General features: G+C 45.8%; 1 long non-coding RNA gene, 2 other non-coding genes and 1 pseudogene across 3 annotated transcripts; 3 read left to right on the top strand and 1 right to left on the bottom strand.

Annotated features, from left to right (window-relative positions):
• Positions 1-17,170: 17,170 nt before the first annotated feature.
• LOC123409459 lies at positions 17,171-65,795 on the top strand (annotated as a pseudogene).
• LOC123410507 lies at positions 52,882-53,666 on the bottom strand. The gene is made up of 2 exons (XR_006613048.1): positions 53,588-53,666; positions 52,882-53,083 (listed from the first exon to the last, which is right to left on the bottom strand). It is a non-coding gene; the product is annotated as an uncharacterized LOC123410507 (long non-coding RNA).
• A 1,927-nt stretch (positions 65,796-67,722) lies between the features above and the next one.
• Positions 67,723-67,795, top strand: TRNAF-GAA. Its single transcript has one exon. It is a non-coding gene; the product is annotated as a tRNA-Phe (tRNA).
• Positions 67,796-69,539: 1,744 nt separating this feature from the next.
• TRNAF-GAA lies at positions 69,540-69,612 on the top strand. Its single transcript has one exon. It is a non-coding gene; the product is annotated as a tRNA-Phe (tRNA).
• Positions 69,613-103,737: the final 34,125 nt, after the last annotated feature.

Raw genomic sequence — 103,737 nt, 5'->3', positions numbered from 1 at the left:
TGCCTTGCCTGGCGTGTACTCAACACTCGGATTAAAATCATGGAGCATTTCCACCCAACGTGTTTGCCGAAGATTCAAGTTAGGCTGAGTGATAATATACTTTAGACTCTTGTGATCAGTGAAAACTTCAACCTTACGTTCCAACAAGAGATGTCTCCAAGTCATCAAGGCGTGCACAACAACTGCTAGCTCGAGATCGTGCACAGGATAGTTCTTCTCCGCAGGCTTCAGCTGCCTGGAGGTATAAGCAACCACCTTCCTATCTTGCATCAAGACTGCACTGAGACCCTGGAGAGAAGCATCACAAAAGACCTGGTACGGCTTGGAATCATCCGGAGGGGCCAAGACCGGAGTGGAGATAAGCTTCTCTTTGAGTGTATCGAAAGCCAGTTGAAACTCTGGAGATCAAACATACTTGACACCCTTCTGAACAAGACTAGAGAGCGGCTTGGCGATTTTGGAGAAGTTCTCAACAAATCTTCTACAATATCCAGCAAGCCCGAGAAAGCTTCGAAGTTGCTTCACATTCTGCGGAGGTTCCCATTCAACAATGGCTTGAACCTTGGATGTGTCAACCTTAATGCCCTCGGCAGAGATAATATGCCCAAGATAAACCACTTCTTCCAGCCAGAACTCGCACTTGGAAAACTTGGCATACATCTTGTACTCTCTCAGTTTATCAAGCACCAACCTGAGATGTCTTTCATGTTCTTCCTCATTCTCAGAAAAGACCAGAATGTCGTCGATATAGAGCAAGACAAATTCATTCTTGTATGGTGAGAAAATATAATTCATCAATCGACAAAAAGTTGGAGGAGCATTAGCCAGACCAAAAGACATGACCGTATACTCATACGAGCCAAAACTAGTCCTGAATGCCGTCTTCGGAATGTCTTCCTCGCGAATGCGAATCTGATGATAGCCCATTCTGAGATCAAGTTTGGAGAATACCTTAGCACCTTTCAACTATTCGAAGAACTCAGTTATGTTCGGAAGTGGATATTTGTTCTTGATTGTCTTCTTGTTCAATGGGTGGTAATCGACACACAGCCGGTCCGAACCATCCTTCTTCTTGACAAATAGAAGACCACATCCCCACGGAGACGAGCTTGGTCTGATCAAACCCAAACGCTCCTGCTCATCGAGTTGCCTCTTAAGTTCCTTCAATTCTTCTGGACCCAGCTTGTACGGCCGTTTGCACACTGGCTCTGTGCCTGGCTCAAGCTCAATGACGAACTCAACTTCACGGTGCGGAGGCATGCCTGGTAGCTCTTCAGGAAACACATCTTGATATTCGCAGACTACTGGAACTTGCTCAATAGGATTGATCTCACCCTTTTCATTCAAGGAGAACAAACGGGTTGTATCATCGCGCGCCGCGAATATAATCACATCCTCCGAAGAGTGGGTAAGCTTGACTTCTTTAGCTTCACAATCAATTGACGCCTTGTTCATGGCCAACCAGTCCATACCAAGAATCAAGTCGATGTTGGAATTGCCCAAGACAATAGGAGTAACCAGAAAAGCATAAGCACCCATCTTGACAGAAACGTCCGGAACCACCATGTGAGAATTCATGATCTTACCCGTAGACACAATTGAAAGAGGCTTAAGCAAATCACGAGTAGGGAACCCATGCTTAAATGAGAATGGCCTTGAGATAAACGAATGCAATGCACCAGAATCAAATAACACTTTAGCAGGAATATCATTGACGAGGAGGTTACCCATGATCACATCAGAGGAGTTGTCTGCTTCAGCTGCATTCACCATGTTTACTCGAGCTGATCTGGGGTTGAATTTGACAAGAGCATTGCTTGGAGGTTTGCCTGGAGGAGGAGGCGGCAGACGGAGCTGAGAAGTACATTTGTTGGCATAGTGACCCTTGTGCCCACATTTGTGACAAGTGACATCTGCTGGCTGCCGGAACTGAGTCTGAGGAGGCCCTTGCTTCTGATGCTGGTATCTCTGCTGGAAGCCAGGGTTGGGTGGGTGGGAAGAACCACGTCCACCTAAGTGCTTCAGCTGTTGTGAGTGCCGAGGAGGAGGAGGAGAAACCCAAAACTTCTGTTGCTTCTGAACCACCTGAGTCGAGGAAGAACTGGAGTCTCTGAAGCGCTTCTTGGAGTTTTCCACCCTGAGCAAGGCTGCCTCTGCTGTGAGAGCTAAGTTGTAGAACTTGTCAAACTCCTCAGGATCGTGCAAAGCAAGCACTAACTGCAAATCCTTCTTTAAGCCACCCCTGAACTGGTAGATCTTGCTCTTCAGATCCGGGACATCCTGCAGCGCGTAACGGGCCAGCTCGTGGAACTCGACATTGTACTTGTACACAGAATTGCTGCCCTGCTTCAAGCGCCTGAACTTCTCACGCATCTCCTCAACAAAACTGGAAGGGATGCAGTGGGTGTTGGAATTATGCCCTAGAGGCAATAATAAATATAGTTATTATTATAATTCCTGTATCAAGAAGATCAAGTTCCTACGGTCTGATCTTGGGGTGAATATCTGAGTTTCGAGTTTGGTGCTCACTTAAGACAATGTGGAATTGTTTCACAGTTCACACCGCCTGGAACACCACAGCGTAATGGTGTGTCCGAACGTCGTAATCGTACTTTATTAGAGATGGTGCGATCTATGATGTCTCTTACCAATTTGCCGTTATCGTTTTGGGGTTATGCATTAGAAATAGCTGCATTCACTTTAAATAGGGCACCATCAAAATCCGTTGAGACGACACCATACGAACTGTGGTATGGCAAAAGGCCAAAGTTGTCGTTTCTTAAAGTTTGGGGATGTGATGCTTATGTCAAAAAGCTTCAGCCTGAAAAGCTGGAACCCAAAGCGGAAAAGTGCATCTTCATAGGTTACCCAAAAGAGACAGTTGGGTACACCTTCTATCTCAAATCCGAGGGCGAAGTGTTTCTTGCTAAAAACGGAGCTTTTCTCGAGAAGGAGTTTCTCTCGAGAGAATTGAGTGGGAGGAAGATAGAACTGGATGAGGTTGACGAACCTCTCATCCCTCTGGATGGTGGCGCAGGGCAAGGGGAAACCTCTGTCGTTGCGACGCCGGTTGAGGAGGAAGTTAATGATGATGATCATGAAACTCCGGTTCAAGTTTCTGTCGAACCATGCAGGTCGACGAGACCACGTGCTGCTCCAGAGTGGTACGGTAATCCCGTCTTGTCAATCATGTTGTTTGACAACAATGAACCTACAAATTATGAAGAAGCAATGGTGGGCCCAGATTCCAACAAATGGCTAGAAGCCATGAAGTCCGAGATAGGATCCATGTATGAGAACAAAGTGTGGACTTTGGAAGTACTACCTGAGGGCCGCAAGGCTATTTAGAACAAATGGATCTTTAAGAGGAAGACGGACGCTGACGTCAATGTGACCGTTTATAAAGCTCGACTTGTGGCAAAGGGTTTTTCACAAGTTCAAGGAGTTGACTACGATGAGACATTCTCACCCGTAGCGATGCTTAAGTCCACCAGAATCATGTTAGCAATAGCTGCATTTTTTGATTATGAAATCTGGCAGATGGATGTCAAAATGGCGTTCCTTAACGGTTTCCTTAAGGAAGAGTTGTATATGATGCAACCCGAAGGTTTTGTCGATCCTAAGAATGCTAACAAGGTGTGCAAGCTCCAGCGATCCATTTATGGACTGGTGCAAGCATCTCGGAGTTGGAACAAACGCTTTGATGAGGTGATCAAAGCATTTGGGTTTATACAAGTGGTTGGAGAATCTTGTATTTACAAGAAAGTGAGTGGGAGTTCTGTGGCGTTTCTAATATTATATGTGGATGACATATTGCTGATTGGAAACAACGTAGAGTTTTTGGAGAGCATAAAGGATTACTTGAATAAAAGTTTCTCTATGAAGGACCTAGGAGAAGCTGCTTACATTCTAGGCATTAAGATCTACAGGGATAGATCAAAACGCGTGATAGGACTTTCACAAAGCACATACCTTGATAAAGTTTTGAAGAGGTTCAAAATGGAACAGTCCAAGAAATGGTTCTTGCCAGTTTTACAAGGTACGAGATTTAGTAAGACTCAGTGCCCAACAACTGATGAGGATAGAGAGCATATGAGCACCGTCCCCTATGCTTCAGCCATAGGTTCTATCATGTATGCAATGTTGTGCACTAGACCGGACGTTAGCCTGGCCATAAGTATGGCAGGTAGGTTCCAGAGTAATCCAGGAGTGGATCACTGGACGGCGGTCAAGAATATCTTGAAATACCTGAAAAGGACTAAGGAGATGTTTCTCGTGTATGGAGGTGACGAAGAGCTCGCCGTAAAAGGTTACGTCGATGCAAGCTTTGACACAGATCCGGACGAATCTAAGTCGCAGACCGGATACGTATTTATTCTTAATAGGGGTGCGGTAAGCTGGTGCAGTTCCAAGCAGAGCGTCGTAGCAGATTCTACATGTGAAGCGGAGTACATGGCTGCCTTGGAGGCGGCTAAGGAGGGTGTCTGGATGAAGCAATTCATGACGGAACTTGGAGTGGTGCCAAGCGCACTGAATCCAATAACCTTGTTCTGTGACAACACGGGTGCCATTGCTCTAGCAAAGGAACCACGGTTTCACAAGAAGTCCAGACACATCAAACGACGCTTCAACCTCATCCGCGACTACGTCGAAGGGGAGGACGTGAATATATGCAAAGTGCACACGAATCTGAATGTAGCAGACCCGCTGACTAAACCTCTTCCATGGGCAAAGCATGATCAACACCAGAACTGTATGGGTGTTAGATTTATTACAATGTAATTCACATGATGATGTGAGGGCTAGATTATTGACTCTAGTGCAAGTGGGAGACTGTTGGAATTATGCCCTAGAGGCAATAATAAATATAGTTATTATTATAATTCCTGTATCAAGATAATTGTTTATTATCCATGCTATAATTGTATTGAATGAAGACTTAAATACATGTGTGGATACATAGACAAAACACTGTCCCTAGCAAGCCTCTAGTTGGCTAGCCAGTTGATCAAAGATAGTCAGTGTCTTCTGATTATGAACAAGGTGTTGTTGCTTGATAACTGGATCACGTCATTAGGAGAATCACATGATGGACTAGACCCAAACTAATAGACGTAGCATGTTGAGCGTGTCATTTTGTTGCTACTGTTTTCTGCGTGTCAAGTATTTGTTCCTATGACCATGAGATCATATAACTCACTGACACCGGAGGAATACTTTGTGTGTATCAAACGTCGCAACGTAACTGGGTGACTATAAAGATGCTCTACAGGTATCTCCGAAGGTGTTCGTTGAGTTAGTATGGATCGAGATTGGGATTTGTCACTCCGTGTGACGGAGAGGTATCTCGGGGCCCACTCGGTAATACAACATCACACACAAGCCTTGCAAGCAATGTGACTTAATGTAAGTTGTGGGATCTTGTATTACGGAACGAGTAAAGAGACTTGCCGGTAAACGAGATTGAAATAGGTATACGGATAGTGACGATCGAATCTCGGGCAAGTAACATACCGAAGGACAAAGGGAATGACATACGGGATTATATGAATCCTTGGCATTGAGGTTCAAACGATAAGATCTTCGTAGAATATGTAGGATCCAATATGGGCATCCAGGTCCCGCTATTGGATATTGACCGAGGAGTCTCTCGGGTCATGTCTACATAGTTCTCGAACCCGCAGGGTCTGCACACTTAAGGTTCGACGTTGTTTTATGCGTATTTGAGTTATATTGTTGGTTACCGAATGTTGTTCGGAGTCCGGATGAGATCAGAGATGTCACGAGGGTTTCCAGAATGGTCCGGAAACGAAGATTGATATATAGGATGACCTCATTTGATTACCGGAAGGTTTTCGGAGTTACCGGGAATGACGAATGGGTTCCAGGAGTTCACCGGGGGGGGGCAACCCACCCCGGGGAAGCGCATAGGCCTTGGGGGTGGCGCACCAGCCCTTAGTGGGCTGGTGGGACAGCCCAAGAAGGCCCTATGCGCCATAGGAAGAAAATCAAAGAGAAAAAAAAAGAGAGGAGGTGGGAAAAGGGGGAAGGACTCCTCCTTCCAAACCTAGTTGGACTTGGTTTGGAAGGGGAGGGTTCCCCCCTTAGGCTCGGCCGACCCTCTTGGGAGTCCTTGGACCCCAAGGCAAGGCTCCCCCTCCTCCCCCTATATATACGGAGTTTTAGGGCTGATTTGAGACAACTTTGCCACGGCAGCCCGACCACATATCTCCACGGTTTTACCTCTAGACCGCGTTTCTGCGGAGCTCGGGCGGAGCCCTGCCGAGACGAGATCATCACCAACCTCCAGAGCGCCGTCACGCTGCCGGAGAACTCTTCTACCTCTCCGTCTCTCTTGCTGGATCAAGAAGGCTGAGATCATCGTCGAGCTGTACGTGTGCTGAACGCGGAGGTGCCGTCCGTTCGGCACTAGATCGTGGGACTGATCGCGGGACGATTCGCGGGGCGGATCGAGGGACGTGAGGACGTTCCACTACATCAACCGCGTTCACTAACACTTTTGCTGTACGGTCTACAAGGGTACGTAGATCACACATCCCCTCTCGTAGATGGACATCACCATGATAGGTCTTCGTGCGCGTAGGAAAATTTTTGTTTCCCATGCGACGTTCCCCAACAGTGGGACCTGAAGTCACGACAAAACTCGTCCCAAGACATCACCCTGTCACCTCTGGAGTCCTTGAGCTGTTGCCACCATATAGAAGCATGTCCCTTCAACTGAAATGTAGCAAACTTGACATAGTCCTCCGGACGCACATTGCTACACTCGAAATGCTTGTTCATATCATGGATCCAATCTTCCGCATCAAACGGGTGGTCTTAAGAAGTGAACGTCTTAGGCTGGTTTGACAGGAACTGACTCAGATTGGCGAAGTGATTGCCACCATGCTGGAAATTGCCCTGCTGATGATTGGCTCTCTCCTGGATCAACTGCAACATCATCTGAGTGTTTGCATTAGTAGCTGCCATCATCGCCTGCCAGGCCTCTGCAGGAGGAGGCGGAGGCGGCGGCGGAGGAGGAGGTGGTGGAGGTGGCATATCCTCACGCGCTGGGGGTCTGACGAGTCGGTGGAGCCATCCTGAAGACGGACAGCATATTAGTCCACAGAATAATTGAAGATATTGCTGAATCAAAAGACATAATATCTGAACAGAATTTAGCATTGCACTCGAACAATATAGCAAGAGTGCATCCTCAAAGTAACAGACGACAAAATTCCGATAAGGACGACTGCAAACAAGTGTGAGCTAGAACTGCTCGGAACAAACATATGACCGAGATTTCCCAAACCTCAATCAAGCGTCTGTAGGAAGCGTCTGCAGTGGGGTGGCGATCCCGTGGTGTGCAGAAGTAGTAGTAGCTGATGTAGCAGCGGTAGATGTAGTTCTTTCAGGCGCAGCAGCAACAACGGTCTTGCTGTCGTGCAGAGCATGCCGACCCCCCCTGTCGCCATGATCTCTGCCGAGCAGAGTACTTGCAGGTGCTCCGCTGCCGTGTGATGATGCGTGTGTGCGTGCTTCTTGCTAGGTGATGTAGTGGATGTGTGTGTGTTGGGTAGAGGGGTTCCTCCCCCTCTTAGTGCCTCGTTGCATGTGGTGGTGGCTCCTTCGGTGGCGCAACAGCAGTAGCAGCACGGCGAGGCGCCGACGCTCCTTCTCTGTCGCCGGCGCGTCTGTCAGTTATCGTGTTCGCGTCTGTCAGCAGCAGTAGTATATCTTGTTCGCGTGCCCTCCTCTGTTCAAGCATCGTAGTGTAGCCCAGTGGTATGTGGTGTGGTGTGCCTGTGGTGAGGGCGCGGGTTCGATCCCCCCTCGGCGCTATTTTTTGTTCATGTTTTTGTTACCTGCACAGTAGCCAGCAGAGAGCATACCCTGCTCCCTTGCCCTTATCTGTCGAGCAAGGGCCTCTCAGCCCAGTGGTGTGCTGCAGAGTTGCACACCAGAGGCACAGGGGTTCGACCCCCAGGGTGCCCTTTTATTTTATTTTCCCTGTTATTTATTTTTCCTTTTTGCTCTTTTGCTTGCCTGATGTTTGTGCATTAAACTTAGATGGCAGAGGGCATTTTATTGTTTTTCTTTGCTGCTATAGAATGGCCATATGATGTGATGTGTGTATGTGTTCTTGAGAGAGGTATGTGTGTGTGTGTGTGGACACACTTGATGCTTGCCAAATGTGCATGTGTGTGTGTGGTGCCTCCATTGTAGTTGTTGCAAGTGTAGGTGGTGTGTGTTCTTTTGCTTGTGTGTCTAGATAGGTGGCAAGATATGTGCATGTGTGTGTGAGTGTTGCACACACATGAGGTGTTGCTAGTGTAGGTATGCATGTGTGTGTAAGTGCCTTATGCATGTGTTAGCATTCTATTGTGTTGTTAGCATGTGTATGTGGTGTGGTTTCTTCTAGGTGATATGCATATGAGTTGATGTTATGCATTGGAGAAAACAACCCCACTTTGCAACACTTGTGCTCCTCCTCATGTGCATATGTGAGAGGGCATGGTGATTTGTATGTGTGGATAGCTTGGTAGAAGTGGTTGTGAAGTTGATGTGCATGACACAAACATGGGGTTCAAACCCCCATGTCACTTTGTCATTGTGCACATGAGCTCAACCATGTAGTAGTTGATATAGTGAACCTACATGAAATGATGCCCATTCCCTAGGCATGATTTGGAGTAGTTCTCTCTCCCTTAATTTTGGTGGTCACTTGTTCCAAGTAGATGCCCACATTTTATATATGATATTAGGGTAGAAACTCCCAAGGAATCAAGTGGTGAAGTTAGTTTTGCCATTGGGATACTTTATGGAGTGGACATATTCAGATTTGTAGCAAGTTTGATCTTGGTTTCCATGGAATAGGTGGAGCCCAAGGGCATGTGTTTTTGTGTGATAGAAGTATGGGTTTTGCTCTACACCATAGTGGTGTCATTTATCACTTGGTGTTATTTTCATGCAAACTATGCCTAGACAAAGTGGGCATGTGGCTGAAAAAGTCCAGCTTAGTGAAATCTGGAATTTCACCAAGTCTGGGAATTCTGGAAACATTTTCTTCTCCTATAGATGAGGATATGCTGGTCATTGTGTTGTGAAATAGCCTTAGTTCAGTGCTAGGATTTTGGAGCTGATATGTTTGTGAAGCCCCCTGTCAAATTTCATCTCATTTGGAGTCCAGTAGATTGTGTTTTGATTGCTGTCAAAAAGCTTCAGAACAAAGACAGAAATTCAGGTGCAGGAATTTTCACTGTCCTTGAGATCTGATGGTTTTGGGAAAGTTTGTGGCCTTGTATCTTCTAGTGTTTAATTCCTTTTGCTGTGATTCTTGCTGTTGCTTGTAGTGTTCTTGGTGGGATACAACCACATATATTATTTGTCATATTTGGAGGTCTGTAGCTATGTTGCATGTAGCTCCCGAAGAGCTAAGATGCAGATTATGGCAGATTGAGTTGTATAGTCATTTTGATCATTGTGTGTGCTTAGTTGATGTTGTGGTGTTCTTCCTTGCTCCAATCCATTCATGTTGGGTTGTTACATGTCTTGGCAACCTGGGAATACCAGATTTGTGCCAATTGTGAGTGTGGTGTTGATTCTTCCACGTAGAGCTCCATATCTTGTTTCGTTGATTCCCGTTGATCCGTAGCTCCGTTTGCAATGTTCTTTATATGGTTTTGCATCGTTCTCACGAGCCGCATCTGTTCATGCCATCCTCATGCATGTCAAAATAGCTTAGTGTGTAGTTCTGTCCAGAAACTTGTAGTAGTTTCTTTTGCTTGTTCTAGTGATAGAAATAGTGGTGCATGCTCATTTTTCATCTCATGCATCATGTGATTGTTGCATCTTGTGGTGCTGCTGTTCATTAGTTATTATTCTTATGTTGGGTAGCACCGGGCTCGGAGAACGAATACGTGGAGTCAGGAGAGTACGTGCAGGACGAACCAGAACCATTCCAAGCTGAGGATATCACAGGCAAGATGATATGACCTTGATTCCATCTCTAGACTTGTTATGCTAGTTTCGTTTCCATGTCATATTGCTCGCTGCCTACCACTGAATTAAATTGCCTCTTGTTATGCCATGAACCCAAACACTGATCCTTTCTAGCAAAACTTGGATGGCTAAGTAGGCTTGCTCAGCTACTAATGTTAGCATTGCTAGTTGCAGGTGCTTTGACTCATGTGATAAAATGAGCTTGATATCATTATCTTAAATTCTGTTATTTAATTAATGCACCTATATACTTGGTAAATGACGGAAGGCCTAGCCTTTTGCCGGGTGTTTTGTTCCGTTATTGCCGCCTTAGATACCCGTTACCGGTGTTTGATTCCATAATGATCGCTCCTAACACGTTCGAGGTTGTTATGGGGACCCCCTCGATAAATCGCATAGTGCTAAGGCTTGTCCGGCAGGACCCAACATTGGTTTTATTTGCTAACCACCTAATAACGTGCATAGGGAATAGCTACCCCGAGGAATTTAATCAACAACCCGGGCCAGTGCTCCTCATGAGTGTTGGTCCAACCACCTAGCAGTCGGCAAGACCACCCCAGGGAAACTTGAGGTTTGGTCCTTGTCCACTTTGCATAGACGGTGTTGTCCTGAGACTGAGATACGCGACTCTTATCGGGTCGTCGACACACCGGGAGGTCCTGCTAGCCTTGCCTTACCTTAGCGGTATATCTTGCGTATAGGAATCCCAGTGAAGCTTTGGTTTCCCCCAGAGTTGAGGTTTTCCTCTAAGGAATCCGACGAGATCACGAGATTCGTGATAGAGGATGCCTTTGCGGCCTGTGTACGTTTGTGATGGACTAGTTGGAGCACCCCTGCAGGGTTTAATCTTTCGGAAAGCCGTGCCCGCGGTTATGTGCAACTTGGAATATTTTGTTAACATCCGGTATTAGATTACTCAAACAAAAGCTAATAAAATTGCCAACTGTGTGCGTAACCGTGACTGTCCCCTCGAAGGTCTCTCTTCGATCGGGAACACGGTGGGGTTATGAATGCCGTAGGTAGGTGTTCAGGATCACTTAGTGATCAAGTATTCCCGACCGTTAGTGTAGACCACCTTCACAATTACTTCGCGTAAGTTAGCCACTTAATCAAGCTTAGGATGCTGCAGCCTTATACACTTCACCCTTACCCTACCTAATAACATGACTAGTTCTGGCACCAAGGTCTTAGATTGCTGAGTCCCCGTGGCTCACGGATTCCTTCGAAACTCCCAACAGGTACAGGTACCCCAGAGACAGATGATCCCGACGGCACCCAGCTGGCGTGGCAGTACGACGAGGAGACAGACCGCCTCTACGTGAACTATCCAGAGGACTGAGGCGTGGTCGTCATCGTGGGCCTGCAGGCAGGGTAACATAGCATTTTCATGTTTTGTAGTCCGTAGCGGAACTACCTTGTTTGTATCTGTGATGTACTCTGAGTTATTAATAAGAAGACAGTTGAATCCCGAATTGTCTACTTTTATTATTATTTGTGCTATGTTACTTGCTTGTGAAACGCTTAGATGCGCTTCTTTCCTATTCGGGGACCTCGACCCCAGATCGGAAAGGACTGCATCTTGGTTGTTACACTAAATCCGACTGATCCGATGAGGCGAAAGCGACAAGACGATCATGTTTCCTAAAGTGACGGTACCCTTTTTAGACCGGCGGGAGCGTTTCCATGTTATCGATCGAGCAAATTCCTTTTTCCTTTTTGAGAAATATCGATCAAGCACCTGTGCTGGATGGCCTTGACTCAGACCCAACTCCAGCTCTCGATCGACTCAGGCTCAATTCCTACGAGTATCTTTTTTCCCTGAGAAATACTACTAGATTTATAGACAACCCCCCCCCCCTCCCCTAAAAAAAATTGTGGACCCTGTGCAGGTGGCACATTTTGCCTGACTGTTGGCGTGACCCTGCTCATCCCTCTCTGCGTGGTATATATATCAGTACTCGAGCCGTCGCCGACGCCATGATTCCGGCGAGCAAACTCTTGGACACAGGCGACTTGCACCGGTGAGACGCCTCCTTCCGAAGCTCGATCGTGAGCTCATGAGGGGTCACCAGTGACACAGCCTTTCTTGGCGACGCAGGTGGTAATACAACCCGAGCACCTTCCCGCCGCATGCGTCACATCTGCATGTCCCGGCGCTAAGCACCTGAAGGCTAGAGTCGGTCACGGATCGATCCGATGAGGCGACGACTTTGAAATTCGTCAGAGGAAGCTATACGAAGGCAACAATGGCAACTGCCTATATCTGACTGATCCGATGAGGCGAAGGCGACGAGATGATCATGTTTCCTAAAGCGACCCTACCCTTTATATATAGACCGACGGTAGCGTTTTCATGTTATCAATCGAGCAATTTTGTTTTTTCTTTTTAAGAAATATCGATCAAGCACCTATGCTCGATGGCCTTGACTCAGGCCCAACTCCAGCTTCCGATCGACTCAGGCCCAATTCCAACGAGTATGTTTTCTTTCCGAGAAATACTACTAGATTATAGACAAAATCCCCCCCCCCCTCCCCTGCGCACACACACAAAAAAAAATGCGTGACCCTGCTCATCCCTCTTTGGGTGGTATATTATCAGTACTCGAGCCGTCGCCGACGCCATGATTCCGGCGAGCAAACTCTTGGACACAGGCGACGTGCACCGGTGAGACGCCTCCTTCCAAAGCTCGGTCGTGAGCTCATGAGGGGTCACCGGTGGCAGAGCCTTTCTTGGCGACGCAGGTGGTAATACAACCCGAGCACCTTCCCGCCGCATGCGCCACATCTGCATGTCCCGGCGCTGTCGCGCGTGTGCTCGTGGCGGAGCTGAAACTCTCCACCCCTTGAACAATGGGTGCATCAGCGGGGCCTTTGCGTGGGCACGGTCGTTGTGGAGATCAAGTTCATAGGGTCGACACGTCACATGTATGTACCGGTCCCCGACACCTACCTTCTTGCATGCAGACGTTGCATTGGAGCTCCTCTCGTGCCGGTGACCATCAGCTTCAGCTCATCTCGTATGCGTGGGCGTGGCCGTCCTGTCCTTCTGCACCGCCGTCCGTGTCATCGTCGTCGTCGTGGTCCCTTCAAAGATATGGAACAACGTCGAAGGCCCGTGATAGCCTTGTTTGATGGTTGTTTGCCGCTCATGAAGGAACCGCTCCACCTCCTGCTGCGTAGTGCGAAGGGCCGCCGCAGCCACTGCCGTTGTAGCCTTCGGAGCCCTGCGACGGCCTTGCCGCGAATGACATTGATGGAGCAGTCGCTAAGCGACCACTCATCATCAATCTTGACGAGCTCGTCATCAAGACGGCTGCGACGTACGGCCGCCTCCGTGGTGATGACAGAGCAGTCGAGCGTTTCACGTCACAAAGAGGTCAGGGTCAAGATCGAGCGTCCATACAAAAACCAGCCCCTGAGAGGGGTACGCGCACTTTCGTTAATGAGGCTATTGATGGATGATGGTTGCTTTGGCACGAGGCTCACCGAGCTATGTGGTTCTGAGAAGAAATTAGTTGTGGGAAGTGCTGAATATGAAAGAATAATTCGAAAGAAACTGGTTAGTATAACTCTGTGAGCTTTCTTGTTGGTTCTGTCTGGTGAACAGTATCGATCGCCATTTGCTTTTTCAGGCAATAAACAAATTGTGCCATTTACGTTAAGGTTCCGGATTGTGAGGTGGTAATTCGGAAGAATCCCATGCAGTCGGTTAAGATTAATGATACATTGGCTATGCTGCTATACCAAGCACCCTCTGGCATCGCAATTTTCTGTTTTGATGGGGGTTACCTCAATGATTCAGTGGAGGTACTTGTTTTTTTGTTACTGATGCTAGTTAGTTTTTTCTTTGTCATAATGTCATTAATGGAGAGTTCAAGATCATCTAATTGATATCTGTCTGTTTTTTCCACAGGACTTCTGGGCATGCTTGCCACAGCTTGTTAGTAACCCTCCCATTTTATATCTTACTACTTTTGTTATATTTTCTTACGCTTCTTGTTGCCAACTAGGAGTAGAACAGATTAATGTTTCGCCAGTCTTTATTGTCAATTCTTGCTGTAACGAGTGGGTGGCTATTAAGATTAACTCATTACTCAGTGGTTGTTATTTGTTACTGAACTGATTCTTTCAATTCAAAATCAACATTATCCTGGTCGACCATAAATTTTCCTGTGTTAGACTCTTTCCTGATTAACATGTTCTGTTTCGGTGTCATGGCGCAGTGTCTTTATTGCCAGACATCTGCTGACAGATCCTTAAAATATCAATTAGTGCTGGTTGGAACCTAAGTGGGTACTGCTAAGCACAAATTTCAACAAAGTGGTTTCATATTCTTAGCTAGGGATGAATTAACCCTGGCATGGTACTCCTACCAAGAATGACACAAACATCAGCTTTACGTATGAACATTCTGGAAGCAGCACCGAGAGAATTGTACAAACAAAGACTTGAGTACCACCGAGAGACTTTTTAGATCCTTTCTGTGTTTATTTTTCCAGAGTCTGATAGTGTTCATAAAGAAGGAGAAGATGCCCATCCCCATTAACTCTTCTACTGAGGTTATCGACGGTAGCCTGGTCAAGAGGTTCAGAAAACCGTGTGGTTCTGGGAGGAAATTAGTTGTGGGAAGTGCTGAATATAAAAGGATAATTGAGACGAAACTGGTAAGTGTTAACTTTGTAAGCTTGCTGTTGCTTCTGTCTGGTCTGGTTGAGCAGTATTGATCACCATTTGCTTTTTAGGGAATAACCTGTCTGCACGTTGATGTTCCGGATTGTGAGGTGATAATTTGCAGTATGAACAAGCCTGCTTTACTGCCTGAACAACATTCAGAGCCGACCAAAGACTTGGAATTATTCTTACATCAACATGGCTTTGACGTCAATCTTAAGATGGTGAGGTTATGGCTTGTGCTTCCTTATCTGCTTTATTTCTCCCTGGTCAATACTAGTACTTTCTTTTCCTTTTCTTTTCATCCACTAACAATAGCTTGAATAAATCGCCTCTTCTTATGCAATGTTAGCCCTTTCAGACTGATTGTATGCTTATAATGCTATTATTGCCAATGATTGAAATGTTTTTCATAGAAACACCGTACTGGAAATTAACATCTGACAACCTCAATTTATTTTATTCATCGATGAAACATCTTGTAGAATTTTTGGTCTTTCATCTTTCTTTCAGTGACGAAGAAATGCTCGTTTCAGGTTGATGAGACGTCTTTTAAGCAGGCAGCTTATCTCGTCATCTCGTGCATGATATCGAATTATGTGAAAAGGAGTACTTGAAGTTCTTCCGGCTTCTTCTAAAGGACTTCATGGTTACCTCTGAGATCGACACCAAGAGTTGGGTTTTAATCCATTTTGCAACAGCTCTGAAGATGATCTTTTATCCTGGAGCGTCCTATGCGCAATGTTTTTATACGTGTTTCAAGTATGGGTATGATGCAAGTGGTCATTTTAGTGATGGACTGAAGTGTTATTCTTTCAGCTTTTCTCATCTGGTGACGTTCGAAAGATAGAGGCTCACGCAGAAGAAGCTTTTCGAGGATTGATGCCCTGTCTGTCTACGAACATGTTGTTAGTCTCGTTTCGAAGAAGTGCGTACTGATGTTCAAACTGGACGTCAGGGTTATGAAGGCTAAAAAAGTGTTGGAGGATGCATATGTGACATTAAGCAAAGACCATTCTTCAGGAAAACACTATAGGACTGATTTTTCGTACTGGCTCCAAAGTTGGAAAAGAAGCAAGTAGTAATGTTGATGAGAAGCTCAACTCCATCACTCAAGACAGTTGTAGTGAAGTCAATAATCTATACCGAAGATTAGTGAATCACATCGATCTGGATTTCTCCTGTGAGAGGAAAGCATTACCGGAAAGCAGTTCTTGCATGGAAAAGCCTAACAGACTCTGTACCGAAGAGATTCTGCAACAAAGAGAACGACCCCCGGAAGCAAGCGGTGTCCAACCAAACGATCTTGGCTGGAGGACCGGGTGAGACTTCTGATTTTTTGCCTGTTGTGTATTCAGTAGAAAGATAATGCCGATTTTCTCTGAATATTTTCAGTTTATTACTGTGAATTAAAACACACCCTTCAGTGAACGTATTTCGTATTACTATTGTTTTTAGCATTTGTACCAATCTAATTGTTTGTATCCATCTAAGTGTCCTTTCTAGTTTGGGTTGATTGATTTGAATATATGAACACTGTCATAGGAATATATATCCAAAGTGTTCTGGCAAGTGACAATGTCATACAATCCAAAGTGTATTCCCGGTCACTCACGGGAGCGACACACGAGGGGGGTGGGCACATATGGCACTCTAGGCGACTATTGAAGTGATTTGAAAGTTACTCCCTCCGTCCCAGTTTACAAGTCCGGCACATGTACTTAGGTCGTCAATTTAATCAACTTTATGAGGGGCATATATAATAAAAAATATATCATTAGAAACTTTAGATGTTCTATTTTCTAATGATATAATTTTTATGTTAAACAATATATTTTATATAAGTTAAATTGACGATCTAGGTACAAGTGCATGCCTTCTAAACTTTGACAGAGAAGGTATATCAGGTGGAAAGAACATCACCTTGAATGACAAGGGATTCACATCATGAAAACAGTCTTGCTAAATCTCAGTTGACTGAGACTTGATTATGTCTAAGTCGATGCTATATTTGTGAGATCTTACAATGAGATCCGTACAAATATTTCTTTCAATTTCTTTCTTTCTTTTTCTTACAAGTTTTTCCACTTGACTGGACTTGGTAAGTCTCAGTTGACGTGGACCTAGCCACACCCCGTGAAAAATGTAGTAAAAGCATTCTCGAAGAAAACATATATCGGGTAGGTTCGCCCCAAATAAGAATGTAGTGAGAAACCAATTTGATTTTTCTGTTTATGAATACTTCTTGGAGGCTCCAAAAGATGTAACTGGTAATTAGTTGTCGGAAGCATTGGCTCTCAGGTGCATATGCACTCGATATGCCAAAAAAAACTAGATATTGCGCAAATGATCCAAAAAATCTTACGATTTTAGGAAAAAACTTGACCTTGTGTTGTACCCGTATAAAAGTTTTGGGCTATAATACCATCATAGTTACTCCTTGGCGAAACTTTTTACATGAGTGTAACACTTGATCACGTTTGTTGAAAAAAATATCATGATTTTTCGATTTCTTTGTAATTCTGTGGAGATCTGCCACCCTGCCCACCGAGAGCAGAAGCTGAAGCTCATGACCACCGGCGCCGCGGAGTTCCAGTGCAACGTGTGCAAGGGGCTTGGCATTGGGGGCCGGTAGACATGCCGACCTTGGAACTTCGACCTCCACAATGAATGTGCCCTTGCAGAGGTCCAGATTGGTGCGCCCATTGTTCAAGGGTAGAGAGTTCCAGCTCTGCCACAAGCACCTGCGGGGCTGCGGCAGGACATGTCGCGGGGTGGTGCTCATGTTGCACTACCACTGCGTCGTCAATAAGGGCTTGGACCTCCATCCGTGCTGCGTGACACTGTCGTCGGTGATCCGTCGGGAGGAGCTCACCCTCATGCTTCGAAAGGAAGCGTCTCATTAGTGCAACGGCTGCCGGCAAAGAGGCATGACCTGATTCTACCGTTCTGTTACACCCTTGGTTCGATCTTACACACCGAGACCCTGAATTACACAAATATGGAAGGTAGCTAGGGTTCTAAGGTAGAAGAGAAATGATGATTAGGGTAGAGCTGTCGCCGCCACAGTCCTCTGCTTTCTGCCTGCCTCCTCCCTCGGGGGTTCCACACACAAGTAGGGACTAGGACGTCCACTCGTGGACTGGGAAGCAACTGCTAGGCCTTCTCTCGCGCCTTGGTTGGCCTTGGGCCATCCTCTCCAGTGGGCCGGTGGTAAGGGTGCACTAGTAGAAAAAGGGTCTTTTGTCCCGGTTTGTAAGGACCTTCTGTCCCGGTTTCGGAACTGGGACTAAAAAGTCGTTACTAATGTCCTTGGCCTTTATTCCCGGTTCTTACACGAACCGAGACAGATGGGCCTCCACGTGGCCGGTGCGACGAGCCCGGGCAGGGGGGCCTTTAGTCCCGGTTGGTGACACCAATCGGGACCAAAAGGCATCCACACGTCATCATTTCAGGTGATGTTTTTTTTTGAAAGGGGGGGGGGGTTGGGGGTTTTGAGGGGTTAATTTAGGTGTTTCATATATTGTGTTAGCTAGCTAATGAATAGAGAGAAGTGTCCTCTCTTATCTCCGTGCTTGGTCGACGCTGCATACTATACGTATAGAGAGGACTAGACACGATAGCTAGTAAGCAAATGAAGGAAACAGAAGATCGTCATGAACATATGCATACAAAGAGAAGTGATATCGACCACCTCTCCTTCTCTGAGAGATTGGTCGAACAACAAGTTCTCGTATATCTATCCGATGCTACTGGCTACATATATACAATATAATTATCTCTTACAATATAATCTCCTAATTAAAATTCAACTTGTTAGGGTTCACATGGTATTCTCCGTCTTTAGCGATCACGTGGTCAAGAAAGAATGCCGCCAATTCCTCTTGAATTCCTCGCATACGATCTGCTGGTAGGAGTTCATTCCGCATCCGATATATCTAATTTGAAGAAGGGGGTCAATACATATATATGAATAAATGAAACTGAACACAAATGATGGTAATAAAATAAAATTGTGAATATTATTATTTACGCACGTCATATTGTTTGTCAGAGTAGCCCCGCTCACAGGTCACGTGGCGGATGGACTCGCAAATGTAGTATCCACAGTAATCATTCCCTGGTTCCTGCCACAACCACTTTATAAGAAATAGAGGTCAATCAAATTGATAGTTAGCAAGCATGCTAAATGGTATTGATGAAACTAACGCTTGAATCACTAGGAGATGCGTGGAACATGCTACTATAGTACTTACTTTCGGGTTTCTAAATTGCAGCTTCTTCGGCAGTCCCGGAGTTTTTGCGGTGAATTTTTTCCAAACCCCGTCAGACAAAGAAAACAATTACTTGATATCAGGAAATGAACAAAGTTGCCGATATGGTGCGATAATGATCGATTTAACTTACTTCTCTAGAATTTCAGTCATGTCCGCATACTCGTTGGGATCTTTTCGTCTCGAGTCTAAGACGGTTACTAGTCCCTGCTCAAGCTTAATCTCTAGGAGAATATAGTGGAAGCTGCGCACGCATGCATAACTCATCAATTACATTACTATAACCTTGACTAATAAGGGAAACTGAATATGCACAAGACAGTAACACTCACTGGAATTCGTAAGGGAAGAGTATTATAGCTTTGTTTTGATTCAATACAAACGATTGTAGCAGGTTGGCCTCGGTATCTTTGGCCTGAGATTTAATCATAAATGCATCTACGAGATTTGTGTTAATGAACCCAATATCACCGATTTGTCTTTTCTTCAATTCGACGATCTTCAATCTGCATATAATATAGTGAGGATAATTAAAAATACATGCAACGAAAGAGCTGACCTATATATAGAGACTTAATGACAGAAGTAGTACTACTTACAGGCAGTAGCAAGTGATCATTAATTTATCGAGGGCCTTTAGATTGAAAAACAGGAATAACTCCTCAAATGGAACCATCAACAGTTCAAGTCCAATGAGGTCATGCTCCTTTCTAACTCCCAACATAAAAATATTACTCCCCCTAGACTCTTTGCAAGTTTTCATGTACCAATCATGGAATCTTCGCATCATCGTTGTTAGAGATCTTTCATCTTTGATGAGAGGCTTCCCGTACACGTATTTGTGTTCGTCCACCTCCAATAAATCAAAATGTGGATCATCGGGCAGGTAATCTGCAGGATTGGTACCGGGCAACAAGATCCCCGGATGATTAGCGACGATATCGCTAGACACCTTGAGCGGGGGGAACGATTGGTTCGCTTGTTCGCCGAGCTGGGCAACTTTTTTCCCAGCTCGTCGTTCTGCTAACCTTTGATCACTGATAGTACTTCCCGACCGCTGCGCTTCGATAAATGACTTTGTAATAATGCACTCATAGTTGCCTTTCGTCGGAGACTTTGGTGGTTTCTTCAGGGCAGCCAGAGTACGCTTTGCTTTTACCGGATCTATCTTCTCCTCCGGAGGTGGATGTTTTTTTTTGCTTTCACCCCTTCAAAGAAGTTCTTCACTTCGGCTTCCATGATCTTCTCGTTTTCCTCCGGGCTCCTCTCGTATGGTAACTTCTCTAGAGGCTTCAGAGAAGGACCGTATTTGTATTGTCTGCCTCTGGCTGTACTGCTACACGTCGGAGCAGACGGAGCGGCTGCGACTGTCTTTCCTTTCTTACGAGGCGGAGAAGGAGGCGGAGAAGGAGGAGGCAGCTGGCTGCTCAGGCGCGCCGATGCAGGCGGAGAAGGAGGCGGAGTGCCGTCACGCGCCGGAGAAGGAGGCTGAGTGCCCTGATCACTCGCCGGAGGAGGCGGAGGAGGAGGCGGGCCCTAACTCGCTGGAGGAGGAGGAGGAGGCGGAGGCGTCCAGTTCGGAAGGTGGATGAGCTCCTTTCGCCATAGGCATGGAGTCTTCAGAGAAGAACCCAGCCGAATCTCCCCTTGACCCGTAGGGTGGTCAAGCTCAAGGTCCTCAAATCCTTCCGTTATTTGATCCACCATCACCCTAGCATATCCTTCTGGAATCGGCTGGCCGTGGTAGGTTGAGCCAGGTTCATTAGGTATAACAGAGCCAACAGCCGCCTTGACTTTCAATGTCATCCATTGCGTCATAAGGTAGCAATGTTGAGACTCTGTGATAGCATCCACGGGGTAGCACGTGAAGACAGGCTCCAGCTGCTGAGTCTGCTCGATGGAAGCCACGCTGCTTCTCCGCTGAGATGGCGGGGTAGCTCCAGGGGAAGCTTCGGCAGGTCGTTTGTTGCGATCTGCTTCTCGTTCCTCTAGCCCTTCTACCCTTTCGTGCAGCGCCTGCAGTTGGCTATGCTCCGCTTTCTTCCTCCTCTCTTGGGTTTTGTAACCCCCTATGTCCGGAAACCCAACCTTCCATGGAAGGGAGCCTGGCGTGCCTCGTGTCCATCCAGGGTGCTCAGGATTCCCGAGGGCCATTGTGAGCTTGTCATTCTCTTTGTCTGGAATGAACGCCCCTTCCTGTGCTGCGGCGATATAGTGTTGAAGCTTCCTGACGGGTATTCGCAGTTGCTCTTCCGTCCAAACGCACTCCCCTGATACAGGGTCCAAGGTTCCGCCGACCCCGAAGAACCAAGTCCGGCAACGGTCTGGCCATCTCAATGTCTCTGGTTCGACCCCTTTAGCAATCAGGTCATTCTCAGCCTTGTCCCACAAAGGTCGGGCTTTGAGGTAACCACCTGACCCCGTGCGATGGTGATGCTTCTTCTTTGCAGCATTTTTCTTGTTTGTCGCTGACATCTTCTTACTCTTTTCCGATGTCTTGTGGGCCACAAATGCGGGCCATTGTTCTCTGATCTTCTCAAACCGGCCGGTGAATTCTGGTGTCTCTTCTTTGTCGACAAACGTTTTCAGCTCATTCTTCCACCTCCTGAATAGTTCTGCCATCTTCTTAAGAGCATGAGACTTGATCAATTCCTCTTTAACTGGCTTCTCTGGATCCTCCTCTGGCGGTAGGGTGAAATTTTCCTTAAGCGTTGTCCAAAGATCTTCTTTCTGTTTATCGGAGACATAAGACGTCGGCACCTCAGGGTCTTCCTTCTTTGGCTTTAACCATTGCTGGATACTGATCGGGATCTTGTCCCTAACAAGAACCCCGCACTAAGCACGAAATGCATCCCTTGTCCGGATGGGTTCAATCGGCTTGCCATCGCACGCGATTGCTGTGATCTCAAACCTTTCATCCCAGCGCAACTTTTTCTTCAAGCCTCGTTTCTTTACCGAAGTTGAAGTCGATCCGGAGGGCTAGAGAAAAAAGAAGAAAGACGAGAGTTAATTAATATGTGTACATATGAAAACAATGAATGCATCAATTAACTAGTCAGCACGGGCTTAACTAATATATATATACCTGGCCGGACTCGGTTCGGTCAACGGAGCCATCATGAACGCCCTCTTCTTCACCCGGTCCTTCTGGATCATCATGAACGCCCTCTTCTTCACCCGGTCCTTCCAGATCATCATGAACATAGCCCTCTTCTTCACCCGGTCCTTCCAGACCATCGGTGTCTCTGAGAAACGACGCAATGACATCACTTCCTTGTGCGATTATCTCCCCCAACATCGCTTCTTCCTCTTCGTCTCGGGAGTGATCCATAGTTTCTGCAAATATTTACAACATGTCAATTATTATTCAAACATGGTACAGATGGATATATATTAGTGGCAAACGTAGAACTAGCTAGCTAATCACAATAAGGAATCATGTTAGTGGCCTCGACGCTGCTTCTCTAGGGTTTGGGGTGGTCTAGACAACGCTTCAACGGTTTGGGGTGGCCTCGACACAACGCTTCAAGGGTTTGGGGTGGCCTGGACACAATGCTTCAAGGGTTTGGGGTGGCCTCGACGACAACGCTCTTTTAACTTGGTAAATTTGGGAGGGGGTATATATCGACAACGACATACCCGATAAAAAATAAGAAGACAAAACAAGAAATAAAAAGAGGAGAAGAAGAAAGGAACAGAAGAGAAGCAATCGAAGAAAAAAAAAGAAAAAAAGAGAAGAAGAAAGGAATAGAGGAGAAAGAAGAAAAAAATAGAAATTCTATTTTTTTCTTCTTTCTCCTCTATTCCTTTCTTCTTCTTCTCTTCTTTTTCTTCTTTTTTCCTCTTCTTATTTATTTCTCCTCTTCTTGCTCTCCTCTTCTTCTCCTTTCTTCCTCTTCTTATTTTCCTTTTTCCTCTCATTCATTTTCTTCTTCTTCCTTATCTTCCTAGCTAGATATATAATACTTTTCTAAAAATGTAACTTTTGCATATATAAAACTTTTTCTTCTTCTTCCTTCTTCCTTCTTCCTAAATATATATAGATAAAACTAACCTAAAATGTACTAAATCAGAGAACATATATAGATAAAACTAACCTAAAATGTACCCAAATGTACTAAAAATCTAACTTTTATATGCACAGAGAACATATACATATATCAGTTTTTATAAAAATACAAAAAACAAATCATCATATATATGAACAAAAAATCTAATAATGAAAAGAACATATACATACATATACTCACACATATACACATAATGTGGAAAAAGACATCATATAATGAAAAAAACAGAGGAGAGGACAGGGGCAGCGCCGCCGGCCTGACCAAGGAGGGAGAGGTTGGTCGGGGCAGGGGCAGAGGCACGACGTCGGCGTTGGTGTAGAGGGCGGCGACGACGGCATGATAGGGGCAGGGCGACGGCGGCGTGTTCAGGGCAGAGGGCGACGACGACGTCGATGGGGCAGAGGGCGGTGACGGCGTCGACGGGGCAGGTCGGGGGCGCGGTAGAAGCACGGCGACGGCGGCAACAGCGCATGGTCGGGGGGGCAGAGGCACAACAACGGCGGCGACGGTGGCGTGGTCAGGGGGCAGAGGCACGGCGACGGCGGCGCGGTCGGGGAGGGGGCAACGGTGGCGTGGTCGGGGGGGGGGGGGGCAGAGGCGTGGTCGGGATCTTGGGCAGCCTGCCGGCGTCGTCGGAGGGATCGAAGAAACTCATGAAAATTTCAGAAGCGCGGGCTTATATATCAAAGTCATTGGTACCGGTTCGTGGCACCAACCGGTACCAATGCCCACCCTTTAGTCCCGGTTGGTGCCACCAACCGGGACCAAAGGCCGCCGCTTCCCGCCCTTTGGGCTGCTGAAAAGTGCCTTTGGTCCCGGTTGGTGGAACCAACCGGGACTAAAGGGGGGCATTGGTACCGGTTGGTGCCACGAACCGGTACCAAAGGCCCCTGTGCTGCCCGCGTCGCGGCCAAAGTTTAGTCCCACCTCGCTAGTTGAGAGGGGCGCGCAGTGGTTTATAAGCCCCACTACCGCACCACTCTCGAGCTCCTCTCCACTGCATGGCTTACGGGCCTACTTGCTAATGCTTTGCCCGATGGGCCTTCTGGGCCTACTGCGGGCCTGAATCCTGGCCCATGGATGGGTTTCTAGTCGTATTCAGGCCGTGGTGGCCAAGTTCGTGGCAATTTTTTCATTTTTTCCATTTTTTTGTTTTATTTATTTTATTTATTTTTTTGCATTGGTACCGGTTGCCTGCCACAGTCGTGGTGCGGTTGAATGTTTAGTCCCACCTCGCCAAGCGAAGGGCTTCCGAGCCTGTTTATAAGCTCCGTCGCGGCTGCAATGTGGAGAGGAACGACTTTATAGAGAAAATTCAACCTAAATTCAAAGTATTAGTTAGCGCTAACTAATACTTTGAATTTAGGTTAAATTTTCTCTATAAATTCGCATCTATTTTTTAATTTTTTTCCATTATTTTTGTTTTGTTTTTTTGCTTTATTTTTGTTTTGTTTATTTTTTTAGTTAGCTTATTTTGTTTTGTATCTCCTTACAACAAAGTACTTATTAATTTTATTTTATGATAATTCTTTTTTCTATTAAAGTTTCTCTCATATATGGTGGACACTCCCTCATCTGATTTTCCGACCTTCAATGATGGCCGCTATTCCTTCTTCCCGTAATGCATAACAAATATCTAGCACAAGGAGAAGAAGGAAGAGCGACCCCCATAACAACAGCCGACATTCTTCTCTCTCATATGCATGAGCTAGAGTGGCAAGAGCATGGCATGCATGATCACACCTCAACGCCCAAAAACACAAGAGAGGGGTGGGAGGGGGGAGGGTTTATATAGGCAATCCTTTAGTCCCGGTTCGTATCTAAAACCGGGACTAATAACATATGCGGCATGCCACGTGTTTGCGCGGCACGCCACGTGGTTGTGCTGGATCTTTAGTCCCGGTTTTTTTCCTGAACCGGGACTAATAACATATGTGGCACGCCACGTGTTTGCGCGTCATGCCACGTGGTTTCGCTGGATCTTTAGTCCCAGAAACACGTCTGTTACAAAGGGATTTCATTTTTTTGAACTTATTTGAACTCCATAGTTTTTCTGTGTTCAAAATGCACCATTCAAAGCCACATCATCAATTTACAACCCTTTCTGACTTCATTTGTTATTTTTCATGCATTTAATGATTATTTTGAGCTATAAGACCATGAAATTGAAAAGCATTTAAAATGAACTCTGAAAAGGTTCCAAGTTGGCACGGTATCATCATTTCACCCACATAGCATGTGCGAGAAAGTTGAGAGGGTTACGACAAAAACTGGGTGCACTTCGTGTACAAAACGGTCAATCTCTTTCGAAGTATCAAGGTTTCATACGGAAACTCGTCTATTACAAAGGGATTTCATTTTTTTGAACTTATTTGAACTTCATAGTTTTTCTAGTGTTCAAAATGCACCATTCAAAGCCACATCATCAATTTACAACCCTTTCTGACTTCATTTGTTATTTTTCATGCATTTACTGATTATTATGAGCTATAAGACCATGAAATTGAGAAGCATTTGAAATGAACTCTGAAAAGGTTCCAAGTTGGCATGGTATCATCATTTCACCCACATAGCATAAGCGAGAAAGTTGAGAGGGTTACGGCAAAAACTGGATGCACTTCATGTAGAAAACGGACAATCTCTTTCGAAGTATCAGGGTTTCATACGGAAACTCGTTTGTTACAAAGGGATTTCATTTTTTTTGAACTTATTTGAACTCCATAGTTTTTCTGTGTTCAAAATGCACCATTCAAAGCCACATCATCAATTTACAACCCTTTTTTGACTTCATTTGTTATTTTTCATGCATTTAGTAATTATTTTGAGCTATAAGACCATGAAATTGAAAAGCATTTCAAATGAACTCTGAAAAGGTTCCAAGTTGGTATGGTATCATCATTTCACCCACATAGCATGTGCGAGAAAGTTGAGAGGGTTATGGCAAAAACTGGATGCACTTCGTGTAGAAAACGGACAATCTCTTTCGAAGTATTAGGGTTTCATACGGAAACTCGTCTGTTACAAAGGGATTTCATTTTTTTGAACTCATTTGAACTCCATAGTTTTTCTGTGTTCAAAATGCACCATTCAAAGCCACATCATCAATTTACAACCCTTTCTGACTTCATTTGTTATTTTTCATGCATTTACTGATTATTTTGAGCTATAAGACCATGAAATTGAAAAGCATTTCAAATGAACTCTGAAAAGGTTCCAAGTTGGTATGGTATCATCATTTCACCCAGATAGCATGTGCGAGAAAGTTGAGAGGCTTACGGCAAAAACTGGATGCACTTCGTGTACAAAACGGACAAATCTCTTTCGAAGTATGAGGGTTTCATACGGAAACTCGTGTGTTACAAAGGGATTTCATTTTTTTGAACTTATTTGAACTCCATAGTTTTTCTATGTTCAAAATGCACCATTCAAAGCCACATCATCAATTTACAACCCTTTGTGACTTCATTTGTTATTTTTCATGCATTTACTGATTATTATGAGCTATAAGACCATGAAATTGAAAAGCATTTCAAATGAACTCTTAAAAGGTTCCAAGTTGGCATGGTATCATCATTTCACCCACATAGCATGTGCGAGAAAGTTGAGAGGGTTACGGCAAAAACTGGATGCACTTCGTGTAGAAAACGGACAATCTCTTTCGAAGTATCAGGGTTTCATACGGAAACTCGTTTGTTACAAAGGAATTTCATTTTTTTGAACTTATTTGAACTCCATAGTTTTTCTGTGTTCAAAATGCACCATTCAAAGCCACATCATCAATTTACAACCCTTTTCGACTCGGGCATTAGTCCCGGTTCGTAATGTACTCCAAAGTGCGTCGGTCACCGTACATCCATTAGCGGTTCATCTCTATTATGAAATTAAGTATATATCAAAAAACCATTGCAGAACAAAATGAATAGAGAAATGACCAAATTAATACAAGTTCATCATCAATTAAAACCAAAGCACAATAGTGATCAAATGTTATTATTGAAAAATAAATACATAAAGTTCTCTCATAAAACAACATACAACTATGTAAAACATTTGAATGCAACAATAAACGTGATCAAAATCGCAAGTAAGGTAACAATTGACCCAACAACATAATGATACCAAGCCTCTTTATCAATGGCATTTTTTCTAATATTCCTAACCTTCAAGCGCATTTCATCCATCTTCAAGCGCATTGCATCCATCTTCAACCGCATCGCATCGATCTTCATCTTGCGATCGTCAATGACCTCGGCAACATGCAACTCCATTTCCATATTCTTATCCTCAATTATTTTCAATTTTTCCTTCAAATATTTGTTTTCTTTTTCAACCAAAGTTAACTTCTCGAGAAGCATTTCTAGGTGGGTTGGAATTTCCAGTTCACATACCTCCTAGATTAAAAATATATGTCACGTTGGTCATCATAATTGTCATAAACAATAAATGAACCAAATAGTTATGAAAAGATAATATATACCACATCTGAATCATAGATAGGACAACGTGGGCGGATACCAAAACCATCACACTATATAATAACAAGGAATAATAAAAGTAAGAAAATTAGACAAGTATCTATTTGAAGTCAGAATTTTTTTCTTTCAGAAAGAAGATAAGAACAAGAGGCTCACCACGGTGGTGCCGGTGACGAGATCGGCGCGGGCGATCGACGGCGGTGAAGACGGGGCGGGGACGGGGCGTGACGGACCGCTAAATCTAGACAAGTCTCGTTGAAAATGGAGCTCGGAGGTTGAGTTTCGAGAGGAGAAAGCTTAACTAGTGTGGCTCGGGCATTTCATCGAACACCTCATGTGCATAGGAGGTGAACTAGAGCACCCAAATGCCCTCCCCTCGCCGGCTCGACAAAAACAGAGCACTGTGGGGTGCTTTGCTGCGGCGGTGGGTATATATGTAGGCAAGTTATTTGTCCCGGTTTGTGGCATGAACCGGGACTAAAGGTTGTGGGCCAACAGCGAGGACCATTGGTCCCGGTTCGTGGCTTGAACCGGGACAAATGGTTCCACACGAACTGGGACCAATGCCCACGAGGCCCCGACCGGCCCCCTGGGCTCACGAACCGGGTCTAATACCCCCCATTGGTCCCGGTTCTTGAAGAACCGGGACTAATGGGCTGGCCAGGACCGAACGGTAGCCCTGTTTTCTACTAGTGGTTGGTGCCAGTCGGGGTCATAACATTCCCCCCTTCTTCAGAATCAACTTGTCCCCAAGATGGCGCGTCCGGGTAGTGTTGGAGTAGTTCCGCACGATCCACCCAGGTAGCGAGCGATGTCGGCTGGTCTGTCCAGGGGACCAGGACTTGAGGGATTGGAGTCTTGTCCCGCACATATTGTCTTGTGGCGAGGATCTCCTCCGGAACCAGACTAGAGGCCGTGTCCGCTAGTAAATCTTGCATGACTTGCTCCATAGGCGGAAGGGCACGCTGGAGCTACGAGACGTGGAGGACGGGGTGGATGGTGCAAGTCGCCGGAAGCTGAAGCTTGTAGGCCACCTATGGATGGTGCACGCGCTGAATCACTTGAAATGTGCCAAAGTACCTGAAGGAGAGCTTCTAGTTAGCTCATGTCGCCAGGGAATGCTAGATGTAAGGGTGCATCTTACGGAACAACCGGTCGCCGGTGTCGAATTGGCGGTTAGAGCGCCGCTTGTCCGTCAACTCCTTCATCTGCTGTCGGGCATGAAGGAGATGTTGTCGTAACAACGCCCCCATTTGGGCATGATCCTCGAGCCAGCCCGCCAAGTCTGGTGCACACATGCCATCGAGTCAACAATACCAAAGTGCCGCGGAGCATGACCATACAGGGCTTCAAAAGGGAGGTACCCGAAGCAGAATGGGATGAAGTGTTGTATCAGGATTCGGCGAGGGCAAGCAACAAAGACCACTTGGATGGGCATGCACGCACGAAACATTGGAGGTAAGTTTTCAGGCACTGGTTGACTCGTTCCGATTGGCCGTCGGTTTGAGGGTGGCGAGCCATGCTCATATTTTGCCCCGTGTGCGTTGGCCTGAAGATTTCCTTCCACATGGTACTGGTGAATATGGGATCCCGATCAGAAAAAATCGCCTCTCGCAGCCCATGCAGCTTGTAGATATTGTTGACGAATGCGAGTGCCACTTGGAAAGCCATGAATGGGTGAGACAAGGGGATGAAGTGTACATACCGTGAGAACTTGTCCACGACAACCAAGATGTTGTTGTATCACACGCGCGGACTGGGGCAGCCCTTCGATGAAGTCCATGGTGATGAGCTCCCATGCTTGCTTTGGCATTGGTATTTTTGTAGTGGTTACAGCAGCCCCGGATAGCGAACCGTTCCAGTTTCGCCTGCTTATAAATATGGCATTCTTCCATGAACAATTTAATATGTTGTTTCGCCCTTGGCCATGTGAACAAGCGACGCACTCGACGGTAAGTGGCATTGAACTCTGAATGCCGTCCCAGAGCGCTAGAGTGCAAGGCTGTTAGCACCTGTTTCTGAAGAGGAACGTTGTTGCCCAGCCATACATGTCCATTCTGCTTGATGACTCTGTTCTGAAGGATGAAGCCGTCGGGACCCTCCAGCTCTGTAGCTAGACGAGCGAGCATTTTTGATGTCGTTGGGTCGCTCGTGTAGCTCTCCTGCATTGTCTCAAGACGAACTCGGCATGCTGGAGGTAGGGGCACCAGTGTTCAACTGCCAGAAGGATGGCCAGTCCTCCTTATCATAGGTTGACAAAGCCCGGTTCTTGGGCCCCAAAGCCTTACTGAGAAAGGCCAGTGGATGCTTGCCTTGATGCAGAACTATTGCAATGCCGTGGTGAGAGGCATCGGTCTCGAGCTTAAATTGGAGGTTGAAGTTGGGGAGCGCCAAAACAGGGACATACACAAGAGCTGTCTTTAGTTCCTGAAAGGATGTGGCTTCTAGATCGGTCCAATAAAACACCATGTTTTTTTGAGCAAATCCTTCAACGGCCTGCTGATGATGCCAAAATTCTTGACGAACTTGCTATAGTAACCTGCTAGTCCAAGGAATCCCCACACCTCCTTGGCGTTGGTTGGGGTGGGCCCTTTGTGCACCACAATAATATTCTTGTTGTCTGTGCGTCCCCTTCACCACTGATCTCATGACCCATGTAGGTGAGACTTGGGCGCGTGAATGAGCACTTGCTGAGCTTGATATGCAGGTGATGCTCGTCCAATAATTGGAAAACTTGGCGCACTCGATCTACGTGCTCCTCGATGGTGGCGTTGTAGACCAAGATGTCATCGATGAAGATCAAGACATTGTGGCAATTGAGAGGAGACATCACCGTATTCATGCCACCCTGAAACGTTGTTGGGCCTCCCGTGAGTCCGTACGCCAGCACCCGGAATTCATAGTGCCCGTTGTGAGTCTTGAAGGCAGTCTTGTTCTCGTCTTTTGGCTTCATATGGATCTGATGATACCCCGCACGCAGGTCCAGACTTGTGAAAAACTTGGCGCTAGCAAGCTCATCGAGCAGCTCATCGATGACCATCAAGGGTAGAGGTTCTTCACTCTCACCGCGTTCAGGTGTCAGTAATCCACACAAAAATTCCAGGTAAGATCCTTCTTCTGGACTAGGAGGACTGGCGAAGCGAAGGGACTAGAGCTTGGCACTATGATGCCCTGCGCGAGCATGTTCTCCACATGACGCTCCACCTCATTCTTTTGTGTCAGGCTATAGTGATACAGTGTGACAGCCCGAGACCGACGCCCAGAAGATTCCCCTTTTCTTTCCGTTTTTGTCGTGTGGGTATTTTCATTTGTCGCATCTTGGGCGTGACAAGTTGGTATCAGAGCAGTACCGACCTAGGAGCCCCCTTGATTGATCGAACTTGGTCGAGTCGAGTCTAGTGAAAAACTGCTTTGAGTCTAGTTATATATCAGAGAGTAGGATTCTTTTTTCTCCTCTTCTATGCTCTGGTGAGAAATCTTGACGTAATAATTTATTCTACTCCTCTCCCCACTCAAAAAAATTTTAGGATCACGCGGATATTCTTGGAATCTATATGATGCCGATGTGATGGAGTTCTGTCTTGGTGCCTCCTATCTGCTTTGAGTTTCAGGGGAGTTGAGCTCTAGGGGATTCTCGAGCACATCGTTATCATTCAGGTTTCTTAGTATCTCAGAATGAAGGATGTTCGTAATTGCTTCAATACTAGTAGTGGCTAGATAACCCCGATGCCCCCAGTACTGGTGCAGATTGTTCGGGAGTACTGCCATACTTTGTATCGTTGTGATCACGAGGGTCTGTTGTAGATGAAGGTCCGAGATTCTGGTTGTGTGTTGACGGATGTGATACAGGTGACGGGTTAGTATAGGAGTTGTGTGATATTACTCCTTGTATCCGTATACCAGATTGCATGACCAGATATTTCGGGAATTCATAGGTGGGAGTTCAACTAGTTACTTATAGGATAATCTTCCAACAAACGCATGATGTTAGGTTGGGGTTCGACATCTAGTGGATTCCTGTCCACGAAAATATCGGACGGAATCTTTCTCATGAGTTTGTTCTGGCTAATTGCAAGCCGCATCCTTGTTTTGTTGGAATATGGCAATTTGTGTTGCTTCGATGTCAAGTGGTGATTTCAGATCTTTCCTAAGAGGTGTTCTCATATTTTTATGTGAGAATGCAAATTCTTTTGTTCATTCAAATTGTCATATCAATTCTTGTCAACTGGAGTCGTCATGTCAATTCTTTTCCAACCGGTGTGCTTCTCTTCAAGGGAATTCAATCCTTTCCAATTTTGCAAGATCATTCTCTGAATTCTTTCCGGAGTTGTCTCCCTCCCACCCTTTTCTTCAGTGATTGGATTTTCATCCAACAGTTTTTCTTTTCATTGTGATTCCACTGTCTGTTCTTTTCTCTCTTACCCGGTGATTCATTGTGAAGATTCTCAGGAGCTTCATGTTCATCCTTATTCAGTCTTGTTATTTTTTCGGTGAATTCAATTTAGTTGTCCGTGTCACCTTATCCATTCATCCTTGTAATTCTTTCCTATGTTGGGAATTCTTATGAGCCTATCTTGTTTATTAATTCCTCTCTCTTTCTATCCGGAGTGTTGAAGATATTTCAGATGTCCTGATTCTTGATCCTTCAACTATTTTGACGTGCTCAACCTCATCAAGTTTTCATTTGTACCGGTGCAATATCTATCTTTTGAGCAATCTTTTCAACGGTGGTTTCTTTTGAGTGGGCCCATAACCCACAGGTTCTTTCCCAGGATCTTTCCTGGCGCTTTTAATCTTTTCCCGGAGATCATTAATTCTTTTCAACTATGACATAAGTATGATTTCCATCAGTCATATTACTTATTCAAGATCTATTTGAATTAATTCTCATATTGGCTCAACATTTCATTCTTCTTTATTCCGGAGTGTCTCATTAATTCTTGGTGGTGTTCTTCTCATCATTCTCTTCTTTCAAGACCGAAGGAGTGTTTCTCTCGAATCTTGGTCCATTTTCTTGCAGATTCTTCATTTCAGCTTTGTGGCATTATCTTATTTGTTCCAATCATGAGTAATCCCTTTCGTGCTATCCGGTGCTTCTCTGAGTTGTTTTTATTTCTCGTTCCTTCGAAGGCCATCATTTCAGAAGATTCTTCGTTCTCAGCTTTCAGCTTTCATCCTCAATTCTTCTCAATTGTTGCCTCTTCGTTCGTCTCTCGGTTATTCCGGTGCCTTGTTCAAGTTTTCTCTCAGGTGGCTCATGATCTCTTCGTTCTCATGTATCTCCATTATTTCGTGGTGTTCCCATTTATTTGTGAATTCTCACCGGTGCTTCCTTCAATGATGCCTCAAGTGGTGCTTATCTCTCTGTCTCTTCAAGATTCTTTCAAGAGGAATAAGTTGTATGCTAAATCCGTTGCTTCTCATCAATTAAACTTGATGAAGAATTATCATAACACAATTCTTATTCTTGTTTCATCAAATGATTTGAATTCTTCTTTCGGAGTGGCTCATGATATCAATTCCTTTTTCTCAACTGTTATTATCTTTTCTTTTCCGGAGTTCCAAGTTTTCTCAAGAATCTCTTTGCGAGGCTTCATCTAAATCTTGGCAAGGTCATAATCTTATTCTTTTCTACCTTCATATCGTTGCATCATTCATTTGTATACGGAGGCTCGTCTTGGTGGTTCTTCAAGGATGTGATTTTTCTCAAAGTGTTCTTCAAGATTCCTGTTGGAGTACCTCAAGTATTTTTTCTCTTCCATTTCTAGTGCATTGTTCTTCCTTTATCATTTGAGGTGGTGTTATAGCATTCTTGTTAATGTAGGAGCCTCGAAGAGACTTCCATTCAAGTATGAGATAATTAAAACCACCAATTCTTTAATCATGAGATATTTTCAACCCATGATTTCTTCATTGAGCTATCTTGGTTTGGATCTCACCTAAAGCTTTTCCTAGTGATTGTTGCTATCATGGTGCTTGTCATTAATCCAAGTTCTCAATGTATCCTCTTGGTGTAAGAATTGTTCATATCTTGTTTCTCCCAATCAATCCTTGTTTCTGTTAGTGGCTGGTTGTTACTTCATTAGTTTGAAAAGGTTTCCATAAATCCACTACTGTCTTGTTCTTCTCGTTGTTGTTTTTCCAACAACTCCGTCCAATTCTTCTTGCAAGAATGCTTGCCAAGTTCATTGGAGTTAGTAGTTGTCATTCTCTCTTCTTATCGATTTTTTTGTCCCATTTTCCTACCGAAGTGCTGCCGAAATTTTCCGTGAATTCTTGCTTCTTTCTCATATCATTCCTCATCTCTTTGCAACCTTCAAGGATCGTTCGTATCACTCGTTTGTCAAAGAAGCGACTAAGTTTTACCTCTTGTTACTTCTCATCCTCTCCCCCTTTCATTCTTGGATCTCAGGGTGAGATCCTCTTGTAGTGTAGGAGAGTTGCGACAGCCCGAGACCGACGCCCAGAAGATTCCCCTTTTCTTTCCATTTTCGTCGTGTGGGTATTTTCATTTGTCGCATCTTGGGCGTGACATATGGCTTGACATTAGCCGGCTTAGCTCCTGGAAGAAGAGGGATGGAGTGATCGAAGGCGCACTGAGGTGGCAACCCCCTGGGTTCAGAAAACAAGTGGTTGTAGTCACGGAGCATGCTAGCCATGGCAGGAGGAACTGGCAGCTCTATGGCAATCAAACCTTCGTTTGCCATTGTGCACAGGTGGATCACCCGCACTACCCCTGAACGCTTGAATAGGCCCTCGAGATCTTCTTGAGAGAGTTGTTGACATTGAGTGGTGCCCACGCTTGTGCCTTGTAGCTAGACTTGCTCGCCTTCGTGCTCAAACTTCATGGTCTTGTCCTTCCAATGCACACTCATAGAGCTGTGCTGGGCCAGCCAACCAATGCCCAAAATCATGTCGTAGCAGCCCAAGGGAATCACATTGAGGTTGGTGTGGAAGGTCACCCCTTGAGTGCGCCATGGGTAGGCGGGAAGCTTGCGATCGCATTGCATCACCCCATCATTGTCAACCCGCACCACCATGGTGCTCTTGCAAGCTTGCACGCCTTGGAGATGCTCAGCCAGCGTCTCGCAGATGAAGTTGTGTAACAATCCTGAGTCCACCAGCATCAGGACCTCGCGATCTTGAATCCACCCATAGAGGCGCGTGGTGGTAGAAGACTTAGCACCTTCTAACGCTTCCTTGGAGATGACGCGGTAGTCCGAACCTGAATCACTAGATGCTTGCTCTTGCTCCACGGGATCGTCTCCTACGGTTGGGTCGCCCCACATCATGTCGATTAGTTCCTCCACCACATGGAGCTGAACTATAGGGTCGTGATGACCCACAAGTGTAGGGGATCTATCGTAGTCCTTTCGATAAGTAAGAGTGTCGAACCCAACGAGGAGCAGAAGGAACTGACAAGTGGTTTCCAGCAAGGTATTCTCTGCAGGCACTGAAATTATCGGTAACAGATAGTTGTGTGATAAGATACTTCGTAGCAAGTAGCAAGTAACAAAGGTGCAGCAAAGTGGTCCAATCCATTTTGTAGCAAGGGACAAGCCTGGACAAACTCTTATAGGAGGTAAAGCGCTCCCGAGGACACATAGGAATTTCTGTCAAGCTAGTTTTCATCATGTTCATATGATTCGCGTTCGCTACTTTGATATTTTCATATGTGGGTGGACCGGTGCTTGGGTGCTGCCCTTACTTGGACAAACATCCCACTTATGATTAACCCCTCTCGCAAGCATCCGCAACTATGAAAGAAGAATTAAGACAAAGTCTAACCATAGAATTAAACTATTGGATCCAAATCAGCCCCTTACGAAGCAACACATAAACTAGGGTTTAAGCTTCTGTCACTCTAGCAACCCATCATCTACTTATTACTTCCCAATGCCTTCCTCTAGGCCCAAATAATGGTGAAGTGTCATGTAGTCGACGTTCACATAACACCACTAGAGGAAAGACAACATACATCGCATCAAAATATCGAACGAATACCAAATTCACATGACTACTTATAGCAAGACTTATCCCATGTCCTCAGGAACAAAAGTGACTACTCACAAAGCATAATTATGTTCATGACCAGAGAGTTATTGAATAGAATCAAGGATCTGAACATATAATCTTCCACCGAGTAATCCAACTAGCATCAACTACAAAGAGTAATTAACAGTACTAACAACCTTACAGGTACCAATCGGAATCGCGAGACGGAGATTGGTTACAAGAGATGAACTAGGGTTTGGAGATGAGATGGTGCTGATGAAGATGTTGATGGTGATGAGTCCCCTCCGATGAGAGGAGTGTTCGTGATGACGATGGCGACGATTTCCCCCTCCGGAAGGGAAGTTTCCCTAGCAGGACGGCCCTGCCGGAGCTCTAGATTGGTTCTGCTCAAGTTCCGCCTCGTGGCGGCGGCGATTCCTCCCGAAAGCCTCCTCTTGATTTTTTCTCGGACGAAACCCTCCTTATAGCAAAAGATGGGAGCCGGAGGGGCAAGAGGGGCCCACAAGCCACCTAGGCACGACCAGGGGGTAGGCCGCGCCTGGCAGGCTTGTGACCTCCTGGTGGCTCCCCTCTGGTACTTCTTTCGCCCAGTATTTTTTATAAAATCCAAAATAATTCCTCGTTGATTTTCACGGCTTTTGGAGTTGCGCAGAATAGGTATCTCAAACTTGCTCCTTTTTCAGACCAGAATTCCAGCTGCCAGTATTCTCCCTCTTCATGTAAACCTTATAAAATAAGAGAGAAAAAGCATAAGTATTGTACCGTGAAGTGTAATAACAGCCCATAAAGCGATAAATATCAACATAAAAGCATGATGCAAAATGGATGTATCAACTCCCCCAAGCTTAGACCTCGCTTGTCCTCAAGCGGAAGCCGAGATCAATAAATATGCCCACAAGTTTAGAGATAGAGGTGTTGGTAAAACAAAATATGGACATGCATGCATCATGATCATAATTAGAACAGAAATAGCGTCATATAAACTCTTATGCTAAAGTGACAATTCCTTCACAAAGTAAAGTATGGGTCAAGAATCTTATTGAGAATTAGCAATCAATAGCCTTTAGTCACTGAAGTAATTGCAATTTATCATAACATCGGAAAGAGTCAAATAAGTGCTCGTAAATCAAATCCACATACTCAATCATCCTTTCGTCTTCTACAATTGCTAAAACTCACGTGGTACTCATAAGATCAAAGTTTCAGTTGGACATAGAGAAAGATAGGGGCTTATAGTTTCGCCTCCCAACTACTTACCTCAAGGGTAATGTCAACAATAATAATTCATGGATACTTACTTCCAAGTTGACATATGAATATAGATATTTCCCTAGCACATGACGTTAGCCCAGATAATAGCGAAATAAGGAATTGGTGTAGATTACCATGACTCTTTTAAGGACAAAAAGTAAAGGTACAAGATAGGCCCTTCGCAGAGGGAAGCAGAGGTTGTCATGCGCTTTTGAGGTTTGGATGTGTGACCTCTTAGTGCGAAGGAATGTCACTTTATATTGCCTCCTGTGATAAAGAACTTTATTATGCAGTCTGTCACTTTTATGTCTTCCTCATCACAGGTTCGTACAAAGCTTATTTTCCACACAATAATAGATCATACATATTTAGGGAGCAATTTTTATTGTTTGCACCGATGGCAACTTACTTGAGGGATCTTCTTCAATCCATAGGTAGGTATGGTGGACTCTGATGGAAAAACTGGGTTGAAGGTTTATGGATGCACAAGTAGTATCTCTACTTAGTGCGGAAGTTTTGGCTGATATGAGGTGGAAGCAAGCGTCACATGCTAAGGGATCTCTAGTCATATAACATTGGTCGGAACCAGGCAAACATAATTCATTATGTTGTCTTCCTTGTCCAACATCTCACTACAGGAATCAGCTTCTTTGCCGTCTGCCATCACAGACGGCAAAGGCTAAATCCCGGACGGCAAAGACAAAACAGTAGACGACAAAGAATCTCACGGCCGGCAAAATTTCTGCGTCAGCCTACGACGGCATAGGACCTTCTTTGTCGTCTGTCCCCCCAAAGCGGACGACAAAGCTCTTTGCCGTCAGCTTTCCTTAGGAGCAGTTGGCAAAGTGCTCGAGACGGCAGCCGACAGGCTTTGCCTCCGTTAGGGGTTAACGGAGGCTTTGTCGTCTGCCTCCCCCCTCTTCTTTGTCGTCTGCCTCCTCCCTCTTCTTTGCCGTCTGCTTGCCGTCTGCCTCCTCCTCCTCCCTCCCGTCCACTCTTTGTCGTCTGCCTCCTCCTCCCCCCCTCCTCTGTGCCCTCTTTTTTGCCGTCTGCCTCCTCCTCCCCCCTCCTCTGTGCCCTCTTTTTTGCCGTCTGCCCACCCAGAAAGCAGACGGCAAAGAGCCTATATAGACACCCCAGGATGCACAGCTGGGTGCCATGTGGCACCTTTGCCATCTGCCAGCTGATGGCACAGGTCTTTGCCATCAGCTAGCAGACGGCAAAGAGCCCATATAGTACCTGTTTTTTTGTTTTATATTATTTCACAGCACACACACACACACACACACATATATATATATTTGACATCACATTTTTATAATTCACCACACATATATGATATATAGTTCACCACACATATACTTGCCAACACATATATATAATTCACCACACATATATGATATACATATAAATCAATGTACATCCCCATATATCGAAAGAACCAACATACAAAGTATTACACTGTTTATCCATATATACATATACATATAGTTTGACATTGTTCATCAACTCAAATGAAAACTAGATGATATACATATAAAGTTCATCCATCGACATTGTTCAACTCCATGAATGCCAGCTTCCATGCATGTAGTATATCCAATCTACAAAAATGTGAATAAGAAAGTCAGAAGAAGAACAAAATATGATGTTTTTCAGCTAATTATGTCATTTTTAGTGGAAAACAAGCTAAGAATATAATATTCATGAGCTAACCAAGGTTCTTATGCCATTTTTAGCTTATTATGGCATTTTGGAGCTAAATGGGTTAATTAAAGCAAGGATAATATGAAAGAGGAGAAGAAAGAGGAGGAGGAGGAGAAGAAGAAGAAATCAAGAAGAAGGAGTAGAAGGACTAGAAGGTCCTTGGCCTTCTTCTCCTCCTCCTCCTCCTCCTTCTCCTTTTTCTCTTCTTCTTCTTCTTCTTCTTCTTCTTCTTTCTTTTCATTTTGCCTATTTATTCTCCTCTTCTCCTCTTGTTGGAGCTAAATTACCTAATTATGTCTTTTTGGAGCTAAATGGGTTAATTATCCCATTTTAGAGGAAAACAAGCTAAGTATATAATATTCATGAGCTAACCAAGGTTCTTATGCCATTTTGAGCTTATTATGGTATTTTGGAGCTAAATGGGCTAATTATGTCATTGTTGGGGAAATTAAAGCAAGGATAATATGAAAGAGGAGAAGAAAGAGGAGGAGGAGGAGAAGAAGAACAAATCAAGAAGAAGGAGGAGAAGGAGGAGAAGGAGGAGGAGGAGAAGGACTAGAAGGTCCATGGCCTTCTCCTTCTCCTCCTCCTCCTCCTCCTTCTCCTTCTTCTCTTCTTCTTCTCCTTCTTCTTCTTCTTCTTCTTTCTTTTCATTTTTCCTATTTCTTCTCCTCTTCTCCTCTTGTTGGAGCTAAATTACCTAATTATGTATTCTTGGAGCTAAATGGGTTAATTATCCATTTTAGAGGAAAACAAGCTAAGTATATAATATGCATGAGCTAACCAAGGTTCTTATGCCATTTTGAGCTTATTATGGTATTTTGGAGCTAAATGGGCTAATTATGTCATTGTTGGGGAAATTAAAGCAAGGATAATATGAAAGAGGAGAAGAAAGAGGAGGAGGAGGAGAAGAAGAAGAAATCAAGAAGAAGGAGGAGAAGGAGGAGAAGGAGGAGGAGGAGAAGGACTAGAAGGTCCTTGGCCTTCTCCTTCTCCTCCTCCTCCTCCTCCTTCTTCTTCTTCTCTTCTTCTTCTTCTTTCTTCTTTCTTTTCATTTTGCCTATTTCTTCTCCTCTTCTCCTCTTATTGGAGCTAAATTACCTAATTATGTCTTTTTGGAGCTAAATGGGTTAATTAACCCATTTTAGAGGAAAACAAGCTAAGTATATAATATTCATGAGCTAACGAAGGTTCTTATGCCATTTTGAGCTTATTATGGTATTTTGTAGCTAAATGGGCTAATTATGTCATTGTTGGGGAAATTAAAGCAAGGATAATATGAAAGAGGAGAAGAAAGAGGAGGAGGAGAAGGAGAAGAAGAAGAAATCAAGAAGAAGAGGAGAAGGAGGAGAAGGAGGAGGAGGAGGAGGAGAAGGACTAGAAGGTCCTTGGCCTTCTCCTTCTCCTCCTCCTCCTCCTCCTTCTCCTTCTTCTCTTCTTCTTCTTCTTCTTTTTCTTTCTTTTCATTTTTCCTATTTCTTCTCCTCTTCTCCTCTTGTTGGAGCTAAATTACCTAATTATGTCTTCTTGGAGCTAAATGGGTTAATTATCCCATTTTAGAGGAAAACAAGCTAAGTATATAATATTCATGAGCTAACCAAGGTTCTTATGCCATTTTGAGCTTATTATGGTATTTTGGAGCTAAATGGGCTAATTATGTCATTGTTGGGGAAATTAAAGCAAGGATAATATGAAAGAGGAGAAGAAAGAGGAGGAGGAGGAGAAGAAGAAGAAATCAAGAAGAAGGAGGCGAAGGAGGAGGAGGGGAAGGACTCGAAGGTCCTTGGCCTTCTCCTTCTCCTCCTCCTCCTCCTTCTCCTTCTTCTCTTCTTCTTATTCTTCTTCTTCTTTCTTTTCATTTTTCCTATTTCTTCTCCTCTTCTCCTCTTGTTGGAGCTAAATTACCTAATTATGTCTTATTGGAGCTAAATGGGTTAATTATCCCATTTAAAGGAAACCAAGCTAAGTATATAATATTCATGAGCTAACCAAGGTTCTTATGCCATTTTAAGCTTATTATGATATTTTGGAGCTAAATGGGCTAATTGTGTCATTGTTGGGGAAATTAAAGCAAGGATAATATGAAAGAGGAGAATAAAGAGGAGGAGGAGGAGAAGAAGAAGAAATCAAGAATAAGGAGGGGAAGGAGGAGAAGGAGGAGGAGAAGGACTAGAAGGTCCTTGGCCTTCTCCTTCTCCTCCTCCTCCTCCTTCTCCTTCTTCTCTTCTTCTGCTTCTTCTTCTTCTTCTTCTTCTTTCTTTTCATTTTTCCTATTTCTTCTCCTCTTCTCCTCTTGTTGGATTAAAATTACCTAATTATGTCTTCTTGGAGCTAAATGGGCTAATTATCCCATTTTAGAGGAAAACAAGCTAAGTATATAACATTCATGAGCTAACCAAGGTTCTTATGCCATTTTGAGCTTATTATGGTATTTTGGAGCTAAATGGGCTAATTATGTCATTGTTGGGGAAATTAAAGCAAGGATAATATGAAAGAGGAGAAGAAAGAGGAGGAGGATGAGAAGAAGAAGAAATCAAGAAGAAGGAGGATAAGGAGGAGAATGAGGAGGAGGAGAAGGACTAGAAGGTCCTTGGCCTTCTCCTCCTTCTCCTCCTCCTCCTCCTCCTCCTTCTCCTCCTTCTCCTTCTTCTCTTCTTCTTCTTCTTCTTTCTTTTCATTTTTCCTATTTCTTCTCCTCTTGTTGGAGCTAAATTACCTAATTATGTCTTCTTGGAGCTAAATGGGCTAATTATCTCATTTTAGAGGAAAACAAGCTAAGTATATAATATTCATGAGCTAACCAAGGTTCTTATGCCATTTTGAGGTTATTATGGCATTTTGGAGCTAAATGGGCTAATTATGTCTTTTTGGGGAAATTAAAGCAAGGATAATATGAAAGAGGAGAAGAAATAGGACTAGGAGGAGAAGAGGAAGAAATCAAGAAGAAGGAGGAGAAGGAGGAGAAGGAGGAGGAGGAGAAGGACTAGAGGGTCCTTGGCCTTCTCCTCCTTCTCCTCCTCCTCCTCCTTCTCCTCCTTCTCCTTCTTCTCTTCTTCTTCTTCTTCTTCTTTCTTTTCATTTTTCCTATTTCTTCTCCTCTTCTTGGAGGTAAATTACCTAATTATGTCTTCTTGGAGCTAAATGGGTTAATTATCTCATTTTAGAGGAAAACAAGCTAAGTATATAATATTCATGAGCTAACCAAGGTTCTTATGCCATTTTGAGGTTATTATGGCATTTGGGAGCTAAATGGGCTAATTATGTCTTTTTGGGGAACTTAAAGCAAGGATAATATGAAAGAGGAGGAGGAGGAGAAGAAGAAGAAATCAAGAAGAAGGAGGAGAAGGAGGAGAAGGACTAGAAGGTCCTTGGCCTTATCCTCCTTCTCCTCCTCCTCCTCCTCCTTCTCCTTCTTCTCTTTTTCTTCTTCTTCTTTCTTTTCATTTTTCCTGTTTCTTCTCCTCTTCTTGGAGCTAAATTACCTAATTATGTCTTCTTGGAGCTAAATGGGCTAATTATCTCATTTTAGAGGAAAACTAGCTAAGTATATAATATTCATGAGCTAACCAAGGTTCTTATGCCATTTTGAGGTTATTATGGCATTTTGGAGCTAAATGGGCTAATTATGTCTTTTTGGGGAAATTAAAGCAAGGATAATATGAAAGAGGAGAAGAAAGAGGAGGAGGAGGAGAAGAAGAAGAAATCAAGAAGAAGGAGGAGAAGGAGGAGGAGAAGGACTAGAAGGTCCTTGGCCTTCTCCTCCTTCTCCTCCTCCTCCTCCTCCTCCTTATCCTTCTTCTCTTCTTCTTCTTCTTCTTTCTTTTCATTTTCCCTATTTCTTCTCCTCTTCTCCTCTTCTCCTCTTCTTGGAGCTAAATTACCTAATTATGTCTTTTTGGAGCTAAATGGGCTAATTATCTCATTTTAGAGGAAAACAAGCTAAGTATATAATATTCATGAGCTAACCAAGGTTCTTATGACATTTTGGAGCTAAATGGGCTAATTATGTCTTTTTGGGGAAATTAAAGCAAGGATAATACGAAAGAGGAGAAGAGAAACTTACCGTAGTGGTCATCAAGGAGGAGAAACACCACGGTTGCTCGCGACGGCTTTGTTTGGAGACGGTTGCCCTGGAGAAGGGTCGTGCGATGCCGCTCGGGAGTTATTCTGCAGAAAAGATATTTTGCAATGTCTGAGTTAGCATGATGACACTCAATTATTAATACTAGTTTATAATGAAACTCACCGTGCCAATCGAAGAGAAGACGGACATCGGCGGAGGGACTTGACCGCTCTTCTCGCACAGACCATGAAGAGTGGGTCGTATTAGTTAGTAATGAAACAGACATTACACACATGATTTGGCTAATGTGAAAAAAAACATACCACAAAAAGCTCGTACAGGGCCCGTTGACCCGCCTCATTCCGGGCCCTCTCCTCCTCAATCAATCGTGCCGTGGTCTGGTCCCTCTCATCAAGAGCAGCCTGAAGAGCAGCCTGGCTTGCCAATCTCTCTTTCTCAAGAGCAGCCTGGTTTGCCGCTCTCTCTTTCTGAAGAGTAGCCTGAAACACCATTCCTCGTTACCACAGTAATGATCTATGGTGACACACATAATGAAATGGATGAAAGTGTTCTTAGTCCGTACAACTAACCTCGATGGCAAGTTCGACTGGCCGTGGACGACGCGTTATCTCAGGACAGCTGCTCGACTGGCGCGCCTTGATCTTCGGAAGAGTGAGTGGACAACGTATTATCCCATCTCCAATGGCTATCGAGCCATGGGGCCTCTCGCCACCAGATATCATCACCAGCTCTGGATCCAAAGGTTCCTGGCTAGGGTTAAAGTCGTCCCCTTTTGTAGCCTTCCCCGCGTCCCTGTATGCCACGAGCTTCTGGTGGGATGATATGTTGGTGAAGTTATTGGGATCATCCAGGTCAGACTCAGAGAATGCCTTCGCCTTCTTGTACGAGGCAGTATGGGCCATGCCATAAAGGTCGTACAAGTGTGGCATCTCAGTATTATTGTGATGCGCCTAAAAGAGAGGAACAAAATATTAGCATCAAGAATGAATTGCATGAATCATGAAGCAAATCACATACCCAGTTTCGTCCAAACTGAAGTAAGTTGGCGCTGCCTTGATGGTGTGGCACACCAACCATTTGGCTAAGCCGATCCTTCGCATTCTCGTGGACGGCTCGCCAGCTGCCTGTGCACCACTCATCAACCAACGCCTCCCAACAATCCATCTTATCCGCACACCATCTCGGGGGCACCTGTAAGTTATTAGAAATAATTTTCAGCGCTACGCCTATGAAAGAAATCAAGAAAACTACGTAGAAGGACTTAAGAATAGGTAATTACCTTCATGTATTGCTCCTTCTTCAGAAACTTTCCGCGGCAATCCTTCTTCTGCTTCTTAATACCACGTGTGGCGTAGTAATCTCGAATAGCTTGCGGCCGAGCCTCGTGGCGCAAGTTCTGTAGTAACCGCCTACACTCGGCCTCGAGAACCCCGGCCGCCTCCTCCTCATATCCATCCTCACACCTATAGAAGGTCTGCAATCAAACGTGAAAACACCGATTAGTACAATAATTAGCTATATTGTTAATTTTAGATTCTCTAAAAGGATAATTTACCCAAAAGCTCTTGATCACCATCTCAGCCCTCGTGTGGCACAAGACACCATCTATAATCTCCTCCGGCGGGGCCTGTGCAGCCTAGTAGTGCTCCCAGGTAAATCCTAGTGTAGGAACCTGACCCTCACCAGGCAACGTGACAAACCCCGGGAAATTTGTACGGCAAAGCACACCAAGGACGGAGTTCGGCCTGCGGACTCCAAGAGGGTGTACCCATCCCCTGCAGTATGATAAGGTCAACGCATTAGATATTTGAACAAACTTGAAGGCAAAAGCTAAAAAAAAGGGTAAATGTACTTACCTATCTCCTTCAGGTTTAATCACCGGCCTCTGCTCGCAGGTAGCCGGGGCGACCGGGAGACGTGTACTACCACGCTTTTACACGGTGGCCCCGTCCACCTGCACATCGCCCTCACTATCCGTAAGCTCATCCCCGCCATCCCCGCCCCCTGAGCCACCCGGACCCTCGGTCCAATCCGGCAACTCGGTACGATCTGGCCAGGTCTCCCATCCGGGCCTCTCCACGTCGAGTGAAGCCTCCGGAACCGTAGTCTCCTCCGGCTGCTCCTGGGCGGAATGCACCTCGACCCGAGGCTGATCCTGGACCGGAGTCTCATGGGACGAATGCCCATCAACAACAGGCTCCTGGAATGGAGTCCCCGTAGCCTCCTCCGCAAACGGGTCGACCATACTAGTCCTATGCTCGGGTGAATGAGCTGGTGGTGGTGGCGAGGACGACTCAACAGTCCTCCTGGATCTTCCGCGGCCACCACCTCTCCCTGTACCCTTCCCCTTCTTCCCTACCCGACCAGCACCTCTCCCAGTGGGCAATGCCGCCAACGAAGAAGAACCCACGGGTGGTGTCGACAGACTGTCTGTCAAGGCTCTACAGAGAGATAGGGGTGGAAGGGAAGTACCACCCCTCGTGCGGGGCGCCTGGGAAGAACCCGTCGAGCGATCTCGACGAGCACCCACCATCTTTCCACACCTCGTGACCTGCCATGATAAAGATTAAAAGAAATTAGTACAACATAAAAAAATTGAATAACTGACATGAATAATAATATGTACATGAATAATAAAGATTAAAATATATATAATTTAAGTTGTGAATCTTACAAACTAATAATCATCATCAATAAATGCATCATCATCATCACTATCACGCATGTCTTCATGAATGACGTGCTCGTCTGGTTCAACAGCGTGAAGTTGTGAAAGGCCTTCCTTTAAACGTGGAAGCATTGACAGGTCATCCACATCAGTAACCTCTACGAGTTCCAAGTCTTCTGGTTCTGGCTCAGGGCTGGAGTCGGATTCATTGTTGCTGTCTACTTCCATGTTCTTGGGTGAAGCACGGCGGTTCTTGAAACGTTTCTTGGAAAGACGTGTTTCTTGGAAGAATTCTCCATCATATGTGTCTGGGTTAATGTGAGGTTCATAATCCTGTTCATTTGGGAGAGGTGGTCTGACATGTGGTGGCACTTCATAAACAACATACCAACCTTCCAGATTCTTATCCGTTTGGCATGCCCATGGTAGATATAAAACTTCGGTCGCCTGTTGAGCCTTAATATAGACATCGGGAACATCTAAATGGGTGTTTGGATTGATTTCGACTAGTCCTATATGTTCATGAGTCCTTCTAGTCTTTTTCGGTTGGAACCAATAACATTTGAAGACTACGACGTTCGGTGGGTTTTCACCATAGAATTGAAGTTCATAAATTGCTTCAACTCTTCCATAATACTCGATAACACCTTCGCCGATAGCAGAGACACCACAATTTGTAGATTTCTGGTCGGGCATAGATAGCTCTTTGCCAAAGGTACGAAAGAGATACCCGTTGATGTTGTATTTCTCAAATGAACGGACCTTATAGTCAAAACCATTAGCGACTTGTCTCAATTCGGAGTCCATAGACTCTGAATTAGCCTACAAGTTTAATACAAAACGGTTGTTGCATTAGCCGCAAGTTAGACCAAGAATGAAATGGTCCATTATTGATAATTACCGTTTGTTTGAACCAAGAGATGAAATCGGGATAGCCGCCTCATGTCTTTGACAGAAGCTCATACTCTTCGACGGAATCATTTTCGATCACCGCTCCATCCGAGAATTTGACGACGTAGCGGCTGTTTGAAATATCCGGGAATAAGAGCAGTTCAAATGAATTATAAGTTACGGGAAAATGTGCCGAGAACTCACTCGATGTACGGCCGCACTTCTGTTAGGTTGTTGAAGATATACAACGAAATGTTCCGCCATCCTTCGACATCCAACATTATTGGTTTCGAAGCATCTGCCGGTGCGAGCTTCCCTTTGAATAGGCTGAGGTTGGACCCACCTTTTTTAGGGTCTGCATCATTGTGCCGAGGTTTCGGATTATGCAAATGATGATTTTTGGCTTCGTAGTGTGCTGTCACAAAGTTTGCCACCTCCTCAGTAATGAATGCCTCAGCCATCGATGCTTCAATTCTACGCTTATTTTTACATTTAGCTCGAAGGGTCTTGTGCATCCTCTCAGTTGCATAGCACCAACGATCTTGCACGGACCCACCCAATTTTGCCTCGGTCGGTAGATGTAAAATCAAATGCTGCATTGGATTAAAGAAGCCCGGTGGAAAGATCTTCTCTAACTTGCACAACAACTCCGGTGCAAACTCCTCCATGTCTTCTACCACGCCAGGCGACAATTCTTTCGCACAAAGAACACGGAAGAAATAGCTCAGCTCCGCCAGTACTAGCCATTCATCCTCAGGAATAAAGCCATGTAACATCACCGGCATTACCCGCTCTAGCCATATGTGCCAATCATGACTCTTGAGACCAAAGATTTTTAATTTTTCAAGACTCGCTCCCCTCTTTAGATTCACTGCATACCCATCGGGGAACATCAAGTGCATTTTGACCCACAAGATAATTTCCCTCATAGCTGGCCTTCCAAGATTGAACCAGGCCTTTGGCTTCGACCACTTCTGCTTTCCTTTGCCTTCTCGCATGTTTTGTAATGGTCTATGACATAGTGTCTCTTGATCGACTCTAGCCTTAATATTATCCTTTGTCTTCCCATCTATGTCGAACAATGTACCAAAAATAGCCTCTCCGATATTCTTTTCAGTGTGCATCATGTCGATATTGTGTGGAAGAAGGAGGTCTTTGAAGTAAGGAAGATCCCAGAAGCATGGCTTGTGAGTCCAGGCGTGTTTTGAATTATACCCCTTGAAATACCCTGGACGCTCTCGATCAGGCTCGAGGGCGTTTAACTGATCCACGATCCGTTGGCCCGTGAACGCAGGTGGTGCCAAGTTTTTGACAACTTTACCTTTGGTAAAGTTCTTCTTGTCTTTTCTGAACTGATGGTCAGGATCCAGGAACTGTCTATGCAAGTCAAAGCAAGAATAGTTCCGACCCTCCTGCAACCAATGAAACTGAAGAGCTGCCTTGCATTGGGGGCATGGGAACCTTCCATGAACACACCATCCAGAGAATAGCGCATACGCTGGCAAGTCATGCATAGAGTACATGTACCACACATGCATTTTGAAGTTTTCTTTTCTAGCGGCATCGTATGTCTTGACCCCATTATCCCAAGTGATGGGGTTATAGTCCTAGGGTAGGGTCATAGGCCTGCCCTATAGGTCCTACCCAAGGACTACCCTTCATAAGGGACAAGGCCCTTAGTCAGTTCCGACTGAATTAAGGACTTCCCATCATCCAGTCGGTGACGATTCCCCCATCATCCAGTTGGAGATGAGCACTCGGAGCGTATCAAACTTACCGACTGGATTCCACTCTGTACATCGTAACCCCCATGGAGGGCAACGGTCATACGTTTTCATGTACCTTTATTAGAATTTAAGGCATACATTACCTGTAACGTAGACATTTAATCGCCACTACTCCACCCCTATGCACCGAACCGTTGTGAAGGGCAGCGCACTCTATATAAGTCGCCCTTCCCCACTGGTGCAGGGGTTAGCAATTCACTATAATGCATATTCCACTCGACATCAAGCTCCCAAGAGCACTGAGACGTAGGGCTTTTACCTCCACCGTAGAGGGGCCTGAACTCATACAACCTCGTCGTAGCTAAGGCTCTGCCCATCCTTTCGTACCCTACACATCTACTGTCAGACTTATCCCACGATAGTTGGCGCCCACCGTGGGGCAGGCGTCTAAGTGACTTTCGACGAGTTTGCGACTACATCTTTTCATCATGTCGTCCGGTGGAGATTTGTGCATGGGTCATCAGATCCTCTTCGGCGCTCTCTCCTTCATCGTCGACGATTCAGCATGGCTTCGGGATGCTCCTCTCGACTTCAAGGCGCTCCTCAGTCGCGGGGCTACGCACTTCCGTGTCGGCGCCCGCGGCATCCTTCTTCTCCAGCAGTCGGCTCCGGTGTCGACCTTCGCCCCCGTCACGCGCCGCAACAAGCGGTCTTGCCGTCCGCGGCTCTAGTGTTGGGTGCAACACGCCCAGGCGCGCCAGAGCGCGTCTTCACAAGTGGTGGTCCTCGAGTCGGTTGTAGTTGCGCCGCCGTCCCAGCGCTCGGACTCAGTTCCGACTGAGTCTCCTTCCGAGTACTTGGGTCGCGGGCCTGCAGCCGAAGTGCCCATGGCCAACTCCCATGAAAGTCCCCGCCAAACCGGCCGGAACGAGCACGAGGTCGGCGAAACATCCGGCGCTCGCCGTCAGCCCCGCTGTTCTGCCAGTCGACGCACTCGTCATAGCAACGTGGAGGTGTTCCACACACCCGTCCTCAACCTGTCTGCCACCGCCAAGATAGCCGATTCCCTCCAGCCGACTGATTCAGAGGCTGGCAGAGGGATCGAGCAGATCCGTGCCCTGCTGCACACGGCGCAGCAGCAAAATTCGGCACTCTCCGAGTCGCACAACATGATCCACAATAGTTCTGTTCACGCGAACACGCATCGGTCAGTTCACAGCCCCGGTTCTCATCAGTGACACAGGGCAGGCAGCCTTTCCATGAATCCCGAAGATCGTCGCCGTTCACGCACCCCTCCGCGGGGTGGGCCCTACGGGCCCCGACATCATGATGATCGGCGTTCGGTCGGTGAAACTTATGATCCAAGGCCCGATGCAAGAGGATATATTGCCCAGAGGAGGGTCGACAGGGGCCGGGCCCACCGCGATGGTCATGATATAGACCGTCCGAGTGGCAGCAGGATCATTGTCTCTGGCCCCGAGTGTTTCAGTCGAGCCATCCGTTCGGCTGACATCCCTCCCAACTTCCGATTGGCGACGGGGATCAGCAAGTTTACAGGAGAATCCAAGCCAGAAACGTCGTTGGACGACTATCGAGTGGCAGTACAGATCGGCGGTGGGGACGACCAGGTCGCCATGAAACATCTCCCCCTGATGCTCGACCGCTCGGCACGAGCGTGGCTGAACCAGTTGGCTCCTTCAAGCATCTATAGTTGGGCAGATCTGGCCCGAGTCTTCATCAGGACCTTCGAGGGGACGTGCAAACGCCCTGCTGGTCTCGTGGAGCTCCAGCACTGTGTCCAGAAGCAAAATGAGCCCCTGCGCGATTTCATCCAGCGTTGGACAACCCTCTACCACACGGTGGAGAACGTCACAGAGCACCAAGCAGTCTGCGCCTTCAAGGCAGGCGTGCGGTACAGGGATCTGTACCTGAAGTTCGGTCGCACAGGCGACATCTCCATGAGCAGGATGATGGAGATAGCGGCACACTATGCAAATGGCGAAGAAGAGGACCGCATTCGTAGCGGCAAGCACAAAGCAGTCGCCGATGGAGATGGGAACAACACTCGGAAGCAGAAGCAGAAAGCTCCGTCCACTCCGCAGGCAGAGGCCGCGGCCGTTACCAATGCCAGGTTCAAGGGCAAGGGGAAGGCCCAGTTCACCCCCAAGAAGAAGCAGTTCGGAAACCACATCCTGGACCAGCCATGTCCAATCCACACGAAGATGGATGAAGAGGGCAACGCCATATTTCCGAAGCATACCACTCGGCAATGTCGCCTCCTGATCCAGGGGTTCGGCGAAGGTCAGCCGAGTGAAAAGGACAATGAACAGGATGAGGAGGACAAGGAGGATCCGTTCCCCCAAGTCCATGCCACACTGATGATTTAGCAGCATGATCAGTGTGAATAGTAACTTTGGAATCAACAATATAGGATCTGAACTTTTCACATGCAAACACGACTGCTAAAAATTCCTTTTTAGTAGTAGCATAGTTTCTTTGGGCACTGTCTAGAGTTTTACTAGCATAATGAATAACATTCAACTTCTTATCAACTCTTTGTCCTAGAACAGCACCAACATCATAATCACTAGCATCACACATAATTTCAAAAGGTAAGTTCCAATCAGGTGGTTGAACAATAGGTACAGTTATCAAGGCCTTCTTAAGTATTTCAAAGGCTTCCTCACAATCATCGTCAAAAAAAAAGGAATATCCTTTTGCAAGAGATTGGTAAAAGGCCTAGAAATCTTAGAAAAGTCCTTAATGAACCTTCTATAGAAACCAGCATGATCAAGGAAACTTCTTATACCTTTGGTGTCTGTGGGGCAGGGCATTTTCTCGATCACATCAACTTTAGCCTTATCGACTTCAATACCTCTTTCAGAAATTTTATGTCCTAAGATGATGCCTTCATTAACCATAAAGTGGCACTTCTCCCAATTCAAGACAAGGTTGGTATCTTCAAACCTGCAAAACTCGATCAAGGTTACTGAGGCAATCATCAAAAGAAGACCCGTAAACGGAGAATTCATCCATGAAAACCTCAACAATCTTTTCACAGAAGTCAGAGAATATAGCCATCATACATCTTTGAAAGGTAGCAGGTGCATTACATAAGCCAAAAGGCATACGTCTGTAAGAAAAGGTACCGAAAGGGCAGGTGAAAGTGGTTTTCTCCTGATCAGATTGTGCAACAGGTATTTGGGAGAAACCAAAATAACCATCTATAAAGAAGAAGTGTGTGTGTGTGTTTAGACAATCTTTCTAGCATTTGGTCGATAAAAGGTAAAGGGTAATGATCTTTCTAGTCAATTTCCTAAAGTCAATCACCATCCTATAGCCAGTAATAATCCTCTGTGGGATCAATTCATCTTTATCATTAGGGACAACGGTAATACCTCCCTTCTTAGGGATGTGATGTCTACTACGCAACCTTCTTCTTGTAGACGTTGTTGGGCCTCCAAGTGCAGAGGTTTGGAGGACCGTAGCAATTTTCCCTCAAGTGGGTGACCTAAGGTTTATCAATCCGCGGGAGGCGTAGGATGAAGATAGTCTCTCTCAAGCAACCCTGCAACCAAATAACAAAGTGTCTCTTGTGTCCCCAACACACTCAATACAATGGTAAGTTGTATAGGTGCACTAGTTCGGCGAAGAGATGGTGATACAAGTGCAATATGGATGGTAGATATAGGTTTTTGTAATCTGAAATTACAAAAACAGCAAGGTAACTAGTAACAAAAGTGAGCACGAACGGTATTGCAATGCGTGGAAACAAGGCCTAGGGTTCATACTTTCACTAGTGAAGTTCTCTCAACAAAGATAACATAATTGGATCATATAACTAGCCCTCAACATGCAACAAAGAGTCACTCCAAAGTCACTAATAGCGGAGAACAAATGAAGAGGTTATTGTCGGGTACAAAACCACCATAAAGTTATTCTTTCTGATCGATCTATTAAAGAGTTCGTACTAGAATAACACCTTAAGATACATATCAACCAAGACCCTAATGTCACCTAGATACTCAATTGTCACCTCAAGTATCCGTGGGCATGATTATACGATATGCATCACACAATCTCAGAATCATCTATTCAACCAACACATAGAACTTCAAAGAGTGCCCCAAGGTTTCTACCGGAGAGTCAAAACGTGTGCCAACCCCTATGCATAGGTTCCCAATGTCACGAACCCGCAAGTTGATCACCAAAACATACATCGAGTACTCACATGAATCCACGTGTGCCAACCCATATGCATAGGTTCCCAATTGTCACAAACCCGCAAGTTGATCACAGCAGATAGACACATGCAAGACATACATCAAGTGTTCTCAAAGACTCAATCCGATAAGATAACTTCAAAGGGGAAACTCAATTCATTACAAGAAGGGAGAGGGGGAAGAACATCATAAGATCCAACTATAGTAGCAAAGCCCACGGTACATCGAGATCAAGACATCTCAAGAACACGAGAGAGAGAGAGAGAGAGAGAGAGAGAGAGATCAAACACATAGCTACTGGTACATACCCTCAGCCCCGAGGGAGAACTACTCCCTCCTCGTCATGGAGATCGCCGGGATGATGAAGCACTACTAGGAAAAGGCCTGCTAGTGGCGCATCTATTTTGGCTACTAATGGCGCACTATAGGTGCGCCACTAGCATCATGCCATTAGAATTTTTTACTAATGGCGCACCACAGGTCTGCCATTAGTATCTGGTATACTAATGGCGCACCAGGCAGTGCGCCATTAGTATAGCTCATGGTGCGCCATTAGTATGCCTCCCAGGTGCGCCATTAGTATGCCTCCCAGGTGTGCCATTAGTAGAGCTCATGGTGCGCCACAGGCTATACTACCAGCTCTAAAAATATTCAATTATTATCCTTACACCCACAAGAAGGTTCAAGATAAACACATATTACACCACAATGAAAATATGTTTATAAACATGCACATACATTGAAGCAAGTTGACAAACAAATTAACCTAGAGGAAGCATAGTTTTGACCATCTTAATAATCATCTAGAACACACAAGCCACAAAAAGATAAGGACTATTGGTTACTATGAGAGACTTCAGATGGTCCAGAACACACAAGTTTGTATCTACATGCACAAAGTGCAAGCTCCAAAACACTCGAAACACCAAATGGTCTACAAGACAATAAGGTCCATGATTACAGGTTGGTTGGTCCATAAACTCTAGAGAGTCATCATGTCCATGTGCATCAATAGGTTGAGTACCTGAAAACATTTTTCACAAATTTGTCAAGAAAGTGGAACCAGATCAAGTTGTTAAAATCTCATATGCGTATTAAAAATATTCGATCAAAAGATTATCATGATATCATAGTTAACAATATAGTTTCTATAAAAGTTACCCACTTGTTATAGCAGAAGTTTTGTCACTTTATATTAAACAATATTAAAAGTGATATGAAAAAACGCTTCATGTTTTGATAGTAAATCTGACATGTGTAATCATATAACTAATAAACTGAATGCCACAATATCAGTATGTTTGCTAATAGCCAGTAATCTCATAGTACTGCATATGTTTGTCGCAATTTAAATGTATCCAGATAATGAAAAAAAGGTAAGTTGCAAGTTTGATAGCAAGTGTTATTTCCTTTGATTATTTCAGCAACATATAAGAACCAAACTGGGAGAGACTTTTGCTGGTATATGTCGAATCGACTTCCATAATTCTCTTGAACTCAGATTACACCAAGGTAATAGAAAACTTACTGGGATGCGACTGTAGAAATTGCGGCTCCTGTTATACCAAGCTTAAAACCATATATAAGTAGCGGAAGAAGGACCACAGTAGAAAGATTCCCCAAACCTACAGGTGTTTTAAATAATCAGTAAGTCTGCAAGAAAGGAGACTATTTTTACGTCATATAACTGTATTGAACACCTCCAATTCAAACCCGACTTGCTTACAAACAACATCAATGTGCCAATGCGTGAATGATAAACTATTTAAAAATAGAACATAAAAACAAAAAATGCAGTGTAAGAAGTAAACCACTGGTGAGAACATAAAAACAAAAAAAATGCGTGAATGATAAACCACTGGTGAGAACACAATGCCAATAAGCAAACAATGAGGTAGTTACCTATAAAAAGCACGAGAGTTTTGGTATCCTTGAATCCACGGAAGATACCCTGCACTGATAACATAATCACATTTGCAGGTGCTCCTAAGGCTCTCAGCGAAAGAAATAGCGTGCACATGTATACATCGAAGAGACCTGCAGTGTAAGAAGTAAACTTAGACTTTCTGCTAACAGGCACAAGTGGAGGAAATGCACTATTCTGAATCCACTCCATTCGCAGAAAAGAGGGGAAGGAAAAGATAGTACTCCATAAGAAGAAGGAATCAAAGATGATAACAAGCAAGGCAAACGTGATGATATACACATACATACAGGTGAGACGCCCATTAGTTTAAGAAACAATCCCAATCCTAGGAACAATGCCAATGGTTCGATTGTACCAATAGCAGCAGCTAGAACCAAAGCCAATGACACAGATGTCAGCTCCAGTTTGCGTGCAACGCGGAGAGGAGAGTCAGGTTGCATTGTGTGAACGAGCAAAGCAAAGCAAAGCAAAGTTGCTCACAAACTTAAACTTTTTACTCATCAGATGAGATGATGGTCATGTTACCTGAAGTAGAATGCTTGGTAGCATTCTTGGAAATATTCTCGGCCACAAATGAGGTTGCTATGCTCAGCAAGGGGATGTTGAAAATCTTGGATAGGATGTTAAAAATAGCGACGCCAATACCAGCTGACGCTAGTTCCAAAGCACCTTGAGAACACACATGCCAGGATTGAGACAGAGAATAACTAAACAAGTTGGTTCCATGCAGCAGCAGGGGATGTGGACAATACAGCTTAAGAGTGTATGCAGTAGTAACATTGGTGGTAAGGCTCCCTCTCCATATTATGGGGTATTCATGGTTTTGAAAAGCCAGTCATGGTGAGTTAATAAAGGAAAGGAAAGGAAAGGAAAGGAAAGGAAAGACCGTGCATACCTAATTTACCGATGTATGCGGTCTCCATGAGCTGCGCCATGGGGTCGATGGCCTGGCCTAAGACTACAGGCAGGGCTAGAAGAATGAGGTCGATGCCGACAGTCCCAGGATAAAGGCGGTTGCTGCGTATTTTATTTTTTATGATTGTTGTTTGTCGTTATAAACAATTGATATGCGCTCTATATGACATATTTCTTGAGAGGACTGTACATGAATTGGCAGAGACAGTACATGTCATCTCTCTTGTTCATGAGTAACAGGCTCCTGATTTAATTCAGATTCTGTTTCTTTAAAGTGGGAACAATCATGTATTCACAAACATTATGGGGCCTGACATAGACTGTAGACTGTTGGGCAACCCTGAGCATTATCGGGCCTGACATAGACTGTAGACTGCAAATGATCCATGCTGGTAGAGCTGATTGGAACATGCCAATGTTTATGGATGTGTTTGCAGTTTCCACTTGGGGGATTTGAAAAGAGCGAAATGATAAATTGTTTAGAGGGATCCCACCATCGCATGGCTCCTGGCTATCTGGTTTAAGGGAGACTTTGCATTGCTGGTTCATAGGAGAAAGCAGAAGCTAGAATCTTTCATCCTCTCTTTTGCACAACCTCTGTAATCTCATCTAGTAGGCCTCGTTCCCCCCTCTATTTCACCACTGACCACTGCACCCCCACCCCTCTTTCTTTCTGATTTGTAGTTTTGTATGTACTTGTGAACCCCTCTAACATTTAATTTAATTTAAATGTCAGCGGGAGCCTTTCCCACCGACATCAAGGTTCAAAACATGACAAGACTGTTGTGCCGTCTCAGTGCTCGATGTCATGTAATTCCGAAAATTAACTAGAATGTAGAAAGCTCACTATAAATCGGTTCATAGACACTAGATCAAACGTGTTGCATGAACTTCAAAAGAGATCCCCCAAATCAGCATATATCCGGAAACTAACTAGAAACTTCGCAGTAGCCTTTCATAGACATTCCATCGAACATTCCGTGCGCTCTTTGGAAAAATACCATCCTGAATCCACAACTTAACTACCAACAAACCTGACGTTAATCCTCACGGGCTTTACGTCATACATGGCAGAAAACCTGCCCCAAATCAGCTTAATACCAATCATCAACTACAGAACTCGCGCTAATCCCTGACAGTCACTGCATCGAACATTTGGCGTCCGCGAGCAAGATGAGGGACATGGGCGTACCTCTCGGGGCCCGTAGACGGCGGCGATGACCCTGGTGTTGCCCATCTCGAAGAGCGCCGAGCCGTCATCCCTGGAGACGACGCCGACCTCGCCCTTGAGCTGCCGCATCTGAGAGACACCGGCCGTGAACAATCAGAGCCAGCCGAGCTGGAACAGGACGAAGGCGAGAGGGAGGGAGCGGGGGCTCACCTCGTTGGGGCGGTGCCTGTCGACGCGGAATCCGATGAGAGGGTTGAAGTACTCCATCGCCGGACTGTCTCCGCGATGGAATGCGGCGCGGGCCTAATGCTCCAGGCATCCCGATAAGGGAAGCACGCATCTCTGGGGCCAGGGAATCAAACCCCGCCGCAGCGAACAGGGCAGATCTGGAGAAGCTGAATTGCTGCCCGGCGAGGGGACGGCGCTCGGCGGCGGGGGGCAGGCACCAACGGCCCACAGAGTTGGCGCGGCGGAGGGGGATGGGTCAGCTAGGGTTTCGAATCGATTCGATTCAGAGAGGAGGGAGATACTATTTTTTTGCAAAACTACTAATGGCGCACCACCATTAGTAACCCTGGTTACAAATGGCGCACCAGCTAGTGGTGCGCCATTAGTAGTTTTGCAAATATATATATATATAGTAGTTGCGCACCACCTAAAAATGCGCCATTAGTAACCCTGGTTACTAATGGCGCACCATCTGGTGGTCCGCCATTAGTAGTTTTGCAATAAATAAATAAATATAGTAGTGGTGTAATGGGTGAGTGGTGCGCCATTACTAGTTAAACTAGTAATGGCGCACTCTGCCCCGGTGCGCCATTAGTACTTTTGCAAGAAAAAATTTATAGTAGTGGCGCACCGAGTGTGTGGTGCACCATTAGTGTCCATCACACTAATGGCACACCTGCACATGGTGCGCCACTGCTATATAGTAGTGGTGCACTACTTGTCTGGTGCGCCATTAGTGTCTATATCATCTATAGCCCTTTTCCTAGTAGTGAATATGGCCACCGGATATGGATTCCCCCTCCGGCAGGGTGCCGGAACAGCCTCCAGATTGGTTTTTGGTGTCTACAGAGGCTTGCGGCGGTGGAACTCCCGATCTAGGTTTCTTTCTGGGGGTTTCTGAATTTCTAGGAATTTATGGCGGTGGAATTGCGTCAGTTGAGCCCACGAGGAGGTCACAAGCCTGCACGGTGCGACCAGGGGGGTAGGCCGCGCCCCATGGGTTTGTAACTCCCTCGTGGATCTTCTGACCTTCTTCCAAAGCTTCGGGGGTCTCTTTTGGTCCCAAAAAAATCATCGTAAAGTTTCATTCCATTTGGACTCCGTCCGAAAAAGGGTCAAAAACACGGAAAAAACAGAAACTGGCACTTGGCACTGAGTTAATAGGTTAGTCCCAAAAAAGATATAAAATAGCATATTCATGCATATAAAACATCCAAAGTTGACAAGATAATAGCATGGAACCATCAAAAATTGTAGATATGTTGGAGACGTATCAAGCATCCCCAAGCTTAACTCATGCACGTCCTCGAGTAGGGAAGTGATAAAGAATGAATTTTTTATGTTGCATGCTACCTAGCATAGTTGTCCTTTGTAACTTCTCTCACGTGACATGAATGTTCATATCCATAAGATTCAAATCAATAGTTTGCTATTGACATGAAAACAATAATACTTCAAGCAAACTAGCAAGGTAATCATGAACTTTCAAAATAACAAGGCCAAAGAAAGTTATCCCTACAAAATCATATAGTCTGGCTATGCTCCATCATCCTCACACAACTAATGTAAATCATGCACAACCCCGGTATTGGCCAAGTAATTGCTTTCTCACTCTTACTTCCTCAAACTTTTTATAACTATCACGCAATACATGAGCGCGAGCCATGGATATAGCACTATAGGTGGAATAGAGTGTGGTGGTGGTTGTGAGACAAAAAGGAGGAGATGGTCACATTGACTCGACGTATCAATAGGCTATGGAGATTCCCATTAATAGATATCAATGTGAATAAGTAGGGATTGCCATACAAGAGATGCACTAGAGCTATAAGTATGTGAAAGCTCAAAAGGAAAAGTAGTGGGTGTGCATCCAACTTGCTTGCTCACGAAGACCTAGGGCAATTTTGAGGAAGCCCATCATTGGAATATACAAGCCAAGTTATATAATGAAGATTCCCACTAGAGTATATGGTGGTGAAAAAACGAGAGGCTCTCAATCATGAAGAACATGGTGCTATCATGAAGCACAAGTGTGGAAAAAGATAGTAGCATTGTCCCTTCTCTCTTTTTCTCTCTTTTTTTCATTTGGGCTCTTAGGCCTCTTTTCTTCTTATTTCCTCACATGGGACAATGCTCTAATAATGATGGTCATCACACTTCTTATTTACTCAAAGCTTAGAACAAGGATGACTCCATAGGAAATGCCTCGCGCAATGGTCTAGCGTAGCAATGGCATCAAAAATGGACAAGCCATGAAAACATCATGCTAGCTATCTTACGATCATGCAAAGCAATATGACAATGATGGCACAATTCATGAGACAGAACGGTGAAGGTTGCATGGCAATATATCTCGGAATGGCTATAAAAATGCCATAATAGGTAGGTATGGTGGTTGTTTTGGGGGAAGCATATGGTGTTTTTGTGCACCGGCGAGAGTTGCGCGGTACTAGAGAAGCTAGCAATGGTGGAAGGGTGAAAGTGCGTATAATCCATGGAATCAACATTAGTCATAAAGAACTCACATACTTGTTGCAAAAGTTTTTGTTAGAAATCAAAACAAAGTGCTAAACACATACTTCGAGGGGAAGGGTTGGTAGGTGTAAACCATCGCGCGATCCCGACCTCAACACAAAGGATGACAATCAATAGATCAATTATGCTCTGACTTCCTAACATAGCGGTTCACCATACGTGCATGCTACGGAAATCACTAACTTTAACACAAGTATTTCTAGATTCACAACACCCTACTAGCATAAATCTAATATTACCATATCCATATCTCAAAACCAGTTGAGAGGAATCAAACTTCTCTTACTAATAAATGCACAAGAATATGAAGGTTTCTATCCTCTTTGGATACCTATCATATTTAGGACTACTTTCATAGCACACTCCAATTACCAAGTCATGCACCACCGTGCTCAAAAGACATAAGTGAAGCACAAGAGCAAAAGTATCTAGCTCAAAAGATATAAGTGAAGCACTATGAGCATTCTAGTAAAATCACGATGAGTGCATGTCTCTCTCTCTCAAAAATGTGTGCAGCAAGGATTATTGTGACCAAACAAAAATAAAAGACTCCTAAGATACAAGACGCTCCAAGCAAAACACATATCATGTGGTGAATAAAAATATAGCTCCAAGTAATGTTACCATTGGATTGAAGACGAAAGAGGGGATGCCTTCCCGGGGCATCCCCAAGCTTAGGCTTTTTGGTATCCTTGAATGTGGCTTGAGATGACTTGGGCATCCCCAAGCTTAGGCCCTTGCCACTCCTTATTCCATCGTCCATAAGAACATCACCCAAAACTTGAAAACTTCACAACACAAAACTTAAACAGAAACTCGTGATACTAACCATAGTTTCATCAAAACAAACTTGTAGGCCACCGGAGATGGATTCCCCCTCCGGCAGGGTGCCGGAACGGGCTCCAGATTGGTTTTTGGTGGCTACAGAGGCTTGCGGCGGTGGAAATCCCGATCTAGGTTTCTTTCTGGGGTTTCTGAATTTATAGGAATTTATGGCAGTGGAATTGCGTTAGTTGGGCCCACGAGGAGGTCACAAGCCTGCACGGTGCGACCAGGGGGTAGGCCGCGCCCCATGGGCTTGTGACTCCCTGGTGGCTCTTCTGGCCTTCTTCCAAAGCTTCGGGGGTCTCTTTTGGTCCAAAAAAATCATCGTAAAGTTTCATTCCATTTGGACTCCGTCTGAAAAAGGGTCAAAAACACGGAAAAAACAGAAACTGGCACATGGCACTGAGTTAATAGGTTAGTCCCAAAAAAGATATAAAATAGCATATTCATGCATATAAAACATCCAAAGTTGACAAGATAATAGCATGGAACCATCAAAAATTGTAGATACGTTGGAGACGTATCAGGATGCAATGCACGGACTTACCCAATCACTATGAGCAACAGGATAGATAATACGTGCTTCCAGGAGTTTTAGTATTTATTTTCTTACTACCTCTTTCATCTTAGGATTTAATCTCCGTTGATGATCGGCCACTGGTTTGGAATCAGGATCTGTTTTAATTTTATGCTGGCATAGAGTGGGACTAATGCCCTTAAGATCATCAAGAGTATATCCAATAGCAGCACGGTGCTTCCTCAGAGTTTTCAATAACTTCTTTTCTTCATGCTCTGAAAGGCTAGCACTAATAATAATAGGATATATCTCTCTTTCATCGAGATAAGCATACTTAATAGTATCAGGTAACTGTTTAAGCTCAAACACATGATCACCCTTTGGTGGGGGTGGATCTCCAAGTAGCTCAACAGGCAAATTATTCTTAAGGATAGGATGTTGTTCAAAGATAACTCTATCTATCTCATTCCTTTCATCCATATGCATATCATTTTCATGCTCAAGCAAGTATTGCTCTAAAGTATTAGTAGGAGGCACAGTGATAGAAGCTATAGCAATAATTTCATCCTTACTAGTCAACTCTTTTTCATGAGGTTGTCTACCAAACTTGGAGAAATTGAACTCATGTGACACACCTTCAAAGCCAACAGTGACAGTTTGCTTCTCACAGTCAATATGAGCATTGACAGTATTGAGGAAAGGTCTGCCAAATATGATGGGACAAAAGCTATCTTGTGTGGTAGCAAGAACGAGAAAATCAGCAGGATACTTAGTTTTACCACACAAGACTTCAACATCTCTAACAATTCCCAAAGGGCAGATAGTATCTCTATTGGCAAGCTGAATAGTGACATCAATAGGTTCCATCTCGACAGGTGCAATCTCGTCTTTAATTTCATCATATAAATATTGAGGTATTGCACTAACACTAGCACCCACGTCACATAAACCATGATAACAATGATCTCCTATCTTAACAGAAACAACAGGCGTGCCAACAACAGGCCTATGTTTGTCTCTAGCATGAGGTTTAGCAATTCTAGCAGCATCTTCACAGAAGTGAATATCATGGCCATCAACATTGTCGGACATGAGATCTTTGATAATAGCAATGCTAGGTTCAACTCTAATTTGCTCAGGGGGTGTAGGTGTTCTAATGTAGCCCCTACGTATAACAGTTGAAGCTTTAGAATGATCCTTTATTCTAACAGGGAAAGGTGGTTTCTCAATGTAAGCACTAGGAATAATAGGATCATTATAAGCAATAACTTTCTCCTCAACTGGATTGGGTTTAACTACATTGACTTCTATGGGAGGATGATATTTACACCACTTCTCTTTAGGGAGATTAACATGAGCAGCAAATGATTCACATAATGAAGCTACTATCTCAGAGTCAAGTCCATGTTTAGCGCTAAAATCATAAAAAGTATTTGTTTCAACGAAGGATTTAACGCAATCGAACTTGAGATTCATACCTGACTCCTTACCTTCATCAAACTCCCAATCCTCAGAGTTGCATTTAATTCTTTCCAATAAATTCCATTTGAAGTCAATATCTCTCTCCATAAAAGAACCGGTACAAGAAGTGTCAAGCATGGTGCGATTATCATGAGAAAGCCGAGCATAAAAGTTCTGAATAATAATTTCTCTCGAGAGCTCATGGTTGGGGCATGAATATAACATTGACTTAAGCCTCCCCCAAGCTTGAGCAATAATTTCTCTATCACGAGGCCAAAAATTATAGATATAATTCCGATCACGATGTACCAAATGCATAGGATAAAACTTTGATGAAATTCCAATTTCAATCGGTTGTAGTTCCATGATCCAGTATCATCACATAGCCTATACCATGTCAATGCTTTATCCCTCAAAGATAAGGGTAAGACCTTCTTCTTGACCTCATCCTCGGGCAAACCTGCAAGCTTAAATAAACCACAAACCTCGTCTACATAGATTAGATGCAAGTCGGGATGTGATGTCCCATCTCCTGTAAAAGGATTAGCCAACAGTTTCTCTAGCATACCCAAAGGAATTTCATAAAAAAATATTTCATTAGGTGCAGCAAGTTGAGGAGCAACTCCTTGTGCTTTCGTTCGAGGTGAAGATACCCCGAACAAGCTCCTCAAAGGAATAGTTTCCATAGTGACAAGTGACAATTAATTTCAGCACACTATATAAATGTTTCCTTACCAAATTCCACTTACCAAAGGCGCTTCACTCCCCGGAAACGGCGCCAAAAAAGAGTCTTGATGACCCACAAGTGTAGGGGATCTATCTTAGTCCTTTCAATAAGTAAGAGTGCCAAACCCAACGAGGAGCAGAAGGAACTGACAAGTGGTTTCCAGCAAGGTATTCTCTGCAGGCACTGAAATTATCGGTAACAGATAGTTGTGTGATAAGATACTTCCTAGCAAGTAGCAAGTAACAAAGGTGCAGAAAAGTGGCCCAATCCCTTTTGTAGCAAGTGACAAGCCTGGATAAACTCTTATAGGAGGTAAAGCGCTCCCGATGACACATAGGAATTTCTGTCAAGCTAGTTTTCATCATGTTCATATGATTCGCGTTTGCTACTTTGATATTTTGATATGTGGGTGGACCGGTGCTTGGGTGCTGCCCTTACTTGGACAAACATCCCACTTATGATTAACCCCTCTCGCAAGCATCCACAACTATGAAAGAAGAATTAAGACAAAGTCTAACCATAGCATTAAACTAGTGGATCCAAATCAACCCCTTATGAAGCAACGCATAAACTAGGGTTTAAGCTTCTGTCACTCTAGCAACCCATCATCTACTTATTACTTCCCAATGCCTTCCTCTAGGCCCAAATAATGGTGAAGTGTCATGTAGTCGGCGTTCACATAACACCACTAGAGGAAAGACAACATACATCGCATCAAAATATCGAACGAATACCAAATTCACATGACTACTTATAGCAAGACTTATCCCATGTCCTCAGGAACAAAAGTGACTACTCACAAAGCATAATTATGTTCATGACCAGAGAGGTATTGAATAGCATCAAGGATCTGAACATATAATCTTCCACCGAGTAATCCAACTAGCATCAACTACAAAGAGTAATTAACAGTACTAACAACCTTACAGGTACCAATCGGAGTCGCCAGACGGAGATTGGTTACAAGAGATGAACTAGGGTTTGGAGATGAGATGGTGCTGATGAAGATGTTGATGGTGATGAGTCCCCTCCGATGAGAGGAGTGTTCGTGATGACGATGGCGACGATTTCCCCCTCCGGAAGGGAAGTTTCCCCAGCAGGACGGCCCTGCCGGAGCTCTAGATTGGTTCTGCTCAAGTTCCGCCTCGTGGCGGCGGCGATTCCTCCCGAAAGCCTCCTCTTGATTTTTTCTCGGATGAAACCCTCCTTATAGCAAAAGATGGGAGCCAGAGGGGCAACAGGGGGCCCACAAGCCACCTAGGCGCGTCCACGGGGTAGGCCGCGCCTGGCAGGCTTGTGGCCTCCTGGTGGCTCCCCTCTGGTACTTCTTCCGCCCAGTATTTTTTATAAAATCCAAAATAATTCCTCGTTGATTTTCACGGCTTTTGGAGTTGCACGGAATAGGTATCTCAAACTTGCTCCTTTTTTAGACCAGAATTCCAGCTATCGGCATTCTCCCTCTTCATGTAAACCTTATAAAATAAGAGAGAAAAAGCATAAGTATTGTACTGTGAAGTGTAATAACAGCCCATAAAGCGATAAATATCAACATAAAAGCATGATGCAAAATGGACGTATCAGGTCGCAGCGGTGATCACGCCCTCACCGTTCGTTGCAGGTGAAGCAGAGGCCGCACGCTCTTCTGTATGCCAGGAGCGCAACGATCATGTACTCTTGTGGTGGAGCGTGCATCGCCTCCACCGCTCCATGGTTCGCACTGCGTGCCTCCGATGGTATTGCTTGCTTGGCGGGCACTGGTGCGGGCGGAAGAGGAAGCGGGAGGGTCGTCCGATGCACCGTACCCGTCCTAGTGGTCGACGAGTACTGGCGATCCTCACGCTTGTCCTCCCTTCTCATGGCCTCCATCACTTCTTCCTCTGAACACGCAAGATCAACAACACTATCGAGTGTTTTGGGAAGATGCAAAATCACAGTAGCACGAACTTCCTTCTGCAATCCATCTATGAAATGCGTAATGAAATAGGTAGGTTCACATGAAGCATGGTGAGCCAGGAGATTATGCATAAACTGGGAGAATTTCTCTGCATATTACATCCCCGTGCCACTCTGTCTCAGTCTATTAAACTACCATACTAGGGGCTGGAACTCCTCTCACTCGAATTTCTCACACACGGAGGTAGCAAATGGCTCCCATTTTGGGTAAACCAAGTGTGCTTTGGTTGATTGCAACCAAGACAGTTCCCCATCGATGAAATACATTGAGGCACAGCTCACCCACGTATCCGAGCTCAGAGTGCACACCCGAAAGTATGTCTCACATTTCAGGTGCCACGCCCATGGTCCATCTTCATCAAACATTGGAAACACCAAAGGCGATGATGGTGGATAACGAGAAAAACCAAAACCACGCTCCCCCATGAAAGAACTCTCTCCAAAGTGTTGGTGGGAATCGAACGTACCCGTGACCGGAGGCACCTTCGGGGATTGGTGCCCGACAAGATCCGCCGATGATTTGTAGCCCTGTCATGGCCAATTGTCCCGTGGTCATAGCCACCGTGCACCTACAGGCCCTCAAGTGGTCGTGTGAGGCTTGCGTCCGCTCCATGCGGAACAAGAGGCGGTAGATCCAGTAGCCGAAGTGGTGGTGGTGGCTGCTGTTGTCGGGATTGTTGGGGTCGCAACAGGGATGATGTCGGGGCGGCACCTTCCGCGCCTTGCCCTTGTCTTGCAACAATGCCCGCAGATCGCCCACCTCCACCTAGAGATCATCGACAGAGCGCTCGATCTTAGCCGCCATCGCGGAAACGACCGCCGTCAGCTCCTCCATGGACATGATCTGCTCCTCCATCGTGGTCACCTTGCCGTGTCTCGTCTGGATGATCGAGGGAAATCGACCGGCCAGCGTGCACACAAGGTTGTAGTGGTGGGAAAATGGCTCTGATTACCAATTGTTATGCCCTTGGTTTGATCTTACACATCGAGACCCCGAATTACACAAATATGGAAGGTAGCTAGGGTTCTAAGGTAGAAGAGAAAAGGGGATCAGCGTAGAGCCTCCGCCGCCGTCAGAGTCGTCTGCTTTCTGCCTGCCTCCTCCCTCAGGGGTTCCACGCACAAGTAGGGACTAGGATGTCCACTCGTGGGCTGGGAAGCGGCGGTTGGGCCTTCTCTTGCGCCTTGGTGGGCCTTGGGCCATCCCCTCCAGTGGGCCGGTGGCAAGTGTGCGAGTCGGGGTCCTAGCATGTTCTACCTGCAAGATCATGTACGTGTACATCGCGTGTGTTCAAGAGATTGCTCGCCCGAATCGTGGCGCCGGCGACGGCTCGAGTACTGATGCATTCGCTCCTGTTAAGGAAGAGAAGCCACAACATTCGCTCCCATTAAGGAAGAGACGCCACAGATCTATCGCGCAAAGAGGGATGAGAGTGAGTTGGAGTGCGTCATTTTCGGGCTGGTTCTTGGAGGCTAACGCTGCAAATCCTTCCCTTCAAAAGAAAAATTGAAGGTTAAATTTTGTAATGAGCCAACGGGATTATTCTGTAATCCGTAGTATGTACAACCTGCCATGTTTGTTTTGGACTTCTATGACTATTCCAGACATCATAGATTTCCATCTTCCATGTAAAGAAAGAACATAAAAAAGTCCCCCGCGTCGTCCCCCGTGGACGACTCGGGTGAGTCCACCGCTGCCTGCCTAGCTCCCTCCATCCCCGGCTTTCCTCCCGCTTCCGGCAGGCACCGCCAGGGGCAAAGCCCCTCGTGGTTGGCCGATGGCGGGGCTTTCTTCCTCCTCGACCGGGGCACAAAGTGCGGGATGTGGCGGCCTAGCCAGGATGCGACGCTGGCATGGGGCGTTATGAAGGCGGCGCGCGTGGTCGGGCTGATGGCGTGGTTGGGTGGCGCGGCTGTGGAGGCTGCATGGTGACATGGGGGCGTGGGGGTGGCATCCCTGCACATTTGGCGCGGTGGCGTCCTGATCTAGCGGATCAGGAACTGCGGGCGGTGCCGGGGGGTGAGGGGTGGCGGCCGTCGTGGCTCGCTGCAGCGGGGTCGCGGCTCGTGGTGGCGGTGGTCTGGTCGGACGGACGAGGATCTTCGATGGACCAGGGCATGACGTGATTGCTCTAGTGGCCGCTGGCGCCTAATCCGGTCGCCGTTTCCTGGCCCTCATTGGTGTGCTTATCTCCTGTGGGTTCCTGGCGGTGCCGGCATGGCCGCGGGTGAAGTTGTTGGAGGAGATCCAGATTGGGGAAACCCCTTGGCCGGCCTAGGCCGACCGTGCCGCCGCCGATGCTCAAGGGCACCGCTTTCCATCTTGAAGACGCCGGTCTACGTTTGCTCCTCCACTTCCCACCTCCCTACCTCCCGGGTGAAAACCCTAACTCCGTTGGGCGATGGCGGTGGCCTTGATGTCGTGACCTTCCTGAAGGTGCCGCCTTGAGGGCTGAGTGGTGTTGGGAATTGTGTGTGTCCTTGACGACTGCTGGTGGTGGGCACTACTTCAGGGGAAACCCTAGGATCTGGTCTTTCAGATCGGACGTTGGCGGTACTGCGGTGTTGTTTCTCTCTTGGGAGCATCGTTTGTGGAGCAGCGCTGAATGATAGAGGCAGGAGGTGGTGCGGCTTTGTCTTGCACGGAGCTTTGGTGGAGCTGTCAAGTCATGCCTGGCCCACAGGTGCTAGGCTGAGTCATGCCTGGTTGGCAGGTGCTACGCACGACAGTTCTTCCAGAATCTTCATGTCCCGACAGATGAGCGTAGGACGGCACCGTTGAGCGTCGTGGTGGCGTCGACGGATGTTCGGACTGACAAGGATGATGCAGATCTCTCTTGTGAAGATGGGTCAGTGGGCTGACGATGACGCTGGTTTCTAAAACGTCTGCATGTGGTGTGCGTTTTAGGTATGATGCACCGATTGTTGGTCCCGATACGTTATGTGGATGTATTGACGACGACACCGGTTTAAAATATGGGCAGTGAGATCACTCCACATTATCGTGTTTTTAGATGTGAGCAATGGCTTTCCGTGAATTGATGTATATTTTTATGAGACCTTTATAAAATAATTAATAAAGATGACTACATGCATCGAGTGATGCAGAAGCCGAGGGTTTAACCTCTTTTTCCAAAAAAAAAGTAAAGAAAGAACATTATCAAATCTCCTCTCTAAGCTAATATAAAAGCATTTAAAAAAATTATAATATAAATATTTTTATATTAATTTACGGAGGGAGCATCTAAGTAAATAAAGAAATTTATGCTACGGTTTCAAGAGTGGCGTAATCGTGATGTAGATTGACCGATTGCTGAGGTTCCGGGGACTGGATGTTAACTAAAATATGAAGTGGGTCCATGTACGATTAATATATAACCTGATCTAGAAAATTAAATCAGAAAGCGGGGATAGCTCAGTTGGGAGAGCGTCAGACTGAAGATCTGAAGGTCGCGTGTTCGATCCACGCTCACCGCATCATCTTTTTCTCCCTCCATTATCTTGTCATTCTGATTTTTTAATCTTCAATTCTCATTATTTGCTGGAATTTCAAATATCTTTGGAAGAAGCATTCACATACGGAGTGTATCAAAAGTTCAACCATGGGTTGCCGTTTTGTGTGAGATTTGATTCAGCATACATCACAGATATTGTCAATTTTGAAGTCATCTAAGAGGATTTAACTTCAACATGATATTGGTGTAATCTTGAGGAGATATTGGCTAGGATGTTTGTGTTGCAAAATTAGGTGCATACACTAACAGATAATAACCCCCTCCCTACCCACCCCCACCCCACACAAATATATATTACATTTTATTCACTTAATTTTCAAACATATCATGTTTGAGAATGTATTCAAACAATACTTTCAAACACCTCAATCGTCATTAAACATGAGAGTCATTACAGTTTGGAGTCAAGATACACCTGAATCGTCAATCCTCCTGTGCGATATCAAGATGAAGAATCACATGAAGGACAGCGTGAAGACAGATCTTGGCCTTGGAGAAAAGGCTCTACTCCATTTGCGATCCTTAGGGCTGTACCCAACCAAAAAAAGTAGCATCCTATTTCGCCGTTATAACACTACCTTTTGGCAAATTCAACCGCTACGATGCTAATCACGTAATTAGCGCGGTGCGCTCGCTATAACATTGTAACTTGTAACACTATAACATACACATGATGCGAAAGTATGAAAACCACAATTTAGCAGGCCTAAAAGTCCAAACCACCACTTGACCACACCCGTCTCACTCTGACACGACAAGGACCCAACCCTAATTCTCCTCCCTAGTTTATGGTTTAACTAAGTAACTATGCATATTTTCGTATAGCTGAGTTGTCGGGCCACAAGTTTGTTCTGAATTTTTAATCGTACACATATGAAAAACAATATATTTTTATTCTTCTTTCTCTTCGTAATGAGTAGTTTGTGTTATACTTGGTACTGAACTAAAGCTTGTGTTTATACTTTGTACTCCCTGCAATTATACTATGTATGAAACTTAAACTTGTGTTATCTATTGTGCCACAAGTAATAAGTAACAAGTAACAAGTAACAAGTTTGATTCTTTCTTTTCTTTATAATTATACGTCGTATTGAACTGAAATTTGTGTTATCTATTGTGCCACGATAGGATAAACATGCATTCCTTTTTTGCCTTGGATTTGGGCATTGTGCATGTATTGTTCATGGGAAAGATGTAGTTGCTGAAATATTTTATTTATCGATATATTTGACATTTTGTTTTACTTTAAAACAAAGAGAGTGGATTTTTATTCTTGCGGAGACTTATATTTTTTAGCTCTAAATAGTTCTTTTGTGCTTTATCATTAACACAGTTGTGTTTTTTAATACACTGTAATATTTTGTCTTTTATGTCCAGTGTTTCCCCTCCTTCATATTTAAATCCTGGCTCCATCCTTGATATTGCCTAAACCACTTGTGTTCTTACGATTGTTCCACACATCATAGATTTCCTTCTTCATGTAAAAAGAAAGACATTGTCAAGTACGTACAAATAAATATATGTCGAGAAGTCTATGCTAAGGTTCCAAGGGATGCGTAATACTGATGTAAATTGACTGATCGCTGCTAGGTGGAGATTATGGAGCCTGCATGAGCAACAAAATTTGAAGAGCGTTACTGTAAAGGCAAATATGAAGTGAGTGAGTAAGAACTGCTAAATAAGTAGGACTAACAAAACAAACATGAGCGGGGATAGCTCAGTTGGGAGAGCGTCAGACTGAAGATCTGAAGGTCGCGTGTTCGATCCACGCTCACCGCATCATCTTTTTCTCCCTCCATTATCTTGTTATCTTCATTTTGTGAAGACTAAAAAAAGAGGAAGTGAAGTTTTTAAGCTCAGACTCAAATGAGCAGAAAAAATCAAAAATTCTGCATTTTCTTGGTGTAAACATTGACAAAAGTTTTATATGCTTAGAAAATTTCATTTTCAAATCACATTTTTGGAAGACGTGGCAAAAAAAATATGATGCTTCAAAAATGTTATTTCCGAAAACATTTGGAAGTGATGATTTTTTTTAGCCACGACTTCAACGAATGTATTTTCAAGATGAAATTTGATGAGCACTTAAAACTTTTATCAATGTTTGCATAAAAAAATCAGAATTTTTTGAATGATTTTTACTTTACTGTTCATCCCGAGCTCAAATGAGCTCGGAGGCAGAAGATGACTTTCCAAAAATTCAAATATTTACTTGAATATAAGGCTGTAGTGGTTTCATCTTTCGCCCTTCATGTAAGCGGCCTATAAATTGATCTATCCTTACCTTGTAAATAATCAATGGACATGACTAGGCAGCGGCGCCTCATATTAGCGTTCCTATGCAGCGGCCACCGCATATTAAGGTTGTCCGTAATGATAATATCATAGGTAGTATCATGTATGACAACTAGGCAATTTTGATGAGGTGGCATAGAATTAAATGAAGAAAGAGAGGGTTGAGTATCATATCATGATACCGTATCATATTAAATGATGTGCTACTACTCCCTCCGTACCTAAATATAAGTCTTTTGAGATATTTCACTATATGTATACATACGAAGCAAAATGAATGAATCTATACTCTAAAATATGTCTATATACATCTGTATGTAGTTCATTAGTTGAACCTCTAGAAAGACTTATATTTAGGAACGGAGGGAGTATGTGTCTTGCATGGCAATAAATGGACTATCTTATGATACTAACATATGATACTATGCATTACGGATGTGGTATCATACACTAGTATCATATGCATGATACTCGTATATGAAACTACCCATTATCTTTTTCTCCCTCCATTATCTTGTTATCTTCATTTTGTGAAGACTAAAAAAAGAGGAAGTGAAGTTTTTAAGCTCGGACTCAAATGAGCAGAAAAAATCAAAAAATTCTGCATTTTCTTGGTGTAAACATTGACAAAAGTTTTATATGCTTAGAAAATTTCATTTTCAAATCACATTTTTGGAAGACGCGGCAAAAAAAATATGATGCTTCAAAAATGTTATTTTCCGAAAACATTTGGAAGTGATGATTTTTTTTAGCCACGACTTCAACGAATGTATTTTCAAGATGAAATTTGATGAGCACTTAAAACTTTTATCAATGTTTGCATAAAAAATCAGAATTTTTTGAATGATTTTTATTTTACTGTTCATCCCGAGCTCAAATGAGCTCGGAGGCAGAAGATTACTTTCCAAAAATTCAAATATTTACTTGAATATAAGGCTGTAGTGGTTTCATCTTTCGCCCTTCATGTAAGCGGCCTATAAATTGATCTATCCTTACCTTGTAAATAATCAATGGACATGACTAGGCAGCGGCGCCTCATGTTAGCGTTCCTATGCAGCGGCCACCGCATATTAAGGCTGTCCGTAATGGTAGTATCATAGGTAGTATCATGTATGAGAACTAGACAATTTTGATGAGGTGGCATAGAATTAAATGAAGAAAGAGAGAGTTGAGTATCATATCATGATACCGTATCATATTAAATGATGTGCTACTATGTGTCTTGCATGGCAATAAATGGACTATCTTATGATACTAACATATGATACTATGCATTACGAATGTGGTATCATACACTAGTATCATATGCATGATACTCGTATATGAAACTATCCATTACAACCAGCCTGTGGTAGTGCTAAAATAGGTTGTCATACACATGTGATGCACTGATGCTTGCACACAACCATCGAGAAGTACTAGGTTGTCATGTTCAAAAAATACTTGTTAGAATATAACATATTTTGTTGAATTAAAATTCATAGTTGCGCACATAGTTGCCAGATTTTAAACATGTTTAATTGTCATATTAAAATTATTTGGTTGTCAAAATTAACATGTTAAGTTGCCAAAAATACAAGTACTTGGTTGCCTATTTTGTAAAAGCTTAGTTGCATACTTAGTTGCCAGATTTTAAAATAAGTTAGTTGCCAAAATTATACAATCACTTAATTGTGAGGATTAAACATGGTTAGTTGACAAAAATACAAGCACTTAGTTCCCTATGTTTAAGCTTTCGTTACATACTTAGTTGTCAGATTTTAAAACATATTTAGTTGTGAGGATTAAAGATGTTTAATTGCCAAAAAATAGGTGCTTGTTGTCCATTTTAGTCTGGATTTTATTTTGAAAATATATATTTACAGATGTATGAATTTTCGGTATATTCTCATTCCCGTGTACTCTGGAAGAAAAAAAGCACGGCAGCAAGGGTACCTTCGGTGGTGCAAAACATGTCAATACTGTCCAGCACTCCAGCCCATGTAGCAAACACTCTAGTCCACTACAGAAACATTGACGTTTTCGTGTGGCAAACAGTACGAGTGTTGTACATACGACAATGTGTACTGTACGCACAAAAAAAAACGGTCTACTTGGCTACAGTGTATCACGTTGTAGCGAGACATTCGTACCAGCCGCGCACGGGAACACAGCTGTGCATCGTGTGTAGTATAGATTTTTCCAATAGTCAATTATTATGAGCTAAAACAGTCGAAAAAGTCCAGTGAAGGTGCAAAGAGAGCAAGAGGTACCTTACTTTATCTAATTCTTCCTTCGTTTCTAAATATAAGTCTTTTTAAAGATTCATTAGGGACTACATACAAAGCAGAATGAGTGAATCTACAATTTAAAATATGTCTATATACATTAGTATATAGTCTTCTAGTAGAACTTCTAAAAAGACTTATATTTAGGAACGGAGGGAGCATATATCAAACTCAGTCCATTCACATATCACATATCAGTATGCAAGCCCTATGACTTTGGGACTAGGAATATCTTGACGGATAAATGAGTCTAAAGTTTTTTTTTCTGAAACAGAGGCAAAAGATTTGCCTCATCGATTAAATGAGACGAGAATAGAGTTAACATAATGTTACAAAAGCACCGTGAAAATGGCATGACAATTACTCGCGTAATATTATTTTTCCTAGTTTCTTTGCCCCCGCCGTAACCCAAAGGCTGCCTCATCCACAATATGCTTCAGGAGGCTTGGCGTCGATTTCCTCTCATTTCATATTGTCCATGACACCAGCATGGTTAGAGAAGCCATGGCGCGTCGATCAGGATTGCTTAAATTGGTTCGCCTATCCCACCACTCTAAAAGGTGCCAGTCATTTGTGTCCATGTGTACTAGACCATATTTGACAATGATCAAACGGTGAAGCGGCATTTGTTGAAGAGGTGGATTCTTGTCTCATGTTCCCGATTGCAGAGGGGGCATAGGCCACATTTTGCCCACCCACGATGTGCAAGCCTGTCAGCGGTCCAGATCCGATCTTGCAGGGCAAGCCAGGCGAATAATTTGACTTTCAGGGCCGCCCACATCTTCCAAACCATGAAGTCCACGGGGAGAGCGTCAAACAAAGGAACTGCGCCTTGTACACGGTCGATGCCGAATATGAACCATCCGTAGAGTGTTTCCATATAATGTCATCCTTGGCGTGCCCGTCGAGTTGGAAGTCATGAATGAGCATCCAGAGGGTAATAAATTTGCAGACGTGGTGACCTGTTATGACGATGTCTCTTCTGGTTATGAGCATCCAAGCATTTTCCTTGAGCTCCTCGCGCACCTTCCAGTTCTCTCCCCTCGAGGCCTCAAAATGTGGGGGGCAATTTCCTTGGGCTTGCGACCAAGCAGCCATGGTGAGTCCCAAAAAGGCGTTTTGGCCCCATTGCCCACGACGATAGTAGTGGAGGCGTAGAAGAAATCACGGTCCTCCTAAGTGCAAGGATTTCCCAGCCCCACCCATAGTTTGCTCGGCTCCTTCCATTCATACCAGAGTCATCTCAGTCTCAAGGCACGAGCAAACTTGTCGGTGTTGAGAACACCTAGGCCTCCATAGCTTGGGGGTCGACATACAACGTCCCAGATGACTTTGCATTTTGCACGGGTAGTTTTGTCCGAGCCGGATCAAAGAAAAGCCTGCCTAATCTTGTTGAGGTTGTTGAGGGAGCCTTGTGGTACAATGAGGGGTGTCATGGAGTACACAGCCTGGGAGGTGATGATAGAACGAACAAGGATCGTGCGCCCAACTGTAGTGATGTTTCTTCCATCCCAGGTGACCAATTTCCCGGCTGCCTTGTCCTATAGGTATTGGAAGTCAACCATCCTCAGCTGCCGCACTAAGAGCGGAAGGCCCAGATATCTGTCTGGGAATGACGTCCTTGAAGCCAGAATACTATGCAGGATGCGCACTAGATCTAGATTGGCGCATCGAATGGGTACCACTGAACTTTTATGGAAGTTGGTGCGTAGGCCCGTCACAACACCAAAGCCTTTTAAGATCACAACTAAATTATCTATATCACTCTTAATTAGTGCCATTAAAACAGCCGCACCATCGACGCAGAGGGCGGTTCTCACCATGGCCCCTCGTCCTCGGATCTTGTGTATGATGTCCTTGCGCGTTGCCAGGTCAAGAATCTTGTTAGAAGGGTCTATTGTGAGGACAAAAAGGAGCAACGAAATAGGGTCCCCCTGGCGAAAGCCACGTCCATGCCTGATCGGAGGACCCTGCAAACCGTTGAGGAGGAAGCACGAGGATGAAGAGAAGAGTGGTGCAGCAATCCAATTCCGGATTTTATCCGGAAACCCCATGCGCCGCAGAAGGTCCAGAACGTACTTCCATCTGACAGGGCCAAATACCTTTTTAATGTCGAGCTTGAACAATATATAGGGCCGGTGTCTTGCACTTGTGTAGTCGGCGCGCAAAGTTGCAAACATACATGAAATTACCATGAATGCTTCTTCTCTTTATGAACGCACTCTACGTATTGGAGACCGGGGCATTCATGTGTGATATAAGATGAAGGGATAGAATCTTGGCAATGATTTTGGCGATGGTGTGAACGAGGCTAATAGTCCTATAGTCGGAAACGCCTCTACGCCCTCCTTCGGCAAAAGGACCACGTTGGCCAAGTTGAACCATTGCAAGTTGGCCGTACCAAGGGAGTCAAAGCATTGAATGACCTTTATGATGTCTACTTTGATAAACTCCCAACATTTCTTAAAAAGAATGTTAGTGAAACTGCCCGGGACTGGAGCCTTGTCACTGGGCATTTCTTTAATGTGCCGTTGTGAGTCTAGAGGTTTTAAGACACGTCATCTCAAACAATTTTGTATAACAGAGCTACTATAGTTGAACAAAAGTCAGGACGCATAAGCATAACTGTGTGAAGATTGTTGAATGGAATCAAGAAACAAACAAGAGAGACAACAAATGATTCAACTGTCTCCTTTTCATTGATGATGATGTCTTATATAGGATTACAAAGGGTGCCTCCAAGGGGTGTGTGTACAAAGAGACATGAACAACCGACATGCCAAAAGTAACTGCCTTGGTAATTAAGAAAAGCAAGGATTAACATAATTAATTAATCATAATACTCCCCCTAATCCATGCTTGTTTGTGTAAGCATCATCATCTTGAAAAAGCTCCTGTAAAAACCCTGTGGGAAAAATATAAGGAGATAGGTGTTTGATATGTTGCTAAAACTCCTTCAAACCCAATGGGAAAAATAAGGAGAAAAATGATGCAACATATAATGGTTATTGCCTCTTTTAACTCAATACGAGAAAACTCATAGAATTAAGTGGTCAATAAATATATCGTATATACTTTCCTAAAAACCCCGATGGGGAAAACTGAAAGTATGACATATGATCTCATGTTGATATTACCTCATTAAAAACCTTTATGAGAACCTGTATAGTAAACTCATGAAGGAAAAAAGAGTATAATATGATGCATTGAACAGGAATAATTCAGGAAGATGCTCCCCCTGATTCTTGCAAAATTCGAAGCCGTCGCATACCAATTCCATGAACACATTTCTGGAACATAAAAGTTGGTAGAGACCCGATGAACAAATCAGTCACATGCATGATTTGACTTGCAAGATATGCAATATAGTGATACTGCTTACTATGTAACCTGTTTGCATCCGGGCAACACAAGAAACATTATCGTTGAGATAATGGTTGGTGGATGTAGCCATGAGGTCTATTTCGAAGACTCTTCATGGGAAGGCTACCACACCTAGTAGGAACACTAAGATTGTCTATGATCCGACATAGTTGGGATCTGATCGATGTATCCAATGATATCGGTGTTCACATTTATGTGAAACTCAAAAACCAGGACAAGATGTTTGATGCCTTGAAGATATCGAAAGATATTCTTGAGTACCAACCAATTGTGTTTGGTGGATCCAATGGCATTATGGAACGTTCAGTCCCAATATCTCATTTCCACCATCTCTGGTCTAATAGATCTTTCTCTACGTCTAGAGAATGAACTACCATGAGGGTTATGGATGGATAAGATTTGTCCACAATGAATTTCTCCAATATATTTTGGATATAGGCAACATAGTATACTAAATGTATGAATGAAGGTGCTCAAGTTGTAGTAACGAGCAGTATTTTGGTTTACCCAAATCCTTCATTTTAAACTCCGTCATTTAGATGATTACATGTGTCGTCATTGTAGACACACAAGCATGGGTAATCATCATTGTAGGAGTAATCCTTGTGTATAAGGAACTCACTACGTCGATTGTACCATATGTACCGACAACAATAAGTGTATGGTGACTTACTGATTTTTACACAATGTATGTTGCATTTTGCATTTCGATTCAGAAGTGAGATCCATCGGGAATCAATCATATATGTCTGAATCTAGTGATTCACATGGATATGTGCTCACTATATCTATCAACTGCAGAGATAGATGATTTTGTACTGCCAATGATATAAATTATCAGAAAGAGATTCCACCTCTGGAGAATAGTTGGGTATCTGCGGGAACCTTTGTGCTACAATACTTGCTCTATGTTTCACCACCTTGTTGTTCTCAATTCTGTTTCCAGAAGAAAAACTGGTGTAGGTATTGCTTATGAATACCTTCCGATTATTGAGCAAGATTATTTCTACCTAGATTATAACCTTTGCTTGAGTTCAGTCCGAGTGTTGCTCACACTATGCCATGGCCATGGTCTTTGGATCTGAATCATTTGAAAGGATTTTGCAATCTAGTTGAGAAATATGTGTCGACACTTGCAGACTTACGGTTATATGTTTCTCCAGAATCTATATATCAATATATAGTTGATGGAAATATCGTTACCCATGGTGAATGCTCGTGATTTCCCAATGCGATTGAGTCGGGTATTCCGATGTCCCGGTCATTGTGTGCACTATGACCTGGGTTGGTGGAGGTTTCCCATCCACTGGGTATGCTACCCATTAGGTGTTTGTCAACGGGAAGTTGACTTGCATTTACTGATTTATAGGCCTTGATATCCTTGCTTCCAAGAAGCTGAATCCTAATGTACTTTTGCCATACAACTCCCCCTGTTGCATCGAACGGGGAGTGGAGTGGTTTTTGTTGGTACCTCCACTCTTTCAGGTGTACTTTTACAGGATTGTAGGATTGGGTGACACCTTTATAGTCAGTAAATGAATCTGGCAGGTTGTTTGCAATGTGCTGCAAATCTTCTGAACGCATGGTTCAGATCTTTGAGTACGTGGATTTGAGGCAAAAATGTGTTGAACATTCCACTAATTTTCTGGCATTCTTAATGGTACTTGAATTCTCCCCTAATGCCTGGAAATATTCCTCATTGAATCAGCATACTGGCCTTGAATAACGCCCCATGTGAGGGGCTTGAGGTATTGACGGAAATACAGTTATTCCTCACATAGATCCCAACTATATGTTGAGGGGCCAATGATGTATGTCGGGTGGTGATATCGGTATGCAACCGAATTACCGCAGATGGGAAATACTTGGTAGATTTCCACATATCAAAGATACAAGGGAATAATATTATGCAGTTCTGTCATGAGCGTGTAAACTGCATGACTCCAACGTAAAGTTGGTAAGTTACAATTCCAAAGTAAAGACAATGCAATGAGCTTAATTCTTTGGATAAAGGATTCTACCAAACCATTTCGAGTCTAGCCATTAGGATAAATTGCTAAACTTCAATCCAAGGGCCATAGAAAAGGCACTCAAGGTGAATTTTGCAATGTTATCCATTTGATTTGCTTGAAATCGATGTCAGGATAATGAGCCAATGGTTTCATGTGGATAAATCACAGTTGAGACAATTGTATAGATATTGCTTTTAGAACCATGGAATACCTGAATGGTCTAGTCAATGGATGGGAAGAGCCACTTACCTCGACTTGATGCATTCAAGTAGTCTGAGTGGTTCAGCATAGACTTCAAGGTGCGCGAGCCTTAAAATTAACTTCCCTATGTGACATGTAGTGCACACAAAATCCAAATACTGTTAGAATTTAGCATCATAATAATCATAAACTACTGGAATTGTTGATAGTTTCTGTTTCAACCAAATGTCTCGATGGCCAAGACGAGTATGCCAAGTTTGTCATGTACAAGACACTCTGAAAAACTATCTCGTACGCAACATGTGCTACGGGTTTGTAGTATGTGTAGTACAATCCAAATGATACATAGAGAACGTGCTTGCCATATTCATTGCATATGGTAAAGAACATGTTATAGATCAAGCAAATAGCAGCCACATAATTCTAGAATTTTAAAAACTCTACAGAAAATGGGCTAAATGATGATCTGCATGTGGCCTTAACGTTGCGAGTAGCAAATAGTTAGACCAACCTGCAATATACCGAAATATCCAGGAATTTACCATAAAATGATAACAGACACAAATTTTAGCCTATTTTCAGAAAATAGGTAAATTCACAAGGGCTAAATTGCAAAACTTGCAAAGAGATAAGATTTCTATCTCTCCACTCCCAAGCGGTTTCTGCCAGGAGAAATCCTGTAACCGCCCGCCGTTGTTTTCGCTCGCCGGCCAAGGCTGCGGCTGCGGGAGCGTCGTCGTCTCCGCTGTGGGAAACTACGTCGGAGGGTGACGCTGCCGTGCCGTCAGCTGGCAGCAAGATGCCGTCACCCGCGCGCCTAGGCGGCCACGCCTCCGCGAGGAGTCCGGGCAGGGGCCACGGCCATAGGCATCACCGTCCTGGGAGGAGCAGCGCCGAGGCTGCGTTGGTGGCCAGTAGCGCTGCCCTCGCGGTGTGCACCTCTGTCTCGCGCCGAGGCCGAAGGCCATGGCTGCGCCGTGGGGCGCCGCGATCCATGCGGGCCACACCGCGTGCTGAGCGCAAGCAAGAGCAGTGGCGGGCCATGGGGTGGACCATGCTGTACCCGAGGCCAAAGGTGCGCCCGAGAGAGCCGCGCTAGGTCGGGCAGATGCGGCCACTGCCCCACGCGGGCGGCTACGGCTCGGTGTGGGCAGGCGCGAGCCATGGCACGGGCGGACGCGGCCACGGTCCGGCGCGGGCAGGCGCGAGCGCTCACGACGCGGACGGGTACGACCACGGCCTGGTGCGGGGCGTCGCGCGGGTGACACGCACGGCGCGGGCGGCGGCGCCGACGGGATCTTGCGTTGCTGCCTGTGCAGCGCCACCGGCGAGCGGCAACACCAGAAGCCTCGGAGTACGGTCATGCGGGCAAGATCTCGAGAACCGCTCCTCCTCCGCAAGAACGAGCGATGCAAGATTTTGAGGACAAAAGGTACTAACTCCTGATTGCAATTGTTAAATTGGAAATTAGACACCTTGTTTTCGTAGCAGATTAGAATCATGACTTTGGTCTTTGCTTGATCCTGATGTTGTAGACGGACGCTCTTGTTGAGGACGGCTCCAACGTCACACCCAGCCACCGATGCACAACTGCCGCTCGCTGGGTACCACGGACACCAGACCCGTTCGTGGGAGCGGCCTTACCGTGGCTAGCGACGGGGCCGACGGCATCGCTGTAGAGGGCTGGCGGCGCTCGAGGGCGCCGCCGGTCTATGCGGATGCAAGACAAAGGACGCGACTTTTCTTCAAGACATGGTCGCTTTGGTCTCTCCGCGTCTCCTTGTTGTGAGGCCAATCGGATCGCTCATCCGGGATCATGCTGATAACGTGTTGAATGAAATCAAGAAACAAACAAGAGAGACAACAAATGATTCAACTGTCTCCTTTTCATTGATGATGATGTCTTATATAGTATTACAAAGGGTGCCTCCAAGGGGTGTGTGTACAAAGGGACATGAGCAACCGACATGCCAAAAGTAACTGCCTTGGTAATTAAAAAAAGCAAGGATTAACATAATTAATTAATCATAGCAAAGATAACACTCACGGCAACACATTCTGTTTTCTTGCAGATGGAAACACAACCACTCTTCACCGTGGATATCCCTCAATTTTTACGTGCATACATTCTCATCATTCTTGAGTTTAAAAGAATTACCACAGTTGTGATCCTTCAACTGGTCCTGTAAACATCTCCAAATACCCGACTTCTGTGACAAAATAAAAATAAAATCAAGCACCCCCGCTCATTAGTAAAGATCCTAGCAAGTGCAACAAAATGCCAGTAATCTTTATTTTTGCAAGGTGCGGCGAGGGCAAGAGGTATTGTGACACGTATGCTGATTCAGCAGAAATATATAATCATGCAAGTGGACAATCAAAATAGTTTAAAGTCAACTGGTTACATCTAAGGATGCAACTGGACAATCAAAAATATTTTGAATCGACTGTTTTTTGTAATCTAGAGTTTCCACCAGTACAGTTTGCAGTAGTTTCTCTCGTGCTCCCTCCTTCCCAAAATATAAGGCGTCAGTTGACTTTCTTGGTCTTAGTTGCAGAACTTTGACTATGATTTTCACACATTGTATGTCTATAAAATTAACATACAAACATGTAAAATAAAATTATTCTGCAAGACAAATTTGTCAATATCATTTATACATGTTCTTTCGTTATATATTAGCAGTTAAAGCCGTGCATCAAAGACCATGCAAAGTCAATCGTACATTATATTATGGAGTATCATTTTCTTCAACTAATCACTATCAACAGTTGGCAAACTGGTTTGGACATGTTCCACACTATATACTGAAACTGAAAAGAAAGAACATCACCTTCAATTACTTACCCCTTGTTCTGATGTAGAGTTGTTAGCATCCTCTCTGGTAGAAAGAAAATCAATGTTCATGAGAGCCTCATAAATGTAGAAGTGCATACAAACTAAAACCCTGCTGATTATTTATTTGTGTGACAAATCATGAAGCAAATATATTTTAGAGTTTAGTGCACACGCAGCAGTATAAACCAGTCTTGTAATCTCTCTCGATGATCACATCATGTTACTTTTGACATAGTCCTCCCCCTCAAATCATGAAAGCATTTGCACTTCAACATACAGAATGTTACAATTCACAATTTTAAACTGCACACAGAGGAGACCCAACACTTATGTGGAATGGCGGATCACTGGTGAGCTCTTCGCCCTCTGTTCATGTGCATTATATGAGGGTTGCAATATAGGCTAGCACATAAAGAGGTGGTTAATCATGTTTGCATGGCCCGGATATGTAAGGAAGGGACAAAAAAGTTAATTCAATTAGCCAATTGCTCATTCATATACTACATCATGACTGAGCAAGCAATGGTACAAAAAACGGTGATTAAAAAAATAATCTCGAAAAGCATGCACGATTTCCATATACACTCCATGGCTTCTCCTAACAAAGACACCAAAATCACCGAACAAATCCCTTGTGACCGCAAGCCAGCTCGAACGCCGAGAGAGACTCTGCACCAGTAAATGTTGTAGGTACAAACTCTGGTTTTCCAAATACATTTTTTAGATCTGAAAGCCAAGGCTCTAAGACACAGAAAGATCCGACCTTATAATCCTCTCAAGATATATTGCTGGGAGATTAAATCGCGGATCACATTAACTTCATACAGCAAAATCACGCTAGCTGACCTGTTAGAAAACGAAACAGGGGCCTATGAACATAATTCTCTTTTCTTGTGGTCAAAAGCCTAAAACAACGAAAAGTCAATGTGATCAAGTTCAATGCAATTTAACAATTGGTAGTAGGAAATTAAGGCGAACACAACACATATGATATCCAGGACCCCCTGGAGATCCAGCATGGCGCGGGCGTCAGTGTGCCAGTAGAGCGTTTGCTGCAGCCCCTCTGCTCCAGCCACATCCTGCCCTCGCGCGGGCACGAGATCCTCCCACTGCACGCAATTCCCCTAAAATTATAACCCTTCGACAGTGTTCTAATGGTGAAGAACACACAGCCCAACAAAACAAAACAGGCCTTTCAGGTACCATAGGTGCACCGGATCTCCAAACCTGACCGCGTCTTGCTCTGCGGTGTTCGCCACAAAGAACGACATGGATCGGATGACCGCTATTCACTGCGGTCACCAACAGGTCTTTCTGCAGCTGTCACTATTTACCAAATATGAGGTGTCATATCAAGGAACCAGCAAATATTTCTCTGAATCTCCAGTGTAGCCAGAAAGAGGGGCTGCAACTTTCCTCCTGCTCTGCATCTGGAATGTATGGAAACACCGGCATGGTGCGGTCCATCCAGCGTTTCCTGCTCAGATGCTGCAGGGTGACAGTCATCTGCAGCCAGCGGATTGAGCCTCACTCGGAACCCCAACTTATCCTCTGTCTGGCGGACACACCTTGCTTGAGTGTATTTCTGTCCCCAAATTGCCCCAATATTACACCGCCTTTGAGTTCACCCACTGTTTCCTGGGCAGCATGGTCTACGGCCACCTGGCGAATGATCACAAGGAAATCACCATGCTAACGTAGATGCTGATGGAAGTGAACTGGTCGATGCTTGGCTGATGCATCTGCCTTGCCTTGAAGAATTGGCATCCGAACAGTAACTGTGCTCGAAAAAGGGGTAGAAGATTAGGCTGAGATCATGCAACCGCTGCTGAATCTATCTTTCACAGGATAATCTGGGCTTAAATCAGTCTGAAATCACTACACTGCGATATCTTCCGTCCGGAATTACTTGTCGCACAGATTGATAAAAATGAGTGTATCTAGAACTAAAATACATCTAGATACATCCATTCCTATGACAAGTATTTCCGGACGGAGGGAGTAATAAATAATTAGAAAAACCAGATAAGTTTATCAGACATTCGAACTGTACAGAAAAAAGCGAGAAAGGGACAACAGAAAAAGCTAGAAACTAGTAAGTATACTAAGCAAATTAACCCCACGGTTTTGGACTGCTAACCAATGTGGTCTGCAGATGGACACCCATCTGATTTCTGAGAGTTGCTAACATCTAATCCGATGTTTCATGTGAGTGGAGCATTGTTTATTTGAGTCTGCAAAACAAGAGTAAGAACCCAACAAAAAGAAACATTGTTTATTTGAGCCTACAAAACAGAGTAAGAACCCAACATAGACTGCTTGTTGCCGCCTCATCCTAAGGCAGATGGCTACAGAAGAACAGGTAATGATTCTCTAAATTAGTATATACATGTTACTGAAGAATTGACTCAACGGAAGACTTTTAAGAACTTCACATAAATACTAATAACCATCATTTAAAAATAATTGGTGTAGAGCTAACAAAATTGTGTCCAAGGAGCAAGGATATAAGCGTAGGCAATTACTATAAGAGGGAGTAGAACAGTTCAATGGGTGTGCAAGGTTCTAGTAGGTAACATGCTTCACATTATTCAGCGGAACACACATTGACAATAGAAGTAACCTGCGGAGAGCAGTACATAACCAATCGATGCAACAAAAGTAGTCTAGCATTAATTAATATAGGCAGGAAGCCAGGAAATAAGCAGTGAGTATGAAAGGACATAGGTTAGACCAACAAAAGGTCTACAAAGTGATAGCCTAAACATCAATACAATTACATTAACTCTAGCTAAAAATGCATGTACTAAGTGCTAGACTTAACGAGCACTGGGTCAAAAAGTTTCATAGTATCCCTGACATGCTTACCAACTGGAAAAAATAATTCTATCATTAATCTGCTAACTATGTCCCTAAAATGGTTAATTTTACTCTATAACTGAGTGATCAGTAGACTGCAGATACAGGTAGAGGCAAGGCAACTACTCTGATTAGCCCAGAAAAGCAGGACTAGGACTTTTCATTTTGCGCATAGAATCTTGAAAACTTGCTATAAAAAGCAATTAGATCCGGAGAGAGACGAAGATCCCACAGATGGTTTTCAATTTCGTTGGTTGGTGATGAGTAGAACTGTCGGCACTGGAACATAGTTAATTACAGAGGAAGATATAGAAATATACTGAAAGTTCTGATGAGGTAACGAAGACAGGGAAAACGAAACGAAAGTAGATACTCTGGTCATAGTTTCTATTTGGAGCCATTAAAGAAAAAGAGCAAGAAATTGTTCAAGTCCAGTTAGAAGATTATGATCATTTTCTGATAAACCAGCTAGGATGACAAACCAACAACATTGACATTTTCTCAGCCTTTTGAGATAGCATGATCACATTATATGCTGCACGCCTATGCAAACTTCTATGGATCTAACATCAAACCAAAAACAAAAAAGACCAAGTAAATCTTAGCAATGCAAACACCTAGATAGAACCGACCAATGCAGATTATGCGTGCACATATCAGATCATGCCTTCTCATAGCAGAACATAAGATTCTAACAGAGATACCAGGTACATGTCAAAATAACACACTAAAGTGTCTCATACAGCTCTACTTATTACACATAAATGGCATAGTCAACATAATACAACCCATACCAACATGTCCAGAAGGGAAACATGCAGCCAGAGACAGACCTACTCCCTCTCCGTCCTTTACTAAATATAAGTCTTTTTAGAGATTTCACAAAGGACTACATACGGAGCAAAATGAGTGAATCAACACTCTAATGTATGTCTATATACATCCGTATGTAGTCTCCTAGTGGAACCTCTAAAAAGAGGTATATTTAGGAACGGAGGGAGTATATGAAAATAAGTTACAGATCAAACTGAAAATTGAAGTTGGTATACTCAAAATCAGTAACATCTCTATTTGAAAACCTTAGTGAAGATTACACTTGAGAACACAACGGATCACCTCCCCGATGACTGCCCCAACTTTTAACCAGCAGAACTTTCATCAAATTGGAGTTGCCAACCGTATTCCTCCATCCAGTGGTAGACGGGAAAACAAGGGCACATAAGAGAAAAAATGCCTAAACTTCTGGTAATTAGGCTCAACGTGATATACAACTGTGCTTTCCTGATGAACCAAATCGTATGCAATCAGTTCATTGTTCCAATGAGCTATAAAGAAGATAGTATTGGCATGTGGATGTACTCCAACGACTTCAAGGTCAAAGCCGAGCTGAAACATCTTGTTTGGAGCTACATTTGAAAGCTTGCGCAACAATTTCCAATGCATGCATTTGTCATCCAGGTGAGTCACATCCCTCTGATAAATCTCAGCACCAAGAACGTAAACTGATATAGATGAAAATGTGTCTGAGCCGTGTCCTTCAGCACCATCAGAGTCGATATAAAATAGCTGCCCTGCAGACTTTCCAATGAAACCCCCGAAATTTGGATCAACTGATATTGGCAGTGGAATGACTCTCCATCTTAGCCCTTGTGCATCAACTATGGCCAATCCACTCTGATGTATGAGCAAGTGCAGACACCCCTTGTGGAAAACTCCGGGTTGACCCCAGCAGAGGTTAAGTTCGCTGTCCCATTGGCTTTGCATTGATACCCAGACACCAGTCTTTGAAGAGTAGATATTCAGTCCTCTCGGAAGCCGGGATTGGCATGGTTCGAGCATAAATTCGAAGAGATGAAACTCCTCAATGGACACACCACTGTCGAAACCCAGGTAAACGCTAGAGCAGTAGCCGATGTAGCCAGAGTGAGGCAGCACAATATACTCACCGGTAGCTGGATTGGAGACCATGTAGCGAGGTGTTCCAACAGAGGCGCCCGTGTGAATGCTGGTGAGAAACAACCCATCGCACGAACCCTCAAGGGAGACGAAGCAGTCCGTGCTGTCCGGCGGCGGCGGCAGGAGCTGGTAGGTCTCGGCGACGGTCGCGGACAGGTCGGCGTAGTTGACGGCGAAGCCGCGGGGATCGGCGTTGTCGGCCGTGATGCGGTAGAAGAAGCCGGCCAGGGTCTGCGCCATCTTCTTCCGGTTGGCCGGGTCGGCGATGATGCCGCGCCAGGCGGGGCAGACGCACTTGCAGATGCAGAGCGATTTGTAGGGCACCCGGGAGAGGATCTCCGCGATTAGATCGTGGGTGAGCCTGGACATCGGCTCCTCCATACCGCGAGCGCTGACTACGGTCCTCGGAAGGAACAGGCTGGAATCGGTAGGTTGCGACGGGCGATGGCCGGCGGCCGGCGGCGGGGTGCCTTTAGGGCTGGGGACTCGGAGTGGGGAATGAGGTTTTTTTTTTTTTTAAGTAGGGGAAGTGGGGAACGAGGTGGTTATATCTGTACATGGGCAGCCCAGCCCGGCCTGAAAAAGCCCGACCCGGCCCCGCCCGACCCGAAAAAGCCCGACCTGGCCTGGCCCGACCTTGCCACGGGCTGGGTTCGGGCCTGATAATCAAGCCCGTTGGTCGGGCCGGGCTTGGGCTCCGGCCCTTGACAACTTGATTTTATGTCTACGTTGGACTGGGCCTACCGGGCTTCTTCGGGCTCGGGTCGGGCTTGGGCCCAAAAAATAGGCCCGACGGTTGGGTCGGGTCGGGCTTGGACTTGGGTTTTGTATCACGGGTTTTTTTAGGCCTGGCTTGAGGCCCGCCCCGGCCCGAGATGTGGCCAGGTATAGAGGTGGTGATGACGCGTGGGAGAGCTTCTCCCACTCCCCCCCTTCCCCTTCATTATACCTCGCCATACTTCGGATCGATCCTAATAAAATCCCGTGACAAAAAACCTAGACCCGAATCGGGCCCGGCCCGATCGTTGGGCCTAGATTTTAGGCCCAAACCTGGGCCATCAGTGAAAAAACCTGTTGGGCCCTGAGTCGAATCTCTTTCCTAAATTGCAAAAACTACAAGCCCGAGCCCGGCTCGGCCCGGTCATCGGGCTCTAAATCTAGGCCCGAGCCCGACCCGTGGGCAAGGTCGGGTCGCGCTTTTTCGAGTCAGGTCGGGCCGGGTCGGCCGTGTTGGGTTTCCCATGGCCCGGGTTATCCTCCACGACTCCTCTTGAGAGTCTCCTGTGAGAAGTAGGGTCGATCCCGAGCCCTTCTCCACGGAATAGCTAGTTGGATGAGGCAAAGGAGGGACGTCGGAATTGCTGTATATATTAGTGATAGCAATAGTGCTAGGTTTTGGCTTTATGTCGTATACTGGCTTTTATGTCGTAGATTGGCTTCATGCCGGGAGTTATGTGTTGGATCTCTCAAACCAAATCCAGTGCTTGCTGGTGGCGATAGGGGTGGGCACTATAAAATCGAAAACCGAAAACCGAAAAATGTTTTCCATCCAACAAGTTACTTTCTTGTTCCGTGTGGTATGATTTTGCATGTCTCAAGTGATTCAAAATCAAGTGAGTCCAAACGATCCATCTGCATGGAGTTTCTTCATGCGTTTATACCAACACGTGTGGTTTGCATGTCTCAAACGTTTAAAAAATGAGTAAGTACAAATATCCATCAGCGTGGAGCTTCTTCATGCATTTTACACCAACATGACTCAAGCGGCAATGCCACAAGTAAGTGGTACTATCATTATTACTTTGTATCTTCTAGCACCAATATTATGAATATGTGTAACACTATGATCGAGATTCAATAAACCATTGAAGGTAATTATTCAAGCAAATAGAATAACCATTATTCTCTTTAAATGAATAATCATATTGCAATAAACACGATCCAATCATGTTAATGCTCAACGCAAACACCAAATAACAATTATTTAGGTTTAACACCAATCCCGATGGTAGAGGGAGCGTGCGATATTTGATCACATCAACCTTGGAAACACTTCCAACACGTATCGTCACCTCGCATTTAGCTAGTCTCCGTTTATTCCGTAGCTTTTACTTTGAGTTACTAATCACTTATCAGCCGAACCGGTATCTAATACCCTCGTGCTACTAGGAGTACTAGTAAAGTACACATCAATATCATGTATATCAAACATTATCTGTCGACTTCGTCAGGCTTCTTATCTACCAAGTATCTAGGGTAGCTCCGCCTAAGTGACCGTTCCCCTCATAACAGAAGCACTTAGTCTCAGGTTTGGGTTCAATCTTAGGTTTCTTCATTGGAGCAGCAACTGATTTGTCGTTTCATGATGTATCCCTTCTAGCCCTTGCCCCTCTTGAAACTAGTGGTTTTACTAACCATCAACAATTGATGCTCCTTCTTGATTTCTACTTTCGCAGTGTCAAACAGTGCGAATCGCTCAAGGATGATCATATCTATCCTTGATATCTTCTAGTTCTTCACGAAGGTCTAGCAGCTTAGTGGCATTGACTTTGGAGAACCATCACTATCTCATCTGGAAGATTAACTCCCACTTGATTCAAGTGATTGTTGTACTCAACAATCTGAGAACATGCTCAACGATTTGAGCTTTTCTCCTTTACTTTGTAGACAAAGAATATTGTCGGAGGTCTCATACCTCTTAACAAGGGCACGAGCATGAAATCTCAATTTCATCTCTTAGAACATCTCATATGTTCCGCGACGTTTCAAAATGTCTTCGGCGCCTTGCTTCTAAGCTATTAAGTATTATGCACTGAACTATCACGTAGTCATTAAAAACGCGTATGTTAGATGTTCGCAACATCCACAAACGATGCTCGGGGTGCAACACACCGAGTAGTGCATTAAGGACATAAGCCTTCTGCGCAGCAAATGAGGACAATCCTCAGTTTTACGAACTCAATCAACAAAGTTTCTACTATCATATTTCAACTAAATTTTCTCTAGGAACGTAAAAAACAGTAGAGCTATAGCGCAAGCTACATCGTAATTCATAAAGACTATTAGACTATGTTCATGATAATTAGTTTAATTAATCATATTACTTAAGAACTCCCACTCAAAACGTACATCTCTTTAGTCATTTGAGTGGTACATGATCCAAATCCACTAACTCAAGTCCGATCATCACGTGAGTTGAGAATAGTTTTAGTGGTAAGCATCTCTATGCTAATCGTATCAACTATACGATTCATGCTCGACCTTTCGGTCTCATGTGTTCCGAGGCCATGTCTGCACATGCTAGACTCGTCAAGCTTAACCCGAGTGTTCCGCGTGTGCAACTGTTTTGCACCCGTTGTATGTGAACGTTGAGTCTATCACACCCGATCATCACGTGGTGTCTCGAAACGACGAATTGTAGCAACGGTGCACAGTCGAGGAGAACATAATTTCGTCTTGAAATTTTAGTGAGAGATCACCTCATAATGCTACTGTCGTTCTAAGCAAAAAAAAGGTGCATAAAAGGATTAACATCACATGCAATTCATAAGTGACATGATATGGCGATCATCATGTGCTTCTTAATCTCCATCAACGTGTCGCCATCGAGGTTGTCGTGCTACTTATGTTATTACTACTAAAGCTACGTCCTAGCAATATAGTAAACGCATCTGCAAACACAAACGTTAGTTTAAAGACAACCCTATGGCTCCTGCCGGTTGCCGTACCATCGACGTGCAAGTCGATATTAACTATTACAACATGATCATCTCATACATCCAATATATCACATCACGTCATTGGCCATATCATATCACAAGCATACCCCGCAAAAACAAGTTAGACGTCCTCTAATTTGTTGTAGCATGTTTTACGTGGCTGCTATGGGTATCTAGTATGATCGCATCTTACTTACGCAAAAACCACAACGAAGATGTGCAAATTGCTATTTCACCTCTCCAAGGACCGCCTCGGTCAAAACCAATTCAACTAAAGTTTAAGAAACCGACACCCGCCAGTCATCTTTATGCAACGAGGTTGCATGTTAATCAATGAAATCAGTCTTTCGTAAGCGTACAAATAATGTCGGTCCGGGCCGCTTCAATCCAACAATACCGCCAAATCGAGAAAATACTAAAGAGGGCAGCAAATCGAACATCACCGTCCATAAAACCCTTTGTGTTCTACTCGAGATAACATCTACGCATGAACCTAGCTCATGATGCCACTGTTGGGGAACGCTGCATGGGAAACAAAAAATTTCCTACACACACGAAGACCTATCATGGTGTTTGATGGGGTCATAGTCCTAGGGTAGGGTCATAGGCCTGTCCTACAGGTCCTACCCAAGGACTACCCCACGCAAGGGACAGGACCTTAAGTATGCCCGACTGTATTAAGGTGCCCCCATCATCCAGTCGGTAACGAACCCAGAATCATCCAGTCGAAGACTAAGACTCGGAGGACACCGGACCTACCAACTGGATACACTCGGTGCGTCGTAACCTCCCTGGAGGGAAACTGTCGTACGTTTCCGGGTGCATTAACTAGCATTCATAGCATACGTTACCTGTAACGCATGCATTCAATCGCCACTACTCCACCCTTGAATCAAAACCGTTGTGGAGGGCAGCGCACTCTATATAAGCCGCCCTCCCCCACTGGTAAAAGGGTTAGAAAAACATTGTACTCCATATTACACTCGGTAACAAGCTCCAAGAGCACTGAGACGTAGGGCTATTACCTCCACCGTAGAGGGGCCTGAACTCATACAACCTCGCCGTAGCTAGGACTCTGCCCATCTCATTCGTACCCTACACATCTACTGTCAGGCTTATACCCACGACAGTTGGCGCCCACCTTGGGGCAGGCGTCTAAGCGACTTCCGGCGAGTTTGCGACTACTTCCTTTCGTCATGTCGTCCGGTGGAGGTTCGAGCATGGGTCACCAGATCCTCTTCGGCGCTCTCTCCTTCGTCGTCGACGATTCGGCGTGGCTTCGGGATGCACCTCTCGACGTCAAGGCGCTTCCCCGTCGCGGGGCCACGCACTTCCGTGCTGGCACTCGCGACGTTCTTCTTCTCCAACAATCGGCTCCATTGCCGGCTTGCACCTTCGTCACGCGCCGCAGCAGGCGATCGCGCAGTCCGCGTCTACAACGTTGGGTGCAGCATGCCCGAGCGCGCCAGTTCACGTCCTCTCAGGTGGCAGTCCTGGAGTCTGTTGTAGTCGCCCCACGCTCCCAGTGCTCGGACTCGGTTCCGACTGAGCTTCCTACCGAGTACGTGGGTCGTGGGCCTGCAGCAGAAGTACACATGGCCAACTCCCATGAAGATCCTCGTCAAGCCGACTGGGGTGAAGTTGGCGAAGCATCTGGTGCGCGTCGTCCGCCTCGTCGTTCTGCCAGCCGACACACTCGGCGGAGCAACGTGGAGGTGTTTCGCACGCCACTCCTCAACCTGGCCGCGGCTACCCAGATTGTCAATTCCCTCCAGCCGACTGATTCACAGGCAGGAAGGGGAATCGAACAAATCCGAGCCCTGTTGTGCATGGCGCAGCAGCAGAATTCGGCAGTCTCCCAGTCACACAATTGGATCCGCAATAGTCCCGTCCATGCAAACACACATAGATCGGTTCACAGCCCTGGATCTCATCAGTACCGCCGTCGCTCATGCACCCCTCCGCGGGGTGGGCCCTACGGGTCCCGGCATCATGATGATCGGCATTCAGTCGGCGACACTTACGACCCAAGACCCGACGCAAGGGGCCGAATCGCTCAGCAAAGAGTCGACAGGGGTCGAGCCCACCGCGATGACCGCGATATGGACCGTCCGAGTGGAAGCAGGGCCATCGTATCTGGTCCCGAGTGTTTTAGTCGAGCCATCCGCTCGGCTGATATCCCGCCCAACTTCCGATTGGCTGCGGGAATCGGTAAATTCTCAGGAGAGTCCAAGCCCGAAACATGGCTAGACGACTACCGAGTGGCGGTCCAGATCGGAAGAGGAGACGACCATGTCGCTATGAAGCACCTCCCTCTGATGCTCGACGGCTCGGTCCGAGCTTGGCTGAACCAGTTGGCCCCCTCAAGCATTTACAGTTGGGCAGATCTAGCCCGAGTGTTCATCAGAACCTTCGAAGGAACGTGCAAGCGCCCTGCAGGTCTCGTGGAGCTTCATCACTGTGTCCAGAAGCCGAATGAGCCCTTGCGCGACTTGATCCAGCGATGGACGACTCTTTACCACACGGTGGAGAACGTCACCGAGCATCAAGTAGTCTGCGCCTTCAAGGCAGGCGTGCGGTACAGGGAGCTGTGCTTGAAGTTTGGTCGAACCGGCGACATCTCCATGAGCAAGATGATGGAGATAGCAACTCGCTATGCAAATGGCGAAGAAGAAGACCGCATCCGGAGCGGAAAACACAAGACAGTCGGCAACGCCGACGGAGGTAACACTCGGAAGCAGAAACCGAAGGTTCCGCCCACACCGCAAGCAGAAGCTGCAGCTGTCACCAGCGCCAAATTCAAGGGCAAAGGGAAAGCGCAGTTCACCCCCAAGAAAAAGCCTTTCAACAATCCCATCCTGGACCAGCCTTGTCCAATCCATACGAAGATGGACGAGGAAGGTAACCCCATATATGCAAAGCACACCACTCGGCAGCGCCGTCTCCTGATCCAGGGTTTCAGCGAAGGGCAGCCGAGTGAGAAGAATCCTGAACAGGATGAGGAGGACAAGGAGGATCCGTTCCCCCAAGTCCATGCAACCCTCATGATCTTCACTGACGTCGAAAGCAAGAGTCGACTGAAGCTAGTGAACAGAGAAGTCAACATGGCCGTTCCGACTGCCCCGAAGTTTCTCAAATGGTCTCAGAATGCGATTACCTTCGATCAGTCGGATCATCCAACACATGTCCCCACCCCAGGAAGGTAGGCTCTGGTCGTCGACCCGATGGTGGAAGGAGTCCGACTGCGCAAAGTCCTAATGGACGGCGGCAGCCGATTGAATATTATGTACGCCGACACTCTCAAGGGAATGGGCATTCCGATGTCCAGAATCAGCGAGAGCAATATATAGTTCCACGGAGTTGTCCCAGGGCGGAAGGCCAAATCACTCGGCCAGATCGCATTGGAGGTCATCTTCAGCTCCGACAAGAACTTTCGCAAGGAGAAGCTCACGTTTGAGGTGGTGGACTTCCAGAGCGCTTACCATGCAATTCTGGGCCGCCCGGCATATGTGAGTTTCATGGCACGACCGTGTTATGTGTACTTGAAGTTGAAAATGCCCGGTCCAAAAGGCGTTATCACCATCACCGGCAACCGTCAGCGAGCCGAGGAATGCCTGCAAGAGGGGTCAAGAATCACCGACCATCAGATGGCCGTACTCGAGCTCGACGAATACAAGAAGACAGTCGACCCTGCCGACTTGATGCGCTCGAAGAAGCCAGCTTCTGAGTCCGCGTTCCAGTCGGCGGGAGAAACTAAGAAGGTCAGCATCCACCCGACGGACGACTCTGCCGCCCCGACAAACATCTCCACCACCCTGGATCCCAAATAGGAAGCCGAGCTCACCCAATTCCTCCGTGAGAACTGGGACATCTTCGCATGGAAGCCATCTGACATGCCGGGTGTACCTAGGGAGTTGGCTGAGCACCGACTGCATGTGGATCCCGCCGCTCGGCCCGTTCGAGAGCACCTGCGCCAGTCCGCCGCGCACAAAAGGAAGGCAATCGGAGAAGAGGTGGCTAAGCTGCTAGCTGCCAGATTCATTCGCGAGGTTCACCACTCCGAGTGGCTCGCCAATGTAGTCATGGTGCCCAAGAAGGACAAGTCACTCCGAATGTGCATTGACTTCAAGCACCTCAATAAGGTCTGCCCGAAAGACCATTTTCCGCTCCCCCGCATAGATCAAATTGTCGATTCGACTGCGGGGTGCGAGCGTTTATCATTTCTTGATGCCTACTCGGGTTATCATCAGATCCGTCTGTATGGTCCCGATGAGTTGAAAACAGCTTTCATCACCCCGTTTGGGTGCTTCTGCTACATCACCATGCCTTTCGGTCTGAAGAATGCAGGAGCTACCTTTATGCGCATGATCCAAAAATGTCTCCTCGACCAGATCGGTCGCAATGTGGAGGCATACATGGATGATATCGTAGTCAAGTCCCGCAAAGGTTACGACCTGCTGACTGACTTGGCAGAAACATTCGCCAACCTTCGTAGGTACGATATCAAGCTAAATCCTGCCGAGTGTTCATTCGGTGTTCCCAGCGGAAAGTTACTCGGTTTCTTCGTTTCCGAACGAGGGATCGATGTAAACCCCGAAAAGATCGGGACCATCATCCGAATGGAGAGGCCGGTCAGAATACACGATGTTCAACGACTCACAGGTTGCTTAGCAGCTTTGAGCAGGTTCATCAGTCGACTCGGCGAAAAAGCACTTCCTCTGTACTGACTCATGAAGAAATCAGATACCTTCGAGTGGATAGACGAAGCCCAAGTCGCGTTCGACGACCTCAAAGTCCTACTTTCCACCCAGCCGGTTCTTACTGCTCCGCTCAGTAAAGAGCCCCTTCTTCTGTATATCGCGGCTACAAATCAAGTCGTCGGTACTGTTCTTACAGTCGAGCGAGAAGAAGAAGGCAAAGCATACAAAGTTCAGCGGCCAGTGTACTACGTCTCCGAAGTCCTGACACCTTCCAAGCAGAGGTATCCCCATTATCAAAAGCTTATCTATGGGATCTATATGACTGCAAAGAAGGTGGCTCATTATTTCCAAGACCACTCGGTATCTGTCGTTTCTGATGCTCCGTTGTCGAAAATTCTCCACAATCGGGACGCATCAGGCCGAGTGGCGAAGTGGGCAATGGAGATGCTGTACTGCGACATCAAGTTCGAGGCCAAGAAATCTATTAAGTCTCAAGCCCTGGCTGACTTTATAGCAGAATGGGTAGAACAATAGCAACCGACTCACATCTACTCGGCTCATTGGACAATGTTCTTCGATGGGTCTAAGATGTTGAATGGATCCGGCGCTGGTGTTGTGATCGTATCACCAAAGGGTGACAAGCTCAAGTATGTGCTTCAGATACACTTTGATTCCTCTAACAATGAGGCAGAGTATGAAGCCCTTCTCTACGGATTGCGCATGGCCATCTCACTCGGCGTCCGTCGCTTGATGGTCTACGGCGATTCAGACTTGGTGGTCAACCAAGTGATGAAAGAGTGGGACGTAAGGAACCCCACTATGACAACCTACTGCAATGCAGTCAGGAAGCTGGAGAAGAAGTTTGAAGGTCTAGAACTTCATCATGTTCCAAGACTGAAGAACCAAGCGGCGGACGAGTTGGCGAAGCTCGGATCCACTCGGAGACCCGTCCCGAGTGATGTCTGCCTCGAGCACCTCCATCTTCCTTCAGTCAAAGAAGATCCCTTCACGGAAGAGCCAGTACAACCCAAGAGCGCAACAGACCCGACTGAAGTCGATGTGCCTGCTATGGTTGATCTGGTCACAGAGATTCTAGTAATCATTCCCGATTGGACTGTGCCGATTTTGGCATATATCCTAAGGCAAGAGCTTCCAGAAGATGAAGTCCAAGCCCGGCAGATAGTTCGCAGGTCAAAGGCATTCACTGTCATCGACGGTCAATTGTACAAGGAGAGTGTTTCAGGCGTCCTCCAACGTTGCATTTCCCCAGAGGAAGGGCAGTTGATCCTAGAGGATATCCACTCGGGAACCTGCGGCCATCATGCTTCTTCAAGAGCAATCGTCGCCAAGGCATTCAGAGCTGGATTCTTCTGGTTGCAGGCTTACGAGATGGCCAAAGCCATGGTCGATCGATGCGAAGGCTATCAGTTCTACTCCAACAAGTCCCACAAGCCAACATCACAAACCCACTTGTGTGGCCGTTTGCAGTTTGGGGATTAGACACAGTCGGACCATTCAAGACAGGCCAAGGAGGCTACACACATCTGTTGGTGGCAGTCAACAAGTTTACAAAGTGGATAGAAGCCAAGCCCATCAAGAAACTCGACGCCTCCACAGCCGTGAAGTTTGTCAGAGATATCACCTCCAGATTCGGAGTGCCTCACAGCATAATCACGGACAATGGGACAAACTTCGACTCGGACAGATTCAAAGGTTTCTGCGCGAGTCAAGGTATCCGAGTGGATTTTGCTTCCGTAGCACATCCGCAATCCAATGGACAGGCTGAGCGGGCAAATGGACTTATCCTTCAAGGTTTGAAGCCCCGACTCTTGCGAGAGATAGGACATGCTGCTGGTGCATGGGTAACCGAGTTACCTTCAGTACTCTGGGGCCTCCGCACCACTCCGAACAGATCAACAGGGCGATCACCGTTCTTCCTCGTCTATGGAGCAGAAGCGGTCCTTCCGAGTGACCTACTTCACAATGCCCCGCGAGTCGAGCTCTTCTCCGAAGCCGAAGCAGAACAAGCAAGGCAAGATGGAGTCGATCTTCTAGAGGAGGAGCGCGAGATGGCACTTACTCGCTCAACAATTTATCAGCAAGATCTGCGACGTTTTCATGCACGACATGTCAGGAGCCGCACGTTCCAGGCTGGCGATTTGGTGCTCCGAGTGGATCAGCAAAGACCACACAAGTTGGCTCCGGCCTGGGAAGGTCCTTTCATCATTTCAAAGGTGCTGAACAACGGGGCATAAAGACTCTACAACATTCAGAAGGAGACCGACGAGCCGCGCGCGTGGAACGGAGACCTCCTCAAGCGTTTTTATACGTGATCGCCGACTGAAGCAGTGTAACGAACAAGTTTTGGCGAAATAATATACAGCAGATTCAATTTCTTTTGCAGACTCAGAGTTCTTCCGCGGTTGCAGACTACGGTCACAAAAAAAACTTAGCTCCGATCCTGAATCGCCTAAGTAATACCTTCCTCCGAGTGTGCACTATACGTCGCACTCGGAGACTTAGCTGCGATCCTGCATCGCCTAAGTATTAACTTCCTTCGAGTGTGCACTTCGCGTCACACTCGGGGACTTAGCTGCGATCCTGCATCGCCTAAGTATTAACTTCCTCCGAGTGTGCACTTTACGTCGCACTCGGGGGGCTTAGCTGCGATCACGCATCGCCTAAGTAATACCTTCCTCCGAGTGTGCACTATACGTCGCACTCGGAGACTTAGCTGCGATCCTGCATCGCCTAAGTATTAACTTCCTTCGAGTGTGCACTTCACGTCGCACTCGGGGGGCTTAGCTGCGATCACGCATCGCCTAAGTACTAATCTCCTTCGAGTGTGCACTATACGTCACACTCGGGGACTTAGCTGCGATCCCGCATCGCCTAAGTATTAACTTCCTTCGGGTGTGCACTTCACGTCACACTCGGGGACTTAGCTGCGATCCTGCATCGCCTAAGTATTAACTTCCTCCGAGTGTGCACTTTACGTCGCACTCGGGGACTTAGCTGCGATCACGCATCGCCTAAGTACTAATCTCCTTCGAGTGTGCACTTCACGTCACACTCGGAGACTTAGCTGCGATCCTGCATCGCCTAAGTATTAACTTCCTTCGAGTGTGCACTTCACGTCGCACTCGGGGGGCTTAGCTACGATCACGCATCCCCTAAGTACTAATCTCCTTCGAGTGTGCTCTATACGTCACACTCGGGGACTTAGCTGCGATCTCGCATTGCCTAAGTATTAACTTCCTTCGAGTGTGCACTTCACGTCACACTCGGGGACTTAGCTGCGATCCTGCATCGCCTAAGTACTAATCTCCTCCGAGTGTGCACTATATGTCACACTCGGGGACTTAGCTGTGATCAAGAATCACCTAAGTACTAATCTCCTCCGAGTGTGCACTATACGTCACACTCGGGGACTTAGCTGCGATCCTGCATCGCCTAAGTATTAACTTCCTCCGAGTGTGCACTTTACGTCGCACTCGGGGGGCTTAGCTGCGATCACGCATTGCCTAAGTAATACCTTCCTCCGAGTGTGCACTATACGTCACACTCGGGGACTTAGTTGCGATCCCGCATCACCTAAGTCTTAACTTCCTTCGAGTGTGCACTTCACGTCACACTCGGGGACTCAGCTGCGATCCCGAATCGCCTAAGTAATCACTTCCTCCGAGTGCGCACTATACGTTCCACTCAGAGACTTAGTTGTGATCACGAATCATCTAAGTACCAACCTCCTCCGATTGTGCACTGTACGTCACATTCGGGAACTTAGCTGTGATCATGAATCACCTAAGTCTTCATATTCTCCGAGTACACATTAAGTGTTCAACTCTAAACAACATTCAAGCAAAGGATTAAGTGTTTCCATTACGACTCCAACAGTCACGAAACAATAATTGACTCGGTGCGGATAAAGCTTACCCGCACCGATTTAAACGTATGACGGCCAACAGAAGTGGCCAGAGTATATTACAGGCAAACACTCGGCATACCGAGGATAAGTTTGATCATGCGTCAGCTGGGCCGGCGTCAGGACTGGAGGGCTCGACAAAAGTATCCAGGTCGATTCCATCAGCAATGCGGGTAGCAGTCTCCAGGAATGTCTCCATGAAGTCTTCGAATTGAAGCTTCTTCGTGTTGGCGACCTTCAAGGCTTTCAGCTTATCTTCCCGTACTTCTTTGCAATGGACTCGGACCAACGATAACACAACGTCAGCACCGCAACACGCTGCCGACTTCTTCCATGATTCCACTCGGGCCGGAATCTCCCCCAGTCGCCCCAAAAGAGTCTCCATCTTCTCCCGCGACTCGTCTTCTGGCCAAAGCTCCTTCTCAATGCGGCCGAAGATTTCTCTCAGTCGGTTGATGAATGGACCCACTTTGCCTACACGGATATGAGCCCGGAGTAGATTCCGGTTGGCGTCCTCGCTGAGTGGCACATTGTCCTTCACAAATCGTTCCACGGCCGCCGCTTCAGCTTCTGCGTCACCAACAAAATCTGCAACAAACGAGCAAATAGACAGTAAAAACCGAGTGTTTATCACACGATACAACCACTCGACAAATCATCAGACTTACCAGCCAAACGAGTCATCATCTGGACAGCCCAGTCGTTCACATACTTCTCCTGAGCTGCCCATCGTTTGTTCCGAGCAGCCATTTGATTGTGCACTTCGGTCCTCTGTTTCTTCAGCCTCTCCACCTCCACCACCAACGCCCTGTTTGCCTCCAGCGCCTCCTGCAAGGACTTCTCTCGAACTTCCAGCGCGTCTTTCATGCCAGCCATGGCGAGCGTCACAACTTCCAGTTCACCAGCATACTGATTCCTCTCCGCCCTCAAGGCTTCATATGCGGTTCCCATTTCACAAGTTTTCTACACCACGAAACAAAGGGTAATCAACAAATTTCTCAATACACCGTATAAGTTCTTCAGACCCCTGCCGACGCAAGCAGTCGACAGCGGTCTCGGGGACTACACCCACTGGGTTCACTAGGAGTGACCCCACTGGCATGCACCTCAAGCAGGTCTGCCCTACTGAGGTGCACGTTTTCACCTACGCCTCCGCGGCTAATACTACTCGATCTGTGCGCAGTTAACTCTACGGGACTCTTATCGCAAGAGTACTCCGACTGCAGTAAGTTCTCGCACTCGAAAATCTTATCTACGGACATGACAAAAATACAGACCAAATGTATAAAGACAACTGTCGGTGCAAGCACTCGACAGAAGTCTCGGGGACTACACCCACTGGGTTCACTCGGAGTGAACCCATTGCAAACAACAGACAACGACAACACCCAGTGGGTTACAGAAGAAAAGTAAGTACTTACTAGACTACTTACTCGGATGTCGTCGCGCAGCTCCAAGCTCCGCTGGTACAAAGCCGCAACGGAGTCATAAGCCCTCTTGGCCTCCCCGGTCATCAGCTCCGCCTGGACCATGGCTCCCTTGGCCGCTCCCACCTGCTCCTCTGGGACACACCGAATGTTGAATTCAACATTCGACGAACCGGGAATCGTGGGAAGATCCTGGGGCATCCCAAGATTCGCCCCAGTCGGTTCCTGGGGCATCCCAAGATTCGCCCCAGTCGGTTCGTCGCCCACCAACACTGGTTCGGTCGGTGGAGGTACTTCAGTCGGCGGAGCGTCGGCGGCAGGGGCAGCAGCAGGAGGAGCAGCCTCAAGGACAGGCTCCGCGACAGGCTCCGCGGCCGGGTCGGCTCTCCCTTGCCCGTATTCGTCCAGGTGAATCGCCCCTGACAAGCCGAATGGCACGACGATTCAGAAAAAGAAAAGGATAACACAGTCTACAGGAATAAAATACCCGACTCTCCTACAACATACCCGGCTGGGACGAGACGACGTTGTCTGTGTCCATGGGGTCATCCCCTTGGCGGACCGGAGAGGTTGTAGAAGTGGCGACCCTGTCAAGTGAAGCCCATTCGACTTGTAAAGCGGGAGTTCACTCGGGTAACATAAAAAGCCGAGAGTTGGATTCACTTACGTGATGTGACGGGGATGGCAACCCTCATGCGCGGCAGAGCCCTCCGAGGTTTGGGACCACTCGGTTTGGGCGCCCTGGAAGACTGGCCTGCAGGCTCAGCGGGGGCGTCCCTGGACCTCTTCGTGCCTCGAGCACTCGGGACCACCGGAGCAGCAGGTGGAGCACTCGACAACGCAGGGGGAGCCGAAGGGACGACAGGCTCATGTCGACGCTTACTCCGCTGTTCTGGCGGTGGAGGCGGCGAGTCGCGCTCTTCGTCTTCTTCCTCCTCCTCGCTGTCCTCCTCCTCCGACTCCCCGCTGTCGGAGACATATTCAGCGCTCTCCACGCTCCCCTCCTGGCTACCTTCTTCCTCCTCCTCCTCCGGATCCCCGTTCAAGACGGGGGAGGACCAATTGGTCCACTCCTGCATGAGATTCAGTCGGAAACATTAAGCATCACACGAGGATATAAATGAACGACTGGAATCAAGACAGTTCGATGCATTCGGTTAATGCTACTCACCTGATTCGGTGACGGGTTGTCCGCGCTGTAAGGCGCCACTCGGCGAGCCCCTTTAGGGTTCTCGCAAGGTCCCGTGATTTGGAGCACTGTCGAGGTCACCTTCTCCTCGAGTATGCCCACCGCGACGGTCCGAGTGGAATCCTCGGGCCCTGTGTAGAGCCACATAGCGTGGTGGCGGGCTTGCAGAGGTTGGATCCGCCGACCGATAAAGACTTCCAGCAAGTCAATATCGCTGACCCCCCTCCTGACAACATCCACGAGTGCCTCGACCAAAGGTTGGATGTCGTTCTTCTCAGATTTCGAGAGGGCGAGTTGCTTAGGCGGAGCAGGACGGTCTAAGCTAAATGGAGGCAGCCCAGTCGACGCGAGCGGACAGGCTATGTCCTGGCAGTAGAACCACGTCGACTGCCAGTTCCTTACCGACTCGCTCAACTGCAGAGCAGGGTAGCTGCTCCGACTCTTCTTTTGGAACCCTAAACCCCCGCAGAGCTAGAGGAGATGCGTCTTGTCATCCGACTGACTAAGACGTTTTATGGTTTGGGAGCGGGCGGAGAAGATGTATTTGAATAAACCCCAATGGGGAGGACAACCGATAAAGCATTCACACAGAACAATGAAGGCAGAAAGGTGGGCAATGGCATTCGGAGGGAAGTGATGGAGTTGAGCGCCGAAATGATTCATGATACCTTTGAAGAAAGGATGCGGGGGCAGAGAAAAACCTCTGTGAACATGGCTGAGGAGCAAGACGCGCTCCCCCTCCCGTGGTGCCGGCTCAATCTCGTCGTCCGCCGGCAACCTCCAAGATTTATGCACGAGCTGGTCGTGCTCTACCAGCTCCAGCAGGTCCCCCTTCGTCACTGTGGAGGGGAGAAAGTCTCCCTGGATCCATCCCGCTGGCAATGGCCGCTGCCGCCGCTGAGCAGCCGCCGCCTTGCCCTTCTTCTTCCTTGCCTCCATCTTGCTGGTCTGGCCCTTGGTCATGGTGGCGATGGCGAGTTCTCGAGAGGATGGGAAGAGAAAGGTGTATGAGCGCAAGAGGTGGCGAGGAAGACGGAGCAAGCAAGAGCAGAGGATTCGGCGAGCGTAACCGAAGGGTCTCGTCGACCAGAGTTAAATAGAACACCGACTGGGTCGCTGGCGAGCGGGCCTGAAATCTTATCTACCCAACCAGCCGCGGCGATATCGGCGGAGGAGTTGAAGGCGCGAGGATCGAGGAGTCAGGCGCTACTCGAGCGCGCTGACGTCGCCCCCGCTAAGAGCGCGGAACCCGAAATTTGAGATCCCGGAAAATCCACCGCTGTCAGTTGACCGGTCGTGTCAAAAGATGTCGCGAAAGCACTCGGTTCCCGACAGTCCATTCCGCAGAACACATTCACTCGGATCATTGGCCAGGTGAGATAGAATGGATAGAGGCAAGCAACGCCCAAGCCGAACCTAGTCCAGTCGGATCTGAGCATCGAGCACTGCTTTGACGTTTCAACCCCAATCCATTCGGGGACTAATGATGGGGTCATAGTCCTAGGGTAGGGTCATAGGCCTGTCCTACAGGTCCTACCCAAGGACTACCCCACGCAAGGGACAGGACCTTAAGTATGCCCGACTGTATTAAGGTGCCCCCATCATCCAGTCGGTAACGGACCCAGAATCATCCAGTCGAAGACTAAGACTCGGAGGACACCGGACCTACCGACTGGATACACTCGGTGCGTCGTAACCTCCCTGGAGGGAAACTGTCGTACGTTTCCGGGTGCATTAACTAGCATTCATAGCATACGTTACCTGTAACGCATGCATTCAATCGCCACTACTCCACCCCTGAATCAGAACCGTTGTGGAGGGCAGCGCACTCTATATAAGCCGCCCTCCCCCACTGGTAAAAGGGTTAGAAAAACATTGTACTCCATATTACACTCGGTAACAAGCTCCAAGAGCACTGAGGCGTAGGGCTATTACCTCCACCGTAGAGGGGCCTGAACTCATACAACCTCGCCGTAGCTAGGACTCTGCCCATCTCATTCGTACCCTACACATCTACTGTCAGGCTTATACCCACGACAGTGATGTCCATCTACGAGAGGAGATTTGTATCTACATACCCTTGTAGATCGCACATCATGAAGCTTTAAGAAACACGGTTGATGTAGTGAAACGTCCTCACGTCCCTCGACCCGCCCCACGAACCGCCCACGATCCGTCCCACGATCCGTTCCGATCTAGTGCCGAATGGACGGCACCTCCGTGTTCAGCACACGTACAACTCGACTATGATCTCGGCCTTCTTGATCTAGCAAGCAAGACGGAGAAGTAGATGAGTTCTCCGGCAGCGTGACGGTGCTCCGGTGGTGGTGATGATCTACTCCTGCAGGGCTCCGCGCGAGTTCTGCAGAAATCCGATCTAGAGGAAGAACTATGGTGTCTAGATGTGAGTTGCACGTGGCAAAAGTTGTCTCAAATCAGCCCTAAATCACCACTATATATAGGAGGGAGGGGGAGGCTTGCCTTGAGGTCCAAGCCCTCAAGGGTGCGCCGGCCAGGAGGAGAGGAGGATTCCTACTCCAATTAGGATTGGAAAGTGGAGTCCTTCTCTTCCTTCCCACCTCCCCTTTTTTTTCTTTGGTTTTCTTTCCTTGGCGCATAGGCCCTCTTGGGCTGTCCCACCAACCCACTAAGGGCTGGTGCACAACCCTAAGGCCTTTGGGCTTCCCCCAGGTGGGTTTCCCCCTCCCGGTGAACTTCCGGAACCCATTCGTCACTCCCGGTACAATCCCGGTAATGCCCAAAAACTTTCCGGTAACCAAATGAAACCATCCTATATATCAATCTTCGTTTTTGGACCATTTCGGAAACCCTCGCGACGTCCGTGATCTCATCCAGGACTCCGAACAACATACGGTAACCACACATATAACTCAACTGTCACGCCCAAGATGAGACCCTATCCTCAATTTGGCACGAAGGCCTCGTCAGGGATAGAAGCGCATCTCGTCGTGTCGCAAGAATGGATATCGTTACAAGTACATGTACTAAAAAGAAGAGATATATATACAGAGTTGGCTTACATTCACCACAAGCTACATCAGAGTCACATCAGTACATTACATAATCATCAAGAGTAAGAGCAGGGTCCGACTACAGACGAAAACAAACGA

This window comes from Hordeum vulgare, chromosome 7H, assembly GCF_904849725.1.
Source record: "Hordeum vulgare subsp. vulgare chromosome 7H, MorexV3_pseudomolecules_assembly, whole genome shotgun sequence".
NCBI lineage: Eukaryota > Viridiplantae > Streptophyta > Magnoliopsida > Poales > Poaceae > Hordeum > Hordeum vulgare.
Note: the sequence above shows the minus strand (reverse complement) of the source record. Positions and strands in the feature narration are given on the sequence as shown.